The sequence below is a fragment of the Triturus cristatus genome, chromosome 4_1, assembly GCF_964204655.1.
Source record: "Triturus cristatus chromosome 4_1, aTriCri1.1, whole genome shotgun sequence".
NCBI classification, from domain to species: Eukaryota; Metazoa; Chordata; class Amphibia; order Caudata; family Salamandridae; genus Triturus; species Triturus cristatus.
Genome location: NC_140585.1, coordinates 1,139,291,974 through 1,139,436,152, shown reverse-complemented (window position 1 = coordinate 1,139,436,152; position 144,179 = coordinate 1,139,291,974). Strand labels below are relative to the sequence as shown.

At 45.5% G+C, this 144,179-nt stretch overlaps 1 protein-coding gene and 1 pseudogene across 1 annotated transcript; both read left to right on the top strand.

Moving 5' to 3' along the window:
* Positions 1-66,447: 66,447 nt before the first annotated feature.
* On the top strand, positions 66,448-137,120 carry LOC146856187 (coagulation factor XI-like). The gene is made up of 11 exons (XM_085654239.1): positions 66,448-66,518; positions 82,813-82,875; positions 99,330-99,477; positions 105,768-105,877; positions 113,175-113,337; positions 115,512-115,621; positions 119,939-120,107; positions 122,468-122,571; positions 126,653-126,812; positions 133,090-133,202; positions 136,933-137,120. The coding sequence occupies exons 2-10, from the start codon at positions 82,821-82,823 to the stop codon at positions 133,184-133,186; spliced, it is 1,116 nt and encodes a 371-aa protein (XP_085510365.1). The 5' UTR covers positions 66,448-66,518; positions 82,813-82,820; the 3' UTR covers positions 133,187-133,202; positions 136,933-137,120.
* On the top strand, positions 120,812-121,649 carry LOC146856188 (large ribosomal subunit protein eL19 pseudogene; annotated as a pseudogene).
* Positions 137,121-144,179: the final 7,059 nt, after the last annotated feature.

Here is a 144,179-nt window from a genome sequence, read left to right as displayed (position 1 = left end):
AGACTTATTTGTTATGAAGTTTCCTAATTTCCTCATTTACTGCAGTCTCCTCGGTAGGAAATGCTTTCAGTTTTTTACTTTGATTCCATCAAGAAGGCATTTAGATGTGTCACACATTTGCCATAAATTCAGAATGTTAGCACTCTAGTTGTTCATTAGATCACTGTAGCAAAGCTACTGCTCACCAGGGAGTTAACTGGAAGTCTACTGCTGGTATTGAAAGTGATTGTTTCAGTCTGCATGTCAGAATTTTCTAATGAAATGGAAGAGGATTTGAGATCTCACTTAAAACATGCCCTACGTTTTCTCTCTGCAGCACTAGCCATAATTTCTATGGCAAAAGGAACCCCCTTATTTTGTTCCTTAATAAATTAAATGTTTTAAGTGTTACCAGTCTATTCCAATCAAGATGGCTTCAGGTGTGCCATCATTTTGTCATAAGTAAGACTGTTAGCTCTCTAGTTGTTCTTTAGAACACTCTGGGAAGCTGCAGTAGAACACAAAGGCATCAACTGACAGGCTGCTCCTGTTGAAATATAACAGGAAGATATTTGAGATCTCACTTAAAACATGTCCTAATTTTTCTTTCTACAGCACTAACCATAATTTCTATGGCAAAATGAACCCCCTCCTTTTGTTCCTTTTTAAATTAAATATTTTAAGTGTTACCAGTTTATTCCAATCAAGATGGCTTCAGGTGTGCCATAATTTGTCATAGTAAGACTGTTAGCGCTCTAGTTGTTCTTTAGAACACTCTGGGAAGCTGCAGTAGAACACAAAGGCATCAACTGACAGGCTGCTCCTGTTGAAATAAACAGGAAGATATTTGAGATCACACTTGAAACATGTCCTCATTTTTCTTTCTACAGCACTAACGATAATTTCTATGACAAAATGAACCCCCTCATTTTGTTCCTTTTTAAATTAAATGTTTAAAGAGTTACCAGTTTATTCCAATCAAGATGGCTTCAGGTGTGCCATAATTTTGTCATAAGTAAGACTCTTAGCTCTCTAGTTGTTCTTTAGAACACTCTGGGAAGCTGCAGTAGAACACAAAGGCATCAACTGACACGCTGCTCCTGTTGAAATATAACAGGAAGATATTTGAGATCACACTTGAATCATGTCCTATTTTTTCTTTCTACAGCACTAACCATAATTTCTATGACAAAATTAACCCCATCATTTTGTTCCTTTTTAAATTAAATGTTTTAAGTGGTACCAGTTTATTCCAATCAAGATGGCTTCGGGTGTGCCATACTTTTGTCATAAGTAAGGCTGTTAGCACTCTAGTTGTTCTTTAGAACACTCTGGGAAGCTGCAGTAGAACACAAAGGCATTAACTGACAGGCTGCTCCTGTTGAAATATAACAGGAAGATATTTGAGATCTCACTTAAAACATGTTCTAATTTTTCTTTCTACAGCACTAACCATAATTTTTATGACAAAATGAACCCCCTCATTTTGTTCCTTTTTAAATTAAATGTTTTAAGAGTTTTCAGTTTATTCCAATCAAGATGGCTTCAGGTGTGCCATAATTTTTTCATAAGTAAGACTGTTAGCGCTCTAGTTGTTCTTTAGAACACTCAGGGAAGCAGCAGTAGAACACAAAGGCATCAACTGACAGGCTGCTCCTGTTGAAATATAACAGGAAGATATTTGAGATCACACTTGAAACATGTCCTAATTTTTCTTTCTACAGCACTAACCATTATTTCTATGTGAAAATGAACCCCATCATATTGTTCCTTTTTAAATTAAATGTTTTAAGTGTTACCAGTTTATTGTAATCTAGATGGCTTCAAGTGTGCCATACTTTTGTCATAAGTAAGGCTGTTAGCGCTCTAGTTGTTCTTTAGAACACTCTGGGAAGCTGCAGTAGAACACAAAGGAATCAACTGACAGTCTCTGCCCTTGTTCATTCTCACATGACTGAGAAAGATAATGTGAATTTACAGAAAATATGCTCTCATTTTAGCTTCAGTTTTCTCTCAAACATGATTCATGATATCCCAGCAGAAGGTTTTTCACAGGGTAAAATCACATTAGAACACTCCGCAATTCCTGAACTTAGTATGGTACCATCAACAAATGAATTCTAATGTAACTAAAGGATGAAGTGCTGACAGCAGATCAGATCTCACGATGAGATGTGCCGTTAGGCTCCGCCCAGATATTGAAACTTTTTCTTTTTCTAATTTCCCATGAACTACTGAACGGATTTACACCATTTAACAAAAAGGGATCTTTCTGAACCAAGGGCTACCTTTTCGCCAAATTTGGTGTAATTCCGTTCAGTGGTTCGGGCTGTAGCCGTGTCTAAAGCTTCCTATGGGAATTAACATGGAGAAAACACGTATTGGGACTTCCCTTTTTTTTCAGCCCCCGCTTGCCGAATCACCCCGAAACTTTTAAGATAGGATCTGGCCGGAGCGCTCCACGAGTTGTGAAAATTTCACGAAGATTCGTCAACCAACGCCAAAGTTATTGGGAAAAGAATGTTATGATTTTCCTATGGGTAATAGGTCCTAACTATAACTACCTACTGGCGACCGCCAGTAGGTTTTATATATCAAACACAAGAGTTGCCCTCAACAGACGCACCCACACAGTTAAGTGTTACTGCAATCTTTAATGGAGGCTGCCGTGAGGATCACAGAAGTACTGCCACACAGATAAAGTAAAGTCCAGCCAACGAGTTTCGTGCTGTTTGCACTTCTTCTTGGGCTGAGGACTGACGAATTCAAACAACACCGACAGCTTTTCCAGCACTTAATATAAATTCCGATCCCTGCCCTGTTGGGCGTGGCCACTCCCATGGCCTTCTGGAATCAGTCGTGCCTTCGTATTACTCTTATGAGTCGCCATGCATTCAAAGTCACAATAATAAACAGTACATACCCCAGTGGGTTATGGTGCAATTTCCTGGTTCAACACAGCACCTTGCCACTTCCATTAACAGCTCCTGTCCTCCCTAGTGCTGTTATGCCGATTGGCGTCTCATCGGGGCTGCTTCGAGGCAGCAAGCCAGCAGCTAACATCAAACACAAGAGTTGCCCTCAACAGAAGGACTCACATAGGTAAGTGTTGCTGCAATCTTTAATGGAGGCTGCCGTGAGGATCACAGAAGTACTGCCACACAGATAAAGTAAAGTCCAGCCGACGCGTTTCGTGCTGTTTGCACTTCTTTTTGAGCTGAGGACTGAAGACTTCGCACAACACGGACGGTTTTTCCAGCACTTAATGTACATTCAGATCCCTGCACCACAACCCACTGGGACAATTTTTTACTGTTTATTATTGTGACTTTGAGCGCATGGCGACTCATAAGAGGAATACGAAGGCACTACTGATCCCAGGAGGCCATGGGAGTGGCCACGCCCACTGGGGCAGCCTCCATGAAAGATTGCAGCAACACTTACCTGTGTGGGTCCAAAAAACAATGAGAGGCTGAGTATATACATTGCATTGCAATATTATATCTTGTATGATAGAAACACTTTAGTTGTCAATAATGAGGGGTTGAATAACAGCATTTGGCACTTTAACAACGAACTGTCGTGAGTGAGTATAATCTCAATGGAGCACATCACTTTAAAATTGCTAAAGAAATTCTATCCAATATTCCTCTGAATAAAGGTTCCGAAGTGGGGCAAAGTAATAGCACGTGACACTTTATGGAGAACTCTTGGAAGTGGGGAACTATTATTAATAAGCACATGGCACTTTAACATTTTGTTGGATTGGTTTGGAAAACATAATAGTGATAATCTTTTTTTTTATCATTTATGTTTCTTGTGCTCTTTTAGGGATCCATTTTTTAAGGATTCATTAATTATACACTCACACTTCGACCACCCATAGGTATTAAATCTTAACCAATAGGAAGTGCAATAGGGAGAATCATTTGTTTACTAGTACAATAATTGATTTGTAATTTAAATCTCTATTTGCTTTGGCTTTTGTATGTTGATGAAATGTAATATGATAACATGTGTGTCATAAGTAAAAAAAATCAAAATTCATCCCATGAATTTAGAAAAAATGAAAAAAGAAGAAAAGAGATTTTTAAAAAAAGTTTTTTAGAAATACAATTATATAAATGTTACAAGATTTTCTTTCAAATGTGATGAAGTGAATCACTAATGGCGGGGATTTTTGGCCAAAGGAAAACAAAGAAATGTATCGCTCTATTGGCAACCAAGGGTTATAGACATGGAAGAGGGACATGCAATATAAGGTATGCAATGTAGAACCCACAGTGACCCAGTGGAAGAAAACTTGCCGAAACACTTTGATCCAGGATCGTAAAGAGAAGAACTGTATGATGCCAATTGTTTAAGCCAAAATAAATATATATTTTAAAAAACTGACCTGGAAGTCGGAGTGACAGCTGGTGTTTGTTGAACGGGTGCCGCCGTAGGATCGGGTGTTCAGGAGGAGGAACACCCAACAGAGACAGATAAAGAAATATATGTATACAACAATGAATCTATGTGTATGCTTCACATATTTATGTGTGTCAATGTATGCAGATAACATGTATGTACATGAGCCTAGGTAAATAGGAATATACTTCTTTCTATGATAGGACTGACACATCAGTAGCCATCAGATGTGAGATTTAATTGAAACACTCAGTATTCCTCCCAGTACACTTTGGTCAATGTTGTCCATCTTTGCAAAGTTGCATTTTTTCCAATGGCACAAAGCTTGATAACTGGTAACGTCTTTCAAATATTTAATTTTTTGAAGCCCCAGTCACGTGTTTCGTTCTTTTTGAGCTCTTCAGTTGAGTACAGCAGGTGTTGAGTGCCAACCTTGTTTGTATCATAACATTCAAAGACCAGTGTCTTCTGAACTGTCCAACCAACAGCATGTTACTGCAAGGGTCATACCACTCTGGTGCAAGCCATTGTCTCCGGGAACACATTTATGCAAAATAACCTCCCAGTGGCAACACTCAGAGCAGGACTGGCACTCATCAATAGCCATCAGCTGTGAGTTTCATGTGAATCAAGATTCAGTATTCCTCCCAGTACACTTTGGTGAATGTTGTCCGTCTTTGCAAAGTTGCAGTTTTTCTAATGGAGCAAAGCTTGATAACTGTTAACGTCTTTCAAATATTGCATTGTTTGAAGCCCCAGACACATCTGTTTCATTCTTTATGAGCTATTCGGTTGAGTGCAGCAGGTATTGAGTGCCAACCTCGTTTGTATCATAACATTCACAGGCCAGTGTCTTCTTAACTGTCCAATGAACAGAATGTTACTGCAAGGATCAAACCACTCTGGTGCAAGCCATTGTCCCCGGAATCCATCAGCTGTGAGTTTCATGTGACACAAGACTCATTAGCCATCTCAGTGCATTCTTGTCAATGTACTTCAAACTTTGCAAAGTTGCAGTTCTTTTAGAGGGGCACAGCTTGATACCTGAGAGGGGACAGGGTAGTGGTACTCTGATCCCGTTACAGTTAGGTGGCCAAGTCCTACTATGCCAGGCCCTCGTTCTGTTCCAAGTCCTTTGCGGATAGTAGATCTCTCATTGGGAAAAACCACATACGGGTGGGTAAAAATCTATTGTGCACGATGTTCGCCCTGTGCACATGCACACACAAAAGAAGCTATCCTGAATGATCAGTCATTAACAGAATGCAACCGTATCCTTACAAAGCATTAAGTCAGTAAAGTGCTAGGCATCTCAAAATATGTAAAGGGCTGTCCTTACACACCACCAGGTGTCATGCTTCGTCATTGGCAGTCCTCGCTCTCTAAACACCACGTTTGATAGAGAGCGGGCCTACACCTGGAGAGAGGGAGGCACTTCTAATATACTAAGTGGGGGCCTGTGAATAAGTGATTTTGAAACCCAAGGTAATAGCCCAAATACATTTATTCGCTGGGTAGTACTTGGTATTAAAAACTGAAGTGTGGGGATTGGGGGAACTATTACCCCACCACCACCTCTGTCATCAAAATGTTTCTGCCTTTGACCCAAATGGGTCTGTGGCATTCATCAGGATGAAAAACAGGGCTCCTATCTTACCAATGTGGTCAGTTGTTACCATTATATTAGGGTGACCTGTGTCATCCTCTAACTAAATTGGTGTTTCTTAAACCCTAAGTTAGGGTCCCAGTTGCCCCATGGGAAGAGGGTAAAAGGAACCCCTGTAGTCACACTTGCCTCAAGGTGAGTCCCGTGCCATTCTCCTAGAGATATCCACTCCTCTTCCCTGCCGAGCCTCTACTATGTAAATCCTTTGCCCTTTGCACAACTCTTCACAGAGAGATCACTACCTCAAAATATCCCAGCCCCTTGAGGTGGACAAGCCCATGCTGCACACAATGTTTTCACTGTAGAGCAGAGGTCTTCAAACTGTGGCGTGTGCCCCCCTGGGGGCGTGGATGGGTTCCCAGGGGGGCACAGATGCCTCTGCAAGTACATGTAAATGAAGATGGCCTGGAAATGCGCCAATGTTTATTGGCTGCATTTCCAGGCTGTCTTCATTTACTCCAAAGCACATTGGGACAAGAGGTCAGCGAGGGTGCTGCTGTGGGCTTGGCTGGGCAGTGTCTGGAGTCTTATCTCCGGCACACCTGAATTTTTCACAGGTATTTGAAGTCCATTTGCATATTTATATACCTTTGTAAACTGGTTCCCGAGGCTTTGTTTTTTTCTGGTTCCATTACTCCCTGGCCCCCACTCTGCCTATTGCTTACATTTGTCTTTTAAATTTACTTCCGTAGAGTGAGAATGCATTTCATGATAGGGAATATAAAGTAGGGTTGCCAATACAAAAATACCAGCTATATGTTGTTTAAAGAGCCTGCAAAGACCTTGTCTTGACACTAAATAGGGTTATAAATAAAAAAGTATGTATTCATTTGTAATGTGACTTTTCTGTCTTTGTTCCCTTTAGGTATTAGCCATGAATCATTCAGGCCACCCTAGAACAGAATTAAAAGTGCTTTCTATTTATATATGTTGTTCAAAGTACACACAGATAAGTGCTGAAAATATGGCTTTAGATGACTGTTTTTGTACCGTCTGCGACATCAAAATAATGAGTTGACAATCCTAATCATAAAACTGGAAGTTTGTTGTAGGATCAGCACATTATTTATTTCCTTCACCCTCGATCCCTGATTAATGCCATATTAGCAATAGTTTAACTTATATCTGAAAACCTACACACGGTCAATAACATGCTGATTTACATTAAGTGTCTGGGAATGCACCCTCCATTCACTTTCAAGCTCACCCTGCACTCACAGCGCATAGTTATGTGTTTCCCGCATTTACCACATAGTCCGTCATCTGCTGCATAATTTGCAGATTTAAAAAAAAAAACGTATTTCCAGCTCAAACGGTTCAAAAGTTACTATATATGCAGCAACACATGTTACCTTGCAGTGGAAAGCCCTTTCTAAAGGTTGACTGGTCACCTTTCTGTTGCTTTTTGCTATATATGGGTGTTAATGTGGTACTTATGAGGAGTAATAAAGGCCTGGACAGTGTTAACAAATGTAAAAATTGCAAACCAATGCAGTAATGCTATCACAAAATATTTAGCATTATGCAGCATAATTTGCTTTTGCTTGCTGCAGAATTTAGTCAACCATGCATAATTTGGCCTTCTCCTGCCACATAATTCCAGTAGCCCTGTTTATAGTGCTATGAGATCCCAGCCTGTGGCAGAAAACACTGTGAATATGCAAGTCATTATTTTAAAACAGTATTTACATGATCTATGCTAGACTGCTGCAAAATATTGCAGTGATTGAGCTAAAGCAATTCTTACAAAATATATTTTTAGTAATACGTAATCAAACTGTATCTAATGCAGACATTTTTAGAAATGTCTCCACTATTCCAGATCTCAGCTGATAACACCCTTACATTACATCTCAAAAAGAATAAATATTTGCCATCATGAAGCTTTAAGCAGAGCCACTGGAATTATTCAGAAGTAGAGGACCACATTATGCGGCAGGTTTGACTAAACTATGCAGCGAGAAAAGGTAAATTATGCGGCACAATGCGCCACATTTTGTGGTAAGCATTGCTTCATTATTTTGTCATTTTAACTCAAGGTAACGCTGTCAGGGGAAATATTTCACCTCATTAGTACCAGTTTAACACCCAAATACAGCAGTAAGCAACTACAAGATTACCAGTCAATCTTTGCCAAGGGCCTTCCACTGCTCCGGAACACTTTGCCATGCTTTAAGTAACTTTTGTTCCGTTTGAGCTAGAATCAAGTTTTTTTGTTGAAATCTACAGATGATGTAGTAAATGCGGTAAACTGATAATTATGTGGAAAACGCTGCTGCTGTACAAACTCATAATTCCAGTTGCCCTGGCTTTAAGTGAATCAATCAATTGATGGCTGGTAAGAAGGCTGGTTTCTTTTTTCACTTTCTGCACAATCACCACACCCTTCGAGTTCAGCTAGTACTGCTGCCAAGTGTTTAAGTGGCCACTGCTGGTTATCATTAAGGAAGCAGATGCAGCAGGGCTTGGGCCCAGGGATTTGAGGGGCATCACAGTTATGACTGTCTACCTTTAAAAAAGGGGCATCAGAACTTATATTCCTTTCAAGCATTAGGCCCGAGGTGATGATCCATCATGGTGGGGAAGAGGTAAAAGATGCAGGGGAGATAGCCTGCTACGCAGGACTGCAATTATCATTAGTGCAGCAGGTGTAGTTGCATTGGGGTCAAAGAGTGTGAGGTGCTCACAACACCCCAATTATGAGGAGCCGTTTGTTTGGGATAATATCTGTTTTTGTTTGATGCATTTACTGTTTTATAAGTCTAATATTTAGTGCGGTTCATAAGCTTAAGAAAAAGTATTCCTGAAATCATCTCATAAGCCCCGCTCCCTGTATGCAGCCATGTCCTTCCGGCTCCCACAATCCTTGCCATAAAGGTTTGGAAGGGGGCCCGACCTCAAAACATTTTGCTTGGGGGAGGCTCAGAGTAAAAAAGTTTGAAGACCTCTGCTGTGGAGAATTCTTCATGAATAGGTGACCTCCTGTGGGAATCAACCACATTCGGGTGGACAAGTACCTTTTGCACACAATGGTCACCCTTTGCACAACCCCTCCATGGAAGGCCCACTCCTTGCAGACATACAATGTTCTTTTAAGTGGTCAAGCCCCTACTAAGCACAGCTTTAACCCTGTACACAACTGTTCATGGAGAACACACTCCCTCTAGACACCCAAGGCCTCTTCGGTGTCCAAGCCCTTACTACGCACAGTCTTTGCCCAGTACACAACTGTTCGCAGAGAGCTCACTCACTCCAGATACTCAAATCCCATTAGGTGGCCAAATCTCTATTACGCCCAGACTTCCTTCTTCACTGATCCTTTCACAGATAGCCAACCTCTTGTGAAGAACCAACCACATAAGCGTGGGTAAGTACATGCTGCACACGATATTCACCCAGTAACAACTCTTCACAGAAACTCAACTCCCTCCAGATACCCAAGCCTCCTTGAGTGGTCAAGCCCCTACTACACACACCCTTTTCCCTGTTCACAACGGTTGACAAAGAGCCAGACCCTCTAGACACCCTAGGCCCTGTAGGTGGCCAAGCCCTTTATATGCACAGCCTTTGTCCAGGGCACAACTGTTCACAGAGAGCCCACTCTCTCAAGACATCCAATGCCCATTAAGTGGCAATGTCAATATAGCACACAGCTTTTTCCCTGCACTGAAACCCTTCATGGTTATCCAACCTTTTGTGGAAAATCCAATACAAAAGGGTGGGAAAGTACCTGCTGTGCATGGTCTTCATCCTGTACACAACTCTTCACAGACAGTCGACTCCCCCCAGACACCCAAGCCTCCTTATGTGGCCATGGCTTTTCAATGCACAGCTTTTGCCCATTACACAATTGTTCATAGAGAGCCCACTCCCTCCAGGGACCCAAATCCCATACGGTGTTCAAGTCCCTACTATGCACAGTATTCTCTCTGTACCGAATCCTTCGCAGATAGCCAACCTCTCAAGCTTAGCCAAACACATACGGTTCAGACATATCTGTTCCACAAGGTGTTGACCCTCTGCACAAAGTTTTTATGAAGAATCAACTCCCTTTAGACACCCAAGGTGTCAAATACTGCATGGTTGTAACAACTGCCTTACTAATCCTGGGGTACCCGAAGGCGCCCCCCCCACTCTTGATTCCTCCCAGGCACTTCCTCATGAATCCTGGTCAGAGGAGTTTCTCCACTTAGAGCCACACTAGGGTAATGCTACACAAATGTAAGCATATTGCCCCTTAGAGTGCCTATTGGTATTTCTGGGACCCCCCCTCCACCCCCTTGGCAACACCTTGCCCGTAGCCCTCTCCATATGACCAGGCACGTGCTCGGGTGAAATCTTGTGATAATTCCGACGAGATTTGCTCCGACCACATGACACGGCAGCCATCTTGGTTGGCAGGCTATATAAGCCACACCCAATTAACATGCAGTGGTTGATTTTATTCATTTTTGAAGCCTCACATTCCCAAGCTTACCTGTTCCTTCATGCTGAGGCTGTAGTTGGATCCTGGTTCCTCATCTCTTGCTGGCTCAGCATCCTTTCGCCATAGTTATGCACAGATTGTGGACCTGGAAAAGAACAGAAAAAACAAGGTCAGTGACAATTTACACCTAAAAAAGATATAGAATCCTCTCAAGTGGGTCAATGGGAGTGATTGACTCTGTGGAATCATCGTTTTTGGTACCATTAAAAGGAATAATTCATCGGTTGTTGAGCCCCAACCCAACAAATCCCAGAATACAATTCTAGTACAAGGGCCTGTTTTGATGTCCCCAGGGCACTACCAAACGACCTGTTTGGTGTGCATACCTCAATTATACCGCCTGGGTAAAAGATGTTATATTTGGTTAACTAAAGAGGAGGACAATGAAAGCTGTCACAAGTGTAAATTGTAACTGAGAATAATTTATTGATGAATGTCAAATGCACTTGAAGGGAGAATTTGATAGTTAATACTACTTTGTGTCATTATATAGTGGGACTTCAGGGGAATAGTTGTGAGGCTGAAGCAGATACCAACACACAGACTACTCCAGAGAGCCAAAGGATTACGTCACCATCCAGACTGACTGAAAACCAAGGTATCATCCCAACCTACTCTCGCCTGGCGGGATACGCACACCACAACATGTTAACATGTGATGAGCTTGTTTGAGGGGGTATTGTTCAGCTCCAGGCCGCTTCTGCAACTCTTTCCACCAATGGTAAATCAGATTGTTCCTTGACTCATGGCCCTTAGTTGGCCATGCACCTACTGCTTACATCTTTCACCCTGTCTGTGCATAGGTCTGCATGGAGAGCAGACTCCCTCCTGGCACCCAAGTCCCCATAGGTGGTCAAGCCCCTGCTGTGCACAGCTTTTGCGGACAGATGCCATCTCGTGAGGATGCAACCACGCATGGGTACCTTGCCCTGTACACAACTGTTCCCTGAGAGCCACCTCCCTTCGGACACCCATGTTTTATATGCTATCACAGCAGCACCTACCTACCATTAAAATTCGACTCTCTTGTTCTACACCCTCATTTTTCACTTGGGTGAATTACTCTAGATTGAGCCTTTTATGACTAACATATACTACTGCTGTATAATTTAAGGATATATATGTACATTCTGTGATCATACAGCAAAATGTTATATATTTATAGTTTGCTATAGCATGCTATTGTAATTATTAAAGTTGTGAATTGTATGCTTACTACCCCTGATGAGGGCTTCAAGTGCTTTGCTACGGGTACCTTGCTACTCCAGAGCCCACGTTAAAGATAAGTTCTTAGTAGATTAGTAATATGTACTTCCCTGTTTCCTTGTGGATTAGTTGTGGTACATTTGTTAAGATTGCCCTCTCGAGTTCTCAGGCATTTAGTAGTGTTTTGAGTAGATATAATAAAATGCCAGTGAATTAAAAGGGGAAGTTGTGAGTTGCTTTTGGAAATAATGGGCATGTGCATCTGTTAATTAGGCGAATTGGATAAGATAGAGGGGGAAGTTTGAAAAGGATATTTGGGAATTCATAGAAATCAGAAAGGAGTTGGTTGAGTCAGAGAGAGGAGGGATGGGATAAAGCTTAAATGGAATTTTAAAATATTTAGTTTATATATTTTTTAAACAAATAACTGAAAGAAACACATACATGTATACAGACATACCCACACATCTAAATATGCACTGATATGCATACATACATATATGCAAATGACACTTAATAACATTTTAGTGCCCCTCTAAATAGACACCTATATTGGCATACAAGCAGAGATATTTGCATGGTCTGATATACACTTGAATGTTGTGGCTTATCATACAAAGCTCCGGTTTGCCTGGGGTGACCCTGCTATCCCATTTGCCCAATTGCTCCTTCTATCTGTTAGGAGATGTTGTCCATGCTGATGGAGTCCATTGCTCTGTATTATATTGTAATATTTATATAGTACTTACTATCCCTATGTTGTGCTCAGAAGCTTGTGCTTACACGGGTAGAACACTACACCAGTAGGTTGTTGTTGGAAGTGTGTTCTATTTCTTTTGATCCTGGTTGTTGTTTGAAGTTAATGGTCCTGCACAGGCATAGGTTAAAGGGAGACATTCTGGAGAGATCTGCTGGATTGGGACTTTTTAATATAATTCCATATCTGATTGTATTTATGAGATGTCAAGGAACAATCGTAGTATGTAGCTAGTTGGGTACTACATAGGTGGACTAAATTACATTCCTCCATTAGCCAGTAGCATATGGCAGATCTCTTCAGTTACTCAATGCCTGTTCAATTGTTCAATTCAGTGGCGTAGCTGAGGGGGCGATCCGCCCCAGGGGGCATTTTTTTACCTGCACCGGCGACAAGCTCAGGGATTGCCCTGCGCGACAAAAGCTCTAGTTTCGCCACTGGTTCAACTGGTGGTTTGTTTGCTATGGACTGGTACAGTACTGGTAATGGGCAGGACCCTTAGCAGCTTTGTCTTATGTGAACGTAAGAGTATCAAGCAGTAAAAGGGAATTATTATGCAGGACACAGCCAACTGATTAACCGCTGAGTGTTATGGTATTACTATTAGTATATTGTATTTGCATTGTAATTGCATTGATATTGTAATTGTAATTGAATTGCATGTATATAGCGCTTACTACCCCTGACGAGGCGTCAAAATGCTTTTTTGGCGAGTAGCATTAAAAAAAAAAACATATGAGGTAATGCTGTACTTTAAGCCAGGCAGCAAGTGCTCAGAAACCCTGTGTTGTAGTTTTTTTTTATGTATTGTTGGTTATTGGGATTAGTTTTGCGCTCTGAAGGAACACTATTCCATGCATTTATTCTAGTTTCAGTTTGCTATTTAGTGTGGAAGATCTACATGGATTCAGGCATTGGTTGGTGGTATTAATAAATGATCAAACACGAAATGATGGACAGAGCGCTGAAACTTTTCAGACACTCACCCCCAATCACAGATCTGGGTTGAATACATCATTGTTCTTTAGCTCACGTCACCACCTCAGTTCAGACCCAGTTATATTCAAATCAGTCTTGACCCTGTGCCTCATTGGAACAGTCCAGCCCGAACTGCCAAGCCAGGTCTTCCCTGAACCAGAACCAAGCATCCTGAGACTGGTTTCGAGGTAACACCCCTCAACAGTCAGGCTAGCTTGAACCCAGTGGCAAAGTGACAAGGGACCAACATCTGGGCATACCCTGCCAACTTAGAGTGAACAAAGCAAACACAAGGAGATGATAGGATGTAGTGCTGAAACTTTCCAGACACTCAACCCCAGTCCTAGATCTGGGTTGAATCCATCATTGTTCTTTAGCTCACGTTGCCACCTCAGTTCAGATCCAACTATATGCAAATCAGTCTTGACCCTGTGCCTCATGGGAACAGTCCAGCCCGAACTGCCAAGCCAGGTCTTCCCTGAACCGGAATCAAGCATGCTGGGACCGGGTTCAGGTTAAAATCCACTCATCAGCCATGGTAGCTTGAATCCAGTGGCAAAGTGAGCAAGGGACCCATGTCTGGGCATACCCTGCCAACTTAGGGCGAACAAAGCAAACACAACTTTTCAGACACTCAACCCCAGTCGCAGATCTGGGTTGAATCCATCATCGTTCTTTGGCTCACTTCACCACCCCAGTTCAGACCTAGCTATATGCAAATCAGTCGCAACTGGGTGAAAGGCATCTCAATCTAGCAAGTCAGATCGGATTGTAAATTCCCAGCGAGTATCAAGTAACAATTGTGGGGTGAGGCAATGTTTGTTTTCCTGTTTCTAGGGCTGCATTTATGTAGAAATTCAGACGTAGTTTACTCTTCCTGGTTTAATGTTGGCTGTGAACAAAGACCCAACTTGAGCGAACATACTTCTGTAAATAGTTAACGTTTGAAACTAATTATAACATAAAGAAGAAACTTACAGAAGAAACCTTAGCAGCTGAATTGAATATTGTTTTAAAACTTATGCTCTCCTTTTCCATTCAGCTTAATTACTCACCTCGTACACAATACATATTTAACCACTGTTTTCCATTAATATTTATACATTTTCAGTGGTGCACGCTGCAAGAGAGAAGATGAGAGAGCCATTGCGAACTTTCAAAGTGTGGGTATGGCGTTTCTTGTGCTTTATGGTGTTTCTGGTGCTTTTCTTTTTCTGCAAGCAGGCAGACCTCTGCGGGAGCCCAAGGACTCACCAAGATGGTTCAATCTTTTATATACACCCACTTACAAATTTCACAGTGAAGAATCCTTGTGACTCCGGAGTGGGCGAAGGACCTTTTCCACCGTAGGTGAATTAGAGCTCTTTCAAAATAACCAATACATCAATGACATTTAGATTTTGGCGATTTAGTCAATGATGATGAATTCATCATAAGAATCTCTAATTATCTTTATTCAGTTAACTAAGTTTACGGAAATATAAAAGAGATTTGGTTAGAAATCAGCATTAGAAAATTACACAGTGTTCCATAAAGAAACCCCGTAAGTTAATTAAAGGATTTAAAATAGAACCCATAAAGAGTTCCTCTGGAGAATACTGAGAATACTGAGTAAGAGATGAACTTCTCATAAACAGTATTTATTTATTTATATTGATTCATAAAGTTTTATATAGCGCAAACATGAGCCGTGATGGTATCAGAATGCTTTACAGATGATCGGAAGGAAGAACCAGAAAATCTAACAACAACATAATCAAGAGAGGTACAGACTGTGTGAGCTCACAAATTGAGGAGAGTTACCTGGTCATGCAGGCAATTTTTAACAGTATCCTAGTCTCATATCGCGCCCTCTGGGTCCTTCAAACTCTGCAAAGGATCAATTCTAGGTCAAAGAAGATGATATTAAGGGGGAACTGCCAACAGTATCTGACCAGAGAGTGGGCTGTACCCTCGTTGAGTTTAAACATATCACTATAGAGGAGTCTACGCAAGCCATTCCTAGGGGTAAATCCGGATCTGCTTAGGATCTTTGCACTCCTCGTGTGCTAGCTAATGCCCTTGATGTTATTAACCCTGTCTTCAACACTGGATTCCCATTAGTTTAAGATACTCAGGATCCAGCGTACCTGAAAGGGAGGTTGTTCCTTTTTCTTTCTGGTGGCTGAGGCCTGGAATAACTTACCACCTGTACTCTGCCATACCACCAATTAAATGCAATTTAGGAAATGGTTGAAAACCTGGCTGTGTTTCTATTCTCTAACTTGTCAGTTGCGTGGATGTGCCTTTTTTCTGTAGTGATGGGATGCTCTTTTAGAGCGGCTGCGCTTTATAAATCTGTTCATTTATTCAAGTCACAGCCCAAAAAGGGGGGAAACAGGGGTGGGATGGTTAGCAATGCACGACCAGGAAGGGCTTGTACACAGAGTAGGGTTGGTCAAAGTATGGCTGCTGCTAAATTTGAAATTAATATTTAAATAGTTAACTGTATACCCTGTTTGGAATCAGCAGCGCTAAGGCCAATAGGTTACAAAGAGCAATCTTGCTGTTTGCCAATGACGCAGTTCAATTGGCCTTCACTGAACTTTCTATGCACAAACTTTTTAAAGGTTTTCAATTATATTGTTCCAAGAAGAAACCTAAAATAAACATTTAAAAAAATCAAATACATGAAGCTCAACTCTCGGCACAGCTTGAAGAATTCCTTCAGAGTCTACAACCAGCCACTTGTATAGGTTGATTCCTATGATTACACAGGGATAAGGTTTGACGCTAATTTAACCTGGTGCAAACAGCAGAAAGAGAGCAAGATTAGCATACCCCAACAGTCCAATGGTGTCCTCACTTTCAGCAGTAGTGTTTGGGCGAAGATTGGAAAGTTACGTGGCCATGCATTAGACAACTTAGCGTTTGAGTTCTGAAGCCGTCCTCAAGTTGAAAACATTTCAATCAACCTGTAATTTCTTGCACAAAGCACTCTACTTGGGCCCGCTGCTATTTTAAGTGCACGGTCCAGGCAGACCCCAATCATTGTAGGTGGCATTGTTGTCTCTTGGCTTTGTTGTCTCTTGTTTTTACACCTGATGCCAATTTATTGTTTTTTTAAATATTTATTCTATTATTGCACTAGACAGTATAATGCTGGACTTCTGAAGTGTCTTGATTGTTGTAACTTATTGTTCTTATTTCATTATTAACTGCACCGTTTCCAAGTAGTTCTGGACACTCAACCGAGTTACCAACAGCTGCATTACCAACTGTAAATAAAAGTGTGATCCTTGGAGTAGCATTGATCATGAATAATCCAAAAAAATCAAAAATGAAAAGGAATCAGTCACCAAAGGGAAATAGTTAAAGAAAATTAACTCTCCATGAAGGAGCGTCTCAGAGCAAAGAAAATATCCAGCAACGGGACCACTGGATAAGTTGGAAGAATTAAGAGGCAAGGGGGTGTATGGGAAAAAGCGATGTGTCTAACTAGCTAGGGACACTTAATATAGGTTCATACTTTTGTAAAAATTCTGTAGGCATCTTCTGTCGATATCCAACGAAAATAGTTCACGAGTTGGTGTCATCTGTCATACTATGTTTCTCCTTCTTCTGATTCCCACAGTCTGTACTCTCGTCGCCAAGATTGATACATATTATTGCAGCACTTGTTACATGAGGGGTGGTTCCCATGAGAACCCTCTTATCTAAACTAAAGGATGCACTATGAGTTAAAATGTGTGTACAAAGGCTAGTCAGTAATATGAAAGCAACTATCAATGTTATTCGGAAGCAGCATTCACAAAAGTCTCTAAGTCATCATTTAATATAGGTATTTTAATAAGCTCATTATATTCTAACATATGATCTAACATGGGTTGAGGAGCTGGATGAACATGATGTTATAGTCAGCATATTTCTAAAAGATTTCACCAATGCTAAACAGTTTTACTAAATGTCTTATTCAAATAACTATGAGCAAGAGTCAAGTGAAAAGACTTGGGGCCTTCGTTAATATACACGTCAAGCAAAGGTTGCATGATACCAATTTTTGTAGGAAATATGCATTAATTTGTAAACATTCTAAGAGCATTCTCAATCCTACATTTGATTAACTAACATTTTCAGTTTGTTTACTAGGATTCTAAACATTAAGTGTTTACACTTTTTCTCTACGAGCCAATTTCTAACGTAAACATTTCTGCAGCATTTAAAGCATTCTATGGAGCAATTCTAACACAGGGAGTACATCGGATTGTAAATTCATGCTCATTTCTCCCACCTTGTACACAGTTACATATCTAACCACTGTTTTTCCTTAATATCCATACATTTCAGTGGCTATTGCTGCGAGAGCGATGATGCCATAGCCATTGTGGCCTTTGAAAGTGTGGGTATGCCGTTTCTCGTGCTTTTCGTTTACTGCAAGCAGGCAAACCTTTAGAAAATATTTTATAAAGCACACAAAGATAAGATGGAATCACATTCTTATTCCTGCTAGGTAATAGTCAGGTAATAATTGCTTTATGTTTTGTATGGAGATATATTGCTTCTGTTCAGTGCTTAATTTGTAAAATATTAAGTCCAGGTGCTCAAATTCTTGTAGGCCACACCTACTTTCCCTGGCTCCACCCACTTACTCAACTGGCTCCACCCACTTACTCTATTAGCTCCACTCACATCCTCAACTGGCACTGCTGAAAGCCAGATGAATTTCAGCTAAACACATAGTGAATAAAATCCAGGCAAACCCCCATAAGAGAATTGATGTCATAACTACTACACCTGACACTGTAAAGCCTGAGTTTTTTCATTGTGAAGCCTATTTCCTGATCACAAAGTGGACTTTATTGAGCGTAGAATTAATTAAATTCACCTTGTAATGAGTTGCGATTTAATTAAACTGATTCCAAGACCCATTTTTGACACGTCTAGCAAATGTGTGTTTTGTTTATTATAATGTAATATAATTCTTTTATGGACAATTATGATGGGAATTGATTGTAGACAGGTTCTTCAGTCGTCACAGAGCTACACTGTACACAGGTGCAGTGATAAACATATGCTAGCAGTGTGTAGCTGTAGACCAGTGCTCTGAAAGTGATGCACTGTACACAGGTGCAGTGCAGTGACAGACATATGCTGGCAGTGTGCAACTGTAGACTGTTGCTCTTAAAGTGATGCACTGTACACTGGTGCAGTGACAGACATATGCCGGCGGTGTGCGGCTGTAGACTGGTGCTCTGAAAGTGATGCACTGTACACTGGTGCAGTGACAGACATATGCCGGCGGTGTGCAGCTGTAGACTGGTACTCTGAAAGTGATGCACTGAACACTGGTGCACCTGCAGTGACAGAGATACACAGTGAACCGGAGTTCATACATGACTTAGATACAAAGGACAGAGCTGCAGTGACAGAGATGCACTGTTGACAGAAGCTCAACCGTGACAGAAATTCACTGTAGACAGGAGCTCAATCATAACAGAGATTCATTATAAACCTGCTTCCAAGTAATGACAGAAATACACTGCTGAGGGAGCTCAGCAGTGTAGATACACTGCACACAGGTGCAGTGACAGAAATATTATGTCAGGAGATCTGTGGTGACACAGACACGGTGCAGATAGGGGTGTTAGGGAGAAATGATTTATTATTTATAGGTGCAATGGCAGTGATACATTGCAGACTGGAGCTCAGCAGTGATGGAAATGCACTGTAGACAAGATCTCAGCAGTGACAGTGATTCAATGTAGAGAGGAGCTTGATGGCGAGAGTGATAGAATCTAGACAAGAGTGCAGCCGTAACAGAGAGTTACTGCAGGCACTATGGGTGGGCGGTAAACTCTGCCCTGCCAACTGCCATGTGGCAGAGTTTTTCTCGCACGCGGCTTACCAGTGTTAAGTTATTGAGCGCAAACAAGAACAAATGAGTGCTAGACCGCCTCTCGTGAGATTTCTCAATGCAGGCAGTTGCAGTAGGTTGCAACCACTCGCACTGAGAAAGTTGTCGTTTGCATTGCAAAATCTGCTGCTGAGTGGAAAGTCTACTCAACTGGCAGAAAGAAATAACACCCTCTGGTTTACCGCATGGTGCCAAACACACAGATTTTACATTGCAGGGCGAGCTCCTGCCGCAAAATGTCACAGTGAGAAGTGCAACGGAATTCCACCGCTTGTGAAATGCCGCGGAATCTCGCCGAGTTTTTAGGTAAATCTGCAGAATTCCACAGAGTAAAACTCCACGAGTTCTGCCCACCCTTAGTATGCAAATGTTACAGCAATGGCAGAAATATACTGCTGAAGGAGCTCAGCAGCGGTAGATACCAGGATGTGGCTGCAGTTACAGAGGAGCTCAGTAATGCTAGACGTGCACTATAGACAAGAGCTCTTCCAACTCCTCAGTGAGTACAGAAGCCAAACAGAGCACAATGGACTCCTCTGGGGGGGGTCAGCATATTCACACTACAAATGACAAAACAACTGAGGCACTTAAACTGATTTGTTGTTCAGAGCATGTCTTCCTTCTGTTTAAGCTTGATATGATGCGATTTTTCTCGCGTTCTTAGAAGCCCAGCAAGCCCCCTCACCCCCACCCACCGACGGCAAGCACTTCAGGTAAAGAGTCTTATTAGAAGAAGTTGTGCTCAGTGTCTTGCACTCTGTTTCCTGTCAACCAGGGTGTTCAATACTGCCCTGGGGTTTAGGCAACTCACTTCTGATAAAATTATTGGTAACCATGACTAGCATCATTGACCAATCCATTCCCCAGCAATGGCATTATGTTATGCTAACTGAGGCTGCACTGGAAAACAGAACCTTTGTTTCTGCTAAGATAACGTCGTGGGGACGAGATCAGTGTCCACGTGCTATGTCACATGCTTGGATCTCTTTGGCTCCCTTCTGCATTTGTGAACGAATGCTGGAGTACGGGGGTCTCGAATGTAAAAAGAACAATTGATGGACAGAATGCAGAACAATGTCATACATTCACCCCAGTACAGAGATCTAGGCCTAATTCCATTGTTTTTTTGCTCACCACGCCATTCCAGTTTGGACCCAGCCATATGCAAATCAGTCTTGACCCTGTGCCCAGTGGGAACAGTCCAGCCCGAACTGCCAGGCCAGGTCCTCCCTGGACTAGAAACAAGCATCCTAGAACCGGTTTCGGGCTTTCAGCCCTCATCAGCCAGGATAGCTTGACTCCAGTGGCATGGAGAGCACGGAACCCACGTCTGGGCATACCCGTCCCACTCGGGGTGGTGAATGCAAAAAGAACAATTGATGGATAGAATGCAGAATAATGTCATACATTAACCCCAGTACAGAGATCTGGGACTAAATCCATCGTTTTTTTGCTCACCATGCCATTCCAGTTTGGACCCAGCCATATGTAAATCAGTCTTGCCCCTGCACCCAGTGGGAACAGTCCAGCCTGAACTGGAGTACAGGGGGTCTCTGCAGATTAAGGGGTTCATACTCTACAGACCCCCATACCTCTGTATGATCCAAACACAAACTACCTTCCTATTCCAGTGGATCACAGGCCTCTGCTCACCACATGTCCACATCGCCTGATCCTGTAACCTGTGCCACCTTATAAGCGCACTGAAACAGGGAACTGATGAGAGCGAAGCACTATCTGAAACACTACTAATAACATAACGCATTAAAGCCATTTATGCTAATAACCTGAGTGCATTTAAGTTAGAACAAAAATAGCATTAGATACTTAAAGCCCTTTGATGCTTCATGCTCACCTCAAGAAGCAACAGAGGCGTAGCTAGAGCTTGTGGCGCCCGGGGCTATCCCTCAGATTGCCGCCCCGGGGGGGGGGGGGGGGGGGGGGGGTAGTTTGCTGGGGAAAAAGGACGGCAAGCACTTGAAAGAGGACTGAGAGACACGTAGTATCGTCGCTAATAGTTACCTCGATCATGCAAATAATATGCACATACATGACACGGTCCAAGGCCACACAGTTGAATACACCGGTGACTGGCAGTACAAAAGAGAACACACAGACTGCATGATCTATCTGGGGACTCAGAAAAAATGCATGTGACATCCATCAGAGAGCTGCGTGAAAAATTACCTGGTAATCCCCTCAGCACAATGCAAACATGCACATACATGACACTGTTCAGGGATCCATCATCTACAACTGACATTAAATGACCATTCATCATGGTCCCCCCATTAAAGCAGTGCACTTTGTGATCTGCATGGTACATGTTCTTTGCAGCAGGCATATTAACCTCTGTGCTACCCTTCCAGGAGTCAACTCTTCCACTAGACAAAACTCGGATCTCTCTCTAGGAAGAACATTAATCACTGAAGTTATCATGACATTTTAAGACTTTCGGTATTCACAGAAGGCATTTAGGAGTCCTAAAGTTAGAACTCCTAACTTCTGTGAATACCGAAATGAGTAAGTGCCTTCTGTGAATACCAAAATGAGTAAGTGCCTTCTGTGAATACCAAAATGGTAGTAAGTTTAGAATTTTGTCTTAAGTTAGTTCTGTGAATCGGGCCCTTGGATGTGGCTCAATTCAAATTCTGCACTTGATAAGAGTAATATGCTGCCTAAAACAAAAAGTAAAAGCAAACACTCATAGGGAATGCAAGATTAAGTAAAGCATGTGAAATGTAAGCAGAAACAACATGGTTACCTTAACGATCTCTCACTCACTATTCAGAAATCAGCGAGTGGTTTTACCTGAAAATTTAAGGAAAAGACTACAGGACCGTGAAGGGAACCGTTTCTATTGTCCATTGCTTATATCCTTAATAAACGTAAGCAGTATGGTTTAAAAAGACCACATCCATAAACAGAGCCATGGTACACATTTTGTTTTCCAATCCATCCATCAACCAGGTATTGCAGTACCTCCAGGAATGGTGCACTTCCCCACCTGGGGACAACAATGCTGTTCAAAGAAAGACGAGAAAGCAAAAGTAGCGCTTCACTGGCAAACTCTGTAAAGTGAGGCTGATGTGTTTGGATGCGAATAAAACCATCTGGCCACTTTGCAACAACCCTGTCTTGCTTTATTTAGTTATGTATTTATTTTTCATATTTAAAACCTTCTATTTCTCTCCATCCCGCTGCACTTTGGAATATAAAAATGTCAGAAAAAGGACATTTCCTGCAAGAGTGTTTTTGTTTTTTGGATCCATTTCACAGGGAAGCAACTAAATGAAAGAAGGAAAGAGGTTGTGAACCGTTTCTTCAAGTTACGGTTTTCAGTAAGTGAGGAGCAAGACAGAAAGAGAGGGAATAATAGGAATAGAGGGGGGGACAGCTACCCGCACAAAAAAGAAGAGGACATTGCCCGAGTCCTATTCCTTCTCTGCCCGTCCCCGAACGTCCACGAAAGCAAGCCGAGCCTTATCTGAATGCCTTTGTCCGCCCCCAAAATAGTGCCGCCTGGGGCAAATGCTGGCAACAAACCATTCGTATAACATATAGTCGCACGCCGTACATATCATAGCATAAAATTTGACAACTTAACACTTCGTAGGATAGTATCCCAACAACGCAGAGTATAACAAAGCATAGACTAAGATGTTGTATCTGTAAATAACACATCCAAGATTAAACAACACAACAGCATCACTCAGCATCGTGTAAGATAACAGTGCATGCCAGGACATGTTATACCGGAGCATATAAAATGGCACAACATAGCCCAGCACAAACGTATACACCATGCTAAAACAAAGCAACACATGTAAAAGAATAACATGCCATAGTGCAACATAGCATTGTAGTGTATTGCAAACATACTACAGCATAGCCTCCCATACTGTGATATAATTTATCATAACATAGCATATAAGCATGATGACATAAAATGATATCACATACCATAGTATAACATCAAATCATACCACGACCCAGCATATAGCACAGTACAACACTACAAGAACACATGCCAAGGCACACAGCCTTTGGGAGAACAACATGCCATAGCATAACATAAGATTGCAGAGCACAGCTAAATATATGCTAACAGCACCGCACAGCGTCTCTTACTGTAGCATAAAACATCACAGCGCAACACGACACCGCATAGCATAACACAGACGAGTAGAAACCTTTAGGCGCTTCCCTTACCTGCAAGCCCGGGTAAGGTGCTCCTGAGCTCCTGGGTCACTGCTTGCAAGGGATGAGGTATGCAGGTGTGAGTTATCTAAAGAGTGCAGGGCAGGCAGGACACGGATCGTCTTCTTGGCACTGGAGCAGGAGGGCGCTTGTAGCTTACCGGCAGCACATGCTCTGACTGCCTCCGGGCCCGAGGCAGTATTTATAGGTTTGGGGGAGACGAGGGCTTGCGCAGCTCCTGGAATCCGGAGCACTTGGCAAGTGTTCTCGTCTCCTCTGATGAAAGCAGAGGCAGTGTCCTCGAGGTTTGAGGAGAAGGAGATACGCTCGCTTTCGAGGAAGGACCCGGCCCGCGGTGTGTAAGAGGAGCAGGAGGGGGGCTGGAAGGGTGGGAGGGCTGAGGAGGATGGATGTGGGAATGGCAAACGTGTGGGAACCAAACCAAACCCTCCTCCCCCTGAAGCCACCCCGAGAGGGGGTAGGAAATCCCTTGCTGTGGCAGGACGGCAGGCCACGGCAAGAACGGCCCAGGACGTTTCAGAGTCAGGTTAGCAAACAATGCCAATGGTGCGAGACATCAAACAATAAGAAAGCGCTGAGAAGCAGTCATTGAAATGTAAACCACAGCATGTTTGCACCAGCATATACTGCCTGCTGGCACCCCGTGGGCACTTGTGGTCCATGATGCAGGTTAAAATCACTTCATGAACGAGGATAACACAGCACAGCATCACACATAAAACTTAACAAGCAATGGCCGTGTAGCCGTGAAAGTGACACGGCCGCTCGGCCCGCGAAAGTGAAAGTGATCGCAATCAAGCGCGGCGAGCGAAGCGATCTGTGGTGCGGGAGGGGGAGAAGCGGGAGTTGTGTGCCGGAGGAAAGACAGATGGCGGCTGCGCGCGTTCACACTCGCGTGCATGCAAGCTTTAGGCCACCAAAAGCCTGTGGCAGTACTTTGAAAACCCTTACACTAAATGTCTCGCAGAGCAACGCATGCGCTGGCTCAGCGAGACCTAAAAAGGAAGGCTTAGGAAATATGCAGGATTGTGCCACAGTTGCTCGACGATGATGTCAAAAGCAGCACATTAAACTGGGCCAGTCAGTGCAATACCCATAGCTGCCAAGGTTCAGATTGCTATCTGTGACATTTACATAATTTCAGTGTAATTATGAGTGACAGTTCAACGACTAGGAGTGACACTTTCTGGCAAGCAAAATCAAGCACTGAAGACGAGGGAAACATACATATATCAGAAATTACACCCATTTGAGAAACAAGAAAATCTAAGAAGTTCGTAAAACTGCAGAGCATCACAGCGACAGTGTGGACTCCAGGGCCTCTCTGTCCCACTTGGTACCCAGCCCAAACAGTATTTGAGGCCCCAACAACATTCTTTGCTCAGCCTCCTAGTAGTGCTGCAGGTCAGACTGGCAGAAAAACAATAACATTGATTCAAGACTTAGCAAGCCTTTGCCTACTGGGCCCCTGGATCCTCCTAGTGGCAACAAATCAAATCAGATGCTGCAGAGCATCACTCAATGGACTCCAGGACGGTCTCCTCTTCCCAAGTGGGACAGTATGTGAGGCCTCAACAACAGGGTCTCTCTGTCTTCTCAGCTGCAGTGCCTAAATAAAATTACAAGTCAGTCAACACAGTCAGCTGACTAGTCAGGGACAATAGGCAAGCCTCAGGCTGAGCCACACAGTCCTATCACATAGGTCACAGCCGGCAGCCAGGGCGATGTTACCAAGGTAATCAACCCAAATTATTAACTTGAAGTGTTTCTGGTCGGTGTGCCACTACTGGCTCTAGCCCCGCTGTCAGCAGGACAGATGAGCTCTCAGCTCAGCTGTATAAGTATAGTAAGTATTATGGACCCCATGCATCAAACCAAAAACCGATTGCAAACGGGCAGATTTGCAGAATCTGCTTCTTTGCGACCGGTATTTTTGCATTTGGGATGCATCATCCCAAATGCAAAAATCACAACTTAAAATATCGCTAAAATTGCGATTCCTTAACTGCAATGCATTAAGCTAAAAATTATTGCGATTTCGCTGTAGGAATCGCAAATTACCATCAAACTAAAGTTGATGGTCATTTGCGATTGCTTTGAAAAATGCACTAAAGCACATTTTTTAAAGTCACATTTTACACTCACCCTTGGGGCATTTATGTGCGCAACATGTGGAAAAGGGGGAATTTCAGGGGTGCAACAGGGTATCCTTTTGGAACCCTTGCACCCTTGGAATTGCATGCGCTATTTGCGAGTACCAATGGAGTACTCGCAAATTGCGTATGCAATTCCCATTGGTTCCTATGGGCCTCTAGGCCCATAGGAATGAATGAGAATCAAATCCTTAATTGCAACTCGCAATTTGCGAGTTGCAATTAAGGAATTTTAAGGAATTGCATTTTTTTTGCGAATCCTACATGCATTGCATTTTACGATTTCTAAGTAGCGAATCGGTAAAATTTGCTATTTAGAAATTGCAAAATGCGGGCTTGATGCATGTGCCCCTAAGAGTCTAGCTGTCAGCGCACAGAGTCAGTACTACCCGCTGACTGACTCCAGCAGCACCACCGGGCTGCATTGATTGGTCAAGCCTCAGGCTCAGGCTCTACAGTGCAGCAAGCAGGCCCGGTTCTAGCGGGTGGGCCAGGTGAGCCTTGGCCCTTGCAGTGAGGACATAAAGGCCAATAGAAAATGGCATCTTTAATTTAAATCTTTTATCCAAATGTTGTTTTCCTTCCTTTCTGGGAGATGCGTGATTGGGCCTGGGCTCTTTCTCACAGGCACCCCCAATCACGCATCTCCTTTTAGAAGGTGAGCTGTGTTGTGCAGGTACAGTGGGCATGGCAAATTATTTATTTGGCAGCGAGTAACTTCCATCCTGCTGTGTATGGAGAAAAGAAGTTTGTTTATCCTTATTCGCCTTTCCTGACCCCTGCAGCAGCTTATCAGACCAGGCTGTGACCCACAGTTTAACTAACCAAGTAGGTGAGAGAATTTGTTACTATTTGTTCTTATTTTTAGAATCTGCACAGGCCCAGCAAGGCACATACCTTGTGTTTGCTTCATTTACATCAAAGAGCTGCAAACAAACATGAATGGTATAGTTAGAACTTCACTTTTTTGTGTTGCTATATAGTTAGAACTTCCCCAGTCTTTCATTATTTTAATGTTGCTAAAAAGAGTTTGGGCAGATATACATTTTTATTAGTAAAGCCAACCCCTAACCACAGGGGTATGCTTTAAATCCTGAGTTTGTGCTTCCCCAGCCCAAACCCTCTTAAAATATACTGCCCACCAGTATGGATGACAACTGATTCCTACACCTTGTAATCCTCATTGGCTTATGTGACATTCCATATAGGCTGATTTACATACTTGTATGATTCATTGTCTCTGTATAATGTATGCATGATGTAAAGTACTGTGACACCATACACTGATATAAGTAGCGCTATACATCAAACGAAATGCATATGAAAGAGGGGCTACGGAGAGATGAGGGACACTGTTGGATGGTGGTAGTAATGGTATATGCGAAGAAAGAAGTCACTGGTGGGGCGCCAAAAACGACTTTCACGCTAGCGCTAAAGCCAGCCCTGTTATGGCCCTTCTGTTTTTGATTAGCAGTCAAGTCATTAGGGAAACTGTGGAACATATTTTAAAGCGCGTGCTAATTTTATTTACTGATATATTCAATGTTTTACGTTTGAAGGTGATTTTAATAATGTTTTTTACAGTAATAATGAAAGTGGAGCTGGATGGTGACTGATATGGGGCTGGGGCCCAAGGTCAGCTGTGAGATAAGGTGCACAGGAGAGGGATGGTAGAAAAGTGGATAATCGGGCCTGGATGATCTTGTGTTGAAGCCTGGCCTGCTGGAATTTAAGGGTTTGCACTTAGTTCCTGACATTGCTCTTACTTTCAAATAACTCTCCACATGCTCTGTATACACACTGAATCAATCCGTTGTATCATGGTGACTGTTTGCAAGTAGACATTATGTAATCTAGGTCATGTAGGCTACGAAAAGAAGCGAGAAATTGGGCCTGCAGTGGCCCACCCAAATGCACCCTTGGCCCACCCAAATAAAAATTCCTAGAGCCAGGCCTGGCAGCAAGTGCTGTTTTATTGCAAAAAGTATGACTTCGAGTGGCTCGTCCCTACACTACACAGTGTGTGACCTGAGTCCAGACAGAATGAGACTCTCTCTGTCGCACTGTGTGCGATTGCCGAGAACTTCAGCTGTGTAACACAGCATGGCAGGCAGCGGGTGCAGACTGGGCACTAAATTTATAAAGCACATTTTATTAGCAATCAGTGACATGATTAGGCTGCTCTCTAACACACACAGTCACATACTTATCTGTGCAAGGCGGAGGGTGAGATAGTCCGGGCAATTCGGTTTTTGGGCCACCTACAGCCCTGGCAGTGGAGTGGCCGCAACAAATCATCCCGTAGCAAATGGGCTGCTCGGGCTTGATTCTAGAGGGTCAGGCTCACCATACAGCAGCAGCTGCATACAGTCAATGCTGTGACTGCTGCTCCGGACTCCAGCAGCTGCTGTGGTCCCTGGGTTGGCTCCCATTTGCGTGGGACAATCATGTTGATTTTAAAATGTGACTGTGGCGGTGCAAGCAGCACTGCCATTTGCCGCAGTAACACTCATATGCCTGCTCAGCCACCCCAGCTTGTGCCAGCGGTGGCAGCAGAACGTAGCATACGTACCACCTTTGTCGGCTGGGCCATGACGTCAGGCTGTCACAGTGGTGCCGCTCAGGGTGGGAATGCACTACTAGGCTTTTAACCCCTTCGCTGCTAGGCCTTTTCCCCTCCTGTGCTAAGCCTTTTTTGGGCTATTTGGGGTAGTGCGCGCTTAGGCCCCTGTAACTTTTTGACCACATTAGGTATCCATGCCAAATTTGCGTCCTTTTCTTCCAACATCTTGGGGATTCTAAAGGTACCCAGGGTTTGTGGATTCTCCTAGAGGGTTCCCAGAAATTAGTCAAAATACAGCAAAATATTGTTTTTTTTGTGAAAAATGGGAAAAACGGGCTGCAAATGAAAGCTTCTGGGTTTTACTCTGCAAATGCTATCAAAAAAGGGTTTGTGGGGCTGAAATCACCATTTCTCCAGCTTTTAGGGAATGACAGAATTTTGTTAGAAAACCAACATTTTTTCCACAGTTTTGGCATTTTTCTGGGACATACCCTATTTTTGCTATTTTTTGTGCTTTCAACCTCCTTCCAGTTAATGGTAGAAATGGGTACAAAAACAATAATGGATCCTGGAAAGCTATACATTTTGGAAAAGTAGACAATATTCTGAATTCAGCAAGGGGTCATTTGTGTAGTTCCATCAAGGTTTCTTTATAGAAACTTACAGGTAAATATAGGAAAAATTAAAAATTTGTTGAAAAAAGCAGCCTTTTGAGTCAACGTTTTCACCTGTAACTTCTTCGAATTATGACATCTCTTTGAAAGCAATGTACCGTTACATCCGGTGGACCTTCCTGGTTTTGGGGACATATAGGACTTGTAGGTTCACCAAGAGCCCAACGAACCCAGAGTAGAAAACTGAGCAGCATTTTGTAATGTTTTTTTTTTGTTCCGGGTATATAGCAATTATTGTGGGAAAATGTATACATGGAAAAATTGGTATGAAAGACACCTATGTATTTCTGAAATGGGAACAAATTACAGAGTTTAGAAACAGTGCATATTTGCACATTTTCGAAATTGGGAATACTCATATTTGCATGACAATTATTGGTCATTTTTCAAAATGACTTTTTTTTTACACAATGTCTTTCATTTGGAAGGGAGAAATGCATCAAAAATCAATAGGTAATAACAGTCGCTTTACAAATCTGAACTACCCTAAGTCTCCCGATAAAAATGGTACCTCACTTGTGTGGGTAGGCATAGTGCCCACGACAGGAAGTGGCTCAAAACCTAAGGTGTACGCACCACATTTTCACACTGAAAAGTTACACTTTTTTTGCGAAGAGTCTAGCTGTAGTTTTTTAACCCTAGCCCTGCCGGCACCTAAGGAAACTTAGCAAACCTATAAATTTTTGAAAACTAGACACCCAGGGGAATCCAGGATGGGGTGACTTGACTACCTCCCACCATGGTCTGTTACCCAGAATCCCTTGCAAACGTAAATAATTGACAAAAAAAACACATTTTCCCCACATTTCTGTGATGGAAAGTTCTGTAATCTGCGTGGATCCACAAATTTCCACCCACCCCGCGTTCCCCAAAGTCCTATGAGAAAAATGGTACCTCACTTGTGCGGGTCGGCCTAGTGCCCGCGACAGGAAACGGCGCAAAATGCAACATGGTTTTGCAGTGAAAAATGACCCTTTTTTTGGCAAAGTGACTAGCTGTAGATTTTGAACCCTAGCCCTGCCGGCACCTAGGGAAACCTAGCAAACCTATACATTTTTGAAAACTAGACACCCAGGGGAATCCAGGATGGGGTGACTTGACTGCCTCCCACCATGGTCTGTTACCCAGAATCCCTTGCAAACATAAAAAATTGACAAAAAAAACACATTTTCCCCACATTTCTGTGATGGAAAGTTCTGGAATCTGCGTGGATCCACAAATTTCCACCCACCCCGCATTTCCCAAAGTCCTACAAGAAAAATGGTACCTCACTTGTGCGGGTCGGCCTAGTGCCCGCGACAGGAAACGGCGCAAAACGCAACGTGGTTTTGCAGTGAAAAATGACCCTTTTTTTGGCAAAGTGACTAGCTGTAGATTTTGAACCCTAGCCCTGCCGGCACCTAGGGAAACCTAGCAAACCTATACATTTTTGAAAACTAGACACCCAGGGGAATCCAGGATTAGGTGACTTGACTGCCTCCCACCATGGTCTGTTACCCAGAATCCCTTGCAAACGTAAAATATTTACAAAAAAAAACACATTTTCCCCACATTTCTGTGATGGAAAGTTCTGGAATCTGTGTGGATCCACACATTTCTACCCACCCCGCGTTCCGCAAAGTCCTACGAGAAAAATGGTACCTCACTTGTGCGGGTCGGCCTAGTGCCCGCGACAGGAAACAGCGCAAAACGCAACGTGGTTTTGCAGTGAAAAATGACCCTTTTTTTGGCAAAGTGACTAGCTGTAGATTTTGAACCCTAGCCCTGCCGGCACCTAGGGAAACCTAGCAAACCTATACATTTTTGAAAACTAGACACCCAGGGGAATCCAGGATGGGGTGACTTCACTGCCTCCCACCATGGTCTGTTACCCAGAATCCCTTGCAAACATGAAAAATTGACTAAAAAAACACATTTTCCCCACATTTCTGTGATGGAAAGTTCTGGAATCTGCGTGGATCCACAAATTTCCACCCACCCCGCGTTCCCCAAAGTCCTACGAGAAAAATGGTACCTCACTTGTGCGGGTCGGCCTAGTGACCGCGACAGGAAACGGCGCAAAACGCAATGTGGTTTTGCAGTGAAAAATGACCCTTTTTTTGGCAAAGTGACTAGCTGTAGATTTTGAACCCTAGCCCTGCCGGCACCTAGGGAAACCTAGCAAACCTATACATTTTTGAAAACCAGACCCCCAGGGGAATCCAGGATGGGGTGACTTGACTGCCTCCCACCATGGTCTGTTACCCAGAATCCCTTGCAAACGTAAAAAATTGACAAAAAAAACACATTTTCCCCACATTTCTGTGATGGAAAGTTCTGGAATCTGCGTGGATCCACATATTTCCACCCACCCCGCGTTCCCCAAAGTCCTACGAGAAAAATGGTACCTCACTTGTGCGGGTCGGCCTAGTGCCGGTGACAGGAAACGGCACAAAACGCAACGTGGTTTTGCAGTGAAAAATGACTCTTTTTTTGGCAAAGTGACTAGCTGTAGATTTTGAACCCTAGCCCTGCCGGCACCTAGGGAAACCTAGCAAACCTATACATTTTTAGAAACTAGACACCCAGGGGAATCCAGGATGGGGTGACTTGACTGCCTCCCACCATGGTCTGTTACCCAGAATCCCTTGCAAACGTAAAAAATTGACAAAAAAAACACATTTTCCCCACATTTCTGTGATGGAAAGTTCTGGAATCTGCGTGGATCCACAAATTTCCACCCACCCCGCGTTCCCCAAAGTCCTACGAGAAAAATGGTACCTCACTTGTGCGGGTCGGCCTAGTGCCCGCGACAGGAAACGGCGCAAAACGCAACGTGGTTTTGCAGTGAAAAATGACCCTTTTTTTGGCAAAGTGACTAGCTGTAGATTTTGAACCCTAGCCCTGCCGGCACCTAGGGAAACCTAGCAAACCTATACATTTCTGAAAACTAGACACCCAGGGGAATCCAGGATGGGGTGACTTGTCTGCCTTCCACCATGGTCTGTTACCCAGAATCCCTTGCAAACGTAAAAAATTGACAAAAAAAACACATTTTCCCCACATTTCTGTGATGGAAAATGCTGGAATCTGCGTGGATCCACAAATTTCAACCCACCCTGCGTTCCCCAAAGTCCTACGAGAAAAATGGTACCTCACTTGTGCGGGTCGGCCTAGTGCCCGCGACAGGAAACGGCGCAAAACGCAACGTGGTTTTGCAGTGAAAAATGACCCTTTTTTTGGCAAAGTGACTAGCTGTAGATTTTGAACCCTAGCCCTGCCGGCACCTAGGGAAACCTAGCAAACCTATACATTTTTGAAAACTAGACACCCAGGGGAATCCAGGATTAGGTGACTTGACTGCCTCCCACCATGGTCTGTTACCCAGAATCCCTTGCAAACGTAAAATATTTACAAAAAAAAACACATTTTCCCCACATTTCTGTGATGGAAAGTTCTGAAATCTGCGTGGATCCACAAATTTCCACCCACCCCGCGTTCCCCAAAGTCCTACGAGAAAAATGGTACCTCACTTGTGCGGGTCGGCCTAGTGCCCGCGACAGAAAACGGCGCAAAACGCAACGTGCTCACACCTCAATTTTGCAGTGAAAAATGACCCTTTTTTGGCAAAGTGACTAGCTGTAGTTTTTGAACCCTAGCCCTGCCGGCACCTAGGGGAACCTACCAAACCCACACATTTCTGAAAACTAGAAACCCGGCGGCTTCCAGGGAGGTATGGCTTGCGTGGATGCCCCAATGTTTCCTTACCCAGAATCCCCTGCAAACCTCATTTTTTGCTGAAAAACTCACTTTTTTCACACATTTTGGGGTGGGAAAGTTGTGGCATCAACGGGCTCACACAAATTTACCACCACCCAGCGTTCCCCCAGGTCTCCCGGTAAAAATGGTGCCTCACTTGTGTGGGAGGCCCAAGTACCCGCGGCAGGCAAGGGCCCAAAACGTAGTGAGGCGACATCAAAATGGCCTATCGCAAAACCACCTGGTTTTGCAAGGGGGGTGACTTTGGTTTTTGACCCGGTGCTCGGCGGCCATCTAGGGAAACCTACCAAACCCACGCATTTCTGAAAACTAGACACCCGGCCGCTTCCAGGGAGGTATGGCTTGCGTGGATCCCCCAACGTTTCCTTACCCAGAATCCCCTGCAAACCTCAATTGTTGCTGAAAAAATCACTTTTTTCACACATTTTGGGGTGGGAAAGTTGTGGCATCACCAGGCTCACACAAATTTACCACCACCCAGCGTTTCCCCAGGTCTCCCGGTAAAAATGGGGCCTCACTTGTGTGGGAGGCCCAAGTACCCGCGGCAGGCAAGGGCCCAAAACTTAGTGAGGCGACATCAAAATGGCCTATCGCAAAACCACCTGGTTTTGCAAGGGGGGTCACTTTGGTTTTTGACCCGGTGCTCGGCGGCCATCTAGGGAAACCTACCAAACCCACGCATTTCTGAAAACTAGACACCCGGCCGCTTCCAGGGAGGTATGGCTTGTGTGGATCCCCCAACGTTTCCTTACCCAGAATCCCCTGCAAACCTCAATTTTTACTGAAAAAATCACTTTTTTCACACATTTTGGGGTGGGAAAGTTGTGGCATCACCGGGCTCACACAAATTTACCACCACCCAGCGTTCCCCCAGGTCTCCCAGTAAAAATGGTGCCTCACTTGTGTGGGAGGCCCAAGTACCCGCGGCAGGCAAGGGCCCAAAACGTAGTGAGGCGACATCAAAATGGCCTATCGCAAAACCACCTGGTTTTGCAAGGGGGGTCACTTTGGTTTTTGACCCGGTGCTCGGCGGCCATCTAGGGAAACCTACCAAACCCATGCATTTCTGAAAACTAGACACCCGGCCGCTTCCAGGGAGGTATGGCTTGCGTGGATCCCCCAACGTTTCCGTACCCAGAATCCCCTGCAAACCTCAATTTTTGCTGAAAAAAATCACTTTTTTCACACATTTTGGGGTGGGAAAGTTGTGGCATCACCGGGCTCACACAAATTTACCACCACCCAGCGTTCCCCAAGGTCTCCCGGTAAAAATGGTGCCTCACTTGTGTGGGAGGCTCAAGTACCCGCGGCAGGCAAGGGCCCAAAACGTAGTGAGGCGACATCAAAATGGCCTATCGCAAAACCACCTGGTTTTGCAAGGGGGGTCACTTTGGTTTTTGACCCGGTGCTCGGCGGCCATCTAGGGAAACCTACCAAACCCACGCATTTCTGAAAACTAGACACCCGGCCGCTTCCAGGGAGGTATGGCTTGCGTGGATCCCCCAACGTTTCCTTACCCAGAATCCCCTGCAAACCTCAATTGTTGCTGAAAAAATCACTTTTTTCACACATTTTGGGGTGGGAAAGTTGTGGCATCACCGGGCTCACACAAATTTACCACCACCCAGCGTTTCCCCAGGTCTCCCGGTAAAAATGGGGCCTCACTTGTGTGGGAGGCCCAAGTACCCGCGGCAGGCAAGGGCCCAAAACGTAGTGAGGCGACATCAAAATGGCCTATCGCAAAACCACCTGGTTTTGCAAGGGGGGTCACTTTGGTTTTTGACCCGGTGCTCGGCGGCCATCTAGGGAAACCTACCAAACCCACGCATTTCTGAAAACTAGACACCCGGCCGCTTCCAGGGAGGTATGGCTTGTGTGGATCCCCCAACGTTTCCTTACCCAGAATCCCCTGCAAACCTCACTTTTTACTGAAAAAATCACTTTTTTCACACATTTTGGGGTGGGAAAGTTGTGGCATCACCGGGCTCACACAAATTTACCACCACCCAGCGTTCCCCCAGGTCTCCCAGTAAAAATGGTGCCTCACTTGTGTGGGAGGCCCAAGTACCCGCGGCAGGCAAGGGCCCAAAACGTAGTGAGGCGACATCAAAATGGCCTATCGCAAAACCACCTGGTTTTGCAAGGGGGGTCACTTTGGTTTTTGACCCGGTGCTCGGCGGCCATCTAGGGAAACCTACCAAACCCATGCATTTCTGAAAACTAGACACCCGGCCGCTTCCAGGGAGGTATGGCTTGCGTGGATCCCCCAACGTTTCCGTACCCAGAATCCCCTGCAAACCTCAATTTTTGCTGAAAAAATCACTTTTTTCACACATTTTGGGGTGGGAAAGTTGTGGCATCACTGGGCTCACACAAATTTACCACCACCCAGCGTTCCCCCAGGTCTCCCGGTAAAAATGGTGCCTCACTTGTGTGGGAGGCTCAAGTACCCGCGGCAGGCAAGGGCCCAAAACGTAGTGAGGCGACATCAAAATGGCCTATCGCAAAACCACCTGGTTTTGCAAGGGGGTCACTTTGGTTTTTGACCCGGTGCTCGGCGGCCATCTAGGGAAACCTACCAAACCCACGCATTTCTGAAAACTAGACACCCGGCCGCTTCCAGGGAGGTAAGGCTTGCGTGGATCCCCCAACGTTTCCTTACCCAGAATCCCCTGCAAACCTAAATTTTTGCTAAAAAAATCACTTTTTTCACACATTTTGGGGTGGGAAAGTTGTGGCATCACCGGGCTCACACAAATTTACCACCACCCAGCGTTCCCCCAGGTCTCCCGGTAAAAATGGTGCATCACTTGTGTGGGAGGCCCAAGTACCCGCGGCAGGCAAGGGCCCAAAACGTAGTGAGGCGACATCAAAATGGCCTATCGCAAAACCACCTGGTTTTGCAAGGGAGGTCACTTTGGTTTTTGACCCGGTGCTCGGCGGCCATCTAGGGAAACCTACCAAACCCATGCATTTCTGAAAACTAGACACCCGGCCGCTTCCAGGGAGGTATGGCTTGCGTGGATCCCCCAACGTTTCCTTACCCAGAATCCCCTGAAAACCTAAATTTTTGCTGAAAAAATCCCTTTTTTCACACATTTTGGGGTGGGAAAGTTGTGGCATCACCGGGCTCACACAAATTTACCACCACCCAGCGTTCCCCCAGGTCTCCCGGTAAAAATGGTGCCTCACTTGTGTGGGAGGCCCAAGTACCCGCGGCAGGCAAGGGCCCAAAACGTAGTGAGGCGACATTTGGGATAGGCAATGTTGATGTCGCCTCACTACGTTTTGGGCCCTTGCCTGCCGCGGGTACTTGGGCCTCCCACACAAGTGAGGCACCATTTTTACCGGGAGACCTGGGGGAACGCTGGTTGGTGGTAAATTTGTGTGAGCCCGGTGATGCCACAACTTTCCCACCCCAAAATGTGTGAAAAAAGTGCTTTTTTTCAGCAAAAATTGAGGTTTGCAGGGGATTCTGGGTAAGGAAACGTTGGGGGATCCACGCAAGCCATACCTCCCTGGAAGCGGCCGGGTGTCTAGTTTTCAGAAATGTGTGGGTTTGGTAGGTTTCCTTAGATGGCCGCCGAGCACCGGGTCAAAAACCAAAGTGACCCCCCTTGCAAAACCAGGTGGTTTTGCGATAGGCCATTTTGATGTCGCCTCACTACGTTTTGGGCCCTTGCCTGCCGCGGGTACTTGGGCCTCCCACACAAGTGAGGCACCATTTTTACCGGGAGACCTGGGGGAACGCTGGGTGGTGGTAAATTTGTGTGAGCCCGTTGATGCCACAACTTTCCCACCCCAAAATGTGTGAAAAAAGTGCTTTTTTTCAGCAAAAATTGAGGTTTGCAGGGGATTCTGGGTAAGGAAACGTTGGGGGATCCACGCAAGCCATACCTCCCTGGAAGCGACCGGGTGTCTAGTTTTCAGAAATGTGTGGGTTTGGTAGGTTTCCCTAGATGGCCGCCGAGCACCGGGTCAAAAACCAAAGTGACCCCCCTTGCAAAACCAGGTGGTTTTGCGATAGGCCATTTTGATGTCGCCTCACTACGTTTTGGGCCCTTGCCTGCCGCGGGTACTTGGGCCTCCCACACAAGTGAGGCACCATTTTTACCGGGAGACCTGGGGGAACGCTGGGTGGTGGTAAATTTGTGTGAGCCCGGTGATGCCACAACTTTCCCACCCCAAAATGTGTGAAAAAAGTGATTTTTTCAGCAAAAATTGAGGTTTGAAGGGGATTCTGGGTAAGGAAACGTTGGGGGATCCACGCAAGCCATACCTCCCTGGAAGCCTCCGGGTGTCTAGTTTTCAGAAATGTGTGGGTTTGGTAGGTTTCCCTAAATGGCCGCCGAGCACCGGGCCAAAAACCAAAGTAACCCCCCTTGCAAAACCAGATTAACTATTGTTACTACAGCGTGAGAATTTTGTAATAATATTGCAAAGAAAATGTGGCAGACATTTTGAGGTTTACAGGACAATGGGGATAAAAACTATTTTTCAATTCACAAGAGAGACATCACCATGAACTCCCATGGGTTTTCGACAATATCTACAGTTGGTGGGTTATTCTTGCATGGAAAGTGTACCTTGGCAGAGAAACTAAAGACAAAGATTCCTGCACAACCATCTATTCCTCAAACACACACACATACTGGTTGGATTTGGCACGAGGGCGAGTCATGGTTCAGTGTATTAAATTTTATTAACAAGAGATTTCACAAAAATGAAATGCACTGTCAATAATTAAATTCACAAAAAACCAAACCAATGACTCGCAGCTCGTGAGCTGTAAAGCCACGTCAAGGCACCAACCACTTTACAGGCCATTCACACACCTTTCATACGTGATACAAACAAGACCATTCGCACCACCAGGCACAAAAGCAACACATTTCATAATTCACCAAAAAGGGACAAGGTACACCCTGCTTCAGAAAGACAAATATTACTGCACAGCCATCTAATCCGCAAGCACACACACATACTGGTTGGATTTGGCACGAGGGTGAGTGATGGTTCAGTAGATACAATTGTATTAGCAAGTGATTTCACAGAAATGAAATGCACTGGCAATAATTGAAAAGGCGAGAAACTGAACCATTGACTCACAGCTCGTGAGCTGTAAAGCCACGACAAGGCACCAACCTCTTTACAGGCCATTCATACACCTTTCATACGTGTGAGACATACAAAACCATTCACACCGCCAGCCGCAGGCCCATCACATAACAAAATTCACACCAGCACACAGCGCCATTCAAGGGCCCATCACTTTCACATGCCCACAATCCAGACACAGCAACTACACAGGCTGATGGATTGCGTGGAGTGGCACTCAGCTAGCAGTGTGTGTAGTGACCAGCAGAAAGTCACTACTCACACACAGCCAGCCGAGCACCAGTACACACACACCGCTAGCCAAACGCCAGTCCACGCACACCGCTAGCCAAGCGCCAGTCCAGGCACACCGCCAGCCAATTGCCAGTCCAGGCACACCGCCAGCCAATCGCCAGTCCAGGCCCACCGGCAGCCAATCGCCAATCCACCTACACCGCCAGCCAAGCTCCAGTCCACGGACACCACCAGCCAAGCACCAGTCCGCACACACCACCAGTCCACGCACACTGCCAGCCAAGTACCAGTCCACGCACACCGCCAGCCAAGCACCATTCCACGCACACCGCCAGCCAAGCTCCAGTCCACGCACACCACCAGCCAAGCTCCAGTCCACGGACACCACCAGCCAAACACCAGTCCGCACACACCACCAGTCCACGCACACCGCCAGCCAAGTACCAGTTCACGCACACCGCCAGCCAAGCACCATTCCACGCACACCGCCAGCCAAGCTCCAGTTCACGCACACCACCAGCCACGCACCAGTCCACGCACACCGCCAGTCCATGCACACCGCCAGTCCACGCACACCGCCAGCCAAGCACCATTCCACGCTCACCACCAACCAAGTGCCAGTCCACACACACCAACAGCCAAGAGCAAGCCTACACACACCGCCATCACATTTAGGATTTTTTTAGAAAAAAATAAAAACACAAACAAATTGCAAATAGATACAAATCTTCTAACAGAAAATCAGCAACTAAATACATTGCACTAACACCAACCTTGAAACAGAATCAAATTTTCCAAAGAATACAGACCAGGCAGTTCACTTTACCACTCATGAATGCTCCCAAAACATTTTTCGCGTGTGGTACGCTCTGAAACAAGCAGGGAGACACAGTGCAGGATGAGAGGGACAGTCGGGGCAGTACATACGACTCTCCTTCCGCGAACCTCTTCGCCAACAGACTCTACATCTACTGGGAAAATCTTTTGCGGGTGTGGGAGGAATGTGATCTGGAAAGTGGCGTTCTTTCAATCTAGCAACATCCTCCACCACTCCAACTCTAGGAACACTTGCCTGTTCCACTACAACAAAGCTGCCTATTACAGACTCCTGAAACTTAGCAAAAGTCATCTTTGACTCAGGGCAAGAATCCTGGAACACAACAAAAGCATTAAACATTGCCAAGTGGAAAAGATGGATAGCCAACTTCTTGTACCAAATGTAAGCCTTACGAAGAGCAGTGTAAGGTTCCAACCTCTGATCTACTCTGTCAACACCACCCATGTGCCTATTATAGTCTAAAATGCACACAGGTTTGCGCGCTTCAGCGACCTGACCCCAAACAGTCACAGGTGCAGTGCTTTCATCATGGATGGTAGTCAGCATGTAGACATCTCTCCTGTCTGTAAACTTCACAGCAAGAAGCTCCTGGCAACGCAACGCACTGCACTGTCCCCGCACAAGCTTTTGACAAACAAGTTCTTTCGGGAAACCTTTACGGGTAGAGCGGATTGTGCCACAAGCAACAGTGTCCACTTTGGCCAATTCCCTGAACAACCGCACACCAGTGTAGAAGTTATCTACATATAAATGGTGGCCTTTTTTAAAAAATCCTCTACCAAGTTCCCAAACAATTTTCTCAGTCACTCCAAAAGTGGACGGACAACCAGGGAGGTTAAACCTAGATTCCTTACCGGTGTACACCCTGAAATTAGAGACATATCCAGTCCTACTATCACACAGCATATACAGCTTTATTCCATAGCGTGCCCTCTTACTAGGAATGTATTGCCTAAAAACCAAGCGGCCCTTGAACAACACCAAAGACTCATCCACTGCAATTTCTCTACCAGGGGCATAAATCTCAGAAAATCGATCAACAAAGTGATCAAGGACAGGCCTAATCTTAAAAAGACGGTCACAGTCAGGGTGATCTCGTGGCAACGCTAAACCATTATCAACAAAGTGCATCATCCGAAGCAGAAGCAAATACCTGTCACGACTCATGACTGCCGGAAAAATAGACGTTGCCATCAAGGGACTGCTAGACCAATATGAAGACATTGATGGCTTCCTTAGCAAGCCCATCAAAAAAGTTAAACCCAAGAACTTCTTCATCTCTTCAACATTTGTGGGAGTCCACCGGGTAGCTCTAGAGTGTGGCTTAAGACTGGCACTGTTGTCCCTCAAAAACTGTTCGGCATACAAATTAGTCTGCTCAACAATCTCTGCCAAAAACACATCGTCCATAAACAACTGAAAAAAATTTACCGGCAAAAAGTTTTCAGTATTCACTCTAGACCCTGGAACACCAGTAAACTCTGGCAATGCCGGCTGCACCATGCCAGGGGCAACCCAGAGGTCATCACTTTCAACGGGAAGCCATTTGCAAAAAAAAAACAGGCAGAGAAATCAAACACATTTACATTGTACAAAAAAAAGTCTCTTACCAAACTACACAAACAGCAGAACCACCAGTAACAAAACGGCAACGTGAAAAGAGGAAAAGCCTTCACCTAGAACAAAAAAGTAAAAAAAAAAAAATTACAATTGCAATTCACAAAAAATATAACAATAAACATTATAACATGCTATGTCACTACCCAAATGGTCAATCGGGTTGTGTGCCAGGTGGGGCAGAAAACAAATTGCACCCTGGAAGCGAGGAGTCACTTCTATTTTTAATTTAACTAATTCCCTGGTGTCTAGTGGGCTTTTCTGCCCCCCCCCCTGGGAGCAGAAACGGCGAAAAAATAAAACCGATCTGCCCCTAGAGGGGGCAGAAAAGTCTACAAATAAATTAGGGGCCCAAGGAAGCGACCCTTGCCCAAGGGGTCGCTTCCTACAATAATAATTAGATCCCTGGTGTCTAGTGGGCTTTTCTGCCCCCCCTGGGAGCAGAAACGGCAAAAAAATAACACCGATCTGCCCCCAGAGGGGGCAGAAAAGTCTTCAAAAACTTTAGGGCCCAAGGAAGCGACCCTTGCCCAAGGGGTCGCTTCCTACAATAATATTTATATCCCTGGTGTCTAGTGGGCTTTTCTGCCCCCCCCCCGGGAGCAGAAATGGCGAAAAAATAACACCGATCTGCCCCCAGAGGGGGCAGAAAAGTCTTCAAATAATTTATGGGCCAAAGGAAGCGACCCTTGCCCAAGGGGTCGCTTCCTACAATAATAATTAGATCCCTGGTGTCTAGTGGGCTTTTCTGCCCCCCCTGGGAGCAGAAACGGCAAAAAAATAACACCGATCTGCCCCCAGAGGGGGCAGAAAAGTCTTCAAAAAATTTAGGGGCCCAAGGAAGCGGCCCTTGCCCAAGCGGTCGCTTCCTACAATAATACTTATATCCCTGGTGTCTAGTGGGCTTTTCTGCCCCCCCCCCCCCCCTGGGAGCAGAAATGGCGAAAAAAAAACACCGATCTGCCCCCGGAGAGGGCAGAAAAGTCTTCAAATAATTTATGGGCCAAAGGAAGCGACCCTTGCCCAAGGGGTCGCTTCCTACAATAATATTTATATCCCTGGTGTCTAGTGGGCTTTTCTGCCCCCCCTGGGAGCAGAAACGGCGGAAAAAAAACACCGATCTGCCCCCGGAGGGGGCAGAAAAGTCTTCAAATAATTTATGGCCCCAGGAAGCGACCCTTACCCAAGGGGTCGCTTCCAAAATAAAAAAAACACACATCCCTGGTGTCTAGTGGGGCATCCCTGCTCCACGATCACGACGCTGTGCGCGATCGTGGAGCAGGAATGCCCTGTATTGAGACATCAGGGGAGAGGAAATACTCTTTCCTCTCCCCCGATGCCTCAATACACTCCAAAGGGCCCCCGCCGCCCCACCGGAGCAAACAACACTCACCCTGCCTCTGTGGAAGCCTGGAAGCAAATGGCTTCCAGGCGTCCGAGCGCTTCCTGATGACGCCGGCGTGTGCTGTGCGCGCTGACGTCACCAGGAAGCGTGGGGGGGCTCGGGGGTGGCAGCGGAAACTCTTCCGCTGCCATCCCCGTCTGTGGGGGCACGATCGATGCCCCAGGGGGGGACCGCTCCGTCATGAGCATCCAAGGGGTTAAAAAAGGATACACTGTAGCAGCCTCACTGCAGTGTTCTGTACTGCTGGCAGCGTGCCCCCGAGCTGGCAAGTGACGTCTACGGGAGCAGCCCCAGCGCAGGCCAGCGACATATGTGCTCACGCTAGCTGCCTTTCGTGGCCAGTAGTGTACTAATTTAGCACTTTGTATGATGGCAAAGAGAGTGGCATCAAATGCGTGACAATGCATTTCAGTGCGGTGATGCGGAGCACCACACTGAAATGCGTTAATCTATCGCCTGATGTGTAGTACTTGGCAGGACTGAATACCGACCTGGAGGTCCATTGCAGGCACGTAGGGTAACATCTCCATGAGAGAACGCCTCCCACTCTCCACAGGGCCTCTCATGTGCACACACCCAGGCTCTGCCTGAAAGAGAAGGCAACAAGGTTCCCTTTGACCTGGGTCAGCAAGGCCGCAGTACGCTCACACACAACGTACTGATCTGCTGAGAGGGACCCTCTTCAGGTAAGGGAGGCCGTGGCCCACCCTGCACCCTTGGGATGCAAGGGTGTGCATTACACTCCTTGCTAGCATATCACATTCTTTTTTTTGTTTTCTTTTTTGCTGCTAATGCATCCACTCTGCGCGTACTAGTTCTTCAATTGAGACATCCACGAATCAAGCTAAGGACACTAATTTAATTTTTAACCTCCAGTTTCAAATTCGTTCACACTTATACAGCGTTTTAAAATTTCCAATTTTGATTTTGCTTTTTCAGGTGTATATACTTTTTTTTGCTACACCTATTAAATTTTTTTAAGAGACCTATGAGCAGGCAAAGCCCCAACAGCTGTGGACCACATGTTAAGGATAGCTTCTCCAATTGGCTTTCTGGAAGGAACATTTTTAAGTCGAGCCTAGTCAGCGCATGCGCTGTCCTCTCGACATGCTGTATCTCCTTCTGTGGGCTTTCACCACGCCAATCACACGCCCATCACTTTCATTCATTCCTTGGGTAGCCTTTTAAAATTGCTTTGGTGTGATAGGTAAATGCTTCACTTTGCCCCGCCTTTTGGCTGTTTTGTTCCCTACCTGCAGACTGACCCTTTTACATGGATTATTTCACCATCGGCCATATATAGTTTCAGTGCACTACTTTCTCCTTGCCTCTGCTTCTTATCTTAATTTATTGCCTGTGTTCCAAGCTCCCCTCATGTGGCAAAGTTCCGTCCGTTGTCCGTGTTGCCTTTGCTCCCGCCCCCCCCCCAACGTCTGTGTTGACCACCTCCCTCCCCCTGTCCCTTTTTGTAAACATGTGGTGTTATTGTTTTTTTTTTCTAAATGCTACTTTTTTATTAGAATACATGTGCCTCTAGCTTCTCCCTAGCAAACACATACTGTCTTCATTGGAAGGGTTAACTTTCCCCACCCCCTCACCCTTGTCTTCCGATGCCTCCTTGGTGGCAGCGTGGCTTTCCTACTGCGTGTTATTGCTTTATTGGTGATGCCCCATATTTGGACCCAGGGATTCCAGATGCTGCTCCATTATCTTGGAGATCCCTCCCCCAAGACGCCTTGTTTGGTAGCAGATCATCTTCAGGAGACGGCAGTCAGCAGGCTGCTGCTTAGATGATGGAGCAGTTTGTTTGGGAGTTCAGCAGCGGGATAGCGTCAAAACACAACCTTTCAACTTCAAGGCACATGGTTGCAAGTCCTGGACATGGCTTGGGTTGTTGTCTTGAAGACTCTAGGATTGTGTTGCCGCTGGGCTGTCAGTTCTTGCAGGATGGTGTTCCTTGACAAGCCTTCGTGGCCCACACCCTGGGAGGGAGGCAGCTGAGGAACAACGGTACCAACTGAGCACTTTGTCAGTTGCCTGCAAGGAAGTCTCCGGTCCATCTATGGTTCTAGTGTCTGAATCGTACAATGAATGTACACGTGTCACACAGGTTAAGCCCGTGTTTATCTGGCGCTTGGTTCCTGTGAGTTACATCAATTCTGGTGTTGGTGGTGGGAGGCACACATGAACTCCGTTGGGTTTGCATGGCAGCTTCAAGGCTGGCATCCTTTCTTTAACCACATCATTAAGTTTATTTATGTCTTATTAGGTTCCTCCTCTCACTCTGTTTCTTTTTTTCTTGCAAATGCTGTTCCTCCCAGCAGTTCCCCTGTTGCTTCTCCACCCCTCCCTTCTCCGTGTTGCTCCCTGCGCAGCTGTAATTAGTTACCACCCCCCCCCCCCCACCCCCCTGGTTTTTTATGGATATTTTTTTTTCAGTGGGCTGATTGCTCCAATTTGCTCGAGAGCTGCTCTTTTCTCTGTAAAGCACCTTTGTGTGCTTTTTATTTTATTCATTTACTGCTCCAATATGACTGTCCCTGATCTTGAAAGGATAAATTAAAAACTATGCGTCAACTCCTGCTCTGTAGGCAGATAATGTTCCATGTGTGAGTTTGTAACAATTGGGCCCACACTTGGCTGTCTTATTTATGCTCTAAGTTCACAGAAGCCATGCGTGGTGTCAGAGTTTTCCGTTCCATACCGTATAATGTAATCCAACTAGTTCAAGTTAAATTAATCAAGACTAGAAATCCCAGAATGCATTAGGTTGTAAATAAATGAATGTGTTGGGAAAACAGTGCCTCCTGTGACCTGAAGTCTTGGCCAACCATTCATGAGACTAGGGTGCAGCACACCGCCTTTGGTTTACTGCTTAGGCCTCAAAACAGCCCGTGGGCCGCATGCGGCCCTCCTGACCTTTACATGCGGCCCCCTGGTCACAGGAGCACCGAGTTGCTGTTTACTTGACTCAGCACTAACATTCAAAATATATTAAATAAACAGTCAAGTATTTATTTACAGACTGAATTAAAGTTAAAGAAAGGCAGTAACTAGTGTTTCCTGCATCATAACTTTAGAAACACCTTCATCTAAAAAAAACACCTTGCAGCAAAAGTGTAAAAGTGTGATGAAGTCTGTTCAAAATTCTAAAATGTATTTCATTAAGTTGAAGAACCATTTGACCTTAGTACATCATATTATAGCAGTGCACAGAAAAGCATTTGTTTAAAGTGATAATTTTCAAATAAGAATTTAAAAACACTCATTTGTCCCTCCCCCCAACCACTCTGAGAGCCATGCCAATAGTGAACTAAGAGGCAAGTCTGTTATGTGGCTTTGGGTAGCCTTGTTTGCCAACTTGGCGATGCAGCACGCGCAAGATAAATTGTTTTATTTATTTAATTACTTACCTTACTCCTGTCCATTGTATGTCGGACTCCACTAACCCCCCACCCTGTCCCTTCCCCACCCTGCCCCACTGCCCCGCAGCACTCCCTTGGCGAGCCGCCACTGCTTTCCTGTCACGCCTAGCTGCACACGCCGGCCTTGGGCAGAGCTCCCACCTTCCATGGCCACTGGCCCATGCAGATGACACAAGAAATGGACCCTTTAACACAGGGTCAAGAATGATTTGCATTTGGCTGGGTCTGAACTGGAGTGTCAAAGTGAGCTAAAGACCGATGATGGATTCAACCCAGGTCTGTGACTGGGGGCGAGTGTGTGAAAAGTTTCAGCGCTCCGTCCATCATCTCCTTGGGTTTGCTTTGTTTGCCCTAAGTTGGCAGGGTATGCCAACTCCCACTTGCATGAGTGAGAGTTGCTCACTTTGCCACTGGATTCAAGCTAGCCTGGCTGATGAGGGCTGTTAAACCAAAACCGGTCCCAGGTTGCTTGTTTTTGGTACAGGAAAGACCTGGCTTGGCAGTTTGGGCTGGACTGTTCCATGAGGTACAGGGTCAAGACTGATTTGCATATGGCCGGGTAACTGGGGCAGCGAAGTGATGTAAAGTACGATGATGGATTCAACCCAGATCTGTGACTTGGGGTGAGTGTCTTAAAATTTTCAGTGCTCCATCCTTCATCTCCTTATGCTTGCTTTAAAAGCACAGGCATCAGAGCGGCCACCCCATGAGTTCATGTAACCTAGTAAATGATGATAATTCTGTAATTACACCTACCACGTTTCTTTTCCATAAAAAGCTGTAACTGAGTACATAGAAATAATATTTCCCAGCAGCGAAATGGCCCTCAGAAGCCTGTAAATCTAGACTCGAATCGGTCCAACAGTAGGTCGTGCAATCGTCCAAAAGCCGGTGTATGATCAACTCTGCCCCAGCATTACCAGCATCACCGAGATACTGGACTTATCTGCTGTGTTTTCTTTTAATAGTTGTACGTGTATCTGTCTGAGATAACTGACTCTGTCCCATTCCTAACAGCCTGACATTTGAACCGGTCCTTTGAGTAAATGTAGCCAAACCTGTATAGATGTGTTTCTGACTGCTCCGGTGCCATGATAATTTTGGAGGCATCTGTTGTCTCCCCAGGCCAGCCAGCCTTGCAGTGTGTTGGGTCTGACCTGTATTTGGCATTGCTCCAGGCTAGCAGGCTTCCAGGGGTGCAAAGCATGAAAGGCAACCTGCTCCAATTGATTTAATCATTCAGGCTAGACTCCAGCCTGCTGTGTGCCTGACAGAGTTCATTCCTCTGTGTCCCACTTGTAGTGAATCAGCCACTTTTGTGGTCTGACACCCTATGATGACCCTTAACCACCACCATTCTGTACTGACTTAAGTGTGTTATGTTACCTTAGCCTTAATGTAGGATGGGTTTGCATATGCCTGCATTTCTTCTGTCTTTTAGTGGAATAGTCTTTCCAAGAATAGAAGGTATGGGATGTTGAGGTGCAGTCTTGTGGGTGGTGGTGCACACATGTGCTCAATGTTGTATACTGAGGGATTAAGTGTATAATGTTATTTGGGTTAGGTGAATTATGACTTTGACCTATTGGCTTTGACGTAGTCTAATGTCATTCTACCTTCTGACTTTACCTTGCTTCAAACTTTTCTGTGTGCACAGTGGTGCTTGTAAGTTCTGTGGATGAGAATTATAGGTGTGTACTATTGCCTTTGACAGGGCCTCATGTCTGACTCTGCCTTGCTGCTGCGTGCACAGCCGTGCTTGCAAGTTGTTTGGATTATTCACATTCAAGGTCTTGGTGTTTTACTGAGCGATTGTTTTTGTTTAGTGTACTGTGGAATGTCTTGTGAGAGCTTCGTCAAGACAGAGGCTGGAAGAAGTGCGAATGGACGAAGAGACTTGAGAGCTCCTTACTGCCATGGAGATGCTTGCTTGGAACTTGGCCAGTTCTGGTAAAATTCCTCTGGCGGTGGGAGGAGGTCTTTCAGGAATCTTCTAGTGTGTTTATAGCTGAGGGTTGCAGGCTGAGAAACTGGGAGTTTGGATTCCGAGCGAGGGCAGACGTGTCTATCTCGGAGTGAACCCTGGCTTGCTGAGCTCTGATCCCCGGCTGTAATTCCCCCAGTCAGAAGTGGGCAGTGTATGCACCAGGTGATGTATTGAGTTGTGTGGTTCTTTGATCATTGGAGGTGTTTTCTTTGTGGTGTGGGAGGTGCACATCCAGAGTACTCCTCTGCTCTCTATATATGTATATCTTTCTGATATCTTGCAGGACCTCCAGTGTACCTTATCTTATATCAGTTATTGCTTGTTTATTAATCAGTATTATAGTTTGCTCAGTTATTGATTCATGCCTTTAGATTATAAGTTTGCTACATATATTTGAATCTTATGCATTTGGTATCTGAGATAGCCTTTGTTTAGAGAGTATTATGTAATAAACCCCAAGCCTTATTCTAAAAGTGATAGAGTCTTTGCATTTTGTTAAATAAAACCCATTTTCAAAAGGTGCTCTTTGTTTTGTGTTGCAGTCTTGCTGTGCCAGGGGTGGTAAGACATGCTCAAAAGTGTATATTATTCAAAGGTGTAGTAGTATATTTGCCTCCCAGGTGGGAGTGCAGGGATTGGGTGTGGCTTATTGGTGAGAAGCCACATTCAAAACATTTTGGCGTAGTCGGCAGGATATGATCGTTGATTTAAAAGGGGAATAAATATATTATTTTTTTTTAGAAATTGAAAGCAGACTCTTAGATATCAATTGATTTATTTGCATGGGGGTAGCCCATATGATGTGCTGGCTCGTGAAGTGAGCTAATTGTGCTGAGTTAGAATTGGTGTGTGTGTGTTTAAGTGTGTTTTGTAAAAAGTGCTTATAAATAGCTTGCTACGTGAGGCAGAAAGGGCGGGATCCCTTTCAAGTGTTTGTTAAGGAATGCATATCAAATGTTTTCAGTTGCAAAGTGAATGTAAAATGTCAGAGCATAACTCTGAAGCGTGGGACTCCTTCGAGTTTAAAGACTCCGGAGTTGCAATGAAGGATGTTAATCAGAAGGAGATTTATGACATTTTAGACAGAGACAGCGGTGTTATTTTAAATGTGTTGGTTAATATGCATCAAACATGTGGGCATTTGCAAAAAGAACGTAGTGAGTTGAAAACAGAGCTAATTGATGCCCAGTTTGAAAATATATCTTTGAAGACAGAATTAAACGTGTACCAGGCTGTGAAGCTGTTTACTTTGACCAGCCAGAATGATTCAGATGTGATAAATGTTACAGAGAATGCAGTCAGTCTACGAGCTACACAGACAGTTTTAATTAATTCTTCTGAGGAGCTTTCTCAGACAGAAAGGAATGTGCATGAAAGTAAACAGACTAATGTTTTAGGCTTAACGATCACCGGTTGTGGACATAAATTAGACATGACAGTGAATGATACATTTTGCTTCGAAAGAGAAATGCAACAATATGATTTTGGATGTGAACAGCAGATTGTGTACAATGATTACAGGAAAGTGCAGGGAAATGAAAGGTTACTTTTAAATTCAGATGCTGGACAAATGCAGATGATTCTGTGCTTTCTGGCACCAAAAGATTGTGGACAGAACAGCGTTACAGAAAATGTGGTTTGCCTATGGGAGATTGCAATGGTTATTAAGTGGCATGTACAGACAGAAAAACAGTTTGCACAGGATTTAATAGAAGGTCTTGAGGTGGAGTTTGAAACACAAGATTTCCAAGTGAAGGTGCCCCATGTTACAAAGGAAATTAATGTGAAACAGTACAGAATGCCAGATGGGCGTGAAGGGATCAGTGAGATCATGCAGGGCTTGACAGATTGAGGTGGTGACAATTCTTGGCGCATGACAGTTGATTATTGCGAATTGGACAAATATATACCTTTTTTGACTGATGCTGTCCCAGATATTGTTACAGAAGTAGCATGGGACTTGATATCTGACTTTTGATATTGCCAATGCTTTTTTCTTTTTGATATGTCAAGAGCAGTTTAGTTTATTTTTTTTTCATGAGGTGATAGACTAATGACAGTTAAGAATTTGCTTGAATTAGTTAGACAGAATGGGGGAACATTTTCAGATTACAGAATGTGAAGTCTTGCTGGAGGTCAGGAGAGGTTAAAGCTGTTTTTCCTCTCAGACATGTAAAGAGTTGTTCATTTGAAAGCGTCTTTCAGATTGATGTTTGGGAGGCTTGCTAAGGCGCAGGTTCTCCTCCTCCCCCCCCCCCCCATGAGGAGAGTCGCAGAGCAGATAGGTACAGAGGAAAGTTGGCAGGAGTTCAGAGCACGTCGACCTTGAAGAGATAAGGTGCGAGCTAGAGACAGCAGAGACGTCTCTGTTTGTTATGTTTGGCGAGGGGCCATTTGGTGTCCGCAGAGATTTGTGAAGGGGGGCAGCACCTTTGAGGGGTGCAGTGAGAGAAGGAGACTGCCCCAGCCCTTCTTGCTGTGTATAGAAAAAGAGAGATTTTACCAAGAATTCAGAGGCTACAGCGTTGATAGAATTCTTTGATAATTCCTCAGAGCTAGAGGAAGGCTATGTAGAAATGCAAGCTTTTGAAAAAATGTTTTTTGAAAGAAGAGTGATGCTTGTTTCTTTTTCAGATACGCCCAGTTCTCCGCGTGTGAGTGGGACTCCCTTCTCCCGTGTGAGTGGGGCCCTCCCTCTCCCCCTCTCCCCTACCCCCCCCCCATGCCTGGAGTGATCGCCAGACCAGACGGTGGCGGCTGATGCCTGTGGCTGACCAGACTGGATGGGGTCCTTCCTTGTCAAGGAGATACAGATATATACCGGAGAACATGATGGACTGCTTCTTTTCAAGCAAAGAGGGATCAGCAGAGTGTGGAACTGTTTCTTTCACATGAGGACAACTTTACATGCATGAAGGCTGTGTGTCTTTCACACAGGGTACCTGCTTGTGTGACAGCAAAGACAAAACAAATGAGAGAACTACAGGATGTGCTTTGCCAGAACTGTTTTATCAATGTGAAGTTCAGATGCGATGGGAGACGGCTGTGTGTTTTGTCATACAGAAGGACTGTTTTTGATTTTAGAGAGAAAAAAACGATAGAGACGCTTTACTGCAATCCGACTAGATATTTTCTGAGTTAGAGACTGCAGAGTAATAACCAGTTGCTATTGCTACGATATATGAGTTTGGCAGTAGAGTTTCCAGTTTAACCATTAGAGGCATTAGGAGCATTCAAAAGCTTGATTCATTTATTTTGTGTATTCATTTAAACATGTATCCAGATATCTATGAGCAATTTCTAGATGCACCTGAGTTATTGCTTCTACATGTATTTAGAGAATGCAGACTTTATTTGCTCTAAAGTGATTATCATATACTTTTGATGAGTTTTTCAGTTTTACACTGGAGTATTTTGATCATAGTTGCTTTTTAGTCATGATTTGTTTTGAATTATGTATTTTTGTGTAGATATACAGTTCCTATTTGCTTTGCAATGATTTCATTTTTTGCAGTTAAGAGATGCAGTGCTTCATTAGATTTTGTTTTTGACATATGTGAATGGTGATGATCAAGGGTCATGGGGTGCAATGTAGTGAATCAGCCACTTTTGTGGTCTGACACCCTATGATGACCCTCAACCACCACCATTCTGTACTGACTTAAGTGTGTTATGTTACCTTAGCCTTAATGTAGGATGGGTTTGCATATGCCTGCATTTCTTCTGTCTTTTAGTGGAATAGTCTTTCCAAGAATAGAAGGTATGGGATGTTGAGGTGCAGTCTTGTGGGTGGTGGTGCACACATGTGCTCAATGTTGTATACTGAGGGATTAAGTGTATAATGTTATTTGGGTTAGGTGAATTATGACTTTGACCTATTGGCTTTGACGTAGTCTAATGTCATTCTACCTTCTGACTTTACCTTGCTTCAAACTTTTCTGTGTGCACAGTGGTGCTTGTAAGTTCTGTGGATGAGAATTATAGGTGCGTACTATTGCCTTTGACAGGGCCTCATGTCTGACTCTGCCTTGCTGCTGCGTGCACAGCCGTGCTTGCAAGTTGTTTGGGTTATTCACATTCAAGGTCTTGGTGTTTTACTGAGCGATTGTTTTTGTTTAGTGTACTGTGGAATGCCTTGTGAGAGCTTCGTCAAGACAGAGGCGGGAAGAAGTGCGAATGGACGAAGAGACTTGAGAGCTCCTTACTGCCATGGAGATGCTTGCTTGGAACTTGGCCAGTTCTGGTAAAATTCCTCTGGCGGTGGTAGGAGGTCTTTCACAAATCTTCTAGTGTGTTTATAGCTGAGGGTTGCAGGCTGAGAAACTGGGAGTTTGGATTCCGAGCGAGGGCAGACGTGTCTATCTCGGATTGAACCCTGGCTTACTGAGCTCTGATCCCCGGCTGTAATTCCCCCAGTCAGAAGTGGGCAGTGTATGGACCAGGTGATGTATTGAGTTGTGTGGTTCTTTGATCATTGGAGGTGTTTTCTTTGTGGTGTGGGAGGTGTACATCCAGAGTACTCCTCTGCTCTCTATATATGTATATCTTTCTGATCGCTTGCAGGACCTCCAGTGTACCTTATCTTATATCAGTTATTGCTTGTTTATTAATCAGTATTATAGTTTGCTCAGTTATTGATTCATGCCTTTAGATTATAAGTTTGCTACATATATTTGAATCTTATGCATTTGGTATCTGAGATAGCCTTTGTTTAGAGAGTATTATGTAATAAACCCCAAGCCTTATTCTAAACGTGATAGAGTCTTTGCATTTTGTTAAATAAAACCCATTTTCAAAAGGTGCTGTTTGTTTTGTGTTGCAGTCTTGCTGTGCCAGGGGTGGTAAGACATGCTCAAAAGTGTATATTATTCAAAGGTGTAGTAGTATATTTGCCTCCCAGGTGGGAGTGCAGGGATTGGGTGTGGCTTATTGGTGAGAAGCCACATTCAAAACACCCACTTTACACTTCAGAGTTGCCAACCTGACTTTTGATTGGCAGCCTTTCAGACTCCAGCTTGAGGCTGAGAGGTTATGCTCCAGTTCCATCAGCATTCCAAGTGTTCTGACTTCAGAGGGAGTAATTTTTCCCGTGGACGGGGCTGACAAAACAACTGCTTGTCTATAGTCTTACAAGTGCCTGGCATCTGACCGATTCTGACCCAGCCCTATCAGCCTTAGGCTGTTTGAAGGCCCCTGCTTTTAAAATGACTTTTGTGCAGAGCTTCCTCCTAGCCCCCCGGTGTTGGTAGTTGGATTTTATTCCCCTACAAACATTCCCTTCTCATCCAAGCTCCTGTTTCCGGTCATACATTTGCAGTATCTATTTGGTTTGGTTCAAGTGTGTTTGGTTAGTTTCCCTGCCACCTCAATCCTGCGATCCACTCTCACGATGGAAAGGAAAGGCTCACAGCCCAAGTTTCCCTTCACATGGAGTTACTGAAAAGATGTTGTCCCCACCACCCTCATTCAGTTTTTCAGGTGAACATGACCATTCTGCTTCACATGAACTCAAAATACTCGCTGGTCACCACTTCAGCACCAGTGCAGCATCACTTCAGCACCATCGCAGCATCATTTCAGCACCAGCGCATCATCACTTCAGCAACACCTCAGTATCACTCAGCACTATCTCAACACCACCCAGCATCACTCAGCACCCCATCTGCACAAGCACACCACCACCTTAGTACCACCTTAGTGGCACTCAACACAACCTCTGCATCAATGCAGAACCACCTCAGCATCAGCAAAGCATCACCTCCACACCACCACCAGTGCAGCCCCACCTCAGCTGCAACTCAGCACCAACACCGCACTACTTCAGCATCAGAGCAGCACCACCTCAGCATTAGCATAGCATTACCTCAGCACAGAACCAGCTCAGCACCACCTGAGCACTAGATCAGCACCACCTGTGCACCAGTGCAGCACCACCACCTCAGCTGCTTCAGCACCACCACAGCATCACTTTGCACCAATACAACAAACACTCCACCTCAACATCACACTGCACCACCTCACCATCAGCACAGAACTACATGAGCATCACCACAGCACCACCTAAGCACAGGACCATCTCAGCATCGCACCACCTCCTCATCAGAGCACCATCACCAGTGGAGCCCCACCTTAGCATCTGCACAGCACCACCTCAGTATCCGCACAGCACCACCTCAGCACCAGTGCAGCACCACCTCAACATCAGCACAGCACCATCTCAGCATCAGCACAGCTCCATCTGAGCATCAGCTCAGCACCACCTCTGCATCAGTGCACCACCACTAGTGCAGCACCAATTTAGCATCACTCAGCACCACCTCCCATCAGCACCGCACCAGCTGAGCAACACCACGGCACCACCTCTACACAGCACCATCTCAGCATCGCACAACCTCCTCAACAGTGCACCACCATGAGTGCAGCATCAGCACTCAGCACCAGCGCACCACACCCTCAACATCAGCAAAGCACCATCTCAGCATCAGCACAGCACCACCTCAGCAGCAATTCAGCACCAATGCAGCCCCACTTCAGCATTAGCGCAGCACCACCTCAGGATCAGCACAGCATCACCTCAGCACAGCACCAACTCAGCATCACCTGAGCATCAGTGCAGCACCACCACATCAGCATGACTCACCACCACAGCATCACTCAGCACCACCTCACCATCACACAACACCCCCGAGTGTCATTCAGCATCGCCTGAGCATCACCTCTGCAACACCTCAGCATCTTTCAGCACCAGGGCAGCACCAACTCAGCACCACCTGAGCAACACCAAAGCATCATTTAGCACAACCTCAGCATCACTCAGCACCACCTCAGTATCACTCAGTAGCACCTGAGCACTACCTCCACACAAGCACACCATCACCTCAGCACCTCCTCAGAATCACTCAGCACCAGTGCAACACTACCTCAGCACCACCTTAGCATCAGTGCAGCACCACCTCAGCATGATGACAGCACAATCTCAGCATCAGCACAGCACCACCTCCTCATCAGTGCACCACCGCCAGTGCAGCACCAACTTAGCATCAGCACAGCACCACCTCAGCACCAGCACAACATCCCCTTAATGCAGCACCACCTCAACATCAGCATAGGACCATCTCAGCATCAGCACAGCACCATTCCGCATCAGTGCGCCACCACCAGCGCAGCCCCACCTCAGCACCAGTGCAGCACTACCTTTGCCCAGGTGCAACATCAGCTCAGCAGCAACTCAGCACCAATGCAGCAGCACTTCAGTATCAGTGCAGCACCACCTCAGCCGCCCTCAGCATCACCTGCGCACCAGATCAGCCCCTTAATTTAGAAACAGAGTTGAGCAAGAAACAGTCAACACAAATATATCTGCAGCCATACAATATACAAATAAACAACAAACAATTAGATTTTAATTTGTTAAATGATTTGGATAACTACTTGTATTATCGATACAAAATTGTTTTTAATCTTTTTTGTGTAAAAATTATTAGAAAGCTTCACTTTATTAAAAACATAATTTTCAATTATGTTGTCCTGTATAGTAGTCAAATAAAAAAATATTTCTTTTATTGTGACATAATTATCAATTATTACGTCCTACTTGGTGTGCTAAACTTATGGACATCTAATTCTGTTCGCATTGCGTTAGTTCTTCAAATTTTAATACAATGGCAATTTAGTCCAAAAAGCGATTGATATGAATATCTAGCAAATTAACGTTTTTTCCAATATGTAGGCACAAGAGCTGGCGGTATATAGACACTATGCGTCGTTTCGGCGGGAATGCCTTCATCTGGGAGCCATCACTTCAGTCGCTAATGATGCGACCCAATTGTCCAATGTCAAATCAATGGACAACTGAATGCAATATGTCATCCGACAATATTTCTTCCCGGGATTACCTAGTTTTATCGGGTACTAAATCCATTTAGGTTTCTCCTACTCGAGGAGATCAAATGGGCAAAGTTAAATGTTGATTGCTTCAGACAGCACGGGTGATTACTTGGCTAATACGCTTCAGTTGTTACATACATATTTTTAGAAAACAAGGGAAACCCAGTAGTCTGACCAGGGGTGAGTACGTATGTGGGAAAAAACAGGTCAAAATGAGGCCATTGGGTCCTTATGTAGCCCAGGCTACTAAATTATTTTTGGGCAGCGTTAGTCGGGTAGAACACAGTAATGTTGTTCAGGCAGGACTGGTTAAGCAATATATGTTCGGACACAAGGTTTGGTGTGACATCACATTTATTAACAGCATAAACGGAGTATCATAGTGTAATTTCTTGATAATAGTTCTGGTGCTCACACAGAAAGTGAAAGTGCGTGAAGTGAGGGGTGTTTGTGACATTAAAATTTACATCGCATTGATATCAGCACAGCACAGCACCACTTCAGCACAGCACCACTTCAGCACAGCACCACCTCTGCCCTCTGAATCTGGCATCTGATTCTCCCCTGCTGTCCGTCCACTGCTCGTGTTGTAACTCAGGTGCTATTTCCCAAACTCCACCCTCCCGCTGGTTCTGTCCGGCCCCTAACAAACAAAAAAGCTATAACAAACAAGCATCAGAACAGCAGGAAGAAGTTGCCAGCATTGCAAGGATAAAGAACTAGAAGACATTTATTATGTTAATTCTCTGAACAGGGCCGTTCAGTCGTACATAATGTCTTCTTGGTTATAGATAAGGCAACAAAAATGCTTCTAACACTTTTTTGTTATAACCTTTCAACATGCTGCCCAGCAGCCACACTGTTCTACACCGCAGCTTAAAGACATTGGCAAAGCCAATAGCTCTGGCTAAACACTTATAAGGTTCCAAAGGTAAGACCTATTGGCTATGCCAATGAGTGTTTTTAAAGGTCGCCCAGAGGAGTAATTGACAACGTACAAAAGTAGTCAGCTTCGCGCATCTGCACTGGTGTAATTTTACACACCTGGTAAAAGGCACCAGTTGTCTAACTCTTGAAGGCTGAGCTGAGACTCTGCTGGGGGGAGAGGGTGACCAACATCCACTTCCTAAGGGAAGGCGGACCATACACAGGGTGTGCGTGTGTGTGAGGACACTTCTTCTGAGAGGAATGGCTACTGTTAGCAGGACATTGCGATGCTTTGGGGGGGGGGGGGGTCATGGGAATTTAAGACTGGCTCAGGAGTCCCGTCCTTACGTATCCAAGACGTCTCTGGTGGCAGAGAGCCCCTGGGGTCCATTCTGCTCCTGCCCTCCCCCCAGTCCAGACCCCCTGCTCGGTTGAGGAGCGAGTGCTGGCTGCCCTTGTTGCTGTTTATTATCCACTCCGACTGTTTGCAATGCAATGAAATGTGTATTTTGGCCAGATCTGGGCTCTGCCTGTTCAGGTCGATGTGGCGTGCTAATTGGCTCCCAGGACACACTCGCTTCGTCCAATCAGGATGCGCGTGGTCTTTCCTCCCCTGCTGCTCTCCCCTCCCTTTCCAAGGTCTCTCCTTGTCGCAAGTTGGTTGCTTCTCCTTTTTTCACGTTTCACAATAGCCTCTGATTTCATTGCACACCTACCCCCTCTATCCCCCCTCCCCCCCCCCCCCCCCCCCCCCTCTGCCCGGATGGGGCCTGTGTCGCAGCTCTGTTTGTCCTTGCCCCCCTTGGGCCCCACCACCACTGCTGGTGAATGTACCTGGAGGAAACACAGTACTTCACCGGGCCACACGCATTACATAGTTCAACTACCCTTCACTGCAGGCAGCGCTATTTTGTGTACGAATTTAAATCTATGAGTGAATATGTATTTATATAGGCAGAAATAGAGAGATATTTATAGTCGACTTTAAACCTTTTAAGCAAGCGTGCATATATAAATACGCACACCGCTCCTTCATATTGCCCTTTGGAGGTTGCCCCAGCAGTTTTATCTGCGACCCGTTGTGTGTCCAACTTAAATTATCTTCGATTTACGCCCCGTCTCGGGTTGTAAGTGGGCCGGATCTTGCCAGCACCCGCAGTTTTAAAAAATAGGTACTGAGATATGGCCCCTGTCGGGCTCTACATTTTTGCCCTCACCATCCGGATACAAAAAAACATAAATCGTACCTCTGCAGCAGTTCCACCCTTGACTGCCTTTGATTCAGGGAGCGGATATGGTCTGTCGGCTAGACTGCCGACTTTGGTGCTGGAAACCAGGGTCCGACCCCTCGGGTCAAGTTCGCGCTATATAAATCGGAAAAAAAATGTAACTTCAAAGAGACTCTGTATAGTCGTTTCACAGTCTCATCCTTTCAGAATAGAGCATTTTTAATATGCTATACTACGAAGCCATAGTTATTACTTTTTTTTAACTTATGCAACTATCAACCATTGACAAAGCCAATAGTAAGTACTGGCTTGTTGTAAGTGTAATGTTACTTGTTGCATCATATATCTGGATGTCATGACAGAAGTTGCAAAATACCAGTTGGGCGGCACACTATGTTTGTTAGAAAAGGTAGATGGACCGGGAGGGTCGGCCGGGGTCAGGAGGAGAGGTCTCCGGGGAGAGCCGTCTCCAGCGATCGTACAGACAAGTAACTTCCCCCCCACAGACAGATATCACACACGGATAAGGTTCAGTGATCTTTATAGGCACTTATTTAAGGTACGGTAAAATGGTACAAGGAGGTCTGGACTCAGGGGTCCCCTCGATTAGAGTCTCGTAAGGTAGGGAAGGGGGTAGCGGGACAGTCTATTTACCAATCAGGTAATTCGGATGAGATGGTGATGAGCTCACAATCCTCGAGCGTGGCGGTTAGGTGGTATGGGCCGCGGCAGCGCCAGCAGGTCCCGGTGCGGAAGGTCGATACAACGGGCCGCGGCAGCGCCAGCAGGTCCCTGGAAGATGAACGGTCCGCGGCAGCGCCAGCAGGTCCCGGTGAGGATGGTCGTTACAACGGGCCGCGGCAGCGCCGGCAGGTCCCAGGAAGATGAAGGTTGCAGAGGGCCGCGGCAGCGCCAGCAGGTCCCGGTGAGGATGGTCGGTACAACGGGCCGCGGCAGCGCCAGCAGGTCCCAGGAAGATGAAGGTTGCAGAAGGCCGCGGCAGCGCCAGCAGGCAGGACGATGGTTCACAAGAGCGGGCTACGGCAGCGCCAGTAGACCGTCAGGGTTGAGTTCACTCGGTGTCTCTCGACTCCAGGATACAACTGCCTTCCTGCTCCGGAGCTGCCTCAGTTATAGGGCTGGTGCCCTTTGATGTCCGGACCCTCGCACTTGGAGGTCGGAGGGTCCGGGATGAAGGTGTCCAGACACCCAGCAGGGGGTGGAGCCAGTGCCCGGGGGAGCTGGGAGCGATCGGCACCTGGCGGGGGAGAGCCCTTGACACTTCGGTCTCCCATTGACCTGCCAAGTGGTCCGCTCACCTCCTGGGTGGATAGTGGTGCCGGGATGTCGGGGCCGGCCAGGCCCGGGGTTAGGGTCGAGGGGAGGCCAGGCGGCCGCGTGGTACAGGGTCCAAGATGGCGGCTTGACCCGGCCGGGAAAGCCGGTGGGGCTGGACCCCGTGATGAGTAGGGATCCGAGGGCAGAGGGTCCGTCGGGGGACAGGGTACAGGTGCTGGTCGCGGGGTTATGCCAGGTGGCCCGGAGTCCTGGCCTTGTCGAGCGGGGAGGGCGCGAGCCGTCTGTGAGGCCTGTCCAACATGCGTCCCCCCCAGCTGAAGGCGGGGAGAGTCACCCATCCCCTTGGGGACTCTCTTCGTCGAGGCGGAAAAAGCGGGACAGGCCATCCGCGTTGGCGTGGTCTCGGCCCGGTCGGTGCTCCACAGTGAAGTCCATTCCCTGCAGGGAAATGGACCAGCGCAAGAGTTTTGGGTTCTCCCCCCGCATCTGCATCAGCCATTGCAGGGGTCGATGGTCGGTCTGTACCCGGAAGTGGGTACCGAAGAGATAGGGCCGGAGCTTTTTGAGGGCCCACACCACTGCGAAGGCTTCCCTCTCGATGGTGCTCCAACGCTGTTCTCGGGCCAGGAGACGTCGACTGATGAAGGCCACCGGCTGGTCCTGACCTTCGGGGTTCAACTGAGAGAGGACGGCTCCGATGCCGTGGTCGGAGGCGTCGGTCTGCACCACAAACTCCCGACTGTAATCGGGGGCCTGGAGCACCGGGGCGGTGCACAGGGCGGCCTTCAGCTCCTCGAAGGCCGCTTGACAGTCCGGAGTCCAATTGACCCGCTTTGGCTGGTTCTTGGATGTGAGACCCGTGAGGGGCCCCACGATGCTGCCGTATTCCTTCACGAACCGCCGGTAGTAGCCGGTGAGCCCCAAGAAGGCTCGGACCTCGGTCTGGGTGACGGGGGGCTGCCAGGCCTGGATGGCAGCAATCTTAAGTTGTAGGGGGGCCACCAGCCCGCTCCCCACTTGGTGCCCAAGGTAGGTCACAGACCCTTGGCCAATCTGGCACTTGCCGGCCTTAATGGTGAGGCCGGCCCGCTGGAGGGCTTGTAGGACCTCTTGGAGGTGACGGAGGTGGTCGGACCAGTGGCGGCTGTACACAGCGATATCGTCCAGGTAGGCAGCGCTGAATTCTTCAAGCCCCGTCAAGACCTGGTTCACAAGGCGTTGGAACGTGGCGGGGGCATTCTTCATGCCAAAGGGCATGACCTTAAATTGATAGTGGCCATCGGGGGTGGAGAAGGCCGACCGTTCCTGAGCCCTGGGTGTGAGGCCGATTTGCCAGTAGCCCGCCGTTAGGTCGAAGATACTAAGGTAGCGGGCGGCCCCCAGCCGGTCGATCAGCTCGTCTGCTCGGGGGATGGGATGAGCGTCGGTCCGGGTGACAGCGTTCAAGCCCCGGTAGTCGACGCAGAATCTCAGTTCAGGTGCGGTGCCGGGGGCAGCGGCTTTGGGGACTAGTACGACCGGGCTGGCCCAGGGACTGTCCGAGGGCTCGATGACCCCGATCGTGAGCATCTTGGCCACTTCCTCCTGTATGCAGGCCCGTACCCGATCTGGTACGCGGTAGGCCCGGTGCCGGACAGGGGGACTGTCCCCGGTGTCTACGTCGTGCAAACACCAGGGGGTGACCCCGGGGGTGAGGGAGAACAGGGCAGCGTACTGCAGCAGGAGGTCCCGGCAGTCCTGTCGTTGCTCCGTAGTGAGGGCGTCAGAGAGCCGGACCCCATCTACGGACCCGTCCTTCTCTTGAGTCTTCAGGAGATCCGGGAGGGGCTCGGAGTCTTCTTCTGTGCCACTGTCCGTAGCCATCAAGAGGCTTAGTTCGGAGCGCACAAAGTGCGGTTTGAGCCGGTTGGTGTGGAGGACCCGAAGGGGGTTCCGGGAGGTCCCCAGGTCGATGAGATAAGTGACGGGGCTTTTGCGCTCGACCACTTTGAAGGGCCCCGTCCACTTATCTTGCAGGGCACACGGTTCGGTGGGGGACATTACCCATACTTGCTGCCCCGGCTCGAATTCCACGGAGGAGGCATTGTGGTCATACCACCTCTTCATGTCTTCCTGGCTGGCCTCGAGGTTTGCCTTGGCAATCTCCCTGAAGCGCCGGGTCTGGTTTCGTAAGGCCAGGAGGTATTTGAAGACGTCTGGAGGGGTCGTTAGGGGGGCCAACTCCCAGCCCTCCTTCACGAGGCTGAGGGGCCCTCGCACAGGGTGTCCGTATAGGAGTTCAAAGGGGCTAAAGCCGAGGGACTTCTGGGGTACTTCTCGGTAGGCGAAGAGGAGGCACGGGAGCAGTACATCCCACTGGCGACGGAGAGGCTCTTCCAATCCCCCAATCATCCCTTTGAGAGTGCGGTTGAACCGCTCCACTAGTCCGTTTCCTTGGGGGTGATAGGGGGTCGTGAATCTGTATGTGACCCCGCATTGTTGCCAGAGGGACTTCATGTACTTCGATATGAAGTTCGTACCTCGGTCGCTGACGACTTCTCGGGGGAAGCCTACCCGGGAGAAGATCCCCATCAGGGCCCGGCCAACCACTGGAGCGGTCACGGTCCGTAGGGGCACCGCCTCGGGATAGCGGGTGGCATGGTCCACTAGTACCAAGATGAACCTGTGTCCTTGTGCCGTGCGAGGGTCCAGCGGCCCCACAATGTCTATCCCCACCCTCTCGAACGGGGTGGTGACCACCGGGAAGGGTTGTAGAGGGGCCTTAAGCTTCCGGCCACTCTTCCCGCTTGCTTGGCATGTGGGGCACGATCGGCAGTGGTTCAGGACGTCATTCCTCATTTTTGGCCAGAAAAAGTGGGTCACCAGTCGACTGTACGTTTTATCTTGGCCCAGGTGCCCAGCCAGGGGGACATCGTGGGCTAGGTTGAGTAGAAAGTCTCGGAAGCGGAGCGGTACCACCAGAACTCGACTGGCCCCCAGCTCGGCGATTCTTTGCTCGCTGTAGAGCAGGTCGTTATCCCAGTAGACCCAGTGGGTTCCGGTGGTGTCCCCGGCGGCTTGGGTGCTGGCTTGTTGGCGAAGTCCCTCGAGGGAGGGACAGGTCTTTTGCTCCTGGCGGAACTGTTCTTGGGTGGGCCCCCCTTCTTGCCGCCACTGATCCAGATCCGGAAGGTCCTGGGGTTGCGCGTTTTCTTCGGGGGCCGGGTCTGGGAGGTCGGCCTCGCCGTTGTCCTCTACGGGGGCAACCGGGGGCGGAGGTGCCGGCCATTCGGTTTCTTCTGATCGGGGGACGGCCCGGCCGGCCATGGATCGGGTGGTTATGCAGGCCCAGTCCGGGAGGCCCAGCATCCCCAAGTGCTCTCTTCTCTCGACGGTGGCCCACGGGGAACTCTCGAGGTCATTCCCCAGGAGGCAGTCCACGGGGGCATCGTCCCGGACCGTCACTTTCAGTAGGCCGGAGACCCCTCCCCATTCAAACGGGACGCAGGCCATCTTGCACATGCTTTCAGAGTTATCTGCCGAGCGGACGGGGCAGAGAATGTTCGGCAAGATCTGCTCGGGCTTCACCAGGTGACAGCGGACGGCCGTCACGCTGGCGCCAGTGTCGCGCAAGGCCTCAGCTCTCTGTCCATTAATGGTCACCCACTGACCGTATTTCCTGGTGTTGGCGGGTAGGGGAGCCCGCGGAACCATGTCTCTTCCCCCTAAGCATGCCAGGACCATGGCGGCCGGTTCCCACCCTTGCTGGTCCGGCTCACACTCCTCGGGACCCTCCAACGACTGCTCCTCCCCCAGGGCAGCGGCAGCTACCTGGCGGGGTTTGGGCGTTTGGTTCAGCGGGCAGTTCGGATCGTTGGCGTAGTGGCCTAGTCGCTGGCATCTGTGGCACGTGACGTTGGCTCGGTACCCAGGCCGCAACGGGGGGTTGCCCCGGCCGGCCGGCGGCGAGGTGCTGGCCACGGTTGTTGCTGGCAAGGCGTCTCTCCCCCGCCCCTGGCCTCCTCCTCCTCGAGGACGGTGCTGGCCTTGGTTGCTTCTGTTCTGGTCGTGTGGCCCTTTCCGGCCCACTCGGGTGCTCTCCCACCGGTCAGCTTCGGCGGCGAGCTGCCGGGGGTCAGTCAGCTTACTGTCGAGTAGGTGCTGCCGGAGCTCGACGAAGCAGTTGTTTGACAGGTGTTCCCATACCATGAGGTTGAAGAGCTGTTCGTAGGTGGTGACCTGACTTCCCTTGATCCACCCCTCGAAGGCCCGGCTGAAATAGTTCACGTATTCCACCCAAGTGGTACCTGGGATCCGGGTGCAATCCCTGAACCTCTGGCGGTACATCTCGGGCGTGAGGCCGTAGCGGGTGAGGAGGGCAGCCTTCATGTGGTCGTAGGACGACATTTGGTGATCGGGGAGCTGCAGCAGGGCATCGCGACCCTCGTTGATAAATCTCCCCCAAAGTCCGGCTCCCCAATCACTCCGGTCGATCCGGTGGGAGGTCATTGCGATCTCATAGGCCTTAAACCATTGTTGTATGTCGTCTTCTCGGACATACTCGCGGACCACATCCTTGGGGATGTGAACTTTTTTCTCAGTTGGTCCCGGGGTGTGTGGTCTTTCAGGCACCCCCAAGTCCTTATGCTGTTTGCGCAGTTCTATCTCTGCCAATTGGCGCTCGTGCTCGAGCGTTATCTTTTTCTCTTCCAGCTCTCTCTGTCTCTGTTTTTCTTCTCGCTCCTCTCGAATCCGCATATGCTCGAGGTTGAGTTTCTGTTCAGCCAACTTGAGCTCCCCATCCATCTTGAGTCGTGCCATCTCTAATTCGTGCAGTCTGACTCTGTCTCTTTCTCGTATTTCCTCCGGTGAGAGGCCCGTTCCCCGTTCCTCGGGAGTCGTGGCGTTCCCCTCTGGTGTAACGCTGTTTTGGTCTGGTGTGACGCTGCCTTGGTCGGAGGGTCTTGCGACCCCCGTTTCTGTCCACGACTCAAGGGCGTGCTTTAGGTCATCCTTGGTACTCAGGCCAGTGGTAGCAATGCCAAGTTCTATGCAAAATTGTCTCAGTTCGCGGTGGTTGTACTCCTCTAGTTTCTCCATTTGGAACTTCTCGGTGGAGCTGCTATCTTTGGTCGACATCGTGCTTTGTCGTGGGGTGAGCTACTCTCTGTACGATTACGCGTTGATTCGGATCGCGCCGCTGGCCACCAATGTTAGAAAAGGTAGATGGACCGGGAGGGTCGGCCGGGGTCAGGAGGAGAGGTCTCCGGGGAGAGCCGTCTCCAGCGATCGTACAGACAAGTAACTTCCCCCCCACAGACAGATATCACACACGGATAAGGTTCAGTGATCTTTATAGGCACTTATTTAAGGTACGGTAAAATGGTACAAGGAGGTCTGGACTCAGGGGTCCCCTCGATTAGAGTCTCGTAAGGTAGGGAAGGGGGTAGCGGGACAGTCTATTTACCAATCAGGTAATTCGGATGAGATGGTGATGAGCTCACAATCCTCGAGCGTGGCGGTTAGGTGGTATGGGCCGCGGCAGCGCCAGCAGGTCCCGGTGCGGAAGGTCGATACAACGGGCCGCGGCAGCGCCAGCAGGTCCCTGGAAGATGAACGGTCCGCGGCAGCGCCAGCAGGTCCCGGTGAGGATGGTCGTTACAACGGGCCGCGGCAGCGCCAGCAGGTCCCAGGAAGATGAAGGTTGCAGAGGGCCGCGGCAGCGCCAGCAGGTCCCGGTGAGGATGGTCGGTACAACGGGCCGCGGCAGCGCCAGCAGGTCCCAGGAAGATGAAGGTTGCAGAAGGCCGCGGCAGCGCCAGCAGGCAGGACGATGGTTCACAAGAGCGGGCTACGGCAGCGCCAGTAGACCGTCAGGGTTGAGTTCACTCGGTGTCTCTCGACTCCAGGATACAACTGCCTTCCTGCTCCGGAGCTGCCTCAGTTATAGGGCTGGTGCCCTTTGATGTCCGGACCCTCGCACTTGGAGGTCGGAGGGTCCGGGATGAAGGTGTCCAGACACCCAGCAGGGGGTGGAGCCAGTGCCCGGGGGAGCTGGGAGCGATCGGCACCTGGCGGGGGAGAGCCCTTGACACTTCGGTCTCCCATTGACCTGCCAAGTGGTCCGCTCACCTCCTGGGTGGATAGTGGTGCCGGGATGTCGGGGCCGGCCAGGCCCGGGGTTAGGGTCGAGGGGAGGCCAGGCGGCCGCGTGGTACAGGGTCCAAGATGGCGGCTTGACCCGGCCGGGAAAGCCGGTGGGGCTGGACCCCGTGATGAGTAGGGATCCGAGGGCAGAGGGTCCGTCGGGGGACAGGGTACAGGTGCTGGTCGCGGGGTTATGCCAGGTGGCCCGGAGTCCTGGCCTTGTCGAGCGGGGAGGGCGCGAGCCGTCTGTGAGGCCTGTCCAACAATGTTCAGCACAGGTTTTCAGTTTCTGGGCTTTTAAGCCACACCCTTACTTACATCAATCGCGCCCCTTTGAGAGACCCCCAGTTTTTTCATCCCACTTAAACCCTGTTCCTCCCTGATTTTTTATGCATATTTATATAGCGCGAACTCGAACCGAAGGTTTTGGAGCGCTTTACATGAGCACCGTATTTATATTACACATTCAGACGAGGGGAGATTAAGTGATTTGCCCAGAATCACAGAATGTGGACGCGACCTCGAGGCTCGAATTCCGGTTTCCAGGGCCGGCTTTAGCGCTGGTGGCGCCCTGTGCGACCATCTTCACTACGGATTCCTACACTACCACCCTTTAACAGTGCCTCTCGTGTCTCCATAACCACTCACTGGCTTAGATGCATTTATTTAGGTTTATAGCGCCCCTCATACCAGTATAGGGTGTCAGAGCACGTTAAATCACACACACACACACATTACACAGAAATAATTAATCACACGTGCGTAATTCAGTGTCTAGGAATGTTTCACAACACAGAGGAATACCAGGTGTAGGAGTCACAGGTCATTCATACCAGTAGACAGTATAGTTTAAGAGTGCTTGGTGTGGAGAAGCACAAACTTAGAGTTTAAAACATAACACCATAGTTGGGGGTTACATTTAAGAACAAGAATTGTGTTTTTTACAGAAATTAGCCTATTTTGCAAGTTTAGAATAATGAAAGGCTGGGGGGAAAGGCATAACGCTATTATGATATTGTACCTTTCTGTTTGCATGCAGCTCTTTGGTGTCAGTTATTAGCTCACTGTTCTATATTAGGATTTTAACTGATACATTGCAAGGAACAAAAGGATCTCTCTGACAAAAGCACTGACCTCTTTAGATTATATGCACACTGTGATCTACACGGTACACGTACTTAGCATCAGGTATATTAACCCACTGCGCTACTTTATGGTTGAGTCACAACTTTCAATAAATAAAACTCCGAACCTACTCCAGGAAGAACGTTAATCACCGGAGTTATCTAAACATTTCTATTGTATGAAAACTGCTAGCCTGGACGCACGGAACGTGGTTGCAGGTGCTTTTAAAACTATAACATCATTGTAAACATGGCGCCCCCAGAAGTCAGCACCCGGTGCAACGGCACCGGTCGCACCGCCCTAGAGCCGTCCGTGCCGGTTTCCAGCACCAAAGTCGGCAGTCTAAGCCGACGGACCACATCCTCTAAGTCTAACGCAATCACCTGCTCCCTTCACTACTCGGCCTGTCTCTGTCATTCACCTCCTGTCTGACGCCCCTCCACGTTAGCTGGCCCCGCCCCTCAGCCGCGACTTAAATAACGCGCTCTTGGTCCAGGACAGCGACTCCCGCAACCACCCGAAGAGAGACAGCAGCTCCCGGCAGAGGCTGCACAAGGTGAGAAAAAAAAATCATCATCTAAGAGCGGCATCTCCAATCAGAGGGGCGGGTTCATAGGAGATTTTCAGGGTAACGTGTGATCTAATTGTGAAAGTAATTTAACATTTCATTGTAACTTGTGGTAATTGGTGTACCTGTTATAGCGTTACCTGCATACAGCGTTGGGTGGGGATGGAAGGCGGGCATTGGGCGATGGGGTGGCGCCTAAGGGTCACCTGTGGTCCGTGTCTTTTTAGGTCATCGGTCAACCGGCCAAAGAGCCTTCCTGCCTTCCGTGACCCACTGCCAGGCCACTGTAAAGTGCAGGCAGAATCGGCCTTTACTAAGATAGCTTCAGTGGTCCGAACCTGGCTGGCCCATGAGCACAAACCCGGACCCCCAACCCCCCTGCTTTCCTAAATCCCCGATAGCTGAACCCCCGCACATAAATGATGGATTTGTTGATGTCGGTCAGTGGATGAAGGGAGGGGAATGAAGGGTGATAAAGTCGTGTGGTGTGAAAAATATTTCCCGCTGTATGATAATGAAGGACTAAAACCGCTTTAAAATGGCAAATCAGACAGAAACGGAGAGTCAGGGACACGGCTGGAGCAAGATGAGGGGCGCTGCTGTGGGCATACCTTCATGCACACAGCTCCGTGCGCCCCTCAGAGAAGTGGCCCATGGTGGGCCCAGCGCCCCTGCTGAAGGCCGGCCCTGATCATTCTCATGGGTCCACACCCCTGCTTCACCCCTTCCTTTGGAGGACAGGTTGCTCCTGTCAGTGAGAGCCTACGGTGCATTATTACCCCGGAGGAGGTGAGGGGGCAGGGCCGTACCCTGAAAGGGGATTAGGAGGATGGGGCCGAGGTGTGGGGGCTTCGTGATTCTGCTCGGTGGAATGTTTGCAGGGGCTTCGGTTAAATGTATTTATTTGTTAGGAGTTTTGTAAACATCTACCGTCACGTAGACCATTTCACAGCACTCATATGAAGCAAGAATATCTAGAAGGTATCCCTTATCTAGAAAGTCCCAGTGCGTTATATGAAAGCCCGGGATTGGAGGATGAGTTGTGGTGTCGTTTTTTTCCTCGACACTTCCCCTCCCACGTATCTCTGACTGGGCCATAAATAAAGACTGCCCCATTTCAAAGCGCTGCCTTTACGGAGAGGTTTAAATCGTGGTTCTTTGCTATTGTGCAGCAAACCAATTTATTTCTGTATTGCCGACCGACTCAATGAACTATATATTTGTCTCTATTACTTAAATGTTTCGAAAATGTTTTCAATCCTTTCACCGGGTAGTTTCTTCCTACCTAAAGGTATTCCCAGTAATTTGCTCTGATTATAGGCCAATGTCTTGCAATAGGCAACACTGTATCATTTCCTGGTGGCATAAGCTTTACTCAGTCTGTCAGGAGCATCATGGCTCCTCGCCCTCTTCACCCGTTTCCACAGCGAGCCCGGGACAAAGAGGCCACCAGTCTGTGTCTTGTTTTCATCTGTCAGATGCCTTCTGACAGTGGTGAGTTTTTGGATACCGAGGCGGTAGCCTCATTACTCCACATTCATTTTGAGTTTTTTAGTCGCTGTCTTATTGATGTGTGACGCTTTGTCACAGTTGAGGTTGGATCACAAGGTCAGCGCTGTGATAGGCCCTGGGTTGTGGTCAATTGGGTTTGCAGAAGTGTCAGCAAGTTTTTATCGCAGTCTTGTTTTCGTCTGTCAAATGTCTTCTGACGGTGATGAGCTTTTGATGGCTGCCACGGCGGTTGCCTTCTGACAGTGATGAGTTTTGGGTGCCTGCCGGGGCGGTTTGCTGTCTGGCAGTGATGAGTTTTTGGATGCTGTGTTGCTGTTTCAGTTTCACAAGGTTAGTGCTTCGATGGGCCGCGGGTAGCGGTCAAATGGGTTTGTAGAAATGTCTGCAAGTTTCCTGATCAGTGGGTTTTATTTTTGATCCACTCCTTTGTAGAATGTCCTGTTGAGTTTGCGGAGATGGTCGTCCAACATCTCAACGCCTAGGTCTCTGTGGAGGTCTGCTGTTTTTGTGAAGATAAGAGCACCTGCTACAATCCGCAAGGCCCTACTCTGTAGTCTCTGTAGGTCTTTCCAATGCTGTGGGCAGCAGCCACTCCAAACTGGTGAAGCGTACGTCATAGTTGGTCGAATTATTGCGGTGATTGCTCGCACCTTGCTCTGCATGGGCATCGACTTGGTCTTCAGGAGTGGGTATAATGCAGACAGTTTTGTTGCTGCTTTCTGGCAGGTCTTCTCTATGTGGTTTCTCCAGCTGAGTTTAGAGTCCAGAGTCATTCCCAGGTAGGAGCTGCTGTTTTCCCATTTGATCTCTTCCCCATTGAGGAGGATCTGTGTGTGTTTCCTGTTCAGCTTCCTAGTGAATAATGTTGCTGTGGTTGTGCTTGTGTTCAGGGTGATCTGCCAGCCGCTGTACCATTCGGAGAGTCTGCTGAGTGATGTCTCAAACCAAAGGTAGTCCATATATAAATCGGGCAGGCAGACCATTAACTTGGCAGTAAGGATACTCGGTTGCTATTGCAACAGGGTATCCATACCACCACAGATGTAAATCTGGCACTACATTTTTAAAGTTAATCCACCACTTACAATGTGCTGGTTTTGGCACCTCCAGAGAGTGCTAGCTTCAAAGAACCGATATTAATCACAGTATCATAATATTGAAACGAAGCCTACTGAAGGTTGAGCTATAAAGCCATTTCAAGGCACCAACAACTTTAACCGTATCCATTCACAGGCTCTTCACGCACCACACACAACTTTCATACTGCCAGCCACATGGCTCAATCCAACAGAACTGTTTTCTCACATCAACATACCTCTGCCATTCAAGGGCCCAATGCATTCATCTGCCACAGGATGGAATCCCCATTCAAAACAACCAGTCAAGTTCAGTGACATATCAACACCATTAATATCGTTGTCATGAATATTTGTGTCAAACTTTTTTTTATATAAACAATTAAAAAATATTAATATTGTTATTAAGAAGTAGCAGCAATATAAATAATATTTTGGGCTTATTATGAGTCTGGTTGTCCACGGGGCGGTAGACTCCCAATGATGGTCTCCCGACCGCCCTATTATGACTAGGGTGGTCAGGCTGCCCTGGGCCCACCGCAACTGCCAGGGAACCACAGCTCCCATACCGCTGTGCAGCGGTCTTGAGGCCGCAATATGCTTGATGGGACAGCCACCACCGTCCTGCCAAGCATATTATGCGTTTACTCTCCGCCACTGTTTTCATGGCAGTGAGCCTGCCATGAAAACCATGGCGGAGAGGAAACAAAGGGGGGGGGGGGCTACATGCCGTGTGCCCCCATGTGTGCATGCACCCCAGTACCTGCAGCAGTCTATACAAGTGTTGCCTTTGATGTTCCCATTGCAGTGCCCAGTATAGGCACCGTGCTGCAAACGCTAAAGAACAGCCCGCCAAACCAGGAGAAAACTCCTTACCTGGCTGGCAGTTCGTACATGTGTTTGGCAGTTTGGGAGCAGGGCTGTCCCACTCACGCACAGCCAAACTAGTAATGAGGCCCATATACTATAGCCACTACTATTTATGAAACCGTACAAAACATTTAACTCAGGAAAAGTACAAATTACTATTCACACTGCAATAAACACAACAGTGGGGAAAGCATTGGTTTGTGCATGGTAAAAACGAATTTGGGTGTGTTACTACCATGACATGCAAACTATAACAGTATATGTCCTATCCTTTACGTACACAGCACCCTGCCCTTATGGCTACCTAGGGCATAGCTTAGGAGTGACTATGTGTAATAAAAGGGAAGTTTAAGGCATAACAGGTAGTTTTAAATGGCAAGTCTAAGTGGCCGCAAACTGCACACACAGGCCTTACAATGGTAGGCTTGAGACCGGTTTGAAAAGCTACTTGTGTGGGTGGCACAATCAGAGCTTCAGGCCCACTAGCAACACTTCATTTACAGGCCCTGGGTATATACCCCTTTACAATGGACTTACAAGTAAACTAAATATGCCAATTGTGTATACACCAATTTTACCATGTTTAGGGGTTGCTTTGCAGGCCCCTAGATACAGAGGGGGAGGAGGTCGTGGGCACAGCAGAGCCCTTCCTCGATGTGCACCACACAGGCTGAATGAAAAAGGTATCGTTTTTAAGTCGGACTATTCTTGCCTTACCGGGATCCTTTTTTAAAAAAGAAGTAGGGGAACAGACTGAATTTGTTTTAACGTAAGGGCATGTGCCCTTCTGATCCTGCGCACTTATACCACTGGGTGGGGTGAGCAACAGGGACCTCTTTTGGGTGTGTGGGTGCCAGTCGAGGCCTTGTGGTTGGGTACCAGCCAATAACAGCATGAGGCAGAAAGGCAACATCTGATCCTGCTCTGTAAAACTCCAAGCAGATGTCAGGGTTCGTGGGGGGCTCCCCAGGCTTCCGAGCTGTAGGGTCCATGCAGAACATGGCAAACTCCCTGCCTAGCCCGGGGAAGGTTCTGAGTTTTTGTCGGAGCAGGAGTGAGTGAAACAGCAGGAGTATGGAAATGTAAATGGACTATTTTTGTTGTTGTTGTTGTTTTTTTTTTTTGTGTGGTATGGATGAACCCGAAACCTTTACATTTTACCTGGTAAACCACGAGTGCTCAGAGGCCATGCTCTTCTCTGCCTCACCCCTTTTGTCCTGGTCCGCGGGTTTGTTGCCTATATCCCATCGGGGTAGGACGGCTAGCCAAGGTAGAGTCTTTGACCCTATACTAGAGGGTGCTGCCTCTCTGTGGGTCAGTGTGTTCCCAGGGGCATAGCTTGGTCAGTAAGACTGAGGGGGGGGCTTCAGGTTTTCCAACAATCACCCTGGCACATAATGTTAAAAACCATTATGACGAGCAGGGCGCATGAAAGGGGCAGTAGAAGTGGCGGACTGCCGATTGGTAGGGGGTACAAAGTGAGTGAAAAAACTATTTTGTAAAGTAGCCAACATTTTAAAGGTTTTAAAAACTGAGTGTTTGTGTACTACTCCACCCCCCCCCAAAAAAAAAATCCCCAGTGCTCTCCATGTTGCTTCCTTGTCCCTCCCCAAGGTCTTTTTTTGCTTTCTCCACCCTGCATTTTTTTCTTTGTCCTCCCTCAAAGCCAAGCCAAAAGGGCCTGTGTATCGTTTTTTTTTTTTGGTTAATGTTTTATTTTTTGAGGGCCTGGGCGTTGCCTTTTGCTGTCGATCCGTCTCATATTGTAAAAGGTGTTTGCACAACTAAAGTTCAATTTTTTGTTTTTAACTGCTTTTAATGGCATCTGCCATCTGCCATCTTGGATCAGTAAAGAAAAAAAGGGCAAGCGCCTTCATGGAGATGCACCTGTCTAGGTATGGTATGCCGCCCTCCAACCCGTGATGCAACACCACATCAGCAAAAACCACTGGCAAAAGCCAGTGTGCCTAAATGTCAATACCTATTGGCTTTGAGAATTATTGGTTGAACAAAGCGACCTTAGCAGAGCCAACGAAAACATTCCTGTGCTTATAGAGCATAGTGCTGTCTGCATATGCTTCTAGGCACTTGAAATTGAAATGTCGATGTTTCGTGTATCTCACTTAAATTGGAGTGGTTGTCTGTTTCCGATAGACCCCATTATAGGCAGGCTGAAGAAGAGGGGTTGGCACACTTAGATTTGCCCAAGATCACACCGTTTGCTGAACTAATGGATGGTGCATAACACATCTGGTCTCCTGCGTCTTTAGCTGACCGTTTACCCACTAATCCACCTATCCTCTATGGAGTAAACGAGCGATTGCACAGGAGGTGGCCATGGGCACAAAGGCTAATTGTATGGGCCACGGGGGAATGTGACACCAGCTTCTTGCCAACAATGGGGACAATTACACTGCTCATCCTGCCAGGGCCTTGCCAAGTCTTTGTATGAGGAGGACAGGAGAGTGCTTTTCTCTTCCAACCGCAGCCCTGAAGGATCCCCTGTGCTGGTGTTGCACAGGTGATGGGCGGAGAAGGTATTTAAGGGATATGTTTGTGTTTTTAATAGGATTTCTGCACGACGGGTGGGGCGGCTTACTGATGGATCTGGTTATTTTTGACCTCAATGAGGAGTGGATCTGAAGGGGTGATGGGTTTGGGAAAGTCCGACAGACATCATACCAAGGCCAATAGATTTGGGGAACAACTAGTCACCTGTTGAGTATGTAGACCTATAGGGCGGGCAGGAATGGGTCTCACCTGGCCAAGGTTGCATAACATGAGGGATCCCTTGAGGAATAAGGAATGGTCTCCTAGACGGACCCACCCCATCACTTCCCATTGGCCACCGCGCTCCACAATCCCTGTAGGTAACTAGCCACTTTCGGTTCAACAATGCTATAGTCTTAAACTTTCCCAGACTAGGACCAGCTGATGCCCACATCCGTGGCAGATGCCTCTGATCAAAGAGATTGGCCCTTGCAGTGCTGGTGTATGCAGATGGTGGGTAACGGCATTCATTTTTGAAGGCTGAGACTGATTTTTCATCATCGGACTTCAGGCCAAGCCAGAGATGGAGGCAGAAAAAGGTGAAGGAAAGAGGGAGAGAAACAATGGTGACAAATGAAGCTAGCAGGAATAAAAAAAAACCACAAGTGCAATGGTGCTGGATCAGTTTTCAGACTGGGTGTCCTGGCCATTAAATCCACAAAACACAAATGGTGAAGGGGGGACTACATGCAGTTAGTCTAACCACTGCCAATCGCTCAGGTAGCTTTCCAACCCATCCTTCATTTGCCCTCCGTGCCACCTCAGTTTAGACCCAGTGATATGCATATCAGTCTTGACCCTGCTCCAATGGGAACACTCCAGTCCCAACTGCTAGGCCTGGTCCTCCCTGAACCAGAACACAAGCATCCAAGGACCGGTTTTACCCTAGTTATGGGCTCATCAGTGTTTCTTGCACCGCCCTCAGTGTCATGGGTGTGGCCAGACACGGGTCACTGTCAGTGGAACCAAGATGTACCCAGCTGATGAGCCCCTAAGTAGGGTAAGACCGTCCTTCCTCCTGGGGGAGTGCCCTGCTGGTGAAATGGCCAGTCATAATGGAAAATGATGGGACCCTGGTGCAGAATGTGATGCATGCTATGTGCTGCAGACAATAATTGACACTGGGTGGGGCTGGAGGGCTAAGGCCCCATATGACGCCACTGTGGAGGGAATGGATGTGTCTTGTGCTGCCTTGGGTACGTGCCGAAGTACCCATGAGTGGGCACCATTTCTGTACACGCTGCCTGAGGTAGCACAGTGGCTCAGGGGCGAGTGATGTGCAGCACAGAAGGTATTGCGCACCACACGGGTGTAGAACATATTACATGCTAATGTGGAGTAAAGTAAAAAACAGTGGTGAAGCTCCTCAAGTGCCTTAAATGCAGCCAGCCGAGCTGAAATGACTGCTATTGTAATGCCAGCCTACCCCTTCTCCAAGGCCCCCTGAAGACAGGTGCCCCGAGGTTTAGGTCACTATCTGGCACAAGTACCACATTAGGCTGCATATCCCAGGTGCAGTATTTATAACTCGTTTGCTCACAGGGACTGGTGCACATTTCCTTGGATACATCCATGCTTTGCAGTGATGGAGACCTATTGCTGCTGAGAGCTGTGCCAGGACAAAGAGGTGGAGCATCTTAACGGTCCCTCTTAGGGACCAGCAAACACAATTTCTAAGTGGCCGATGTATTTGACATTGCATTGCAGGTTACACGATTCCGCATAAATTTATACAAAAGATTGTGCACAATTATGCGGATCTAAATGGAAATCCGCATAGCACTCCTACATACGAGCATGTACAGGAGTAAAACAAGCAAGATGTAAATTGGATACGTTTTTGTAAAGTGGGCATATTGTTCCATTTTCCTCAAGAACACTGATTACTCCCTTGATGTTTGAACTCTGTTTCTGAATTACCCGCCTGCCTTGTGCATGAAGGGCTGGATCCAAATCTCATCACACTTTCTGTAAAAGTCTTCATTACCGCAGAGCATTCTGGGATGAGTATGACCGCCCACCATCTGGGTCACGGTCTCCTCCATTATTTCAACCCAGTGATATGGTTGTGTTTCAATCTTATCTGCCTCCATTTCTCGCCTCCAGACTATGCAGCTTGAAAACCCAGCTTCTTTCTGAGACACATTTTTAATGATGACCAAGGGTGTTCAAGGTCAGAGCCAAATCGGTTCCAAATGTTGAGGATCACCACTGACTGTAGATCAATTATACATTTTTGCTTGAAGGCATCCTGCAAACCTATATGGATATGCCCATCCCTGACACACTTCTGCTTAGACCATCTCCGTAGCATTCCTCTGAAGGAAGTAGTAAAGCAACCCCTTTTAGTCCACACTCCACAGAACCATTTGTTTTATGAAAAGTAGAGCCTCCCTTTTTAGGTCGAGCCTAGGCAGCGCACATGCGCTGTCTGCAAGACCGGTTTACTCCTCTATCTGCTTTTGGAATGCCCATGAATTGCCATTTGTTCTTTGTGCCATTTAGAAATACAGTTTTTTTTAATGGTGCATTGGGTCTCATTCTCACGCCTTTGCGTTCTTGGGTCACGCTCAGGCTATTTCACTCATTGTTTGCGCGGGTTGGCCATCCCAACACGTCCACGGTTCCTCCTACTCATCCTGAGCTGCCTTTTTATTTTCTAGGCTATCAACATAATTTTAGGCTTTCAGGCTGTTTCACGGAGCAATGCTTTGTTTGGCACCTGCAAAGTGGCAATTTCTGTCTGGTAGCTGAGCTATGCCAATAGATCTAACTCAAATAAATACCAGTCCTATTGCATTTCTTATGCTTGTTGAATTTATCACAAAGTAGAGCAGAGGGTTACTGCACAGAATGTGTTATGCAGATCACAGAATTGTATTTTATGTTCATAGCTCAGTGGATTCTGATTTTGTCAGAGATACTCGTGTTACTTGCAGTTCATAACTTACAATCCTTGTGCAGGGGGTCCCCTCAGCACAGCGCTCGGGTCTGAGCGCTCCAGATAAAATCTGGAGCAGGGTGTCCTCTGTGTACATTGCAGGGGGTCCCCTTACACTTTTGTTACGCCACTGAGTTTGATAGTAAGGGAACGCCAACAAAGATTGTCACATGGGGCGCCACCGGCGCTAAAGCCAGCCCTGAGTTCAGTGCTTTAAGGAAGGGAAAAACGTGAATTTGTGCTAATGTCAGCCAATGAGCTGACAGTCCCATGTGGATTTCCTGTTCCTTCTCTCATTGGGTGCTTTAGGCAGTGCTTAATTTGAAGCAGTGGTTGCTGGTGGGGTCCATCGGCACTCAGACATTATCCAAGAGAGCGAGGAAACGCACAAAGGAGAAGGGCAGAAGAAAAGTGACAGAGCCGTCACAAAGGGAGAAAGCCAGAATCTGCACGAGTGAGAGACAAAGGGGCAGGAAGTGTGTGGTAGTAGTTTAAAGAAGCCTCAGGGGGGTTTAAGGCTCGGCAGCCTTGGTATTAGGTGTGCCGAACTTTTATTGCACCGGCCGCGGGCTCCTGACATGAGCTTTGGGCACCTACATGCCTACTTTTAAAAATTAAGCTCTGCTCTAGGCGACAGTGAGCTCAGTCCACAATTTTACCAGCATTTGGCCCCTGAATTAATTCCAAGAGACGTATACCGATGGCCCCAAGAGACCAGAGTTATTATCTCCGCTTCCGTTGCTTGACCAGATTGTGTGACCCTGGGCACATATCTTCTCTCCGTGCTTCGGTTCCCCTATGCACAAGAATGCACCGTGCTTGACCAGCTCTAGCCTTTGTTTTAGTAGAACAACTGTTACCTTTGGTTTCTAGCGCTGTGAAGTTATTGGTAGAACCGAGGGTAGTGATCCTTTTAATGCACGTGTATAGAGCAAATGAAGAGCTATAAATTCTTGTAGTGTCTCGTACATATATTTTTTATGAAGAATGTACCGATTTCTTACATGAATTTGAACACAATGCATCAATAACTGAAAATTGATTTGAAATTGTTTCTGTTCCTCTTTGGATCCCTGTTTGTGGGTCCTTTTGGGAAAAGAAATATAGGTCGAGCGAGCTCTGTTAATTTTATTTTTATTAGAAGGCAACGCGCAGCCCTCTATAAAACACCTATTCATGTATAAGTGCCCATTGGCGAACCGAGGTTGTGCTGCACGTTAGATGTGGGTGTTAAACAGAAGTGTAGCTATCGATATTGCAGCAGGTGCAGTTGAGCATGGAGCGCACTGCGGCCCAGTTGGGGCTGATTTTTCAACCAAACCAGGTGGTGGGGGCTCTATGTTGCTTACATTGTGGCCCATGCTATCCTTTCCACAGCACTGATGTTCAAGAGTGCACTATACCTACTCATATGGAGTTCTGGCCCCAGTACTACCCCCTCAAAGGCACAAGATTCATCACTGAGAGGAACAAACATTTCTCCTCCCCCCCCCCCCCCGAAGTGCCCTGGGACAGACACTTGTAGGGATGTGCATTGATGGAGCACGTGCAGCATGCACATTTCCTTTCCTTTTAAAGCCACAACAAATTACTGCACCCCTTAAATTTAAGGGGCCTATTACGAAGTTGGGCTGACTTGTGTCCGCCAGACGCCATCTCAGAAACCGGACCAACTCCTGGTGGGTGGTCCCGACTGCCTCATTATGATGCTACCGTACATGGTGCGGTTGCATTCCCACATTTCCGTATGGGAGCATGTTGGTGCCGAAGTACATGCTCCCATAGGGAAATGTGAGGTGATGTTAATCCCTGCACCCCATAGCAGGCACCTCACGGTGCCTGCCACGTGGTGCAGGGATTAACAGAGGCCACCATAGGTGTGACCGACACCCTAATTGGCCCCTAAATGTCTAGTTGGTTGTCATGTGGTGTACCACTAGGTGTGTGCACGGTACTTTATCACTCTGGAAGTTTTGCAAAGTTCCCAATTATCACCCTTCACATAGTGCGTGAGGTTTCCCAGTTTCTCTTTGCCATTGTGAAGCTAGTAAGTCACTTTTTTTTTTATATTAACGTATCCGAGCCAAGCGACACATGCCTCGAAGTGCTAATAAAAGGCACATGATTACAATACTCCATAACCTGCGAAGCATAGATAGCAGCGCCCCCCTTCTTTCTTGGGAACAAATTCTCTAAAGGGGTGTATTCCTTGCCCTTCCCTTCTCGGTAAGAATTGAAATTGGCATGCCAAGGCCTAGAGTGGGCTACAAGTATGTAAGCCGGTGGATTCTGTAAAGGGCAAGCCTGGTGGGAATCGGGAATGGTAGAGAATGAGATCCCAGAAGTAGAAGTTGGCCACTCTGTTCATCTGCATCAGCTGTACTAGACACATGTCTTGGAGGGATGCAGCAGAGCTTGAGATTAACTTTATTGGCGCAACTTGACGAGTCACCATTGAAAAGCGCCAATAACACGATTAGCTCTGTTTTTGTTGCTGCGACCATGAGCGAGATCTGCTCAAATCTAAGAGTTACTGAACAGACTACAGGAGGTGAGTATGGCCACTCAGTCAGGCTTTGTGTGAGAATGTTTCCAGAGTTAAGTACATTGATACCAAGGGCTATTGAGTCCCACCACGAGTAAGACTTTCTAGGTGAGTGTGACCCGCTAAGGTATACTTGGCAAAGATTCGGCCATCATTGGAACTGTGTGGGTGGGTGAGTGAAACCCATTCAAGTCTGTGGGGTGACTGGGCCAGACCTTGAGGGAGAGCATTTCTAAACTGAATAAGTCGTTCATGTCTAGTCCTTCTGGCTCACTTCAATGTGATTATTTCTACAGTAAGAGTATTCAAGTACAGAGGGTCATGGGCCAACCAAGAGTGAGGCTCTTTCTAGAAAGACTCAATCCAAAAAAACACTGTTTCCCATTGAGATATGAGGCCTGTAGGAGGGCGAGGCGGAGTCCTGTTTATAATTGGATAGCATACAAAACAAGTGGGAAATTAGGCCTCAACCATGGCAAAGTGTTCCATGCTGGAACCGGAGCAACTCTTTCATCATCCAATATTCTTCTACATTGGACCAACACCGGGGCGCTCCTCGAGTGCTGTGCTTTGCAGGGCAAGCCTCCCATACCTCCACAGCAGTCACTGCTGTGAGGGAGCTCCAGAGATGGTCACTCCTGCCCATAGTGCTTCTGACTCCAACCTCTTAGTTGTTAATTAGACATAAGTTATTTTGCAATGAGAAACTACTCAACCACGTAAACACCAAGGTTAGCAGCATTGTCGTGTAGCATTTTCTGCTTGGGTTTTCAAGCTCAAAGAGCAGAGGGACAGAAAATGTCCTCTGTCACTGCCTTTAATCATTCTGTGGCACCCTTCTCTTTTCTCTTTAATATGTTACCTAAATGTAAAGCCTCTTCTGTTTTGTTCAAAAAGTCTGACCACTTGTGATGCCTCTTCTCCAGGGTGGACATCTCAGCCAATGTAGCGCATCTGAACGTATCCTCTCCTATGGGATGTGTCCGCTGCTCTAGAAGTAGATTCCTCGGGACTGATATGGTTTTCTACAATGGCTGTTTCTCTACCACTCGGGTGGACTCGATGTAATGGGCTTGTATCCACTTACGTAAACTACATACAACATGTTATGGTTGATTAACCGCCCCATTGAAATAAATGACAAATGTTCTGTGCCTTCTGCTTGACCTCAATTTATTACCACAGCTTTGGTGTTTTGCCAAAACCAACAGGCGGTATCAAACCGAACAAACAGCGTAGCTGAGCAGTGCATGTACCAGTGTTATCTAAACAAAGAAAGGGCTCTGCCATGCAGAACAAATTTCACCTGTCCAGATTATCAGTAATTCTCAAAGTTTATTTATACAATTGTATAACAATTCTTAGTAAGAAGTGGGCATTGTTGGCACTTCAGTTCTCATTACATCGAAGCTTGGCGCTGTTCAGTTTCAACGCAGACTGAGAAGGAACATGTGGGAAATTGTTCTCACCTCCACCCTTCTAAACCAGTTTTTCAAGACTGTTGGGACAGAAGTCCCTTTCATCTTGACAGGCCTGCACCCTGCCCTGAGTGCTCCAGCTGCAATGATGTATGGATCCCTAGTGGTCATTTTTCATCATGCGCGAACTCAGATCATTCATGTGAGCCAGGACCTAGGCCTGTCTCTTGGATTGTGGTCTTGCTTAGACTGGGAGGCGTGCCCAAAGTGCTTCCCTATAAGTGGTAAAGAGCTACTGGTCTTACCAAAAAGGTAAGTAGTGCGGGCACAGTTGTAGCATCAATAATGATGATCAGTAGTGTGGGCATACAGGCTCGTGTAGTAATCTGCTGTGTACTGAACTCACCCTTGGACTAGATGGTGCTGGCATGTAGCGCTATGCAGTGCAAGTATGTGCATGCTGTGATGTATGTGTGCTTGTGAGTGATACAATACATGGTGGCCTATGGGTTCCATATTGGAAGCCCAGGGTCTTGAGGAGGGCATGTGGGGAAGGAGACCTCTCAGACTGATTTCTGAGAGGTGGCTGGGACACACTAGAGGGAGTCTCTCCTGTGCAGTTCAGAGGATTCGTTGTTTACAGTGGGTCTGGGTAAAACTGAGGCAGGAGATGGGGCTGATAAGGGAATCATGCAGAGTGAGGCTGGGGCCTTTATAACCTTTGGTAGGCATGTCTGTGAGGCTTGCATTTGGGTGTCATCAGCAAGGAACTCCTATGGCTTTGGTTCTGGGGCTATCTGGGTTGGAGTAGCTTGGACTGTGACAGGCTGCTTCCTAGGCAAAGGACAGGACAGAGGAGTGGGCACTTCAAAGAAGGCACCCGCCACTTGAACTCCACAGCATCCAACACTAAATCTCATTGGTGTCTGAAAATGAATGACAATTTGGGGGCTTTCAGCTCCCCATTTTATAAACCATCGAGCAGCCAGTGGCTGTACCACAACGTGGAGAAGCTGCCTTGTGTGACCAGAACTGGGAATTCAGGTATGTCAGTCTCCCAGCTAGGTGAAGGGACAACTCCCCGGGAAATCAAGCCCACCAGCCCTGGAACAAGGAGCATCAGTGCCTGCCTGCAGAGACCAGATGACCCTATGAGAAGGAGAGCCTGGTGGGGCAAGGTCCAGTGGGGGATCCTGGTGAGTTGATCCCATTAGTGAGGTGTGATATAGCAGCTGTTGCCCTGATCGGGCTATTGTCTGTGTGTAGACTGAAGTCAGCCACCCAAATGCCAGAGCGGACCCCATGAATAAAGCTGCAATCGGTCATATATAGACTAAAGTCTGACTCCATACGCCAGAGCGGGCCACCGTGAAGAGCAAGGGCCTTTGCCCTGAGGGCCAAGATGGATGGCTTCACCGGGTGCAGCATGTAACCATGATGAGACACTGAAAGGTGAGTAACTGTGCCAGACCTGCCAGCATGATCAGAGGAACCTTTTGCATCATCGGAAGGAGTGCCCTGGATGACCACCCGCCAATCCAACAGATTACTGAACACTCCCCGGGTCTTTTGCATCCCAATACCACGGAGTGGGTAAGACAGTGTGGGGTTGGAGAGCCCACGGGACACTTGCTCTGCCTCATAGTGCCATAGCCCTGGAACACTGACTTCTAAGGCTCAGACTGCTAGCCTCCGCGCTATCCACATCAGAGACTGGACATATCTGCTGTGTTTTCCTTTAATAGTCGTACATGTATGTGCCCAATGACTGACTCTGTCCTATTGCTAAGAGCTTTATCCTTTGAGTAAATGTCGCCAAACCTGTATAGATGTGTTTTGACTGCTCCCGTGCTACAAAACGTTTGGAGCATTCCTGCCTGAGTGCCTGCAGGACACAGATACATGTGTCAGGTCAGTGATGTGCTCATGTGAACAGGTGGGATATTCAGCAGTATAGACTCTTTGCTGTGGTCTACAGTTGTATCCCTGATGACACATGGTAACGAGGGTGAAAGATTCTTGCTGCGACTTACCCAGCCGTGGCTCACCAGATACTGAGCAGAAGCAGGGCTGGCTTTAGGGCAGTGCGACTGGTGTGTTTAGCATTGACTTATGACTGGAGACACGAGGGGCACTTTTGCCCAGTGGTAGTGAGAGAATCTGAGGAGGAGGTCATGGGGGAGGGGGTGTCAAAAATAATTGTTGCACCAGCGCTAAAGCTGGACCTGGGCAAGGCAATCCTTTACATTTGGTGCTGCCATTACCCACCCACTAAGAGCCCATAAACTAGTAACACAAATGTATCTTCTGTCCACCGTGGTAAACATCTCACATCGACCATTGGATCTTGTGCCAAAAACGAAATATTGAGCATGTCTGTAAGTTCCTCATTATGTGACCAATCTCTTGTTCCCCTCAGCAGGAGTATCTTCAAATGGTGTTCAAATTTCATAGATGAGTGGCTTAGTGGATATCTTCTGTGTTTTGCAGTCCTGCACAGGGAGTAAATCTTCATAATAGAGGTAGGCGCTTTGGATACCTCCAGTCTTATAACTGGCATGGCGCATTTACCCTGGGCCTAAGTAGAACTGACTTGACTACTGGATGATGGCAACGCTCTAATCCATGACCTATGTAATATTTGTATCTTCTAAATACTTGTATCTTCTAAATACTTGTATCTTCTAAATAATACCACTTCTCAAAGGGGGCTCGCTGTCTGCCGTAGATTGACCTGCTTGCAGAGTGCATTTGCACTGCTGGTTCCATGTAAACAACTGACAGAAATAGCTAGTAGGTTTGTTCCCTTCTGCCCAGAACATTGGAAAATACCAAAACCAGATCTTAAGCCTCCAAGACATTCAGTGAAAAGTTGGATGGGTGGTGGAGCATCCATGTGTCATCTGCCTCTTATTGAATCCAAGGGCCTGAGCGCCTGGCCTTCAGATGTCAGGAGGTATATTGGGGCCATTACTTGGCGGTTGGTCAACATGGAAAAATTAATTCGAAGTTTAGTTACTCACACACAGTGAGTGCAGAACATTCCAAAATGTTTGTATTTTCAATGATCCGTGTTTTCTGTAGGGTTTTGGAAAACGCAAGTGTAAAACAATGATAATAAAGTCATTTCAGGCCCAAAGGGGACACCAAAGACATTTTACCCAATTTGTGGCTTCAGTCTATAATTTGAACATACAACCCTTATTACTTCATTGCCTTTGCCTGATAGATGTGTCAATTGGGTGACTTAAACAAATAATAAACCGTGTGGTGTGATGAACCTGTGGACAGATGTAAAACTCATTAACATGATGTTTTTCCTTCCACCCTCTTCATTTTGTTACTAATCAAGTCTAATGATTTTTTACAGATAAAATCATGAAATATTTCATCCTTCTTCAAGCCTTTCTTGTGTGTGCAACATCAGGTCAAGGTAAGAGACATTTACAGAAAGGGTGAAAGTCCTAAAAATGAAGTGGGTGGACTAACCAGGTTAGGCAAAATGCAAGTGACATCACTGTGCATGACATCACAGCAAGTGGCGTATTGACCTCAGAGGAAGTTACATCATGTTTAGTAGATTATCAGGAGTACATGTGAGCACATTATGAGATTTAACTTCAGTCTTTGACTTGAGTTTCCTGTCTAAAGGAATTAACATTCCAAATGGGGATAAAGTTTAAAGTCTATCTACAGTAGACAAGCCACTAAGTGCTATAAGACAGGCATACTAAATGGGGCACCAGGAACGAAGCACAGTTCAATCATTGCATACAAATTGTAAAAACTGCAATTGTAAATATCAAAACTATAACGTTTAACCTACCAAATGTACCACCATTATATACACTGATAATTTTAGCACACTTTGACCATTATCAAACAATTGCAAGTCCCACTCTGTATTTGGTATTCTGAGCATGGCACTATGAATGTTAGTTATACTTGGATATTTTGTATGTTAGAAATTGGGTTTCGGTTTGGCCGAGTATGCACCCTGTCCAAGCAGGAGCCATAACTCAGATACACACCATAAATTAGCCTGCGCTCACCCTCTGGTAGCTTGGCACAGAGCAGTCATGCTTGCCTTATGAGTCAATTTATAAAGTATTTGTGCAAAGCTTCAAAACAGTAAGACAGTGAGTTATGAATTTTTAAAGAATAAACTGAAAAGTAGTGCTTAAAAGCATAACGTGAAGGACGAAGCTGTCTGGTCGTACCACACCTGATCATTTCCAAACATTCAAGCCGACCATGATGAAGCATGGGTCGGATACAGGGACCAGCTTTGGCCCACTACGAAGAAACTTTGTTCCGTTGTTGAAGCCAACATGCAAGAAGCAAAGAGGCGATGTATTGGTGCTGTGCCGAGCAAAGTCAAAGATGCATCAGAACAGGAAGTGATGCCCCGAGCAGTCGGCAATGCAATGTCCTCGGTCGAAGTGTTGCTGCATCAATGGAGATGTGCCGGTTCCAAGCAGCGCAACACCGTCTATTCGTGATTTTTTGTTGCAGCACTTTACACCCACGTCCAAGGGTCCAGGACTAGATTGACACCACTTGACAGGGCAAGACTCTCAGATGGCAGAGTCCAAGTGCTGTATCAGGTGAGTTGGAAGTCTTTCATGCCCCCGAGTCTGCAAAACAGGAGGCAAGCCCTTGGAGTTATGATAAACGGGTTTCTTAAGCGCACGTACACCAAGCGGTTTCATGGCAGTGTTGCTATGGTTCTGGGTTGGAGAGATACAGGTCCAGTCTTTCTCACTCCCAGACAAGGAGGGCAGCATGCAGCAGGTCCGTACATCAGAGCAAGGGTCCAGCAGAGTGGCCGTCCTTTGAACAGCACAGCAGTCCTTCCTGGCAAAGTATTTACAGGTCCTGAATTGGAGGTGTCAGAGGTCAAGTACTTCTACTTAGTTGCGCCTTTTGAAGTGTGAGAGACGTCAAAAAGATGCCTTTGAAGAGCACAGAGTGCCTGCCCTGGCTCCAGTGTCACCACAGAGGGGTATGCAGCCCTTTGTGTTGGGACAGAAGACAGCCTAGTCAGGTGAAAGTGTCCGCTCCTACCTCCCAATCTGCCCAGGATGGCCCACAGTCTCACCTAAGCCCTTTGTGTGTGGCTGGCTAGAGGGAATGCACAATGCCAAGCTGTCACCCACCCCAGACGTCTAGTCAGACGGACAGAAGGCACCAAATGGTTAAAGTAATAAAATGCCAACTTTCTAAAAGTGGCATTTTTCTGAATTACAATTGAAAAATCTTACTTTCAATAAGTTGTGATTTCAGCGGCACCAAACTTGGGAGTTTTTTATTTCACCAATTGAAAATTCCACCTCTAAAATGTAATAAGTTAGTCCCAATGTTATCCTTTGGGATAAATATGCCTTGCAGTAGTAAACAAAGGCATGATTTGTTTTTTTTTTTTTACTACCAGGACATGTAAAACCTAAAAGTACATGTCCTACTTTTTAAATACACTGCACCCTGCCCTTGGTCTGTCCAGGGCCTTCCTTATGAGTGACCTGCATGTATTAAAAAGTTTGTGCCTGGCACAAAGCTTAACTTGCCAGGTCGACATGGCAGTTTAAAGCTGCACATACAGGCTCTGTAAAGGCAGGCCAGAGACCTGTTTAAGGGGCTACTTAAGTGGGTGGCAAAATCAGGGCTGCAGGCCCACTAGTAGCATTTGAGTCACTGGCCCTGGGCACACTTATTACAGTTTACCAGGAACTTTTAAGTAAACGAAATATGCACATTTTGGATAAGCCAATGACCCCATGTTTGAAGCAGAAAGCACATTCGCTTTAGTACTGGTTAGCAGTGGTATAGTGCCAAAAGTCAGCAAGAACAGGAGGTCTGAAGGCAAAAAGTCAGGGAAACCACAACAAGGATGCCAGGTTTAACACTGTACATATATTAATTGAGTCACTGTTCCTGAGGTGGGATTTAGAAGAACGGGTCAGTCATTTTTGAAAGGTGGAGAAGAGTCGGATAGACTTACTTGATGCCCTCACACATCCTAAAGGATGTCATGCTTCATCGGGCGTCACGCCAAACAATTCCCAAGCTGGCGAGAGGTCGGGTAGGTGCAAGATTCTGTGTTCTCCGACAAAACTGTCAGCACACTTCCTCCTCGCGCATACATACGCTATGAGTCCACTGGTAAATGCGGCAATAATACCCTTCTGTTATGTAGATGGTGACGGCAAGCTCCCTCTCGCTCTGACTTATGGAGCATCCTGCCCCATTTTGAATAGGTAAGCTGCCGTTAGCCATTTTCCCTCCACTTCCTATCCCTGCTTCCCCTACTATCACATTGTGTATTAAAAGGCTTGCCAGCAAAGGGAACTGGCTGATTGATCACTACTACCATGATGGTCTTGATGGTCACAAAGTGATCATCCTCTACCATACCCTGCCTCCTCCCTGCCACCCATCCTGATATCTAATGGGACAGTCTGTCAACTTGTACGCCATGAGTATTGCTCGTGACTAGATTCGTAGCTCTCGTTTTAATTTTATTTTGCTCAGTGAAACTCATTAATACGTTTTAACTATTCACTCAACCAATCCACATGTGACCACCTTAACTTGTGGCTCACTCTCCTATTCTGAAACTGTGGTCCGCCAATTGGGGACCTCTAGTTTGCACTGCAATGGCACTACTTCATTGAATTTTGAATTATCGGTTTTTCTTTCCTTCCTTTTTTTCCTTTTACATAAGGACTACTTTTTGTGTCAATTGCAGCGGACCTTTTTTTCAATAACGCCATTGCACAATCCCTCTTACTTATCACTTCCCTATGGTCCTGAAACACGTAGGATCTCCTCCTGAGACCATTCAATAGCAAGAAACATGTTGACCTTACCCCCTTGTTTAATAAAACACTGCACTTGTCTAACTAATGAGGGTCATAACTGCTCTCAGAACACATAACCTTTTAACTATGACAGAGGGATCACCCTGATTAAATGAGTCTACCAAAGATACCCTCTAGTCACTTTAAAGTTTTACGCTTCTCCTAACACTGCACACAGACCCGCACACCTTATGGCTAGCTCTATAAAAGATCTCCAATAGTGGCTCTTCGGGGGACCTGTGGGGCATTGCAGCGCCGGCCCAACATGGAGTATCTCCCGACGATGAAGCATGACATGTGTAAGGACATAAAGTAAGTCTCTCTGACTTCTCCACCTTTCAAAAGCGACTGACCCTTTCTTCTAATTCCTATCTCATGAACAGTGAGTGTTTAGTAACTGATCTACGATTCTGGAGCACGAGCCACTGGACCTACATCCAGCTCCTTGTCTCCCCCGTGCCCCCCCCCCCACCTTCCCAGTATATATTAATTGAGGCATTAGGGACCATGCTATATTACCACAGAATGTTTACCATAAGAACTGAGTAATTAGGGATTCCATTATGTAAAATGTCTCACTATCATGTAGGTAACAAATCACTTAATCTCATGTTTCTGGTATCTTTTGTTGTGATAGGCAGTAGGATCTACCTTCCCAGACTGAGTATCATCCTCATGCCGATGAGCAGTCAGCCACCTGTTAACATATGTCGATGGGTTCCAAAGAGGCAGAGAAGGGCCCGTGATCTATGAACGTTAGTGAAGAAAGACATGCACTACCAAGACTGTCTTGTATGGATGACATTATCCAGTTCATTGCACTGAAACCCTTTTGCAGTCACTTAAAGACACAGGTTTTGTGTTTATTGCCCTCAAAATAGATTGCAGTTGTTCTGCAGTCCTGTTCCCACCATTTTCTCAACTTTGCATGATCTGTGGGTGCGACTCCTTCAGCTTTAACCCCATATTTTACCATGTCCTACGAAAGAGTAACCAAAGAATACAGGAAGAATACTTCTGCATCCAAGAATTAAGTAGTCAACATCAGAGAAGAAAAATATAAAGCATTTAGGGGGATGTATAAATTCCTAAAAGGATGAAATATACAAGGTGAAATACTGAACAGTGGTGAACTTAACAATTTAGCTCTTAATTCAATGGATGAATTTATAGAAGGCACTGCTATCTCCGAGGTTTCCTTGCGCTAGTGGAGAGCTCAGAAGAGAAGCTGCCAGTCTAAACACCCATTAGGCAGGTGTACAAAGTAGGGTTTTGAGGCTGTCTGAAAACAGATTTCGAGGGACTGCATTAAGGGGCTGAAAATGCATCTGGCGGTCCACGGACCGCCAAACTTGGGGCGGGTGGGTGCCCGCTGGCGGTCTCACCACCTCCCTTTTACGAGAGACAGTGGGACTGCCACAACTCCGCTGCAGCAGCCAGAGAACGACCATTCACTGGCTGTGAGTTATCCATTTGCTTTGCGGGACTACTGGTCCCTCCAAGCATATTAGGACTTTTCTCTCTGACAGGTTTACATGGTGGTTCTTCTTCCATGTAAACCCTGGCAGACAAAACAAAGGGGGCCCTCTAGCGCCCCCTGATGCCTCTGCGCCCTCTGGATGCACACATGGGGGTGCAACTTGTGCCCCCCCGTGTGCATGCACACCAGTTACCTGCATGGCATGGACTTTTCAGTCCATGCCGTGCTGGAACTCTTTTTTTGCATTCCCATTGCCAGTCCTCTTTACCTATGAGTACACCAGCTTAAAGGACGAGGGGGGGCTGGCCTGACCAGCAAGACAAAGACTGACCGCAGTGGGTACGACACACCAAAAGACGCAGCCTGCTTACACTGAATACGTTGCGAAAGAGCTAATTCTGGTTAGAGGCTATGCTCCCTGGGTGACAACCCCTGATATTTTATCCCTCCCCTCCCACCTTTCCCAGTCCCCCTTGTATCATCCATTCCTCGCCTTCTATCTCCTTCTGTTCTACCTCATTGGCCTTTGCATTTAGGTAAGAGTATTTGTTCTATGGATAAATTAATAAAAATCTGAACCATAAAAGATCAATGGGTCAGCAAAATATTTAAATTTTATCATTGAATTTTACTTGTGCTGATGGAATATTATATTAACAAAGTGGTGTACTTCAATAAGCACTGTTTACAAGGAGAATTAAGCAAATTAACACGTTTTTTTTAAGGAAAAAGCCAAGACCTCATTATCAAGCAGAATAGAATATGCCACCAAATACTTGGATATTTTATAAACCGATATTCTAATTGCACCAAGATTGGGGAACAGTACATTCACGTAGATTAGTGTGATAGTAAATGTGAGCCTATAATGTAAAATCTTCACTGTATTAAGAGTTATCAGCTTGGGAAGTTTAATTCCTGACGGAGATGGATTTTAATTATGGAATATGCAGTAGTGCAGTCCATGAGCCTTAATGAATGAACCTTGATCCCGATGAGCAGTCCGAGAAGGTAGCACTGTTAGGGGATACGGCAGTGGCTGATCGGACCAGTGTGAGCTATTTACATTTAACTAGAGAGCTTCAAACACTGTGCTCACAATCCAGCACATCACACATGCACTGAACACTGACCAACAACTCATGTAAGGGAATACAGTTCTCTCCCTCTGGTGCTTCCTTTCTCTAATTTTCTTCCTGTGTCTCCTTTACCCATTGTTTCAGTGGATTTCTCCTTCTGCATTATTTCTCTTTTGCAAAGTCGTAATACTTTTCAGAAGCCTTCTCCCTTTGTCTTTCACTGGCTCTCCTTTACTTTTTCACTCTTTGTGGATTCCCGGTCTCTTCCACCCATTTTCCTATTTGGGATCTTTTTACCCTACATTTATGGATCTTTCTTTCTCTTTCAACATTTATCACCTCTCTGGGCTTGTTTCCTTCACCCTTTCTGCCTTCCTGGGTCCCATACTATTGCTCCCTGAGGCCTTACTTCATCCATCTTCTCCCCATCTCTCTATCAATCAATCAGTTTTTTTTTAAAGCGTGCTACTCACCCGTGAGGGTCTCAAGTCACTGGTGGGTTGGAGGGGGGGGGGGGGTGCAGCTCCGGTTCAGTCAAAGAGCCAGGTCTTGAGGTTCTTCCTGAAGGTGTCCAGGGTGGGTGAGCATCTGATGTTCACTGGGAGCTCGTTCCAGGCCTTGGCTGCGACATAGGAGAAGGCTCTTCCGCCTGCTCTGTTCCTGTGGATGCGTGCGGGTCTCTGCCAGGGCGAGGTCGGCGGAGCGGAGGTTCCTTTTGGATACGTGGAAGGCGACTCTCTCGTTGAGGTATTTGGGTCCGATGTTGTGGAGGGATTTGTAGGCATGGATGAGCAGTTTGAAGGTTACACTCTTCTCGATGGGAGGCTGTGGAGGTCTCGTAGGTGTTGGGTCATGGGTTTGTGCCGTGGGGTCTCGAGGACGGGTCTGTCTGCGGTGTTCTGGATGGTTTGGAGGTTGTGTAGGAGGGTTCTGTTAATTCCAGCATCGAGGGTGTTGCCATAGTACAGTCTGCTGTTTACGAGTGCATGGGTGACGTTTTTTCTGCATTCGGGGGGGGGGGGGGCTCCATTTGAAGGTCTTGCGGAGGATGCAGAGGCAATTGAAACAGGTGGAGGCGACGGAGTTGATCTAGTGGGTCATGGTGAGGGAGGAGTCAAGGTTGATGCAGAGGTTCCGTGCATGGTCTGTTGGGGTGGGAGGACTCCCAAGGGCGGAGGGCCACCAGGTGTTGTCCCAGACGGAGTTGGAGGGTCCAAGGACGAGGACCTCAGTCTTCTCCGAGTTGAGCTTCAGGCAGCTATTTATCATCCATGCTGCGACGTCCTTCATTCCTTCCTAGAAGGAGTCTAGAGTCTTCGGGGTTCTTCGTGAGAGAGAGGATGAGCTGGGTGTCGTTGGCGTATGATACTATGCTGAGCCCATGCTGACTGACGATAGTGGCAAGGGGGGCCATGGAAATGTTGAAGGGGCTGAGCAATGATCCCTGGGGTACTCTGCAGTTGATATATGTGGGTTTGGAGAGGAAGGGAGGGAGTCTGATCCTCTGGGTTCTGCTGGGTCCTATTTTAAGGTATTTCTTTCAATCTCTCCTAGGTTGTCTAACATTAGCTTTCTCACTTTGCTCATCCTTTATTTATTTATCTCCTGGCACCGGTCCACGCAACACAATCTACCATCTCTGGCTTCTTCAATTTTCTCTGCACAACATATTTTGTTCAACCAAGAACGTATTGTTTTTCAGTGAACCTTATGTGAGAAGCTGGCCTGGTATCTGCTGTCCACTAGTAAAAGTGGGCACCTTGCCCCAGTCCAAACGACCCTTATTGATGATTAGGTTAAAGACAACTTTTATTGAAAGCTACCCTAGTGGTAGCTATGGAGGGCAGCCTTCAGGCTAAGTCTCGAAAGAATGTAAAGCAGCTTGGTTTACCAGATTATAACCTCTTGAGTGACCACATGAAAGGAGAACCACACTGACTGTTTATATGTGCAGTGATCTGGATAGATGTAGTGAACGTATATTTAAGTAAGGGGTGCATGCACCACCTTACACAGGCTGCTGTCATTTTGAATGGTCTCCCAGGGGTGTCATAATACATGCTGCAGCCCCTGAGAGGCCTCTGGGGTACCTATGCCCTAGGTACATAGTATACCATATACTAGGGACTTATAAGGGTACCCCAGAATCCAATCTGAAGTGTACCTAAAGTACATGCAATCAATTTAGAGAGAAAGCAGCTAGGATGGCAGGATCCCAGCCAGACTAAGTCAAAAACAGTGAAACATGAGCAAAAAAGTTGGGGTAACTATAAGAAGTAGATCCTACACCATACAAAACTCAATTCATATGCTCTCTCGTGGCTTAGCTGCCTTTCTCCCTCATTCTCAAGGGTGCCTCGTTTGCTCTTGTGGGTCTCTTTCACTCTTTATTTTGCTCTCTAGGTTTGTCAGGCTCCTTTTATACTTTCTCTTTGGGGATTTCTTTCACCTTTTGATCTTGTATTCTGTCATATGCCAGAGTTTTTACTGAAGTGCAAATTAATAAATTTCCCATAGCTCTAATGCTCTTTTTCTTTCTCACATGCACACATTTGTGCTCTTTAAAGATGACTTTTTTCCTCTCTGTTTATATATTCACATCTCAGGTTGCTTTAAGGTTTCTCAGATTTGTGGTCTTATATTTTGCTGTTACACTCGAACACTAAACTTCTTTCACTCTCCTTTGGTCTGCGGAATTCTCTGATAACCGTCTTGACCTCAAGGCACCTCTTATAATAAAGTGTGTTTGTTCTGTATTTCTATAGTCTCAAAGGCTTTACTGTACAAATGTACATACCTCAAAATTATGGCACTATGACTTAGCCTATTTGAGATTCAAATTCATGAACAGAACACAAACAATGTCTTCTCTTTTGATCTCACTGTATCTTCTCTCACTCTCTCCATCTCAAGTCTTCTTCTCTTCTTAGTTCTCTCACCCTTCATCTTCCTTTCTCTCTCTGCCTCACTTACTCATAATTTTATTTAGCTCCTTCTCATTATCTTGCTCCTCCTCTGTTTTACGTTCTGTTTTTCCTCTTTCTTCACCCCTTATGCTCTGCTTCGTCTGTCACCTAATCATTTTTAGGTATTGTGCCTAGCGTTGCAGTGCGTAGCACTGCTCGCTCAGCGAGAGACCTCTTGGAGGGGGTTTGAAAATCGACCTAGGAATCGCACACACTCGTGCATGTGCTTTTCCTTTTGTGGCACGCTATTGAACTTTGCGTGCGTCTTGTAATGAAAGTCAGCACGCAATAGGCCAAAGGCTGGTGCATTGCTCCGCCCATGGCCTATTGGTGTCTATTACGCGCTCCGGCCGTCATGTGATTTCAATTATCGTGCCCAGACATGGGCACGATAATTGAAACCACATGGCTCGCAGTGGCGCGCGCGCACCCACCACTTGCGTCCTTCTATTTTTTTTTGGGGATCCATTTCACAGGGAAGCGTGGTGCAGTAGCGCGAGCCATATTAAAAGACTGCGAAGCTCTGTACAAGTTTGAAGGTAGTGACAGTAAATTTAAGTGGGGTGACTTCTGAGAGGGAGTTTGGGCTATTTAGTATGTAATGCATGACTCGACGCCTCGCCACGGGTAGTAAGTGCTATGTAAATGCAATTAAAACTGTGAGTGCAGCTGGAAGTGTGTGACGCACTGGTTCCTATTGTTTGATGTTTTTGGAGATGCGTTGCCTTCAGTGTTTCTTTGCCTCCTATTCCTTTGGTCTTGGACACTTCATTAGCCTGAATGTGCCTCATCTACTTTCTTGCTGGCGCGCTTTCTGTTCTCTGATTCTTAACACCTCATCCTCTGTCCTCACAGTGAGGCGCTGTGCTACAGGCTGGGGAGACCGGAGCAGAAGCCTTTTACCAATGTAAATCAGTGACCATCGGATATGCAGCTGGCCATGGACCTTATACTCGGGTGACTGTTACAGGGACTAGTGCTCCTGACAACAATGAGAATAGCACTGATGATACCAATGGGACTAGTGCCCATGACCACAATGAGAATAGCGCTGATGATACCAATGGGACTAGTGCCCATGACAACAATGAGAATAGCGCTGATACAAATGGGACTAGTGCCCATGACAACAATGAGAATAGCGCTGATGATACCAATGGGACTAGTGCCCATGACAACAATGAGAATAGCGCTGATGATACCAATGGGACTAGTGTCCATGACAACAATGGGAATAGCGCTGATGATACCAATGGGACTAGTGCTCCTGATAACAATGAGAATAGCACTGATGATACCAATGGGACTAGTGCCCATGACAACCATGAGATTAGCGCTGATGATACCAATAGGACTAGTGCCCATGCCAACAATGAGACTAGCGCTGATGCCAACAATGAGAATAGCGCTGATGATACCAATGGGACTAGTCACCATGACGATAATGAGAATAGAACTGATGATACCAATGGGACTAGTGCTCCTGACAACAATGAGCATAGCACTGATGATACCAATGGGACTAGTGCCGATGCCAACAATGAGAATAGCACTGATAACCATGGGACTAGTGCCCATGACAACAATGAGAATAGCGCTGATGATAAAAACGGGACTAGTGGTGATGATAACTATGAAAATAACTCTGATAACCATTGGACTAGTGCCTGTGACAACAATGAGAAAATGAGAATAGCTCTGATAACAATGGGACTAGTGCCAATGCAAACAATGAGAATAGCACTGATAACCATGGGACTAGTGCCCATGACAACAATGAGAATAGCGCTGATAAAAACGGGACTAGTGGTGATGATAACAATGAAAATAGCTCTGATGATAACAGTGGGACTAGTGCTAACAAGAACAATGAAACTAGTGCTGATGACCACACTAATAACAACAACGAGACTAATGCCGATGACAACAACGAGACTAGTGCCGATGACGACAACGAGACTAGTGCCGATGACGACAACGAGACTAGTGCCGATGACGACAATGAGACTAGTGCTGATGGCAAAACTGCATGATTAAGAGACTGTTACTCAGGGTCCGCACTGCTCATTCATAGGAGACACTATCCTGGACTCACATGCCTCTCATCAGTGTGCACACTGGTCTTTAACCATATTCCTCCAACAGATTCTAGCACATTATTACAGGTTAATGTATTCCTTGTGAGGCCTCCTGACTCCTGCCATTGGGATTTAAGTTCTGCCACTTTGTTGATTATAATTCCAGTGCTGGAGCATTGTGCTTTTGGTAACACAAAGCCATCTCGTGCTTTACCTGAACTTGTTTGCTTTTGTGAGTAACGTTAAAAGAGCCAGTATGCTCTGTGGAAAGGGCTTTTCGGTAACCAGCATTTGCAATGCAATATGTCTCGCATTTACGCGAGTTTGACCTATTGGCATTGTAAATGACAATGGCTTTTATTTATGTTTCAAAAACCAAAACATAAATAAAAGGCAATGTCATTTACAATAAAAATAGCTCAAACTCTCGCAAATGTGAGACCTATTCCATTGGAAAGGCTTGTTTTTCATCTGGCTTTTCACATTTGTTTCCCCTCATATTGTTACATTTGTCAATCCTCTTTCCCTTCTCTTATTTTCTTGCTATGACGGACGCGCTCTCAGCTCTAATTTCATCTTCCACTCTCTTATATTTCTCTCTGAGAGTTCAGACTTTGTGTGGACATCTCGCTTTGCACTTGAGAATGAAACTATAAAATAGGGCTAGAATCCCATACCGGAGTAATATGTTAAATAACTCCAAGGACTGCATCCAATCATGGATAGGCAGCATTCTAATATAACAATGCATATAGGTTTTAACATAATGCCATCTGAAAAATACAAATTGCAGCATTATTGCCCCTACATTGAAACATTCACTGGCCTTTCTCCTCTGCAGTGTTTACTATGGAGCTGAGGTCAAGGAACCTTTCTCCAGCACAAGTGTTATGTTATGTTAGAAGAACTTCTATAGCGCACAACTCACCCGGGGGCATCTCGGCGCTTGCTAAAGTTATCCCAAAAGACTGGAAAGGGAACAGGTGATGTTTGTTTAAAAAAGGAAGGCTTTCAATTGTTTCCTAAAGGTGGTATACACTGTAATTCTACAAAGAAAGTCTGGAAGCTCATTCCAGTATCTGGGCGCCAAGTATGAAAAGGACTTTCCTCCAGAGTGGCATAGCCTGATGCGTGGCACTTGTAAAAGAGCCCACGCACCAGACCGCAGATTTCTAATAGGAGCATGCTTAACAAGTCTCTTTTGAAGATATCTAGGGCCTCTACCACTGAGTGCCGAATACGTAAGGCAGCAGATCTTAAAAAACGATCTTTTCCTCACTGATAGCCAGTGGAGTTCTCGAAGAAAAGGGCCCGATGCGGAACCTGCTGGGCGGTTCATAACCATCCTAGCTGCCGTATTTTGAATGACCTGGAATTTACTCAACAAGGTCTCTCCTGCCCCGGCCAGTAGGGCATTGCCATAGTCCAGGCGACTGATGACCATTGCCTGGACCAAGGTTTCACGATGGATAGTGGGCAGAAAAGGAAGAATTTTACGCAACAAACGCAGGCTATAATAGCAAGAGCTCGTAATCGCAGCTATGTGGTCCCTCATAGATAGAGCCTGATCTAATTGTTGACCCAGATTTTTTACACATAGAGTCGGAGTAGGGACAACTCCCAATTCGGCTGGCCACCAGTTATCTGACCAGCTGACAGTTGCTTTACCTATCAGCATTAGCTCGGTCTTGCCAGGGTTCAGCTGGAGACAGTTCCGAGACATCCAATTTGAAATTTCGAGCATTCCTCTGGCAAAACGAGCTTTCTCTACAACTAAGTCCAAACCAACCGGGAAAATGAGCTGAGTATCATCAGCATAAGAGATTATTTCAAAGCCCAATTTTTCCACTATCCCAGCTAACGGAGACATATAAATATTAAATAGTGTCGGACTTAGGCACGATCCCTGGGGTACGCCTTTGTCTAAAGAGATTGAATCTGACAAGTATGGCCCGAGCATGATTGTCTGAGATCTACCGGTCCTAAAATTACGTAGCCAGTTTAAGGCTCTACCCTGAATACCACAGGATTCCAATCTCTCCGCTAGCACTTCGTGGGAGATGGTATCGAAGGCTGCGGAGAGATCCAGCAGAATCAGTATTGCCGAGCCCCCTACATCCATTTGTAACCTAAGCGAATCCGTAACTGCCACAATTGCAGTCTCGGTGCTGTAGCCCGGTCGAAAACCCGATTGTGAAGGGTCCAATATTTCATTTGATTCTAGATATTGGCTTAGTTGTTTGTTTACCATGCCTTCCAGTGCTTTCCCCAATAAAGGCAAAAGAGAGATCGGGCGGTAATTGCCAAGTTCCTGCGGGTCAGCCGTAGGTTTCTTCAAGATGGGACGCACAAAAGCCTCCTTCCATATTTTTGGAATATTCCCTGATTGAATTGATAGGTTGTATAGTTGGAGAATAACAGGCGCACAACTGGCTGCTAACAGAGCCATCGTTTTGGGAGGGCAGAGATCAGTTGGTGAGCCAGATTTGGCTGAAGCGAGTGCATTGGAGACTTCCTCAAGAGTAATTGGGGCAAAACATTCTAAAGTGCAGCCTGTCCTTCTTTCCAGCTCCCTACAACCAAAAGCACCATGGGGTGGCGCATTTTGAGATGGAAAGTTTGCATAGATTCTGGCAATCTTGTCTTGAAAGTAACTAGCTAACTGGTTACAGAAGTCCTGTGTTTCCACAGGGGATTGACTGCTGGCTCGAGGAGATACAAATTCTTTAACTATACCAAGGAGCGCCTTAGGAATATTTGCCTGCCTTCGATTTGATTGAGAATAAATTGGCGTCGTGCTCCTTTTAAGTTAAGATGATAGGAGGTCAAAGAAAGTTTATATAGCCATCTATCTTGGATTTCTTTGCTGACACGCCGGACTCTTTCTAATCTTTTACATTTAGACTTTTTGGACCTAAGCTCTGTGGTGTACCAGGGGGCAGACGGGCGGTTTGACCGCAAAGTCATGTTCTTTTTAGGAATGACTGCATCCAAGGCAGTAGAGAACGCCCTATTGAAGTCCTCTAACGTTAACACATTACCCATCTCCATTTTTCCTTTCTCTAGGTGAAAGGCCTCCTCAAAGCCTTCAACTGTGAGATTACGCCAAGATCTGAGCTTTAACTGTTTCTTTGCCAGACTAGGGGCGGTAGACTTAGAGCAGCCTCACTCGACCGCAAAGTTAACCATCGCATGGTCTGACCATATAAGCGGCTCTGGAGGGCTACAAACTAAGTTGTTTAAGTTGGCAAAAATTAGAACTAGCGTGTGACCAGCATTATGAGTCGGCCCAATCACTCTTTGGGTCAGGCCAAGCAATTCAAGGGCAGACATGAAGTGGTTCACCTCCGGACTTGTAAGGTCTTCCCCATAGAAGTTAAAATCTCCCAATAGGAGAAACTTATTTGCGGCGAGCACATGCATAGCAATTAGTTCGATCAGTTTGTCTGTAAACCCAGACTTCGAGCCCGGAGGACGATATAGTAGGGCTCCATTCCAACTATCATTGGGGAAGGTAACAATTTTAAAAATACCTATTTCCATGTTGTCATTTCTAAATGTAGATATCCAATTTATTTTGAGGTGCTTTTTATGAGCTATAGCAATCCCCCCGCCCATCTTACCCTCTCTGTCCCAAATGGACAGCTGTGAATCTAAGCACGTTTATTACATTGTGTTAATGAGCTCTGGCATCCCCAAAAAATGGAAAAGACTTTGCACGCCAGGAGGGACTGTATGTACAGTAACAAACATTAATTTAATGGCAAGTAAGTGTCTAAGGTTCAAGAACAGAAGCACTCACCTTCGTTCACCCCGGAAAATCACTTTGTCTTAAATGTGTTTATTTCAACTTTCCACTACTGGTTCCTTTTTATAAGTTCTTCTAGCTTTTTGGGGAAAATATGCATCTAGCTTGGGAGTGGTGAGCAGGACCGGCTTTAGTGCAGTGCAAGTGGTGCAGCCACACTAGGCGCTGACCTAAAGAGGTCACTGTACTCAGGAGGGGCGCTGTGCTTAGCAGCTTCTTGCAATTTTAAAAACACCTGATGCAGAGTTCCTTGCGCATCCAGCTTTCGGGCAGCAATAAAAATGTCAAAATAACTCTTGTAATTAATGTTCCTGCTAGAGAAATTGATCAGGGTTGTGTGTAGTGACAGTTTTGACTCGTCATAAAGTAGCACAGAGTGTTAATATGCCTGCTGCAAAGAACAAATCTGTATTTTATTAGGCTAGGTGAGTGGCATGGTAAAACCACCCTTTAACAGTGCTTCAAAACAAATTAAATGTGATAGGGGCTATGGAGAGATGAGGGGCACTTTTGCCACATGGTAGTGAGGGAATTATAGGAGGAGGTCATTGGATGAGGGGTGCCAAAAAAGACTGTAGCACAAGGCACCACCAGAGCTAAAGCCGGCCCTGGTGGTGAGTGACGAACTGAAAGCATTGCATGTGACAAGAGTGCTTACCCTGCCTTCTCAGCACCTCCTCAGTGTCTCGAGTATGAACTGCTCTGTCATTGGATGGCTGATGCTGCACCAGTCGCTTATAAAGAATCACAACCCCTGACAAGCAGCCAGAGCACGATTGCAATACAGCCTCTCAGAAATAATCTACAAATTAAACCACTGATCATCTAATGTCAATCTGTGGCTGGTCTGTGTGTTTTTTTTTTCTCTACCTGTCCTTCCAGTTTCTTTCTCTCCAGCCAGTGGAAACAGAGGATGGTGCAGGGCAGATACAAGGAAAAACACATATCTGAGAAGCTTACAAGTTAAAATAAATGCAGTCCACACAGGCAAGATGCCCCCCCCCCTCCCATTGCTCCTGAACCCTGGTGTCACTGCACTGGCTGCACCACTGATGGCTCTGCCCCTGATGTTGTACCTTCCAATGCATCCCATTAGAGTCCTGCTCCTGGAGCTGCAAATCTTCTCCTGCCTCGTCCCTTCTCATAGGAGCTGTGCCGTGTGAAGAATGATCTCTCTGAGGCCCCCCCACCCTTGTCGGGGTCCTAGCGGGCTCTGACTGAAGAGTTGGTACTTTGGTTCTCTTCAGCCCTGGATCCCCGCGGGGAGCTCAGAGCAGGCTGCACACTGCAGCTGCTTCAGAGTTAGACACAGCTGTCTACAGATGAGCTGAGGGCTCCCCCCCTTCATGTACTGAAGACTGGGCCCCCGCACCACGGGGATTGCAGGGGTGTTTGTTATGCCCCTTGTACCTACATCTTTCAGTATGTTCCATATTATCTGCTTTTAAGTCTTCTGTGCTTCCAGAGGGTGAGTTAATATGTTGACTGAGGTTCTTTAAACTACAAAGGAAAATGTGCTATTGTCTGGTTTTCCTGTTTGTCCTAAACATTTATTGATACATTTTTATATAGGGTCCTGTGTTCTTTCATAATATAAATTTCTCTCTCTGTTTTAGATCCTACTCTCTTAGAGAATGTGGACTTTCCTGGAAGTGACCTTGAGAGAATCTTGACTCCAGATGCGGCATGCTGCCAGATTTACTGCACTGCCCATTCTCGATGCACATTTTTCACCTTTGTTTTAAAGCATCAAGACATTCCAAGGTATCTGTTTTATAATGTGCATTTATGGGTATATTGGCTGTTGAACAAGAAAGACATATTACTGGTCACTAACATGACAGCAGAATTGCAAACTTATATAAGCAGGCCCTTAACTGGAGGCGAGTATGGAAGTCCCAAAGCCAAACTAATTCATGGGTGCAGCTTTTTGCACCCAATTTTCTGCAAGGTGCAGAAAGGCGGGGGATAACAGGTGCAAAGTATGTTTGCACCTCCTCTGTTTGCATCATATATATATTCTGTACAGGGAGACGTTAGTTGATGTCATCAAGTTGGATGTCTGTGTGGACCAGTACACCGAATGATACCTGAAGTTGTTGTGCACCACAGACCTTTTAATTGTTAATGGCTAGTTTTAAGTGTGCTTTGTAAGAGGCAGATAGCCAACGAGGGCATGGAGAAGGTATAGATCTGAGTTTCATTCCCTCCTAGGTGAAACTAAATGATTTCAAGGCACTTAAGCTCCCTTGCCCCCCACCCCCCCACCCCCCTCAGAGAAGAGTTTACCCCTATTGATCACTGATACCCTTGGCTAACTTTAGACACCCAAAGATATGGCAAAAGTGGGCTGGAGTAGTGAAGTGACTGCATGAATCCTCGTAGCTGCCATTTTGGTTTCAAGCAGCAGCAGGGAAATTTGGGATCCGAAGTGCTGAAGACCCAGGTAGAGACAGCATCAAACACAGCCAGTCTGATCAGGATTCTGGTGCCCATGGCACTGCGGAAGGGTGGAGCGTCCTGGCAATGGTCAGTCTGACACACAGGGGAGGAACCGGGCTAGTGAGGGTGTTCCTCTTCCTCCTTGCATAGCGGCCGGTTCTGACCAGAGGGACCCGTACATAGTGTGGAATCAACAGCACAAAATTAAGGAAAAGGTGTGCAGAGACAAGCCACCATGCGGGAAATTGCCTACGAGCCCAGTGGCCTTCGTCTCTGATTTTGCCAACAGGGTAAGTTAGTGAGCCACGTCATCGTTCTACCAGTCTTGTCACATTCCGCATTCGCTCTTGTTATGTATGCTCTGTACTCGTATGCGTGTTGTTAATCCACAAACATGAAGAATTTCTCCATTTCTGCTCAGTCATTCTTGAGATGCCAGTGTTCCCTCGTTTAGTAGCTCGAACTATGTTAAGAGGTGCTCCTGGTGTGCAATCTCAGCATGAAGCTGGGCCCAAGTCCCCACCACTGTTGCTATGCAGTGACCACATGCTACTAATTTAAATGCCTCCAATTCTGTTAGTCAAGAAGAAGCAGCCCCATGTTCTCCCTTAAGTAATTACAGATCATGTCCCTCAGTGCAAACCTGAAGACTAGGTCGGCAAATGTTGTAGTGTTGAGTTTCGAGGACGGAATGCTAGGTCTGGTCATCTTCCAGTCAAGAGGATGTGGTCCGTCAGCTAGATTGCCGACTTTGGTGCTGGAAACCAAGGTTCACTAGGGCTATGTCTTTGCCATTTAACTTGACTGTAAATATCACATCTACCTTCTGGCAGTGCTTAATTTGTAAAAAAAATGAGTGCTGATGCTGAAAATGTTGCCAAGGAGGCCACAACTCACATCTACCTCCGGTGTACCCAACTTTAAACTCTCGCAGTGCCGCAATCTCTATCCTGTAACCATGCTCTGCTGTCTGTTCTTTAAGTCATGTATTTTACTTCTTTACCTACACCGACAGATGAGTGCAAAAACAAAATGCAAGTAATATTGAGCCCACCACCTGCAGGGTCAGGAATCGTAGACCCAGCCCTGTGAGAAGAGCTGGTGCTGAGCACCGGAAAGCACCATCTCCAATTAAGCACTGCCTTCTGGGTGTATCTCTATCTATGAGAGGAACAGGGTCCTGGAAAGAATCCAAGCCAGCATCCCTCTAGTGAGTAATGAGTACAGAGGAGCAAAGATTTTCCCCCTCCAGCACCAGGTTATATTCTTTTGTTAAGTGAGTCTCCTGGAGGAAGGCAACTTAGACCCTCCATCATTTAAGATATGACTGGACCATGTGCCTCTTGGAAGAGGACTTCCTGGGGAGCACCTCTACAGTGGTAGTAGTGCTAGCCATCGGGGCTAGAGTCAGGCTGAGTGAGTTGTATCCCAACATGCGGCCTACTCCATACCTCCCTCCAGTAGGACGTGTGTAGGAATGAAGCAAACACCCAATTATTTGATGAATGGAAACTTCTACAGTTCCCCCCCCACCCCCCCACCCCAACGACCCCCACCACCACTACGCCTCCCCGGGAAGTCGTTCCATAACACTCCATCCAAACAATAATAAACCATAGCATTAACGCTTCTCTAGTGAGATCTGATGGGACTGTCATTTGAGTTTAGGGCGGGGGAGTAAACCCTCTTAGTGCTGGGATCTAGAGTTTGGGTCCTTCCCCACCCCACCCCACCCTACCAGTCCCAAGGACTCTCACATAAACAAGCCATGCAGAAGGCAATTGAGTTGGTGTCGCAGATATCAGGAGGGGTCTTTCCAGCAGATCTCCTGAGTGCAGCTTACTCCTCCACAGGAGGCAAGACTGGAATATTGTACTGTCGAATGTCATCCACCGATTTAGGTGTGATCTCAGGCAGATGGGTGCAGGAGCTAGGGATACTGTCCACACCAGACCCAGAGTCCTCGACCGAAGGGACTGTACTTCCCTGGTCTCCCTTGCTGTGCCCCATCAGTGCAGATGTTGCAAGAGCCTGGCCTCTGCCTGCCCAAGCTTGTTACACTGGGCCCTCTGCTTTCTTTCACCTGGAGGGAAACCATTTGAATCTCCACAGTATGGAGATACCTTTCCTATGGTCTGGACTGCATTGGGGCACCTGGGTGTGAAGCCATTCCTATGCTGCAGTGTGGGTTTTTTAAAAAACTGACTTTTCATTCTGCTGTACGCTGAGCTTGGCAGGAACAAAGCATATGGAATATCTAGATCTCGCAGCCTCTCTATAATGGGTATAAAGGATATCATAGGAAGTCGTGACAGCTACTGTGGAGTTAAAACATTTTTTTTTTAATTAACTTTTGTATTTTCCACTTGGAAGGGGCCCGCAATGCAAGCCTGTTGCAGTAGATAGTCTGTTACAGTAATGAAGAAGCCAGGCCACCACAGGCCGAGGTAGTATGCCTGGCATTTGGGAAATCGATGCGCTACTCTGTATGTTCACTACAGCGCATACATTTTGAACAGGCCTTCTTGGGCTGCCACCTCTTGTAGCCAATACTCCAGAAAGGAAATCATTGCGTAACCCTCAATACATTCAGGAAGACCTACTGTTACATTATTACGCTGCGCCCTGCCCTCTTGGTCTTCAATTCTGGCCTCCAGTGTTGAGATCTGATCAGACCTATCGTGCAATGTAGAAGAATGATTTTTTGTAACCAGGGCTAGGTTGGCAACAGTAGTCTCCACTGTGTGCATTTGGTCTGCTAATTTTCTGTGATCTGAGTAAACCGAGATCTGTCACCACTGATTATCATGGCCTCCAGCACCGCTCTAATCGTTAATGGCTGTGAGCATAGCATCCAGTTTGTCCCCCTGTGGTGAAGTTACATCTGCTGCATGTATAGAGGGGGGCAAACTGGTGTACCCTGTCGGGGGGGGGTCCCTGTGGAGGAGGTGTTCTTCTTCGTCTTATTAGTGCACCCCATGAGCCTAGGAGTGATGATGCAATGGTGCTAGACCATTGTACAAGGACTATGATGTGTATACATGTGTGGGGTCTGGCTAGAGCCAGGGCAAGGCACAGAGGCAGTATACAGCCCCTGCGTATCAGGCTCAGCGTTTGTGTGGTACTCCTGCAGTGCAGAAGGAATGTTTCTGATGAAGGCCAAAAGGAAAGCATTGAGACGGAGGTGAATGGGGCTGTACTTCTAAAGAGCCACTGCTTTTGAGGTCTTTGTGTGTTGACTAATGTTGGATAAGTCTCTCCGGGTTATTGAACGTGGAGGGAGCCCCTTCCGTCCACTAGTCAGTAATGCCCTGTCCGTTTCCTCTCACATATGGAGTAAAATGGTGTCCTACCGCTCGTTATTCCGGGTTGCTTGGGCTGTAGGTCCCACTCGGGCTATGCCCTGGGTGCCCTCTATGCTGTTAGTGTGAAGCCATCTGGGGGGAGGAGGTGCACAGATTGAGGCTCCGAGTTCAGGTCCTCTCTGCAGGGCAACCTGGCCATGACAGTGATGGGCTATTACCCCCTGCAGTCCCCCAGCTGGCCAGGTATGACGTCATGGTGGCGTTCAAGGAATTCAGTGAGGTCTGAATAAAAGCACTGGGGCCTTCCTGAGAATTTGTCAGAGGCTAGCTATATTGGTTATTTTGCTTATGATCGCCTCGATGCATTCTCCATATTGTACACAGGGAAGCTCCACTAAATCACCTGTGACTTTGCACCTCGACTTAATTGTGTTCCAAGTCTCTGTTGGAGTCGGCAGGTGCCTGAAGCTCTATTTCCGCAGACTTCAAAAAACAGCACATGACTGCGCTAGGTATCTGAAAAAGATGGGCGTGCTCCTGATATCCTTTTCGGTGGTAGCCCAGATTTCTAGAGGCGTGCAAGAATATCAATGCAGCAATGTGGCTTGAATCTGGGACCACCACTGTGGGTGACCTGTATGAATCATGCGGTCTCCACCCATTTGATATAAAGTCCAAATATATATCTATTGTACAGTTTGTGGCATAAATGTTCCTCATCCTGGAGTCTCCTTTGAGGCGCTGCAGAACATGGGAAGCTGAAAACACGGGAACTTACACCTTATCTGACACCAGGGATCAGAAGGAAGGCTCTTACTTTGCTGTATTGGGAAAGCCTACACACAGGCAAGGTGTCACTGTGTGGGATTAGAAGCCTGTGGTCTAGGGACATTGAGAGTTAAGAGATGACGATTGGAGTAGGTTGGTGGGATGCTGCTGGAGGTATCTCCTAATGCTAGGGTAAAACTGCTGCAATTTTATTTTCTTCGCCGCACTTACAAGGCAACTCCCGTATTTTGTATGATTTATAGCGGTGTCTCTGTAATTTGGCCCAAATGTCGCCCAGAAGAGGGAAACCTCATCCATACAGTGTGGGAATGCCCAGTGGTGTGGAGCTATTGAGCAATTAATCTCATCTTGATTTGCCAGAACATCGCAGTGTACGTGATTGCCCCCTGTAAGCCGTGGCCCTTTTATTGGCTTACCAAGAGATTGCCATGGCCGATAAGTCTGCTTTGCTTCCTCTATGGACTGGGTTTCTAGATTGATACGGGAGATCATTTGCTTGAGGTTGTTAGACATTCTGTTTGCAGACCTCTGACTGGGCGGTTTGGGTGCTGTTTACCTACAGCAATGAAATGTTTGTGGATGTGAATACTCTTTGGAGCTCAGAGGGTGGTCCATGAAGTGTATTAACTTCAGTGAAGTCTGAAGTGCCACTTCACATACACAAGTTCAGCTGTGTACAAGGGTGAGGAAGCCCAGGGCATATGTAAGTGCCATACAGTTGATTGCAAAATGTGCATAATATGATGTATTGGAGTTTGAGTAGTTCTGCGGCACATCATTCCACTTTACTCATGTCTGGGTGTGCGGAGTTGAACCTCGGTACCATGTGTTGAAGGGGCACAGGATACATACATAAGTTCCGTACATAGTTTAGTGCAAATAGATGTATAATTGTAAGTTGATAATATGTGTGTGGTCCATCAGGCACTTTAATTTATGAATCCCCTGTGGGATACACTGTTTGTGTGTAACCTCTTTGGCTAGACTTTCCTTACAATGATAATGTGTCTTCTAAACATAAAAAAATAACACAGAGTCCCACTTTTTCACATGAAAACCCTAACACACCATTTAAACAACTGTCGCATGTACGCCATAACACCCCATCCAGACACATGAATGACCACTTATGCACAGAGTCTTCCGTGACAAAATACAAACGACACCCCAATTCCCTTCCTGTACCCATTCATGGAGATACTTACACAGCTCACGTAGGCAAACATGCACAAACCTACCCATGTTCTTTGAAACCAGCAACCAAACAGACCATCCATAAACAGGCCAACACCTTTGGATAGAATTTATCTTCACACTATAGTTAGACAGTTGAAAACTATATATCGTACCATTCTAATTGCTTTTTAATGTTTGTACTGCCAATATGATTGAGTTTAAGAATGTAAGGGGTTGTAGTGTAGTAAACATAAGTTGGCTGTCGAGTGCACATATTCACAAAGTGCTTGATTTTAGGGCTGCAGTTCCATCAATAATCATTTATAATTTCTTTCTTTGCAGCTATTCCTGTTTTCTGAAATTCACGGACAATGGTCTTCCATTAAGGAGAGCCACTCTGGCAAATGCTGTGTCTGGGTTTCGTTTATCAACAGTTGACCCCAACACACACAGTACGTATTGTATAAATGAATGCTTCCCATTGGAATCATCTGTCCAATCTGTTTTTATTTTTTTATTAGATGAAGGATGCAAATCCGAGAAGCGTGTGCATAGTAACAACTTCAGTGTCATCACCATTCATCCTTATGAGCTTATAGTCTGAAAACAGTTTCTACAATTTTTATATATTTGGTAACATTTTTGTTTTGTGCATAGCAAACACATATTCTAAACACGTGATCTTAGATGTTTAACAATACTTTCTATTCATTTGTTTCATTCTTTTTCTTTTTTCATGTATTTTGTTTCAGTATACATATTACTATTTGCATCAATATGTTAAAAAAAAACCCTCTAGACTGAGTTGTATTCCTGAAATTCTTGATTCTTTATTTTATTCTTCATTCTTGATGATTCGATCATACCTTGTAAAGCAACACCTATTAATCGATCAGTCTTGAGAACAATAATTGGCCTGAGTTTTCTAATTACATGGTGTCAGTAATTTTTACATTTGGTTAATTTTCAAAATATAAGTTCCACCTCAATACGTCAGAGAGGTCCCCAACTTCTGTATTGTTTTTAAACCACCAAAGGCAGTGCTGTTGTCCAACCTCCTCAACACAGAACCTTGGATTTCATTTTTGTTTGCCTTGGACAACTCTTTGTGAAAAATTGGGTTGTTGATTAGCTAGGTTGCGAGTCCTGGTCAAGCAGCAGCCACAGTCCCTTGCAGGGTAAACCACATAAAGTCCCTAAATTGATCTGTGCCTAATCCTGGCTAGCTTGGCACAAAAAGCAGTCCGGTGCAACTTGGAGGCAATGTGTTAAGTATTTATACAGCACACAAACCGTAATAAAGTGAAAACCCAACACAAGAAAAATCCCAAAGCAATTTAGAAAAACCATTTTAAAGTATTTGACTCCAAAATGACACAAATCCTATCAGTAGGACCAAAGTTATCAACTTGCAGTGTTTTAAGTGCAATCTAACGCCTAAAACGTCAAAGAGCTCACCACAGACATCTAGTCATGCGAGACCTGATCAAAGTCTAAAGGTCAAGCCAACTGCGATGGAGTGCGTTTCAAATACAAGAAGTGGGTTGTGCCCAGTCAGCGCTTACCATCGGACTTTGGAAAGAAAAGTGTCTGAGAAGGTAGAAGTTCAGCAAGGCTGCAGAAGTATCCAAAAAGGGAGCGTCCTTGTCAGATGGCCGTAGAGTGAAGTCGCAAAGAGAATTTTTACCTTCAGATTTAGCCGTCATAATGGAAGTTGAAAATCCCCAGTGGGATGAAGCAGGAGGCTGTAGCTGAAGACAGTCTGTTCAACGAGGTTGATACCCCTTTGGCGAAGGACCCACTGAAATGGATTAGCTGCTTTAGAGAAGGTAGCAGGAGAAGCAGCAAATTCTAGCTCACCGGCAATTCATGTTGGGCGGATAGACGAGCAGGTTGGTCCCGGTTTCCTGTTTCTCAAAGAACTTTTTGACTACATTTTGTTTGTCCTCAGTTTTGGAAAATGGTCCTCTTACACCCACAACCAAGGGTCCGTGAGCGGACGGAGTCCTCTTGGGAGTTCAGGTGGGGTCCCGGCGCGGGCAAGATGGTGGGAGACAGTTATGTCTCCGTGGCTCTGAACAGGAGGTCAGCAAACTAGCCCTTGGAGGCACTTCTGGCAATCCTGGGTGAAGATGAAGGGATGGCCTCTGAGGGTTGAAACAGGCTCCAAGCAGCAGCAGACTGGCAGAGTGCACAGCAGGTCACAGAAGCAGGCAGTCCTCTGAACCCCTCTGCAGGTCCAGTAGATTATGCCCTGGTGTCCTGCCTCTAGAAGGTGGGAGAAGCTTCTGGAAAGGTTCTTTGAAGTGCATGGCATTTCCTGCCTCCATTACCCTGGCTCCAAGCTAGTTTCGGTGACCATATAGGGCCGTTCAGCTTATGATGAGGAGACTGGACACAGTTGTAAGAAACTGGCTCTATATATACTGCACCAAAGTGAGGTACAGTGTGTATAGAGTCCAGGAGTCTCCAGAGGTTAGTTAGATAGAACCTTACTCTCTAAAGTGGTAGCTTGGTCGAGCAGTAAGGCAGTATCGGAGGACAGTGTAAAGCATTTGATGTACAGTCAGCAAATGGTCTCACACCCGCAAGAACTGAACTCTAGGGCCAATTGTTTTGTATAAAAAAATATACTGTTTTATTTCTAGAACCAAGCAAGCCTGGTACAGGTAAGCATATATATACTTTGCAGTAGTAATTGACTTGTTTGAACACAGTTCAGAATTGCAGTATAAGTGGTACTGATTTTGATTACAGGTTTAAGAAAGCAGTTTGCCACACATTGCAGGTATAGTACATTCAATTGAGTGGGCTCAAGTAAAATGCAGTTAATTACTTTTCAGATTACTTTTCTAAGGACAGGACTGGATCCTAGATTCAGCCCTGGGACATTTCCTGAAAACAGGTGAGTAAATGCGTTTTGGTTAAAGGTATGATTTTTTTAAAGGAATATTATTGTATTTCAAAAGTTGACACTTGGAAACTTTTTCACATAGAATCACCAAAGGTAAGTTATGTTATCGTTACTTTTTCTTACTCAGTGCTGGATTCAGCACTGGGACATTTCCCGAAAACAGTTGAGAAAATGTGTTTTGGTTAATCGGTTGATTTTTAAGGAATAGTTGCAGTTGTCAAAACTCGACACTTAGAACATTTTGAGAGAAAAAGTGTCAATGTTGACCCATGAGGAAAAATGAGTTATCTGTTTCAAGGTAAGTAATCGGTCTTTTGAGTTAGGGTTCTGGGGTCTCCCAGGGTCAGTGATGCACTGTTGCACCTTCAGCGGCACTCAGGTGGCCGGGTGCAGAGTGTTGAGGCCCAATGTTATCCAATGGGGGATAGGGGGACTCCGGTTGGTGGCTGGCAAGCAGGCCACAGGGTTGTGGAAGCAAAGCTCCTAGGGCTAAGCTCAGGGCACATTGGGGACCAAGTTAGCACCAAAGGGACACTCTCAGTGGCGCTAGGGCAGCCGGGTGCAGGGTGCACTTTTGAGGTCGGGTGCCCTGTTGAATTCAATGAAGACTCTCCGGGACAAAGAAAAGCTGCAGGCTCGGGGACGAAGATCTTCCAGGAGTGACCACCACTTCGAGGGGTAAGTTGGGATGTAGAGGGTTGGTCAGGCACCACTGGGTTGGGCACACAAGGCTGTGGGCCATCGGGTGCAGGGGTGTCTTTAGACGTCGGATTTTCTCTCCCGTTCTGGTCGCGGTAGGAGGGTAGTCTCCTGGATTGAGGCTGCAGGCGTCGTCTGGAGGCTTGATGCAAGTCAGGGTTCGCTGGGTCTCTGGTCCGGATCGCCGGGAGGACATCCTCGTGGTGTTTGTTCACTCAGACACAGGCCAGGCTCGGCAGGTGCAGAGTGTGCTGGATTCGCAGTTTCTGGCTGGCACCAGAAGCTGCAGTTCAAACACGTCCGGTGTTCACGGGAGAAACAGCTTGGAGAGTGAATGCAGGCAGGTCCTCTGGGGTTTTTGTGGTTGCTGGCCGCTGGACTCGTTGGGATTTAGCAGGAGCAGTTCGAGGGTAGACAGGCCGGTAGGGCTGGGGCCAAGTCAGTGGGCGTCGTCCTCTTGTTAGCACTGCGCGGCTTCTCGTCCTTCTTCTTTCCTTGTGGTTGCTGGATCTGAGGAAGGAAGGTTCAGGGTGCCCCTAAATACTAAATTTAGGGGCATTACAGGTAGGTTAAGGGCAGGGATCAATGGGTCCCTTCCCTGGGGTGGGTACACCCCCTATTCTGCCCCACTCCAGTGGGAGGGGGGCACGAGCCTGTCCCTGGTTGGCTGGGTCCCCACCATCCTCAAGATGGCGGGGACACTAGGTTGTGCTTCACCTCGCCTCCCCCACCTTAGGGGTGGAGTTGGCAGAGGTGGGCACACCTCTCTACCTCACTTTGTTTTTCGCACCGGGTCTCCCACCCAAAGTGGGGGGTAGAACCAGCAGGGACCAGTTGCCGAGTATAGCAAGTGGTCTGGAGAAGTTCACAAAGGCGGCATGCCTTTAAAGCTTCTCCTTCGTGGACCCTGCCCATCGTGGGGGAGGATGCTTGCCACCTTGATGTGCATTGTTTCAGGCCGCTGAGAGCAGCAAGCTCTCAACCCAGGGGTCCAGAAACATGTCTGCTGGTGGAAGCCTGCACAGCCACTCAGTCAGGTCACTGGGAGATGGTCGAGTTTCAGGGGGCATCTCTAAGATGCCCTCTGTCGTGCATTTTACATTAAATCCCACACTGGCATCAGTGTGGGTTTAAGGTGGCAAGTTTGATACCAAACTTCCCAGTCTTCAGTGCAGCCATTATGGTGCTGTTGAGTTCATCATGACAATGCCCCAGCAACATATACTCTTAATTGCCGCACTGCACTTGCAGGGCCCAGGAATGGACCTGGGCACTGTAGGGGTAAAGGGAACGTGCACCTGTACCCTCACCACTGGCATAGCGCACCCAGCTAGAGGGGTGACTGATGTATGCCAGGGCAGTGGTTTGTGGGCATGGCACACAGGGATGTGGGCCTTGTCATCTGTTTTGTTCTGCACCCAGACACTCAGCATGCAAAGCCAGAGTGTGTGTGTGTGTGTGTGTGTGTGTGTGTGTCTGTGTGTGCGTGCGCGCCAGGGTACAGTGCCTTGAAGGATGGCACAATTGCTGCTGAATCACTAAGGAGCCTTCTCTGGTCACAGTGCCCTGGGTACATGGGGTACCATTTACCAGTGACCTACCTGTGGCCAGAGCTGTCAATTGGGTTTTGTTTTGGGGGAAAGAACACATGCCCTGGGGCCTGATTGGCAGGGCCCCAGAGCACATCAAGTCAAAGAGCATCAGTAGTCTGGCAACAAAAAAAAGGGGGGGAGTTTACTGCAACAGAAACCCACTTTCTCACAACAGTCTATTAAGTTGCAAGTTGGCTGTGCTAGGCTCTACCCACCCCCCTCCTGTCAGTGATGGCCCATTGATTCACAGTTAATGCCACTATTGTGTGACCTGATGTGAGGAAGTGACAAAGTCTAACCCAGTTATGTGACTCAAGACAGGCTGCAAGCACAAAGGTCTAAGTGCAGGAAAATGACAACTTAGTGAAAGTGGCATTTTCGAAATTGGAATGAAAAATCAGGCTTTACCATTAAAGATGGTTTTATCATTTCAATTCCATATGTACCAAACGTGACCTATCTACCTCAATTAAAAGTTACAGCGTTTTAAATGTAATAAGGAATCCCCTATATTATCTTATGGGAGGTGTAAGCCTCACAGTAGTGAAAACCGAATTTGGGAGTTTTACACTACCAGGACATTTAAAATTTTAAAGTGCATGTCTAATCATTTAACTACACAGCACCCTACCATATGTGCTACTTGGGGCTTACCTCAGGGGTGACCTATGTAATAAAAGGGGACTTTAAGACTTGGCAAGGGGTTTAACAATGCTACGTCAACATGGAGTGTGGCACTGAATTCAGGCTGCAGTGGCGGCAGGTGAGAACTGTTTAAAGGGCTATTTAAGTGGGTGACACAATAAATTCTGCATGCCCAATTGTAGCATTTAATTTAGAGTTCACCACTCCACATGGCCTTACAAGTAAATGAAACATGCCAAGCGGGTATATTTCAATCAAACCATGTTTTGGGGAGTGAGCACAAGCACTGATATAGCATGGGGAAATTGCACAGAGCCCTAAGGCCAACACAAGCAAAAATCCAGCAAAATTGGAGGCAAGCAGGCAAGAAAGTTTGGGAGAAGACTACATTAAGGCTGACAGATGGAACACCCTTTCACAGAGGGACCTTCGGGCAGTAACGATGTGTGCCTTAGGAACCCATAATTTTTTTTTAGACATAAATGTCTGCAGGAACTATATGTAAATATTATTCATTGTTGGCTTGAGCCCCTTTCTCTTCTGACAGACTTGCAACTGGAAAGGTCATTAATAGCAAACACATACCTAATGCAGTATACTGTAACATAGTAAATGCTTTTACGTCCATTTAATAACTACTTTAGAGTGTACAAGCTCATTCTTACTCTACATACATTTGGTTTTGAATTTTGATTACGTTTAGAGGAGTGAATAAAAAAAGGTATTTAGACCGAATATCAGAAACCGAAATATCATGGACCAAAAGATCGTGTCTAGAATAGAGTGCTCTAATATTGTGAAGGAAGTCTCTACAGCTAAACAAAGATTTACTATTTATAACTCCACATATATGCACCTTGACGATATATTTATCTTCAAGGTACGTGGATTTGGGGTTAAGAATAGTAAATCGATGCTTAACTATTTGCCCTTACCGTCTCTATATTTTGGTCCTCGATATTTTTGATACGTTATTAAGTCAACATGATATTTCTGTTTCTGATATTCTGTCAGCAATCCTAAAGAGATGCATTCAGAATGTAGTCACACATTCACTAAATCATACGTTTGTGGGTGTTCACAAGCAAGTGTAATGTATTTCCTTCACGTATCTAGAAATCCAGTAGATCCAATTACGTATGCCATAGGGATTGCAGAGAAGAATTCCTAATAGCGTTTGAAATAAATGAATTGGTGTATGGATCCGGAACTCTTTATTGAAGGAAGTGAAATTCCACAAATGTCCTAACCTAAGGCATGTATGCTATCCGCACTGCATACAATGTGCCTACATAGAATAAATAAAGTCACAATTTTTTGTGAATCCAATCACTTACACAGCTTCGTTGCATTTTTATGTTGGAAACGGGAATTTTTTATACCCGGTCGAACAAAATGTTGATGATTATTGAGTTGTAAATGGTTCTGTAGAGCTTAGAAATCTTTCTGGGTTGTAGAGAAAGCATAATTTTTCCTTAGTGTTCCTGTTTCCTCAGACCAATGATGAGCTGGGTGTGGAGTGTAATACTACTTCAGGGTAGTCATATTGGATCACAAGAACCTGCCGAAGGATGCGGGAACAGGGCTGCTTCAGTGTTTTATGAAGCAGACTTCATAAAGGTCAAGTTTTATGTTTTGAGAGATAAAATTGATGGTACTATGCTGTCTGGTACTCCTATCACTGTCTATGGGTCAAAGGATGCATTTGGTCACTTGCGTTACCCTGGCATTGCTCGCTTTTAGAGTCGGGGTATTTTATTGTGTATACCTTGGTTAAGGAACTGACTACAAGAATAAATAGAAAATATTTTATGTGCCAGTTCCATTAGAATCTACTTTTTAACTAATAAACATTAGATGAACTCTTTGTATAATATACTTTGTTCTGCTTACTTTAAGGTTGTTTCACAAAAACCTACAAAGACGTTGATTTCCCTGGCAGCGACATTAGGGCTGTCATCCGAGAAAACCCCACTGAGTGCCAGGATTCATGCACCAACTCCCCTGGCTGTCAGTTTTTCACCTATATTACAGAGCAGTATAATCTGGCTCCATACCTGCGGTAGGTACACGGTGGCATGGTATTATTGTGGACAATATTGTGTATTGTAGAACAGTTTGACAGGCTATAGGTATGGCTCGCTCCTGTTCACATATGAACTTCAGAAGATTTGCCAGAGGCACAGTGGTACCAAATGGAGAGAGAGGCTCCACAATACCAAACAATATATGCAATCAAATGTATACCCATCAACATTTGGAGAGCTTTACTTATCCATCACGAATAATCTACCTACAGAGGGAAAACGCTCTTAGTTGACAGGACATTCTAATTTAGATTGCAGGTGTTGCAGATTGTGGTTTTCTTTTCAAACCAATATACCTGCTTTTATTCATTCCAGCAAATGGAAGTCTTTGGTTGTAGAATTCTGAGCTCTAAATTCTAGTATGCTAGCAAGCCATAGGTAGGATCTCGTACATATCCGATCCACCTAGCATTACAGTGGATCTGTGCTGGGGAGAGAACCAACTTTTTCAGCTACAGGTTTTTTCTGGTTGGGACAGACAGAAAAAGACATTACATCACCCACCCGAAATAGGATTTGCAATGTAATGCCTTCCACTGACAGCCCTACGGATGCTTCGTCGACAGAAACCCACAGGTCTAGCTGCTGCAAAGTGAGGCAGGTGAACCAAGGGTTTGCAGGACCAGGTAGTTTGTCATGTTTACCATGAAGTACCTTGTAGAACGAACTCTAAATTAGGCCCTTAATCAACAAAGATATATAATCAATTGGTCATGAGAATTTAATAATCTTATAGATGAAGGCTATTTCATGAAGTTCTATTCCATCATAAACGTCTTGTATAGTAAAATATGAGCCAGAAAAACAAAGATGGGATTAAAACATGGAATTATGCTTAACCATCATTATATAATACATAATTTTAGATATGACGGAGCGTATGCTAAAGGGCTGCTGCATATTCAAGTCATACTCTTAGATGAACTTCCAGTCACTTAGTGTGAACTAACTCTTAATCTATGATGGGAAATCTTTACATTTATTGAATCATAATAAATGTATGTACAGACTTTTTTGTGTATTAGGCGGAAATCACATTTTGGCTCATGTACATAGATCAATGGGAAGCCTTCATCAGGATAGAAGGTAGAGGACGGGTATTTATAATTTGTTCTCTTATTATTACAAGTTGAGACAAAAGATATAAAAGCGTATGACAATGGGCACACATTCGTGGTAGAATTCAAATCAAATGATCCCTGTTGAAAGCATCCCTGAGCAAAATCAACATCTAATTTGTGCAGTAATGACTGGTCATAAGGAGTCTTGTGCAGTTAGTTTGTTTGGAAACAAACTACACAAGTCTACCGCCAAATTTATCTGAGCTAAAAATCAAGCTTGGGAAATTTGTAAATGTTTGCGTTGTGCAATGTTGTGAAATGTTCTATATGGGGGACTGGATTGATTAGAAAATATCTCCCCATGTGACATTTTTTTGCTCACACCATTGTCCTGACATTCTTTCGTCTTCTTCCATTGGGTTATGTCCTCATTTGAAAATGTCATGCATGTAACCAGCCATATGAAATTTTACTCCATTTGTGTGATTTCCACAAAATGTAGCAGATTTTATTAAGTTGTGTGATTTTGCACACACCCGACCCTAAATCGCATAAGCAGTGGATTTTGTTTGAGTCTTTTCTAAAGATGTTCTAAATCAGAATTTCAAAGCCAAGGCAGTTGCCCATGGTAATGCCACCTACTCCAGAATCCTAGCACTCCTCTATGCCCATGGGAGCTGTTTCTCTGGTGAGGAAGGGCCCTTAGCGATCAACACTGCTACTCTGATACCTTTTCTGTGTCCCCCCCCTCCCCCCCTCTGTAGGAGTTTCAGTTGCAAAAGGATGAAGACCGGGCATGGATTGAATGGCTGCGGGGGAGGCTTGGGTAATTGAGCTTAGCAAAGATAGCTTTACCTGGGGAAAACTCATTTGTTTTTATTAAAGTGAGAGCAGTGTTTCATGCTTACGATATGCACTGCAGTATAGTACAGCCCACTAAGGACACATAATTAATTAAAACACACTGTGGTATCATCAAGGCTGTGTATTTAGAGAGTTCTGGGATCACCATTTTGTATGTTTATGTAAAAGCTCTGATATCAATAAAGCAGTAACTTTAATGAGGATTCTTTGCCTTTCAATTCCAGTAAGTTGTGCTTCCAGAAATTCTCTACAAATCTGCCATCTCCACCAGTCATTAATATCCTTGGCAATGTTGTGTCTGGGTTCAGCCCAAGGGACTGCGATGACAGCACTTGTAAGTATTGGACAATAGTCGGGTTACTTCTGTGAAATGAGTGTTTAGAAATCAATGCAAGAAATATTCCTGGGTTAGCCAATGTGATGTTTATGGTCACACAGTACTTCATGGTATGAATTGAATTTCTTTTCCTCATCCTCTGCCACATCATGTTTGAAGCGACGACATACACTAAACAGTAAATTCAGACATTTAAAGCTCTATCTGATTTCCCATCTCCTCCTAATGACAAATCAGTCCTCTCTTGATGGCTCCATTGCATGCCTCCCCAACCCCACAGTCACAAGACACAACTCAAAACGTTCTTCTCTTTTCGGACCAGACGGTCCCCAATCAAGCCTTGTGCTCTTGTGTTCTGGCCAACAGATCCCAAAGACCCCCTGCCTGCACATGCACAATGTTGACTCCATCTCCAGCAAAAGGGTCATTAAACGTTGAAAGCAATGCGTAATGCCACTGCCAGGCCCACTTGGAAGTGAGGCGAGCACTGGCCATGGATGCAGTTCCATTTATGGCCATCCTACTTGACCCCCTAGTCGCACAACCACAGCAATTGTGCCTCATTTCATGTGCACACAAACACTCTTCTTCAATCACTTCATTGCCCTCACTTTGGAACCCACTTCCATACTATTTTCCAGCCTCTCTGGTTCCTTGCTGTAATATCTACCTCTTGAGCACTAGCCATGGAAGCACCCAGAAGGACACAGTGGAGGTCTCGGAGTACAGGACAACAGGGTGTGGTGACCATAGAAGAAAAGAGTTGTTTCTTTGGCGGCTGCTGGCAGAAACAAGAGTGTAGAGATGTCTACATTGCCTATGTCATAGCCCTGTTAGTTACATATCGAATGGAAGTGAGGGAATGTTCTGTCAGGAACAGTTAGAAGAGAGCTATTGATGTGGAAGAAGCTGCTCTCTGCTGGGATGCTGTTTAATGAACAAAACTACAAGAAAACTACAAAGAAACCTTTCAGAATACGAACTGATCATAAACCATTTTTGTATATTTTCAAAGGTGGAAGGGGATTGGAGGGAGCATAACTCCAAGAATCTCTAGATGGTTACTATCTGTCATGGAATTCAATTATGAGGTTGAATACGTTAAGGAAAAGAAAAATGTGATTGCCGATTATTTATCAAGGATGCCTCTGGATGTACAGTGTAATGAAGTTTGTGGTGATATAAATGGTGACATTGGTGGCAACACAGGAGTCATTGCTTTGTCGTCTGAGGAATGGAGCAAGGCCATGGAAAGTGATTCTGTATTGAAGAAGGTGGAATCCAAAATCGTTGAAGGCTGGAATTTTAATGATAACAAAGATTTGGAACTAGTGGAATTCTTTAAGGTCAGGGAAGAATTGAGTCGAAGCAATGGAAATATTATGAGGAGATGGCAAATTGTACCTCCTAGAGGTGTAAGGAAACATATTCTTGAGATAATTCATGAGGGTCACCCAGGCCAGGGAATGTCAAAGCGAAGACTTGGAGAATCATTCTGGTGGCCTGGAGTTGATAGTGAAGTTGAGGCTTTGGTGAAAGACTGTCAATTGTGCTTGAACAGTGATAAGTCCAAAGTTGTGCGTCAGCCTCCTTTGGAATGCATGAAATTTCCATCAAGACCGTGGGAAAAATGATCTATGGATTTTATTGGACCAGTTAATAAGTTAGGAATGAGAGACAGGTTTATTCTTGTCTTAGTTGATTACCATTCTAAGTGGTTTGTGATAGAAACCATGGGAGAAATCAATGCTAATGTTATAAGGTTTCTTGAAAAAACTTTTCTTGAGGAAGGAATACCAGCTAGTATAATGACTGACAATGGAGTACAGTTTGTTTCAAGGGAGATGGTGGATTATCTCAAACAAATGGGTATCACTCATGAGAAAGTAGCTCTTTTTAGATCTCGGGCTAATGGTCTGGTGGAAAGAGTTAATCGAGTTATAATGGAAAAAATACAGCTGTCTCTTGGGAAAGGATTGTCTTGGAGACAAGAGTTAAGGAAAATGATGTGGATGAATAGAATTACTCCTCATTCCAGTACTGGTATAGCGTCTTTTGTGTCTCTTAAAGGAAGAGAATAAGGAAAAAAAGAGTGTCCTGTTTGGTTGTGAAAGAAAGTAAAGATATGGCTTGATTGTGAACAAATGTTAAGAAAAGTTGAAGGTCAGGAAAATATGAAGAGTGTGTACAATTCCAGACAAGGAGTAAAACAAGTGTTTATTCAAGTGGGAAATTGGGTTGTAGTACGGAAAAATGAATGGGTTCTTAAGGGTGAAAGCAAATACATAGGAACTTTCCAAGTTAAAAATGTAAAATCCAATTTTGTAATTTTGGAAGATGATACAATTTGGAGTTTAGGAAATATTTGTAAAGTGTCTAGACCATAGAATATTACTGAGAAAATTGATCTGTAGAATATTGGATATTATTTCTTAATGTGTACCTATTATATTCTTCTTGAACAAATTAGTCATTAGTTCTTTTTGTTATTTCTTGCTTTATTACTGTTGTATTTTTACATATGTTTGTTGTATTGTATAGAAGGGAGATATGTAGAGATGTCCACATTGCCTATGTCATAGCCCTGTTACTTAGTTCCTTATAGAATGGAAGTGAGGGAATGTTCTGTCAGGAACAGTTAGAAGAGAGCTATTGATGTGGAAGAAGCTGCTCTCTGCTGGGATGCTGCTTAATGAATAAAACTACAAGAAAACTACAAAGAAGCCTGTGAAGGCTCTTCTTTTCAAAGAGGTTGAGGGAGGAGGATGGATGGCCAGTTGGCTGGGTTTTAAGGTTTGTCTGAGAAGGACAAATAGTGACCAAAAAGCAGCTACAGTGAGGCAGATGGAAAGAGTACTGCAAGGAATAAGGTACGTGTATGTACTGTGGGTATCGTGGAACACACATGATTTGCGCCTGTAGGAGTAGGCCACCTACTGATAGATGGGTGGTGGACAAAAACTCAAATAGGATGACCTGGATGAGATGTGTCTTGGCTTGGAGGCATCCCCCGTAGGAGATTTAAGAATTACATTAATGACTTCAAACATAGACTAATAGTACCATAGTCATTCATCTACCTGGTTTCTCTGCTTTCAACCACCACTTGCTTTTTAAACACTTCTTCCTCTGTCTGCCCCCACTGTCTTACCCCCTGTATCTACCAGTACTGTTTCTACTTCTGCCTAACCCGCTGACCCTTTCCAAAACTCCTTTGTTTCTGTGCCTGCTTTCAGTCTTTGTTTGCCCTCAGTTGTGTTGTTGACCCAAAGTCTTTTCCTCTGCTTGCTCTCACATTATCGCTTCTCTCTCTACAGCTCTCATTGTCTCTGCCATCACTCCGTTCCTCTGCTTGCTATCACTAATCATGCTGATTTGATCTCCTGATCTTCCTCTGTCATCTCCATCATGACGTGCACTGTTTGCCCTCTTGTCTACATCCTATGCCACCATCAGCAGTCTCATGCCTGCCTCTGCTGCGCTTCTTGCCTTCTTCTGCCTTCATTCATATATCCTTCCCTCGTGTCTTTCTGTGCCTGCCCTCACCGCTCCTCACAGCTTCAGTCATATCTCCCTCTGCCTATGGTCATGTTTCCTCTGCCATAGTTGTGCTTTCCTCTGTCTACTCTCGTTTCATGCCACTTTCTCTGTCTTCTCTCATGTCACGTTCCACCTCCCCACATGTCGCTTTACCAGCCCTCTCGTCTCAATCTACCTTCCCTCCTGTCAGCCTCTGCTAGCTTTCGTGTCTACTTGCCTTAAGTCACCTGATACTCAGGTGGAGACGGACCATGTAGTAGATGTTCTTTGGTTTATTTATAAAACGTCCAAAAACTGCTAAATAACCCCACTTTAGATAGGCCACAACTCACAAATCTTACTACCACCCTGCCAATTCACCTCCTGTTTCAGTTCAATAAGACTGCAAAACTAATCAAAAATCTGTTTTAAATTAATTTTACTTAGTGGGAATGGATGTTCATCTCACGGCTTTAGTTGGTTTGTATAGTCTCAAAGTATATCGAGATTTTAGTTTAGACATTTTTGGGGGGCTGGCTGCAGCATGGGCAGATCTGTTTCTGATTGTGGTTTCCTGCCTCCTCAACCAGCGCTCACTGGAGTCAGTCAAGGGTCATTTTCATTGTGTCCAAGCCTCACACTACAGGTGTGTGGGGTAAGGGCATGCTATCCACTGCCAACAAATTGTCACTTACAGAAGCAGCAGAGTGGAAGGTTGACAGTTTTATATTTGTGAAATGGAAGGTAGTATTTGATTAAAATGAATTCTTCTCTTCTCCTTCTCTCCCTACTCAGGTGATTCCGCATGTCCTGAAAATCTCATTCCCAATGTTGATTTTCCTGGCAACGACATTGACCAGGTTCTGGCTCCTGATGCAGAGTCCTGCCAGCTCATCTGCAGCAACCATCCTCGCTGCCAGTACTTCTCATTTCTCACAGAGGACTGGACTACTGACAACCGAAGGTAAAACATGATCTGTCTATATATAATATACAGTGGTGATCACCACTATGTAGTAATGCTATTTAACTTTTGACCTTGTGGATAGATTTGGATGAAACCTGCCAATCTACTAACCATGTAAGCTGTTTCAGCACGGCACGTTTCTAAGAGTTTCATCCTTCATTACCCCTGTGCATTATTCATGCTCATCTTTTAATAGTAATGGTGATCCGGTCCCTTAGAAACCAATTATTTTGAGATTCAACTGTGCTTGATGTTTTCCCCCTTCTTATTCCTGGGATATTTTTTGGGTGACAGAAAATGTCTCAAAGCAATCTAAATGCAAAAGTCTGTTACTCTTTTAAGAACATGTTATAATTTGGTCATATTCAAACAAAACTCCTCTCTGAAGTCCAGGCTGAAATACAAAATCGAAAGCAGACCTGGAAAATATGTTCAAACAAAGCCTGCTCTTTCCTCCCCATTACCACCCTCTTTTAATCTATGCTTTCTTTTTCTTGCTGTGTCTGCTTCATTCCACCTCAGGGAGCTGGAGAAAGTCACACAAGTGCATGCAATGGCCGTAGCCTTCAAAAGCTGGCCTCCAAAGCCTCCAGCTCCCAGTGGGATGCTCAGTGGGATACATGGTCGATCTGGCTGTCTGGAATCCATGCTGAGCTCTGTTGCAAGAAGCAAAAGCTACAGCTATAAATAGACTCCATAGACTTGCATGTAGGTTTCTTTACACGTTCGCCAGATATACAAGGCACTTTCACAGACACACCACCAGGAACATAGATGCTACCTCAGCCAATTCTCAATTTCCTTTCTTCGGCCGGGCTGCTGCCATGAGTATTCTTCAACTTCCGAAGAAGCTTGCCTCCAGCATCTTGCACTGTGGCAAGAAAGTATGGCTGGGTCATAATGAAACAAATAAGATTGTCAATGCAATCTAACCAGCAAATCAGAAAGCTGGTGAAATATGGTCGGATTATCCACAAGCCTGGACTTGTTCACTCCTGTGCTCGCTGCAGAAGGAACATGCTTGTTCTCAGAAAGAGAAGTCACATGGGCATTTGTAAGAGAGAGTACTGCCAATGTACGTATGCCAGAAGAAGCTCTCATGGATGAGGAGAGTAAGAATCCTGTGCTGTCTTCCCTGAAGATACCGTGAGTCCCAGAAGATTGACCGACACATGTACCACAGTGTTTATCTGAAAGTCAAGGGTAATGTGTTAAACAATTGCATCTAATGTAGCACATTCACAAACTGAAGGCAGACAAAGCCCGCATGCAGCTCCTGTCTCACTAGGCTGAAGTTAGCAGGTCGAACACTAAGGCTCGCAAGAGATGCAAAGAGCGCCTGCAAGCAGAGAAGGAAGAGATCATAAGGACACTGTCAGAGGAGGGAGAGACCAAAAAGTAGTCAGTCCTTCCAGTGTGTAAATAGTGAGCGTCTATCGGTGCCAAAAAACATCCAAAACTAATGATTCTCAACTTTCGCCAATAGAACTCCTCCCAGTAGAACAATCTGTTATCACACCCAGCCTTACATGACTCTCAGACGCCCTGCATGAACTTATAGAAACACTGATGCTATACAAGACAAAATACCACTCACTTTGCAGTTGCATTGTTGAAGCATCAACTTCAGATATGCATTAACAAACTTTATTGTTAAAATTCTTATTTCTCTTCATTCCTGCCTGCAGCTTTGAACTGCCCATATAGACCATGTTCATAATGGGTTTGAAGGCAAGCCTTTTTAGTGTCTAATATTTGCTTGTGCACTATCCATGGGCTTGCAGTCCATTCTGGGTCTTCTATGGGGCATAAAGCATGGGCCATAAATAGCATGTTAAAAACATGATTATTTCAGACAACCACAGAAGTACAGGCACATAGGAGCTACTTTTGTGTCCTCGGTCACTGAAATCTGTCCAAGAGGAGCAAAGGAAGACGTTGGCCCACGGGACAGACTCTGTTAGGTCCCCAGACTCCAAAAGGTGCTGAAAGCCAGACCTCTCAAACTCTGCCTCCCTGAAAGGTGATAGAGAAGCTGGGATTGGAGACAGAAACCTGAGAAAAGAGGAAGCAAGAGGAGAATCTAGTCAGAGCAGTCACAATTTAATGTAGGAGTGGAGTGGACGTTTTATACTCCATAACATCCCGGGGAGGCTTTGACAAAGTCCACTTCCCTTTTTAAATGCTCTGCTGGTTCTTCTCTGGGTTGTCTACATTCATCAAAGGAGCAGCAACTGGGTCTTTTCAGATGGCTCAGTTGGTTAAACTGTGAACAAACGCACATTATGCCTGTAGCCCATGATGGGGCAGATTTCAATATTTAATTTCTGATTGGTTGTTAATCTGTTTTTCATTAGGTTCTTTTGCTTTCTGAAGAGCTCTCCCACGATGCAGCCACAATTCATTCAGTTAAACAACGTCATTTCAGGCTTCTCGCTAAGAAGCTTTGGGATTAATAGAAGTAAGTTAAATATATTCTCCTTCATGGCTTATGTTTAGGGTGGATTCTAAAACCGGCTTCACATTTGGGGTGTCTGTAAGTGCCATGGGTTTGAAACATCAAATTGTATGGCAAGACAATCTGCCAGGTTCATTTATGATAAATCCTGGTTTCTCAGTGCAATGTTTATTTGTCTGCAGATGTACCTCAAGGGTAGTACTATAAATCAGGAGCTACGGTTTTAGGAGAACCGTTTTGAGAAAAATATGGTCATTATGTGCCGTGTTGATGATCTGCCATTCTTTCTTTCACCACTTTTGTGTATTTCTGACTATGAATTTTAGTTGAGGCCATGCATTGCATGGTTTGATGTACATGGATTCATGCTAACTTTTGAATGTCTTGAATCCATGACTCTCAAATGGATCCACCTCGTTTATGTATTGCCAAATAAAGGATAAAAATATTGTGACCTGGTATCCTAAAAAAACACCTGACAAAACCGTAACCGTTTTGATCCTTTGTTTGATACATAACGGTGTCTTTAGGCCTGATTCACAATGGTAAACCTACACTTTTGTGTAAGTTTACGATTATTTGCTGTGAAAAAGGGATTTATGGGTAGTATCTAACAGTGCAGAGTCTCCGCACATAAATAGATAGGTCGTTTAATGTGAAGAGACTCCGCACTTGTAGAGCTACTTCTCGTAAATCCCTTTGTGAATAGCAAACAATCGTAAACTTACACAAAAGTGAAAGTTTACCTTCATAAATTAGGCCATCAATTTCTGGTTACAATTATACCCTCCGGAATCCCAAAATTAATGGTAGCTTAAGGAACCTAAAGAGCAGTGGCGGCTGCTACTTAACGGCGGGGGGAGGAGCTGAGTTTGGGCGGGGGGAGTTTATATATATATATATATATATATATGTTTTTTTTTTTTAAATCTCTTACCTGCTGCCGCCTCTTCGGCCCTTCAGTCGACTGCAGGAGCAGGAAGCACACATGCTCCCAGGCTCCCCTAGCTAATCACATGCTGTGTTACAGCAGCATTGTGATTGGTCTGAGCGCTGTGGTTCGGCGCTCGGAGAGGGACTGGAAGCCTGTGCATGTTCTCCACCTGGCTGTACAATACAGCCTGGTGGAGAACATGCAAAGTGCGCATGTCTATTTGGCCGGCCCAAGACATCCAGTCAAACCTTCATGGGCACTTAGACTGCTCACCCCCCCCCCCCCCCTGCATTATAGTTTTATTTTTCCTTTTTGACCTGCTCATAGAGCAGTGGGTCGATGCCCTGTCACTTTAGCAGAGAGCTGCTGCTGAGAGGCATTTGGTGAAAATCGTCTGCAAGCGAATTTTACTGAAAAAGTGAAACACTAATGATCACCCATAGAAGGGACCTTTTGCTCTCAGTTCCCGAGACCAAAAAGCCAAATTGGATCCTTTGCAGAGGCTATAGATTCTGTCTTCCTAAATTAATAGAGAACACAAATTAGTTTCAAACTTCCAGACAATAGTGTTGACTAGTTTTATAGTTGGCTTCAAAAATGTCTAGTTTTGGAACTTTGGCAAAACATTTCTTTGTTTCATTAATCATTCAGACTGTAATTTAGCTAGGAGTAGTATGCAAGATCATGCCTCTGTAAATATGATGAACACATTTGATTGCACAGAGTAGAATAGTATGCCTAAAACATTGAACATGGTATTGTCAAAATTGTGTATTGCTCACCTTAAACATACATATGACTAACGTGCACATTTCACCTCCCTCTCGAAAAAAGAAAAGCACACGCATCAATTTTACAATTGATTGCGAGGATGGCAACCTACCTAGTAGAAAAATTGAGCCAGTAGGAACCTGAAGGGAGTAGAGTAAGAGCAAAATTGGTCAGGTGTGAAATTGGAAGGAAATGGAGGTAAATAGCAAAGGTAGTCAATTGTGTGACCTATCCAGTAGATCTAACCCTCTTCCTGCCTGATACTAATACTGGGCTTTCAGCAATGAACACCAAGTGGATATTTATACTTTACTCATGAGGTGTGTACCAAAAATATGGTAATGCCAATGGTTTACCCTGATAATTTGTAAGACTAAGAAGAAAACGTACAATTGTCACTTTGAAATTAAGATAATTCTTTGGGGTCATGGCCTACTGTGTTTCTGGAGCTGCAGACAATTGTTTTGTTGATGAAATGGATACCTCCACTTCCATCCTCACTCCGGGGGAGGTGAATACATTTAGTATAGGTTAATATATTATGTTTTTGCTCGGATAGAAGGAGTAATTAGAGGGTTTTTCTTTACAATTGCATAGGTACCAAACATAACATATCTACCTCTTCTCTGGTAGGAATTACAGCTTATTAAATGTAATTAGGAATCGCCAGTATTATCCTATAGGAGTGGGTAGGTCTCCCAGTAGTGTGAAATTAATTTTAGGTGTTTTTTACTACCAGGACATGTAAAATGTAAAAATACATGTCCAAACTTTTAATTACATAACACCATGCTGTATGAACTACCTAGGCCCTACCTTCTGTGTGGCACATCATAAAAGGGGACTTTAAGTCTTGGCAATGAGGTTTAAATGCCAAGTCGACATGGGAATGTGACACTGCATTCAGGCTGCAATGACAGGTCTGGAAGATGTATTAAGGTGCTAATTAAGTGGGTGGCACAGTAAGTGCTGCAGGCCCACTTGTGCATTTAATTTACAGGCCCTGGGTATATCGTAATCCACGCTACAAGGGATTTATAAGTAAATTAAATATGCCAATTTGGTACATGCCAATCAAACCATGTTTAGGGGGAAGTGAGCTTAAGCATTGGCTTGAAGTGGCAAAGTGCACAGCCCGAAGGCCAACAATGCAAAAATTGAAGGTTGATAGTCAAAACGTTTGCAAGTGACCCTGCTGAGGGGGCCTGATCCATCAGTGCCCTTTCATAATCCATGGTGTCAGCAAATGTATATGAATTTGGGAAAATGCACAATTTGATTCTTTTCTTCCCCCCCCCAACATTTTCTGGGGGGGGGAGTAACCATCCTCCCCCCCCCCCAGTTCTCCTAGAAGAGATCTGGCCCTCTTGCATGTTTCATGCAACAATTTAGTTCCAGTATTGTACTACGCCATACCACCTTCAACGATCAGCACACTAATATAGGTGTATCTAAAATAGATATTTGTGTTGGGTTATATTAATCTTTCCATTATTTTTTAACTTCCGCTATGCCAATTATTGTCAACTCATCCTGCTCAAGGTCAAGTGACTTCACATCCTTGGTAGATTTAGGGTCAAAGGTCATAGGAGATTGCTTTGATGTTGTATTTATGTCAAAGATGTATGATGTAATTTACGCTACCCCTGCAATTTTAGTGAATTGGCATCCATAAGCAGTAGGTTTGGACCATCATTTATTATAATAGTGTGCTTGAGTTTAGAGCTCTAGCAGCCCACTATCGCCCTGAGGCCTGTGACCTCACTGGAAGTCCACCGCTGAAGGAGTTTCACTTGGTCCTGCTTGCAGAGCCATAGTTGGAAGGACTGCTGGACCACAGAGGCAAACCATCACAACCCACAAGGTTGAGACCCAGTAGCCCATTCTTGCCCCATGGCCCATGAACACGGTCTGACAGTTGCACTTCTAGAACATGTCTCTAATAGCAAACGTATGTACAGGTTGCCTTCTTCATGCCAGGTGTTCAATACAAATTTCTAATTTTGTGGAAACTTAAATGATGAATAGAAAAACAAACATGTAACACTGTCTGTGCCATCAGGATCTGTAATTGGTAAAGCTGACCGGTAGATACTAATGTAGAAGAGACATTGATTTTTGCCTTTCTATTCAGAACCGAAATGTCCAGTGTTGAACCTTTCTTTAATGTATATGGACATTGGTACAATTCACTGCTCTTGTAAACGGTCCCACAAGCATCACCGCGGATAACCGAGGGGTCCTCTCAATTCAGTTTGTCAAGGAACCTTAGTAGAGGAGCTAACAGCAGAGTAAACAAGAATCCATCAGACTCCATTTGTATGCTTCTCCAGGATTGTAAGTGTGTGGTCCTTCCTTCAGCTGTCACTTTTCTTGCAGGATGCAGTGACCACACTTTTAAAGGATTGGACTTTCTAGGGAATGACCGTAGGGTGGTCAAGGCCGACTCAGACCAACAATGTCAACAGTTGTGCAATGAAGATCCTTTATGCCAGTTTTATACCTATGTGGATGGCGACTTCTCTAACATTGCCCAACGGTAAGTTTTCCTTCTTTAAGTCAAGTTTGAATAAATGTCTTATCACACTTGTATGTAACAACATGAACTAGAATGAAATGATACAAATGAATATTTTTATTGCTTCTTGAGATGAGCATCAAGGAGCTCTAGGTGACTAATGTTTTTTTTATTTTTTATTCCAATGTATTGGTACTCCAATTATCAGCGTTAGATGGCTTTTGATTCATTGTGCTATTGGTAGTGTTTCAAATAGTGCTCAGATCGCCAGTTAGCTGGTTCTGTGCACTTACAAACAGTAATGTGTTATAGGGACCAGGAGATGTGTACTTGTGGTGGGTCAGATACTTATGAGCTACTGTGACAGGAAGGTTTGGCTGCACTTCAAAGGCCTCGTGCCATTCAGAAGTCTGGGGAGTTCGCCAGGAAGTTGTTGGCAGGTACAAAGGTTCTGTTTACCACTGTAGCCTCAGTTTGTATAACATAATGATATTGCTTGACCATAGATTCCTCAATGATATTCATGGCAGCCAATGGCTTAATTAGTTTATTTACAAGTGAGTGGGCCTACCTGATTAAACCCTGGGGAGATATTGAACATCCCGGTGCACTGGGGGCAAAGTGCAGGAAACTGAACACCACTTCCTCCATTAGCCCTCAGGAAAGAAAGTGCTTGGGTTAGAAATCTGTTCCCGCTATTGAGAAAATGATGTTCCATCCACCTTAAAATGATGTCATGTTAAGTGTCTGTTTTATCAATTGGAGTCTGACTACAGCATTTTTTCTCTTTGGAGAAGATGGTATCCCACTGGTCGATCTTGCTCTGTTCGGCTGCCACGCTCCCAGAGGAGTTGGAGGAGCACCTATTCATGGAATATCTCACTGCTGAGCACCTGTGCATGGGTGGTCTGTCACTGCTGAGCACCTGTGCTATGGTGGTCTCTGTCACTGCTGAGCACCTGTGCTCTGGTGGTCTCTGTCACTGCTGAGCACCTGTGCTCTGGTGGTCTCTGTCACTGCTGAGCACCTGTGCTCTGGTGGTCTCTGTCACTGCTGAGCACCTGTGCTGTGGTGGTCTGTCACTGCTGAGCACCAGTGGTCTGTCACTGCTGAGCACCTGTGCTCGGGTGGTCTGTCACTGCTGAGCACCTGTGCATGGGTGGTCTGTCCCTGCTGAGCACCTGTGCACGGGTGGTCTCTGTCTCTGCTGAGCACCTGTGCACGGGTGGTCTCTGTCACTGCCGAGCACCTGTGCACGGGTGGTCTCTGTCCCTGCTGAGCACCTGTGCATGGGTGGTCTCTGTCCCTGCTGAGCACCTGTGCACGGGTGGTCTCTGTCACTGCCAAGCACCTGTGCACGGGTGGTCTCTGTCCCTGCTGAGCACCTGTGCACGGGTGGTCTCTGTCCCTGCTGAGCACCTGTGCACGGGTGGTCTCCGTCACTGCTGAGCTCCTTTGCATGGGTAGTCTGTCACTCCTGTGCACGGGTGGTCTGTCACTGCTGGAACTTGTCTATGCTGAACCTCTGCCACTGTTGCGCTTCTGCCCAAAGCGGATCTATGTGCCCGTCTCCAGTGTGCCTTGCTTACTGTTGTGCCCCAGTCTACAATGTATTTCTATCACTTCATCTGTATAAAATGCATAGCTGTCTGTGCTGGGGCAGACGTGTCTACAGAATCTGTCACCGCTACGATCCTCCCTACAGTGCCGGTCACCACTGAGGTCCTGTCTACAATGTAGCGCGGTCACTGCACAGGAGTACAATGCATGTCTGTCACCATCGACCTCCTGTCTACAGTTTCATTGTCACTGCACATGGATTCAATGTATCTGTTTTGCCACTGAGCCCCGGTCTGCAGTGCACCTCTTCCACTGCTGGGACTAATGCGCCTACAGTGTCTGTCACTGCTGAGCTCCAGTCTACGAGGCATCGCTGCTGTTGCACCCACTTACAATGTATCTCTTAGCACGGAGCTCCTCTCTACTGTGCATCTCTGCCACTGCACCTGTGTGCAGTGTATCTGCCTCTGCTGAGCTCCTCCAGCAGTGCATTTCAGTCACTGCCCCACACGTGTCTACAGTGAACCTGTTATGTCTGCGCTACTGACTACACCCAATCTGTCACTGCTGAGGTTACAGTCCGCAGAGTATCTGTTTCTACTCACATTTGCCTACAGTGAATCACTGGCACTGCTGAGCTCCTGTCTACAGTGCACCTGTCAGTGTATCTCGGTCACTGCACCTGTTTCCAATGTACGTCACTTTCGAGCTTCATTTCGCAGTGCACTTGCGTCGCTGCTGATGCACCGGTGTACAGTGCATCACTTTCAGCGCTCCAGCATTCAGGGGATCTGTCACTGGTGCAGCCAGCCCACGGCGTATGTCTGTTAGTGCACCTGTGTACAGTGTAGATCTGTCACTGCGGAAGGACCTGTCTACAATAGATTCTGTCACTGGTACACCTACCTAGAGTGAATCACTTTCACTGTTTCTATTCTGTCGTTTCATACCCTGCACCGTGTTCAAGCAGCGCAGCACGTTGTCAATCAGTGAAATGAGTGCTGTGTAATACGAGTATAAATGAGTTGCCAGTGTGAAGTATCACAGTAGTAAAGTGACATTTCCTTCTGGGAATAGTTCTCAAAGCTAAGTTTGCTGCAAGCTTCTCTTTCAACCTGTACAATGCACTGAGGATGATAAGAGTGAGAGGAGGAAAGCTGGGTGCTGTGTGTGCATGAGCACACACAGCACCCAGCCCCGCCTTCGCCCAACCAGGTTAGTCTGACGTTTCTAGAGTGTTCTATAGCTAAGGGGTCATTTACTGCTGGTGGGAAAGCAAGAAACACCCCTCCCCAGAAAACCAGAGCCAAAACTCAATAAAAAAACGTGAGCAAATGGAATTTGAACCATCTTTTTATGACCAGTTAAATCGTGTAATAAGGAAGTAGATCATAAAACATTACAAAAAAAATCCCCTTATGTATTTATATTAAAAATAGAATGCTGGATATCAAGTACATAAATAAACCATCTGGAAAAATACAAAATAAACAAATTCAGAAAAAATAAATCACGTAAACAAATAATAATTTTAAAAAAAGCATAATTGGTTGATTGCACCTGATTTATTGTGTGTGTGAGATAGATATATTGGGTTGACATCTCCAGAAATATTTATTTATATTGAATTGTTCTCATATAATAGCTGTTTGTCATGTTTATTTTTTGTTTCATAAAAGAACGAAGTTGCATCTAGTAAATATCCACATGAACTTGACAGATAAAAGAATGTTCACAAGTTGTGTAGGGTATTAATGTTATGTACAACAACAAAAATACACTCCCCTGAAAATATGAGAACTGAAGTAATTGCACATGCGCACAGCTAACTGAATTTCTTTTGGAAGCCATATGTTTTGTTAAACATATGCGCTGTGCATGCACACAGCAAACTGGGAGGTTCCTGGTCACCCTTTTCAGAAGTGTGTGGTTAGTGCGATGTTGGATGTAGAGTGTGGGAGATGTTGGTTACGTTGCGGCGCATATGCGTGAAATGTTGGGAGAATGTTGGAGTCGTCACAGCTGGGCATAATTATTAGTTTGAATTCATCATAGTTAATAACTTGTGTCTATATTGATGGGAGATGCCAGGTTTTTATTGCTTCTGGAATTGGAGGTGGCCTTCCCCTCATGACGGAGAGACTCACAGGAAGATAAAATATTTTTCTGGTTTTAGTTGCATGTAAAAACCAGAAACGGCAGATAAGTGGACTCCCGACATATGAGAGTGGACAATATTGTGTATTGCCACCTACAGAGCTGGGAAAAATAGTGCTTCCACTAAACTATAAAAAAGCGATTAGTATTTACTTCAGATGAATGACCATTGTCTAACATTGGTAAAACCAATAGGCCAGACTTTGGCCGCCAGCCTTCTGGCAATTCTTGTTTTGTTATGGTTTTTGCAAAACTTTGTTTTGGAATATGCCTAGCTCTTGTCAATGTTTATAATAATTTGCGACTGGCACAAATTTTTGGGTCTCAAACACAAATTATCATAGTACTATCTGGCACTGAAGGGAACTACTTATGTTAATTAGTCTGGTATTGGCTGAAGGAAGACATCAAGAAAGAACCAGGTCAAGAAAGAGGAAAGAAAGCAAGAGGGAGAGAAAGAGGGCAAGACGGCAAGAGAATGAGGGCAATTGGTTAAAAGAGGATAAGATGGCAGGAAAGGAAGAAAGGAAGAAGGCAAGAGGGAAAGGGGGTGAGAGGGGAAAAGGGACTAAGAAGAAATTATGATGGCTAAAAAGAAAGAAGCAAGATGGCAAGAAAGAGTTGGGGAAGGAAGGCAACTAATGTGCAAGAAGGAAGGCAAGAAATAATGGAAAAAACAAGGAAATATGGAATGATAGAGGAAAGGAAAGAAATGGAAGGTATGAGCAGGAAAGAATAGAAACAAGATGGAAAGACGGAAAGAGGAGAGTAAGCAAGTAAGAGGGCAAGTAAGAGAAGGCAAGAGAAGGAAAACAGAAAAGAGGGCAAGAAAAGTTAAGCAGGAAAGAAAGGAGGAAACAGAGGGGAGTAAAGGTATAGAGAGAAAGCAGAAGGAAAGAGTGTTTAGGAAAGTAAAAGAAGGAAAGGGCAAGAAAGAAGGCAAAAAAGAATAGGAAAGAAGGAAGACAAGAGGGAAAGAGGAGGAATGGAAGAGAAGGAAAAAGGGGAAGGGGAACAAAGAGGGAAGTTAAGAGTGGAGGAAAGACTGCAAAGTGGGAAAAGAAGCGAAAGAAGTTGAGAAAAAGGCAAAAATGAAAGGCAAAACCAGGGAAGAGGGGAAGAGCAAAGGAAAGAGGAGAGAAGGAAATAAAGACAGAATGAAAGGCCTGAAAGAAGGCAAGAATGAGAAGGAAAGAAAGCAGTAAAGAAAGAAGGCAAGAGTGAAATGGCTAGAGCGGGAAAGGAAAGAAGGAAATAAGAGAAGAAAGAAAAAGAAGGAAGGGAAGGAAATAAATAAAAGAGGTTCCAATATACAAAAACTACTGAACAGTTTCAAATGAGCATAATCTGGTATGCTGTGAAACAGTAGCAGTCAAATACAAACCACTCCCAAAGGAATTTACAACCGCATTGGCAGGAGATGGGATCTGATCAAACTGGAAAGGTCACCAGAAGCATCCTGCTATCACATCAAGTTCTAAATACAAAGGCAGCACTAAAATTATAAGGTAAAAACAAAAGCACTGGCCCTGAAGGGGACTAGCTTGTGTGCGGATGTGCTACTTGGAAGGGCAAAATGCAGTCACTCCAAGTTAAGTGAACCTGTGGTTTAAGTAGGCTGACCCGCTGCCGCATGCTAAATATAGTGGGAAGAAGCAAAAATGTAAATGACATGACCGACCAATGGATGAAGATTGGTGACTAAAAGCACCAACATGTATGTATTGTATACATATTTAAAAACAATCAAAAGGTCTTGGCTAACGCCAGACCTAAAAATAGGATCAAGCATAAATCAGCTCCTGTCATGAAACAAAGCATGCAAATTGAACCCAAGCAGCCTTTCAAAGGGAAAATACCACATAATTATCCCCTTTCAAAAGATTGTCACCTTAAATTTGTCAGTGTCTAATTGTCTTCTCCTTGTGATTCATGATGCCAGCAACACATTAAACTTCTAAATAAGGAAATCTCAGCTCCTGCTGGATGAGAAACCAAGCTTCACTGAGAAAAATCTGATCGAAGTAGCAATAGTCAATTGCCTTTTCTCTTTAAAATAATTTACTTGAGGTCTGATTAAAAATTTGAGAATTATGCTTATTTTCTTCCAGTTCGCAAAAAGATGGTTTGCAACATTACATTTTTCAATATCAGTTTATCAACATTTATATTTGGGCATTTGTGCGTTTTGCATATTAGTTGTGTCTTTTATGACCAAGTGGAAGCTCAAACGTCAGTAAGTCCTAAATCAGTGCAAGTCCTAAAATGAACGCAAATACTCTGCGCCTGTTCCAACCAAAACACCAGTAAATAACCCCACCAAGGCCTCATTTCACCCAATGAATTGAGTACGAATGTTTGCTCCTGTTTTAGCTGTTGTAATTATTTTGCGTTGTGTGCAAATACAGCAACCTCGTTGTCAAATAATGAAGTTCTACATTTGCAAATATGGCAAATTTTCTGCTAAAACCTGATGACAATCCAGTGTAAAACAATTTTAGAGCCCGTTTTAGCCCCTGCTCCAAAATGCACATTATTAAGTTTTAAATCTAATAAACGTGTTGTTTTTTTCCCACCGCAGGAGGGACTGTTACATGAAGAGCGTGATTGCGCTCCCGAAGCTTTCTCAGATAAATGACCAAGTAGGCTTAGTGTCTGGATTTCCGAGAACACCATAGGAGGATTCCATCACAGGTAAACCAGAAATGACATGGTATGACATGACAAGCTTTGGCCATATGGATATTAACTCACTTTCTATGGTTCTGGCCTAAAGGGCCAAGGCCACTTTCAGGTAGCCTGGGTTATCTGTCATGAGATTTATTTTATTTCTTTAATTTGTTATTGTTAATAATGCCGTTCTACCTGTAAATTGGCTAGTAGAGGGCTCCGACCAATTTACAAATATCCCACAAGTTAACACATTGTAGGGAAGAAAGAGAATTAAATAGTTGACAGAACAAATGTCAGTAGATCATGTGCAATTAAGTTCAAGTACAGTAGGAAAGACCAGACCACAGATTAAGAAAAGCAACAGGTGGCAGTGAGGGGCAGGAGGAAATATTAATTAATGAGGGAATGGAGACAGGGTAGACAACCGGTGAGGTCAGTGGGAGCAAAACAGTTCCACAATTGGGCAACGGGTGATCAGGTGGGTTTTCAGTTTTTTCCTGAAATGAAGATCTAAATGAAATGTGCGGAGACCCGAGGCACAGCTGGATGAAGGGGTCTCTTTCCCTGAAAGCAGACCTGGGCCCCAAAAGCCAGGCAACCATATGGCTGTGGACAAATAAAACCTGGTTTAAATGAGACGAAGGAAAAAACTGAACATCAAAACAGGGCATTGCAGAGGGGGGAATGGAGGTCTAGAGATTATTTTGTAATCAAATTAAGATAAGTGCATATAAACTAAATTTCAGTCAACAGTTCAAGAGCAATACTTTTAATTTAGGCTACTAATGAAAGAATCATTAAAACACTTTATAGACGGACCATAGTAGCAATGGAGGCAGAATTCAATTTATGTAACATTTGAATGACCTCTCACTCTGCAGAAGACAGATGTATTTTACGTATTTGAAAACACTTTGGACCAAAAAGGATATGACATGGTTCATTAGGGGTCATCCACGTGCTCTTGCAGACCTCTTCTCTTGGAGGCCTAGTGCTTCTCTTTAAATAAACTTCTAGGCACACACCCAAAAGCACCAAGAGATGGGCCAGGAACCTACATTAATCAGTAAGACACCACATTACTGAATTCTCTCAGGCTGACTTGATACTACAAAGTTTTCACTTTCATGTGAGTCAAATCATTTGCAGCGAAGGTCCTTCCAACAACCTCTCCTCCTGGGGAATAACTGGCACCTTAGGAGCTGCTATTGCACGTTTTACCAAAGACCTTTCCACTTCTGGGTAAGTTAAAATAAAAAATAAAAAATACTAACTCGAGAATGAACTGCATCTCCCTTCTCAGTTACTTTAACATAAAGTAGTCATTGGATGTGACCAGAACATGAAACACTGGCTAAAATGAAAAAAAGGTTTCAAAAGACAATGAGAAGAAAAAATAAAAACATCACTATGGGAAGCTGCAGGCTGAAGAATGGAGATCTCGAGGCCCCCATATAAGCCCCTACCCTATAGGTAGACCAACTAGGAGCTGAGTAATACAAGAGCGCGAGGAGAAGAGAAATATGGCTCCAGAGAATATTCGTCACAAATGTTTTCTGGTGTAGTTGTGTAGGATAGTGGGCATCAGATATCAAGCCTTATACTTGCTAGTGAGTGCAAAATCTGAGCAATCTGCCAGCCATGGAAGCCCATCAGTGAGTCACTTGTCTCCTCCCCAAGTCACCACAACTCAACGCTCAAAGTGAGACTGCACAAGACTAAAGATTCAGCCTGTGCCAACAGGCCCTCGAGGAGGCCTAGCAGACTTCTAGCATATATACCATCCATAGCAGTCCAACGAGCCATTCCGCCACATTTGAAAAAGCAGATTGTGATGGGAAAAGGTCAACCTTGAGTGACCAGATAAGAGCCCGTTGCTGGGTGTTTTGCATAGATGGATGCAAGCTCAGAACAGATGACTTGGGGTTGCATGCATGGAACAGATGACCGCATGCATGGACTGACAACAAACACTTCTGCAAGCCGCTTGTCCCTTTCCTCAAGGCCCCAGAGCAGTCCAAGTGAGACTTCTGGAGGCTAAAGAGCAAGTGTATGAAGACAGGAGTCGGAGGAGGCCTGGCACACTTGCAGCAGGAGGACAAGCCTTAGGGGCCCAAAGATCCATGCCTCAAAATGTGGGAGAGTGGGTTGAACAGGGAACAGGTCACCACTGAGTGACAGGAGATTACCTATACCAGGATGTGTATCTGTTTCTAGGTAAGGATGGGAGTTCAGAACAGTTTGGCCACAGATTAGCACAATACGACCTAGAAGGAGTTCTAGGGTCGTGGGAATAGACCTTATTAATGTCATTGCAGAGAGCTTTACCCCAATTTTAGTGTCAGTTTTGAAAATCACTGTTGATTCCACTGCCCAGTTTTGAAGCAGAGATCTGCTTCAACCTGGCCTTTACCTTCTCTGATGTTTTTCTTCTACAATGAAATGTGAAAACTGATAGTACTTAACAATATTATAATAAGAAATAAGGAGCCCAGCGTTTTGAACCAGGATTGTGAAATCAATCACTTTAAAATTCAACACATTTCTCAGTGTTTGCCTCTGCGGCACATGGTGAGGGGAATGAGTGACACCACTTCCACCCCCCCTCTCTTGTCCTCTGTCTTGCCCACTCATCACCCACACCCCTGTTTGTCAGGTATGTCCAGTGACCCTTGTTTAGGCATCATCGACACCACCACAAAGGTCTTTATTTTCACTTAACACTTTAAATTATTTCTCTTATGATTTATGGCTGTAGCTTCTGGTTTGAAAATTTAGTTTTTATATACAATGTGAGCTATAATTTCTCTTTATGAATGAAAAGTGGGAAAGTGTTTTTTGAACAAATGTCGAATTGTTTACACATGTGAACAGTCTTTCTTTTCTATACTGCCACATGCATGCAATTTAAATTAATAATAAAGGTCTTTTGATTGATTGAATATAATTTTAAAAGATATTTTCTTAAAGCATTGTTGAAGGCAACGCCCCTGTCAATCTAAATTGTTTTCATGCGAACTTTTATCTGAGACCAGATAGTTACTTTGGAGTGCATAGAGCCTTAAATCAAAATTAATAGTCTCCTTCAATTTGAAACTTTACAATTATAACATTTAAAATAAAAAATGTAACCACAGACCTCCCCGCACGACTTCTTCAATGATCTAGATTTCCAAGAGGGTCCTGCATACTGAGTATAATTCATTTCCCTATTTAAAGTAAAAGGCCAGTGCAAACTTCCCCCTTTATCTGCCCCCATTCATCGCTAAGCAGCCAATCAGTGCCAATTGGTAAATAATGGTGGCCAATTGTCCAGTGTGATTTTCGCTCAAAGCCAGTATTGAGTTGGTTGGACCAGCAGCCCAACACTAGTCTAGTAGTTGTCTGCATCAGCCTGGTCAGTGCTTTCCACCAGAGTCCTGCATGATACTAGCTGCCATAGACCTAACTAGTGCCAGGTTTTCAGAGTTACCACTGGTTGTGAATCTTAACTCAGTTAATATTTTGTATATGTAGATGCATGTTATGCAGATCTTCTGAGAACTGGGCTTGGATCTGGCCTTCGTTAGGCATCTGTGGTTTACGACGTTGTGCATATTTGGCGGGCACAGCTTTCAAATCCACATTCCTCGGTGAATAACCCATTTTATCTGGCTTACTTAAATGGTGACCAGGTTTCTGAGCTGACGTTCTTTTGAGAATTACAGATGTCTTCAACACACAAAGCTGACTTGTTATCTTCATTTGACAGCTTGATGAACCCATCCCTGAGAGCTCCTGCTGGGGTCAAGAGAAAAGGCTGCTGATTGGTCCAGCCAATAACGAGATAACACTCCACATCTGATATTCTGAGGTCTACTGGGTGCCGATTGGTGAATCCTTTTTCTGTAGAAATCAATACTTTTTACATTAAAAAAAATAAACCCAGTAAAATGCAAATCTTTGAATTGGCTGGTCTGTATTTTTTTTTTTATTATTTGATTCTTGTATATGTTTAGTTTGTCTGTAAAGCATGAGTTGCAGAACCGGATTACTTCTAGGTACTATTGGATTAGTAGAGTGCACTGGTTAAAATTGTTTTACTCCATAGACATCTTTTGGATTCACATACTGTGCATATTCCGCCATCTAGTGGTTGGAGTCGGAAAGTGCTTTACTTTTTTTTTCCCCTCTTGGATGGTTGCCTGGTTCCCACGGTCAGGCTACAACCCCCACCTCCCCCCTGTGTGTGTAAGCTCTCATATTTTTAGGTCTCGCCTGAGCCAGCGCTTTAGCGCTACTCTCGTGAGAGCTTTTGGAAACAGGGGGATTTGGAAGTGCAAACTAGTGCTTGCAGGCCTCCAAATACAGTGCATGTGCGCCGGGCGCGCGGCCGCGCGCACCATTTGGCAGCCTGCGTGATCATTTTGCGGCCGCTTTGATGTTCTCAGTGAGCCGCGCAGCCACTGAGAACATCAAAGCGGCCGCGAAGTGCTCACCATTTGCCAGCCTGAATGTCTCCACCTCCCCCCCCCTCACCTCCCTCTGTCTCTTCACGAGCTGGAAAGGTCGGGCTTAAAGACTGCCATGTCCATGGCTGACATGGAGGAGCATTAAAAGGCCGGCCAGAAGACAACCTTCAGAGGTCACACCGCTCGGAAGATTATCTCGCTACTTTAAAGCCTCTGGCTGATGAAGCAGGAGACAAGTTAATCTCCAGTTTACAGGCCATTACAAAAACCGGACACTAGAACAATTCCATTCCTGGCTGCCGGGTTTTTATGGCGATTGCAGGTTTCAGTTCAATGATCAGAACACGGAGGAGAGTCTACGTAATCAGATTTTTAAAACATCACTGCCCAACAGTTTCTAGAACAGACTGGTAACTACGAGTCTGATGTACATCCCTAGACTTCCGTCGTTTCTGACGAACTGTAGGTATTTTAAACTTTCTGAACCCTCTCTGATGCATCCACTTGCCCTAATACTGAACAGAACACGCACAGTTTCTCGCTGCTGTAAAACCGCCAACGCCAACTAGTTCCAGGCCCATGCAGTCCATGGCCTCTCTGGAAAGATTTCCAAGTGAATGCTAGTTCGCCGAGAAAAACAAGCATTTGCAATGCAATAGGTCTCGCAGTTACACGAGTTAAAGCTATTGGCATTGTAAATGACAATACCAATAGGCATTGTTATTTGCAATGTCAATAGCTCAAACTCGCGTAAATGCGAGATCTAATGCATTGCAAATGCTTGTTTTTTTTCCCCGCCATGGAGATGGGAGGTGCACTGAAGACGTCTGGGAAAACGCAGTAGCAGGCACTGGCAAGAAGGAAAACACACCAGAAACTCCGGAGAGAGGTGGTACCAAGGAAGGTTGCATGAGGGAAGAAATCTTCGAGCAAAAAAGCCCTTTTCGGCACTGCTCACTTGGTTCCTCGTGCACCGCAGCAAGTAAATTTTTCCCAGGCAGAATACAGCCTCCAGGTATTTAGGGGGGGCTTCTCTGAGGAGCTGAGGCTTCATCAGAAAACAAGTTAAGAATTTGCTCTTTCATATTTAATATATGAGCGAAGCGCAGATGAATTGCCCCAGGTGCTAGCTAGAAAACTTGAGATAAAACGGCCCTGCCGCTTTTTTCATTACAAGGTTGGAAGAATCCAACACATCTACCATGCAGCGCCTAAGGCAATTTGTCAATGTGATGCTCATACATTACCTGTGCGTTCTGTAAGTTATTTTAAACGTATTTTCAAAGTTTTGTACTAAGTTAAATATGCACAAAACCTCTACCATGCTGCACCTCCGGAAATGTATCCATGCACTGTTTATACACTACTTGTGTGTTTTTTTTTCTTTCAGTTATTCCAAACCTACTTTCATAGTTGTTGTACGTTTGAAACGCACAACAGTGCCTCTTCCAAAAAGCACAGCGCACAACAATTCTAGGAACGAATTATTCCTGATTCTTTTCTGTTCCTAACCTGGCTGGGGCTCAACTGTGTGCGCTAGGCTTACAGGGGGTAAACGAAACACAAACTGTTTTTCCTTTACTTGAGACTGGATTTAAGAGATGTTGAACAATATTCAGGCCTACACGGGAGGGTTAACCCCCAAAAATATTTTCTCATATCAACATAGGAAACATGCAATAAGCCATCAGATATTATTCGGATTCACGGCAGAACAAACCCTGTGTTCATCGCAAACAGTAAATATCTGGGCACAACCCTGCTAACGCGGCACCAGATTCAGCTCAGGTCTGCATAGGGTTTCTAGGCAAACAGATGAAGGGTCACAACACCCGCGCCCCACACTCCACTTCAAAAGTGGACACAAGGAATCTTGGGGTGGAACATAAGGACCCCCTAAAACTTGTGCTTATCCCCAGGAAGTGCATTCCTCAAAGGCTCTCTGAAAACAGGCAGGAACGCAGGAGTGAGGCCCCAGCAACAACACAGGCTGTTCGTGGGCTGTTACCAGAGCTCTCATAGATATTAAAGCGTGCACTAACCAAGGGGGAAAATGCAACCGTTGGCAATTTCACTGAAAGTCATTTGACGTCATAGAACAGATCACAACTAGTCTGTGCTATTGCCTCAAACACGCACTAACACACGTGCTACATTTACCGCAGCTTGAAAGTAAAGCAAGCGCCTTACAACCATTTCATATGTGTAATAAACAAAGGTACAAAACAAGTATATTTAAGCAAGCAACTTATTTTTCAATAAATCGCAAAATATTTATTAACAGCTGATACTATTTAACACGTGGCACACACAAGGTGAACAATGTATGGCCCAAAATAACACACTATTACTTGTACTATGTACATTTTTACCAGTAACTGCAGCAACTTCAACAAATGTGATAAACTTGCTGCATTGCTTTGCAACAAGCATTGTAACAGAGGAACATAGTACTTCAAGGTACAAATACGTGCAGTATTACCTACTGAGCCTCTACAAACGCTCAGGTTGCGATGGTATAATAATATTATATGCTAGCCTTCTTATACCAACAAAACCAGGTACACTGGCTCGAGGACAATACGAGTTTGGCTCATACCCCAAAAAACATAGACTAGGCCTACATATAGACAAGTGCATAGGGCCATACACATTTCCCTTCAAAATTACCCCCATTAAGGGCAGGGTAATAAAACATAAGGGTTTATATTTATTCTGCACCCAAAAATAAGGGAAGTAGGTCGTGTTTCCAGCTCAAATATTTGGACACATCCCCAAATAACAGTGCGCAATAAAAACGCATCATGGTATAGTTATATATAGGTATATGCATATGTGTGCATATCATATATAGCTAGATATTTCATTGTATACGGACATATACATATAATTAGGAGGGAGAAACACAATCGAGTACGTGTGTGTGTGTGTATATATATATATATATATATATATATATATATATATATATACCATTCACATATATTCATATACGCTCCCCTTAACGCTAACACACCACATTACACCGGTGTTAAAGGGGGGACGGGTTTTTTTCTACGGAGCACATACCTGCCTCTTTTTAAACTTAGTCACATAAGACCTACAACGCATATCAACTCCCTGCATCATTCATCTCTACGGTGCCTCACAATCCTGTTTTACAACAGGCATAATTCCGCAGACCGCCCCAACAAAGGTCTGCACATAGAAGCACTATACACGCTTCGTACGTATACCTGTCAACCTTTAATAAGGAAATAGATTTGGCAGCAGCCCCCTAATAATATTGCGAATTCTCTGTGTGACCCGCACTCCCATTTCTCATTTGTGAGGTCCAGTTTTTATATGAAATTAACCTTTTTATGGATGTTGCATGGTTTTGAGACGCAAACATTTCCCTGCAAAATGTCTGTAAAAGACTTCCATACATCACCCACAGTAAAAATAAATTAAAGGAAAACGATATTTAAAACAATCTGTTTAAGACTTAGTTAAGGTCATCAGGGCAACAGCCTCAGCAGAGATCAGAGCTGGCTCTATCAGGGGGTCCCTTGAAATTCTGGGGCCAAGGCCCACTTTCCCATACCTTAAAACATCTCTGCTCTCCAAACACTGAATGGCTGTGCTGGTTTATGGGCCACAGAAGCCTACTGCCCCAGGAGAGATGCCCTGGGCTGAGTGCCCGGACCGCAGGAGCATCCTACGGAATATTGTTAGGGTCACTTTTATCTCGAATCACTGTTTTTGGATCCAAATGCACCCCCTCACCCCCCCTAATGCAAACATGTACATTTTTTACCCTTTCTTTGGAATTGTGATCAACCTTCATTTCTATATATATGCTAACACTTGGGGACGAAAGATTGACTTAGAAAACCACTCTATAAATGTTGCTTGTTTCTATCTGTTGCACTCGATTGTCCTTGCTTGCATTCACTCGTTTGCATTTGCATGCCTCAAAGAAACCCGATCTTCGCTGCAAATGAATGCCTCCTAACACTCTTGCAAAGTCACGACACACATCCCTTGGAGCCGGAAGTTACGTCACATGTGGTGCAAAGCTTTGTGTGAAATTCTCGAGGAAGCAGAAGAGCGTGTTGACCAAGAGCTGCTGCAGGGAAAAGGCTTCACAATAAAGCAAGTCAGACCTCATTGTAAAATCCTAGTGGGTATTAAGTAACAACTGTGGGGCAATGTTGGTTTTCCTGTTTTTAGGGCTGCATTTGTGTAGAAATTCAGTTGTAGTTTACCCTTCCTGGCTCTGAACGAAAGACGCGACTTGAGGGAACATGCTTTTGTAAACAATAAAAGTTTGAAACCAACAAAACTTAAAGAATAAACTTACCGAAGAAACCTTTGCGGCTGAATTGAATATTGGTTTAAAACATATGCTCTCCTTTCCCATTCATCTTAATTACTCATCTTGTTCACAATTACATATCTTACTGGTGTTTTTCCTTAATATTTATATATTTCAGTGGCTATTTGTGTACGCTGCAGGAGAGAAGATGGTAGCGCCATTTTGGACTTTCAAAGTGTGGGTATGGCGTTTCTCATGCTTTTCTTTTTCGGCAAGCACACAGTATCTCTATGCAGACTTGCACATGACTGTAATCACACACTACCTCTATGGGGATTTGAACACGACAAAAATCACTCATTTTCTCCTTGGAGACCTCAAAATAACTGTAATCACACTGATCACTGAGGGCACATGAATCTGATTAAAATCACACACTTCTCTGTGGGTTTTTGGGTAACACTATAATCACATACTGTCTCTGTGGGGACATGAACATCCCAATAATCACACACTATGGTTGTTATTTACAATATTTTGGTGTAGGGCAGCGCCGCAAGCTTTCCTGCTGCTCTGCCCTACGTCAAAAGAAAAGGGCAGTAATGCTCTGTATCTATGAGATACGGCGCATGCCTGTTCTCTTTCACAGAGCTCCTTCAGTGGCTTGGGCCAGCCGCTAACATCAAACACAAGAGTTGCCCTCAACAGAAGGACCCACACAGGTAAGTGTTGCTGCAATCTTTAATGGAGGCTGCCGTGAAGATCACAGAAGTACTGCCACACAGATAAAGTGAAGTCCAGCTGACGCGTTTCGTGCTGTTTGCACTTCTTCTTGGGCTGAGGACTGAAGATTTCGAACAACACGGACAGTTTTTCCAGCACTTAATATACATTAAGATCCCTGCACCACAACACACTGGGACTTTTCTTTTTTTTCTGTTTATTATTGTGACTTTGAACGCATGGCGACTCATAAGAGGAATATAAAGGCACTACTGATCCCAGGAGGCCATGGGAGTGGCCACGCTCACTGGGGCAGCCTCCATTAAAGATTGCAGCAACACTTACCTGTGTGGGTCCAAAAAACAATGAGAGGCTGAGTGTATATATATTGCATTCCACTATTATATCTTGTATGATAGAAACACTTTAGTCGTCAATAATGAGGGGTTGAATAACAGCATTTGGCACTTTAACTACGAACTGTCATGAGTGAGTATAATCTCAATAGAGCACATCACTTTAAAATTGCTAAAGAAATTCTATCCAATATTCCTCTGAATAAAGGTCCCAAAGTGGGGCCAAGTAATAGCACGTGACACTTTATGGAGAACCCTTGGAAGTGGGGAACTATCATTGATAAGCACATGGCACTTTAAAATGTTGTCGGATTGGCTTGGAAAACATAATAGTGATAATCTTTTTTTATCTTTTATGCTTCTTGTGCTCTTTTAGGGATCCATTTTTTAAGGAGTCATTAATTATACACTCACACTTAGACCGTTTCCCCTCTTCGACCATGCATAGGTATTAAATCTTAACCAATAGGAAGTGCAATAGGGAGAATCATTTGTTTACTTGTGCAATAATTAATTTGTAATTTAAATCTCTATTTGCTTTGGCATATTGATGAAATGTAATATAATATGCGTGTCATAAGTAAAAAATCATCATTCATCCCATGAATTCAGAAAAAATGAAAAAAGAATAAAAAATGTTAAGTTGTTTACAAATACTATAATATAAATGTTACAAGATTTTCTTTCAAATGTGATGAAGTGAATTACTAATGGCGGGGATTTTTGGTCAAAGGAAAACAAAGAAATGCATTGCTCTAGTGGCAACCAAGGGTTATAGACATGGAAGAGGGACATGCAATATAAGGTATGCAATGTCAAACCTACAGTGACCCAGTGGAAGGCAACTCGCCGAAACACGTTGGTCCAGGATCGTAGAGGGAAGAACTGTATGATGTCAATTGGTTAAGCCAAAATAAATACATATTTTAAAAAATTGACCTGGAAGTCGGAGTCACAGCTGATGTTTGTTGGACGGTGCCACCGTAGGATCGGGTGTTCAGGAGGTAGAACACCCAACAGAGACAGATAAAGAAATATATGTATACAACAATGAATCTATGTGTATGTTTCACATATTTATGTGTGTCAATGTATGCAGATAACATATGTACATGAGCCTATGTAAATGGGAATATACTTCTTTCTATGATAGGACTGACACATCAGT

Coding starts and splice junctions, on each gene's coding strand:
- LOC146856187 (XM_085654239.1), top strand. CDS start 82,821: ATGAAATATTTCATCCTTCTTCAAGCCTTTCTTGTGTGTGCAACATCA. Junction 120,108..122,467: donor TGGACTACTGACAACCGAAG/GTAAAACATGAT, acceptor GTTTTTCATTAG/GTTCTTTTGCTTTCTGAAGA. Junction 126,813..133,089: donor TTCTCTAACATTGCCCAACG/GTAAGTTTTCCT, acceptor TTCCCACCGCAG/GAGGGACTGTTACATGAAGA.